Consider the following 144,179-nt stretch of genomic DNA (forward strand, 5'->3'; position numbering starts at 1 on the left):
TAGTGCCAGAGAACTGGAGAGTTTGCGAATGTTGTTCCTCTGTTCAAGAAAGGAAATAGGAATGGCCCTGGTAATTATAGGCCGGTTAGTCTTACTTCGGTGGTCGGTAAGTTAATGGAAAAGGTCCTAAGGGATATGATTTATGGCCATTTGGAAAGATGCAGCTTAATCCGGGATAGTCAACACGGATTTGTGAAGGGTAAGTCTTGCCTCACAAATTTGATTGAATTCTTTGAGGAGGTAACTAAGTGTGTAGATGAAGGTAGAGCAGTTGATGTCGTATGCATGGATTTTAGTAAGGCGTTTGATAAGGTTCCCCATGGTCGGCTCATGAAGAAAGTAAGGAGGTGTAGGATAGAGGGAAATTTGGCCAATTGGATAAGTAACTGGCTATCTCATAGAACACAGTAAGAGTTTTAACAACACCAGGTTAAAGTCCAAAAGGTTTATTTGGTAGCAAATGCCATTCGCTTTCGGAATGCTGCTCCTTCGTCAGATGGAGTGGAAATCTGCTCTCAAACAGGGCATAGAGACACAAAATCAAGTTACAGAATACTGATTAGAACAGAGGACCTTCAACCGATGCTATACACTAGATACATCGATGACATTTTCTTCCTTTGGAGTCATGGTGAACAATCACTGAAACAACTATATGGTGACATCAACAAGTTCCATCCCACCATCAGACTCACCATGGACTACTCTCCGGAATTGGTTGCATTCTTGGACACACGCATCTCCATTAAGGACAGTCACCTCAGCACTTCACTGTACCGCAAGCCCACGGATAACCTCACGATGCTCCACTTCTCCAGCTTCCACCCTAAACACGTTAAAGAAGCCATCCCCTATGGACAAGCCCTCCATATACACAGGATCTGCTCGGATGAGGAGGATCACAACAGACACCTCCAGACGCTGAAAGATGCCCTCATAAGAACAGGATATGGCGCTCAACTCATCGATCAACAGTTCCAACGCGCCACAGTGAAAAATCGCACAGACCTCCTCAGAAGGCAAACACGAGACACGGTGGACAGAGTACCCTTCATCGTCCAGTCCTTCCCCGGAGCAGAGAAGCTACGACATCTCCTCCGGAGCCTTCAACATGTCATTGATGAAGACGAACATCTCGCCAAGGCCATCCCATAACCCCCACTTCTTGCCTTCAAACAACCGCACAACCTCAAACAGACCATTGTCCGCAGCAAACTACCCAGCCTACAGGAGAACAGTGACCACGACACCACACAACCCTGCCACAGCAACCTCTGCAAGACGTGCCGGATCATCAACACGGATGCCATCATCTCACGTGAGAACACCATCTACCAGGTACACGGTACCTACTCTTGCAACTCGGCCAACGTTGTCTATCTGATACGCTGCAGGAAAGGATGTCCCGAGGCATGGTACATTGGGGAGACCATGCAGACGCTACGACAACGGATAAATGAACACCGCTCAACAATCACCAGGCAAGACTGTTCTCTTCCTGTGGGGGAGCACTTCAGCGGTCACGGGCATTCAGCCTCTGATCTTCGGGTAATCGTTCTCCAAGGCGGCCTTCACGACACACGACAGCGCAGAGTCGCTGAGCAGAAACTGATAGCCAAGTCCCGCACACATGAGGACGGCCTAAACCGGGATGTTGGGTTTATGTCACACTATCAGTAACCCCCACAGCTTGCCTCCTGGACTTGCAGAATCTCACTGGCTGTCCTGTCTGGAGACAATACACATCTCTTTAACCTGTGCTTAATGCTCCCTCCACTCACATTGTCTGTATCTTTAAGACGTGGTTGGTTGTAGAGATTCGCATTCTAATCAGTATTCTGTAACTTGATTTAGTGACTCTGTGCCCTGTTTGAGAGCAGATTTCCACTCCATCTGATGAATGAGCAGCGCTCCGAAAGCTAATGGCATTTGCTACCAAATAAACCTGTTGGACTTTAACCTGGTGTTGTTAAAACTCTTACTGTGTTTACCCCAGTCCAACGCCGGCATCTCCACATCATATCTCATGGAAGACAGAGGGTGGTGGTGGATGGAAAATTTTCAGACTGCAGACCAGTTACCAGCGGTGTACCACAAGGGTCAGTGCTGGGTCCTCTGCTATTTGTGATTTTTATCAATTACTTGGAGGAGGGGGTTGAAGGGTGGGTCAGTAAATTTGCTGATGACACCAAGATTGGTGGAGTAGTGGATGATGTGGAGGGCTGTTGTAGGCTGCAAAGAGACATTGATAGGATGCAGAGCTGGGCCGAAAAATGGCAGATGGAGTTTAACCCTGATAAGTGCGAGGTGATTCATTTTGGTAGGACAAATTTGAATGCGGATTACAGGGTCAACGGCAGGGTTCTGAGAAATGTGGAGGAACAGAGAGCTCTTGGGGTTCATATCCACAGATCTCTGAAGGTTGTCACTCAAGTGGATAGAGCCGTGAAGAAGGCCTATAGTGTGTTTGCGTTTATTAACAGGGGGTTGGAGTTTAAGAGCAGCTAAAAACGGAGGGAGCTCTGGAGGAGTACAAAGAAAGTAGGAAAGTACTCAAACGGGGAATTAGAAGAGCAAAAAGGGGTCACGAAATGTTCTTGGCAGACAGGATTAAGGAGAATCCCAAGGCATTTTATTCATACGTTAGGAACAAAAGGGTTGTTAGGGAAAAAATCAGACCTCTCAGGGACAAAAGTGGGGACTTATGCTTGGAGCCCAAAGAAGTAGGGGAGATCCTAAATGAATACTTTGCGTCGGTATTCACAAAGGAGAGGGATGTGTTGACTGGGAGTGTCTCTGAGGGGAGTGTTGAACCGTTGGAGAAAATCTCCATTACAAAGGAGGAAGTGTTAGGTTTGTTAGAGAATATAAAGACTGACAAATCCCCAGGGCCTGATGGAATCTATCCAAGGCTGCTCAGGGAGACGAGAGGTGAAATCGTTGGGCCTCTGACGCAAATCTTTGTCTCGTCACTGGACGCAGGTGAGGTCCCAGAGGATTGGAGGATAGCCAATGTGGTCCCGTTATTTAAGAAGGGTAGGAAGGATAACCCGGGTAATTATAGGCCGGTGAGCTTGACGTCCGTGGTGGGGAAGTTGTTGGAGAAGATTCTTAGAGATAGGATGTATGCGCATTTAGAAAGGAATAAACTCATTAACGATAGTCAGCATGGTTTTGTGAGAGGGAGGTCATGCCTCACTAACCTGGTGGTGTTTTTTGAAGAAGTGACCAAAATGGTTGACGAAGGAAGGGCCGTGGATGTTGTCTATATGGACTTTAGTAAAGCGTTTGACAAAGTCCCTCATGGTAGGCTAGTGAAAAAGGTTGGATCTCATGGGATAAAGGGGGAGGTGGCTAGATGGGTGGAGAACTGGCTTGGTCATAGAAGACAGAGGGTGGTAGTGGAAGGGTCTTTTTCCGGCTGGAGGCCTGTGACTAGTGGTGTACCGCAGGGCTCTGTATTGGGACCTCTGCTGTTTGTGATTTATATAAATGATCTGGAAGAAAGAGTAACTGGGGTGATCAGTAAGTTTGCGGACGACACAAAAATGGCAGGACTTGCAGATAGTGAGGAACATTGTCAGAGGCTACAGAAGGATATAGATAGGCTGGAAATTTGGGCAAGGAAATGGCAGATGGAGTTCAATCCTGATAAATGCGAAGTGATGCATTTTGGTGGGAATAATGTAGGGAGGAGCTACACGATAAATGGAAGAACCATAAAGGGTGTAGAGACGCAGAGGGACCTGGGTGTGCAAGTCCATAGATCTTTGAAGGTGACGTCACAGGTGGAGAAGGTGGTGAAGAAGGCATATGGCATGCTTGCCTTTATAGGATGGGGCATAGAGTATAAAAGTTGGGGTCTGATGTTGCAGATGTATAGAACGTTGGTTCGGCCGCATTTGGAATACTGCGTCCAGTTCTGGTCGCCACACTACCAGAAGGACGTGGAGGCTTTGGAGCGAGTACAGAGGAGGTTTACCAGGATGTTGCCTGGTATGGAGGGGCTTGGTTATGAGGAGAGATTGGGGAAACTGGGGTTGTTCTCCTTGGAAAGACGGAGGATGAGGGGAGACTTAATAGAGGTGTATAAAATTATGAAAGGCATAGATAGGGTGAACGGTGGGAAGCTTTTCCCCGGGTCGGTGGTGACGTTCACGAGGGGTCATAGGTTCAAGGTGAAGGGGGGGAGGTTTAACACAGATATCAGAAGGACATATTTTACACAGAGAGTCGTGGGGGCCTGGAATGTGTTGCCGGGCAAGGTGGTGGAGGCGGACACACTGGGAACGTTTAAGACTTATCTAGACAGCTATATGAACGGAGTGGGAATGGAGGGATACAAAAGAGTGGTCTAGTTTGGACCAGGGAGCGGCGCGGGCTAATTGTTCTTTGTTTCTCGTTTCAAGGCTTCATTCTAGGATCATCTTGCTGGTGCCAGTACAGAGCGAGACTGCGGATAGTTGGGAACCTGTCTCGGGGGCAGGGAATTCATATGGTGTTCGTGGAAGTGGAAATGAATAGGGTTGGGAAGCATTTTCCGATCAGGGCCAGTGTGATCTCCTGGACTCGTTTCGATCGCCTCAGGGGGTCGGAGAGGAATTTCCCAGATTTTTTTTCCCCATATTGGCCCTGGGGTTTTCACTCTGGGTTTTCGCCTCTCCCTAGAGATCACATGGTCTGGAATGGGAGGGTGGGGGTGAGTTAATAGGTTGTGATGAACAAAGCATCGTAGCTGTGAGGGACAGCTCGGTGGATAGGATATTAGTATGTAGATAGGCTGGAAAATTGGGCGGGGATCCTGGATTCAGGATTCAATCCTGGACCGGGGAGCGGCGCGGGCTTGGAGGGCCGAAGGGCCTGTTCCTGTGCTGTATTGTTCTTTGTTCTTTAAGAGTCGTGGGGCCATGCTGCAACTGTACAGGACCTTGGTGAGACCACATTTGGAATATTGTGTGCAGTTCTGGTCACCTCACTATAAGAAGGATGTGGAAGCATTGGAGAGAGTGCAGAGGAGATTTACCAGGATGCTACCTGGTTTGGAGGGTAGGTCTTCTGAGGAAAGGTTGAGGGAGCTAGGGCTTTTCTCTTTAGAGCAGAGGAGGATGAGAGGCGACTTAATAGAGGTTTATAAGATGATGAGGGGGATAGATAGAGTGGACGTTCAGAGACTATTTCCTCGGGTGGATGTAGCTGTTACTAGGGGGCATAACTATAAGGTTCATGGTGGGAGATATAGGAGGGATGTCCGAGGTAGGTTCTTTACTCAGAGAGTGGTTGGGGTGTGGAATGGACTGCCTGCTGTGATAGTGGAGTCGGACACTTTAGGAACTTTCAAACGGTTATTGGATAGGCACATGGAGCACACCAGAATGATAGGGAGTGGGATAGCTTGGTCTTGGTTTCGGACAAAGCTCGGCACAACATCAACGGCCGAAGGGTCTGTACTGTGCTGTACTGTTCTATGTTCTATGTTCTAACCAGCACGTCGTTTGGTCTGTAGGGGGAAACTGGAGCACCCGGAGGAGACCCACGCAAACCTGGGGAGAATGTGCTGACTCCGCACAGACAGTGACCCAAGCCGGGAATCGAACCCAGGTCCTTGGCGCTTTGAGGCAACAAGGCGAACCACTATGTGAGTCTGCGGCCGGGGTGATAGGGTAGTCCTGGCTAAGATGCTCTATCAGAGAGTCGGTGCTGACTCAATGGGCCGAATAGCCCCACTCTTCACTGTCGGCTTTCTATGATTCTATGACGGAAATAAAGTTGGCACTTGGACAGCACTCCCTCAATCCTGCACCAAGGCATCACCCAGGATTATGTGCCCATATCTCTGCTGTCCAATTTGGACCCAAACCTACTGACTTAGAGACAAGAGTGCTGATTCACTGCTGGTGCAATATAAAAGCACAAGGTCATCCAAGGAATGCAAGTTTATTGTTTTATGGTCTGACTCCCTCTGTGATAACTTTAGAAAAGAGGTGAACTCATTCCCTTAGCTGTTCATATCAGTCCTAATAGGGCTATTGCAATCTTACCCAGATGCGACAAAACACTTTGGCAAACTAAAATTCAGGTGTATAGTACTTCATTAATCAGGGAGGGTGGAGGTTCAGACTGCACCTTGAAAGGGAATAAAGATGAAGGCCTGGTCTGGTGTCTGTTAATAAATATTTCCGACATGGACAACTTGAATTCATTGAATGCAAAACTAAAATTACAGGCCTTGCATAGTTGGTTTGGCTGTGCCCATACCAACTATACTGAAGTTGCCTACACTCAGTCCACACTGAACCTGTATAAACAGCAGGTCACGGTCGTGTTTGTCTGATCTGAATTCATACAGCAGTCCCACAGAACATGACTAAATATTTGGTCAATTTTGTGAATGTTTCAGTCTGCCCAGAACACAAGTGAGTCCCCAGTAAATGCTCACCACCTGAATACAATTAAGCACCCAATGCATTCAATTAACACGTCACTCTAGACGGAGCTTTTGGATTTTTTTTCCAGGTTTTGTCTCTGGCGGGAGGCCAACTGCCTTCTCGGTGTTTTCGGCCACATTTTTAAACTTTTGGAGAAAATCGAAATGGAAGGGGGGGGGGTCCCACAATGTCACACTGGGGGGTGGGTGAACTCTGAATGGGACCACCCTGCCAGCAACCTCGGTTACTTTTTAAAGGGCTTTCCAATCAAAAAAATAAATAAAGGCAATCTCTCCCCCTCTACGGGTCATGGAACCACCCCCCCCACACCCCACCCATTCCCTCCAGGGAACCACACACAACATAACGAACACAGGACCACCCGCACCGCCCTCCCATCCAATGGGAGCTCCACTTCATGGACACAGGATCCCGGAGAACCACAAACCCCAACCTGAGACTCCCCAACAGAAACTCCCAACCCCAGCAGTGCCACCTGGCACTAGCCTGTGGCATTGCCCCATGGCAGTGCCAGGCCACTGGCAGTACCGGGGCAGTGCCAGGGGCTCTTCCCCCTCCAGTCTGCCTGCCCGCTGAAAATGGGTGTGGAAAATCCAACTCCCATTGCCCACAGGTGCTGCCATATGCCAGTGTTTCCCAAACATTTCCAGTCATGGAGCCCCTAGTGACCTCCCAGGAATGTCGGGAACCCCAAATATTCTCATTATGTCAGCGTCCTTTTTTTGCCATGAAGTATGTGTGAACATAGAAATCAAATGACTTTTCTAGTTATATTTATGTATCGCACACATTCATATCTCTCTCAAAAACACACACACTCACCCCTCTCCCTCACACACGCTCACCTCTCTCCCTCACACACACACTCACGTCTCTCTCTCTCTCACACATGCACACAGACTCATCTCTCTCCTTCACATACACGCTCACTTCTCTTTCTCTCTCACACACACATACATTCACATCTCTCACTTGCACATACTCACTTTTCTCTCTCTCTCACATACACACACACTCACCTCTCTCCCGCACACACATTCACATCTCTCACACACATGCCCACCCCTCTCCATCCCACGCAACATTGAAGAAGGAGTTGCATTTCTTTGGCACATTTCACAACCTCAATAAAGATTGTGAGGTACATTTCTGGTAAAGGAGTTCAGAATTTGGTATGTCCGCTACGACTCTCACCAATTTTTACAGATTCACCATAGAAAGCATCCTTTCCAGATATATCACAGCTTGGTATGGCTCCTGCTCTGATTAAGACCGCAAAAAACTACAAAGGGTTGTGAACGAAGCCCACACCATATAACGAACACAGGACCACCTGCACCGCCCCCCCCCACCGCCCCCCATGGGGGCTCCACTTCATGGACGCAGGATCCCAGAGAACCACAACCCCCAACCTGAGACTCTCCAACAGAAACTTCCAACCCAATATCCCAACCCCATGTCACTCAAACCAGCCTCCCATCCATTGACTCTGTCTACACTTCCCGCTGCCTCAGAAAAGCAGCCAGCATAATCAAGGACTCCATGAACCCCAGACATACCTTTCTTCCACCTTCTTTTATCAGGAAAAAGATACAAAAGTCTGAGCTCATGTACCAACCGACTCAAGAACAGCTTCTTCCCTGCTGCCATCAGACTTTTGAATGGACCTACCTTGTTTAAGCTGATCTTTCTCCACACCCTAGCTGTGACTGTAACACTAAAAGCTGCACTCTCTCATTTCCTTCTCCCCTATGTACTTAATGAATGGTATGTTTTGTCTGTATAGCACAAGAAACATTACTTTTCACTGTATCCAATATATGTGACAATAAATCAAATCAAGATATTAAGGTGCTAATTGTTGTCTCCATCCAGTTTCAAGTTATACGGTGTTAGTTCTTAAATTAAGATATGCAGGTTAGAATAAATTGGTCATGATAAAGTGTCCAAAGATGTGTGGGTTAGGTAGGTTAGCCATGGTAAATGTGCGGGGTTGCACGGATAGGGTGTAGGGGGGGGACCTGGGTGTGATGTCTTTCGGAGATTCAGTGCAGACTCGATGGGCCAAATAACCTCCTCCTGCACTGTTGGGATTCTATGGTTCTACAGTTCTATGATTCAAGTGTAGTAAATTTAAACTGATCTCGATGAACTATTTTTAACTAAAGATTTGCATGAGGTATATAAAGAGGGCACAAATACACAATGCTTTCTGATTCAAAACTGCAACGTAAATTATTTATTGGCTCTTAAACTTCCAATATCCAAGGATCTTTTGAACCATAACTTAGCAAAATATAGACCTCCATACAACAACGTTTGTTTAATTATAGATTCCAATTGGGCACACATCAAAGAACATTAATGTACGCACTACATGCATTGGCTGGGCCATTCATAGAATCATAGAATCCCTACAGTGCAGAAGCAGGCCATCCAGCCCAATAATCCCATCCAGGCCTTATCCCAGAATCCCACCATATTTACCCCGCTGGTCCCACTGACACTAAGAGGCAATTCAGCAAGGGTAATCCACTTAATCTGTACATCTTCGGAGTGAGGGAAGAAACCAAAGCACCCAGAGAAAAGCCACGCTGACAAAGGGAGAACGTAACAAACTCCACGCAAACGGTGGGGGCCAGAATTGAACCCGGGTCCCTGGCTCTGTGAGGCAGCAGTGCTAACCACAGTACCACCGTGTTTTCATTGAAAATAAGACAGTCAGATGTACTTTGTATAAACAATTCCTGAACATATGGACACTGAGTGCTGATACTTAATAACAAGGAATATAAACATGGTTATGACTTTGACCTATCTTGATTGATAGTCTATAGCCAGAGCCACTCAGGCTTGCATAAATGCAGCAAAGTCCACCATCTTCCTTCACTTAGAGATGAGCAGCAAGGAATAACTTCAAGAAACCGATTGCATGTGTCATACTTCGTTAGATCCAGTTAAAGAATTCTAAAAATTAAAGGACTCTCAACATTCTGAAATGCCATGTTCTTTTGATTTCAAAAAATGATTCAAAGCATTTAATAAAACAGAATTTTAAAAATTCTTTTAATTTTTTTTCTTCCATATAATGTTACGTTTTACAATAAACGCCTGTTTTTGTTTAACCTGAAATAAATGATGTATCAGCATGATACTTTTTACTGATTGGAGAAAGGGCGGCACGGTAGCACAGTGGTTAGCACTGCTGCTTCACAGCTCCAGGGTCCCGGGTTTGATTCCCGGCTCGGGTCACTGTCTGTGTGGAGTTTGCACATTCTCCTCGTGTCTGCGTGGGCTTCCTCCGGGTGCTTCGGTTTCCTCCCACAGTCCAAAGATGTGCGGGTTAGGTTGATTGGCCAGGTTAAAAATTGTCCCTGAGATGTGTAGTTAGAGGGATTAGTGGGTAGATATGTGGGGGTAGGGCCTGGGTGGGATTGTGGTCGGTGCAGACTCGATGGGCCGAATGGCCTCCTTCTGCACTGTATGGTTTCTATGTTTCTTTCTATGTTTCTATTCACCAATCCTGTGCTCCAGGAAGGACATATGCCTGAGAGCTAGGGTATGATCTTACAGACCTAAATCAATGGATGTTTCCTTTAAGAAATACTTCCTCTAAGATTGGCATATTAATCCTTACATTTTTATAAGATGCGATTTAAGATGAGAAAAATTACTTAAAAGAGCAACACACCCCACCTTCAGTAATTGTCTTGTTACTGTGAGCACAAAGGAACAGTATTGAGACGAAGCTTGAACCGAACAAGTATCCTGGATGGGATTATTGGGCTGAATGGCCTGCTTCCGCACTGTAGGGATTCTATGATTCTATGAATGGCCCAGCCAATGCATGTTGTGCGTACATTAATGTTCTTTGATGTGTGCCCAATTGGAATCTATAATTAAACAAATATTGAGCACAAGCCATTGTTTATGTGGCAGGAAAATTTGGAATAATCCTTTCTCCATTTTTATTTTTACCCAATGAGTCTGACTGGTGCATGCACTCTTAGACAACTGGACTTCAAATGTTGATCTTAATGTCAAATAGCTGGCTCATTACTGGCTAATAAATGTGAAAGAAATTGCTGATATAAGACAGGGTTGTTTTACTGTGAAGGATTACTGCTTTTATCTGTCCGCATCCTGTAGTGCTTACTGGCTGCTTTTTAGCCTTTATGTGTATAGTTCATATTTCTTTACAAGCTAATTTACTGGAAAGTGCTAGTGTGTCTCCAGTTTAACTTTGTCGAGTTTTCTTGTATTTGCAGACTTTGTACTTCTTTTTTATCTGAAATATATCTACACAGAAAAGCACAGAACTCACAACAGAAAACAGGGCCTTCAGCCTGGCCAGTCTAAGTCGGTGCTCATTTATTCTGAGAGCAAACGGTTCCAACCCATTTACCTCTCCTGTCCTATGTCCCTTTTACTCCTTTCCTTCATCCTTCTGTCCAGTCTAACTTTCAATATTGATTTTCTGCCTAAACCATTAACTCTGGAAGTGATGAAGGGTCATCCTGGCTCGAAACATTGGCTCTATTCTCTCTCCACAGATAGTCAGACTTGCTGAGATTTTCCAGCATTTTCTGTTTTTGTCGAAGTGAATTCCACAGGCTCACAACTCACTCTTTGAAGTTATCCTGCCTCTGTTCCACATCTCACACTTAATCTTGTTGTTCATCCCTCAACGACAACAACCTTTATTTATATAGCATGTTTATATATTATGTTATATAGCACAGAGTAAAACATGCCAAGGCACCTCACAGGAGCATCAACAAATTTTACTGCCTCGCCTGCCCCAGAATCGGGGTGGGCGAGACCCCCGGAACGGCATTCTCAGTTGGCCTCGGGCGGGATCTTACGAGCCTCAGGCGGGCGAGGTGCTAAAATTCCGGCCACAAGGTCTGGTAACCAAAAGCTTGGTAAAAGAGGTAGGTTTTAAGGAGTTTCTTAAAGAAGAAGAGAGAAGTAGAGAGGCAGAAGGGTTTAGGGAGGAAATTCCAGAGTTTAGGGTCTTTGCAGGCGAAGCCACGATTAACAATGGTGGTGCAATTAGAGTTAAGAATGCTCAAGCAATCAGAATTGGAAGTGTTCCAATATCTTGGAGGGTTACAGAGCCGTGAGAAGTTAGAGGTAAGGTGGGATGAGGATGTGGAGGAATTCAAAAACAAGAGGGCTGGAATTTTCCAGCCCCTCCCCGCCCACCCCTCCACAGCTGTGGGTTCCCCACCACGGAAATCTCCACTCATGTCATCAGGACTGGAAAATCCGCATGAGGGACTGGAATATTCCAGCCAAGGACTTTAAAATTGAACTGTTTCTTAATCAGATGCCAATTGCAGGTCAGCGAGCATAGAGTTTTGGGTGACTGCGACTTCACTGCTGGAAGCAGCATGCTTTTGTCTGCCCTGTCCCATCCTTTCATCATTTTTCATTAAATGTTGAGTCTTCGAGCTAATTTTTCTTTTCCGTTTTGTGCAGCTTAGCCAGCTTCAGTAATTGGTAGGGAAAATATCTTTCTCCTCCGCTGTGTTTATTTCTGTGGCTTGACTTGCTGCATCCTTGTCAGCATTTCAGTGTGTTTTGTGCAATATTTGTGTGCATATATATTTAACAACATAGAAAGTGAAAGAAGGAACATGCATTTATATAGCACCTTTCTGAATCGCAGGGCATCCCAGAGCACTTTAAGCACAATGAGGTACTTTTGAACAGTAGTTACTATTGCACTGTAAGCAAGAGTACAGTAACCCATTTCAGCACAGCAAGTTTCTACCAGGAAATGATCAGATAATCTGTTTTAATGATGTTGATTGGGATATAAAAGGTGCCCAATACCCGTGATTTTCTTTGTGGAATCTCTGTGAGGGCAGAGAGGGGCTTGGTTTAACATCTCACATGACAGTGCTGCACTCCCCCAGCACTGCACTGAAGCGATAAACCTTCTGTTTTTGCATTTTACTGACAAGCATCCTGTTGCACTCAAGGGATGTTACAGGTGTGTCCAGGTTCCTTCTCCCTGTGGGCCTGACTTGTTCAGCTCCCAAACTTGATGTACAGTAGACTTCAGGGTGACGGCCAAGAAGAGCTGGAGGCACAGGCTCCTCCTGCCTCACTCTTTAGGCAGGGAATCCACAGTAACTCATTGCAACCATGCTCAGCTTTATCCTCGTTCTGCCAAAGAAAGATTTGGTTATCTTTGTGTCCAGCTTAATTTTTATTATCAGTCTTTGGTCTGAAATATATTTTCTCGGGTCTAAACTATATTTTCTTGTCAAAGTAGACATCCTCTGGATCGATCTCTCCTTCAGCACATCACACAAACATACTGAGTGGAACCAATCCCCAAGGGAACTGTTGTCTGGCTGTGCTGATGTTAGACTGACATAACCATTTCCTGGCAGTAATTATTTTCAGCAATGTCGATCAATACTTTGAAAGAAATGAATATATTTTCTTAAAATTTACAATGAAGACACTGTGCAGTGCAGCACTGTCAAAATAAGATGTTAAACCACATAGATAGATGTGAAAGATCCTGCAAAGAAAATCAGGGGTTCTGGCCAACTTTTATTTCTCAGTCAACATCAATAAAACAGATTATCTGGACATTGTCACAGTGGGAACTTGCTGCGCTGCAATGAGTTACTGCACTTGCTTACAGTACAATAGTAACAGTTCCTAGAAAATAAATGTTTTGAAGTTTGAAGATTGAGGTTTAAAGGACCCCAACTCTTCCCGTTATTCAATTCAAAGAGTAGCTGAGGTCTCTCATTAAATGGATCATAACCCCAAGGAGTAAGCTGGGTGAGGCCTCATTGGGCAGAACACCCACAACTTTATCATAGGACCTTCTGTGGCATGAAGCTTCACCACATTGAACCCATCGATGTCCATCCATTGTCGATGGTGGGCACAGGTCAGGTCTTGGTGAATTACCAACCAGCAGTCCAATCAGAGTGCTGGAGTGTGAGCCTTAAATGCTTTACGTTAGCATCTAAACCTGTTACCACCATTTTGTAATTATTTCTCTTTCTTTTAACCGACAGGTTTACTTCCATTTAAAAATAAGAGCAGGAGCATTCACATGAAGTAATTTTTTGTGGTGTTTCCTATATTAAAATAGTGACTATACTTCAAAAGTGCTTAATTGACTATAAAGTGCTTTGGGGCATCCAAAGGTTGCGAAAGATGTTACATAAATGCAAGTTCTTCTTCTTGTTAGTTTATCTGCCAATTAAGGTATATAATCAGATATTTGATTGAGTTAAGTATGGACCCCAGTGGGTGATAACTGTTGCATTTGACAGCGTAGACATCTTGAACTAGGGGGCAGAGGGATCCAGAAGGAGACTCCCTTCCTTTCTTCTGTGTGTCAAATCAGCTCATATATAAGGCTTATGTCATATCCTATTAACCGTCTCATTCCATTACTATAATTAAAGCATGGTTCAGGAAGATATTTTTAGAAAATCCGTCATAAATTTCTGGGAAGTACGTAGCGGATTTGAACAAATAGCATATACCATGGAGACACAGATATAATGTGTTAACAACATATGCAAATCATATCCTGTGTCTTTACAACATGTAACATTATCAATTACGAATGCTGTACTATATAGTGTAAGGACAAGAACCAGGCTCTAAATTCATTCTTCACTTCCCTTTTCTACATAGAATCATTGAATCTACCATGCAGAAGGAGGCCATTTGGCCCTTCGAGCCTGCACTGACAACAATCCTACCCAGGTCTCGTCTTGTTCCCATAACCCCTCATAATTATCCTTCTAATCCCCCTGACATCAATGGGCAATTTAACATGGCTAATCAACCTAACTCACACATATTTGGACGGTGGGAGGGAATTGGAGCACCCAGAGGAAAGCCATGCAGACACAGGGAGAATGTGCAAACTTCACACAGTCACCCGAGGTCGGAATTGAACCAGGGTCCCTGGCGCTGTGAGGCAGCAGTGCTAACCACTGTGCCACCGTGCAGCCCCACTTCTCTCCTCATACATAATTGGCAAATTCTGCACTATCAACATCTGGGTGGGGGGGGGGGGGGGTGGCACGAGGGCCACCCATCGCCAGAAACTAAACTGGATCAGCCACATCAATGACATGGGTACTATTGCAGGTCAGAGGTGGGGTATTATGTGGTGAGTGACTCACCTCTTGACTCTGCAGAGTTTACCCACCAATTAAAAGGCAGAAGTCAGGGCTATGATGGAATGCTTTCCATTTGTCTGGATAGATGCATCTCCAGCAACACTCAGGAGGATTGGCACTATGCAGGACAAGGCAGTCCTCTTGATCAGCATCTCATCTATCACCTTAAACATCTGCTCCCTTTGCCACTGGCACATGGTTCCCAAGGTTTGTGCTATCATCAGTAACTCACCAAGACTTATTTGGCAGTGCCTCCAAAACCCTAGAAAGGCAGGGGCATCAGGTGCTTGGAAACATCATCACCTCAAGGTTTGCATCCAAGGTTTACACCATTTCTACTTGGATATTAAAGGTAGTTCCCTTCATTGTTGTTGGGTCAAAATCCTGGAACTTCTTTCCTAATCATCCCTATACTCAAGGGCCTCAGCAGTTCAAGAATCACTCCCTTCTCAAGGACAATTCGGGATTGGCAATAAATGCTGGTATCAGTGTGTCATGTTATGAATTTACAGATACTGTTAAAGCTGCTAAAATGGCTATTACAAATCATGTGTCTTTTAGCATTTGGGTTACAGGCAGTATCCACTCCAGCAAATCCCTAAGTAAATAAAGGCATAGGTTAGGATACCTCACAGCCATCCATGGAATTCATACATATCTTTGTTTAAGGATGGGTTCAGACTCTCCCAGTGTTTCATGATGCACAAAATGAAAGATTGAAAGTCAATCTGCGGTAGATGGAAGTGAATGTGCAGTATCAACACCCTCCCCCCCTCCCACCTCCCCATTGAATCACAGTATCTTTCTTACCCTAGACTGGGTCGGCCTCAGATGTGCCAACTCATTCTTTGTGTGGGTATGCATGACACCAAGCGTGTCATATTGCATTGGTCTCAGTGTCTTACAGAAGCCCAGGCCAATGTCCTGGAGACATGGGTTCACATCCCACCATGGCAGCTGGTGGAATTTAAATTCACTTAATTAATAATTCTGGAATTTAAAGCTCGAATGGTGACTATGAAACTATCATTGGTTGCCATTAGGGTTTCTATGATTTCTATGATAAAAACACATCTGGTTCACTAATGCCTTTGGGGGGAGGAAATCTGCCATCCTTACCTTGTCTGGCCTACCTGTGACTCCAGACTCACAGCAATGTGATTGACTGTTAATGCCCTCTGAACTGGACTCAAGAGCCACTCAGTTATACCAACTGCAACAGAAACGTAAAAAAGGAATGAAACCATAGTTAAACATCTGTAAGGGAGTATTGCCTGGAAGGTGTTTACTCATGGGTCAGACCAAATAGGGTTCTTTGGGGGATGTTTTGTAAGACCTTTTTAACTGCGTAACTGTAATCTTGTGTGCTTGTGTTTTCTTTTCTTCTTTTAAACAAAAATTCTAATTTTTTAAATCCCAAAAGTGGCCCTGGAATTTAATGCTGCTGAGATCAGGAGGTTTCTCCTCATTTTCAGAATACAGAAATAAGGCAAATGGTCTGTAAGTTAAGTTTCCCACTGGGACTTGGTTTGTTCAGAGATTGACATCTGCTATGGTCATAACACTATCCCACCAACAGACGTGGCAGTGCAGTGGTATATAGTCAGGAGCAAGTTTCCTTGGCAGTTGTCACCATTGACTCTGAACCTCATGGAGTCTCATGATATCAAACATGGGCAAGAAAATTTCCTGTTGATTAATACCCATTGACCCCCTGTCTCCCTGGTCCTCACTTTAGCTGATGAATCAGTACTACACATCTAGCCATGAATGGTGGTGGACAATTAAACACCTCAAACACCTACCAGAGAAGAAGGCTCCATAAATATCTTCATCATATCTCCACACAGCAGAGCAAAAGACAGAGTCAAAGTATTTGCAACCATTTGCATTGAATAAACTGGGATTGTTCTCTCTGGAAAGATGGAGGCTGAGGGTCCTGATAGAAGTTTATAAAATTATGAGGGGCATAGATAAAGTGAACAATTGGAAGCTGTTTCCCAGGACAGAAATAACAATTACAAGGGGACACAAGTTCAAGGTAAGAGGGGGGAAAGATACAGTGAGTGGACTCACCTGATGAAGGAGCAGTGCTCTGAAAGCTCGTGCTACCAAATAAACCTGTTGGACTTTAACCTGGTGTTGTGAGACTTCTTATTGTTCTTTGTTCCCTTTGTTCTATCTTCAGACAGAAGTGCCAAGTGGATGATCCATCTCATCTTCCTCCTGAGGTCCCCAGCATCCTATCAGATATCTTCAGCCAAACGTGAAAGCAAGAAACATTTGAAGGCACTGGATACTGTTGCAAGGTGATGGATGTAGTTAAGTAGCTCTTATTAAGGTATTACATTGTTAATACAACTCCATCTCATGCCTTCAAATCTCTGAGTGCAAACATTGAGGCTGTCTTGGAAGCCTTAGAACGATTCTGTATCTTGTTCTCAGTGCTGTCAGAGAAGGCTTTGACTCTGTGGGTAAAAATTGTTGAGCTTTATTATTGGGATTAGCATATTCACAGCATTCCTTAAAACCTGAGATAGCTAGGATGCTGGAAAGCTACATTTGTGAGCTAGCCTGTTTTCTGGAACAGATGTATTCCTTAGATTTCTGTTTTCCCAGGATTCTTTGATAACTAAATTACCAAACATCAATATCTTAGGAATAGTGGAAATCCATGGAAAAAAATCTCTGGAGAGCTATAATCCTAGGATAACTGTAATTCTCTTTTCGCTGTAATCTCAGAATAGCTGGATCCCCTGGGATAGCAGTATTTGCAGGATAGCTGGATTCTAAGGGTAGCTGTATTTGAGGGCAGTGGGATTCCAGGATCATAAGATTCCTGTGATAGATGTAATTCTGGAATAATGAGATTCCCATGATAGCTAATCCCGTGATAGCCATAATCCGAGGACAGCGAGATTCTCAGGTTAGTTGCAATCTCAAGAAAACTGTAGTCCAGGGAAAGATTTAATCCCAGGATAACTGTAATTCTGGGATAGTTGTTATCCCCAAATCACTGTAATCCTGGAAGAGCTTTTATCCCAAGAAAACTGCAATCCCAAAATAGCTGTAACCCTGTGATAGCTTTAATCCCAGAAAACTGTAATCCTAAAATAACTGCAATCCCAGGATAACTGCAATGTTAGGATTGCTGTAATCTTGGAATAACTGTAATCCTGATTAACTGCAATTCAAAAATTACTGTAATCCCAGGATAACTGTAATCACGGATTAACTGTTATACTGGGATAATTAATTCTGGTTTAGATGTAATCTCAGGATTAATATAATCCTGAGATAACTGTATTCCCAGAATAATTGTAATCTTGGCAAAACTGTAATCCCAGTACAGTCGTAATCCTGAGATAGTTGTAATCCTGAGTTAATCATAATCCTCAAATACCTATAATCTCAGGATAACTGTAATGCCAGGATAGCTGTATTCCTGGGATATCTGTAATCATGGGACAACTGTAATACTGGGCTAGTGGTAATCTTGGGTTAACTGTACCCTTGGGATAACTGTAACCTTAGAATAACTTTAATCTCAGGACGACTGTAATCCCAGTATAGCTGTGATTCCATGATAACTGTCCCGGGATGAGTATAATTTCAGGATAGCAGTAACCCAGGAATCCAGGGTAGCTCTAAATCCAGAATAACTGTCCCTGGAGAAGTGTAATCTAAGGATAGCTGTAATCACAGGGTAACTGCCCCGGAATGAGTATAATCCTGGGAAAGCTTTAATCAAGGGATAATTGTCCCAGGATTGCTGTACCCCTGAGATAGCTGTAATCCCACAATAACTGTCATGAGATGAGTGTAATCCTGGGATAGCTGTAATCCAGGGATAACTGTCCTGGGATAAGTGTAATTCCAGGATAGATGTAACCAAGAATCCCTGAATAGCTTTAACACAGGATAACCGTCCCAAGATAGCTGTAATTATTGGATGGCTGTAATATGAGGATTATTGCCCTGGGATACTATCTCAGAATGGCTGAAATCCTGGGATACTGTAATCCCAGGATAATTGCCCTTGGATAGCTCTAATCCTGGGATAGCTGTACCCCCAGAATAACTGTAATACCAGGATAACTGTCCTGGAATAGTTGTAATCCCGGGATAACTCTAATCCTGGGATAACTGTCCTTGGATGGCTGTAATCCTGGGCTATCTGTAATCCCAGGATAACTGTCCCAGTATAGCTGTAATCCCAGGATAAATTTCCTGGATAAATTTCCTGGGATTGCTGTAATTCTGGGAAAATTGTCTCAGGATGACTGTAATCCCAGGCTAGCTGTACTCCCAGGGTAACTGCCCAGGGATGGTTGTAATACAAGGATTATTGTCCCAGGATACTGTCCCAGAATGGCTAAAATTCCAGTACACTGCAATCTCAGGATAATTGTCCTGGGATGAGTGTTATCCCAGGATATCTGTAATTCCAAGATAACTGTCCCAGATTAGTGTAATTCCAGGAAAGCTGTAATTACAGGACAGGTGTAACCCAGGATAATTGTCCCAGGATAGCTGTGCTCCTGAGATAACAGCCCCAGGAAGACTGTAATTCTGGGATATTTGTAATCCTGGGATAACTGCCCTGGGCTAGCTTTAATCCTGGGATAATTGACTCACTATAGCTATAATCCCATGATAAGTATTCCGGGATGGTTGTCATTCTGGACTAGCAGTGATCCTTGATAATTGTCTTGGGTGTAATCCCGGGATAGGGAGGAAGGTTGCACAGTGATTAGCACTGCTGCCTCACAGCTCCAGGGACCTGGGTTCGATTCCCGGCTTGGGTCTGTGTGGAGTTTGCACATTCTCCCTACACCTGCATGGGTTTCCTCCGGATGCTCCGGTTTCCTTCCACAGTCTGAAAGACATGCTAGTTAGGTGAATTGGCCATGGTGAATTCTCCCTCAGTGTACCCGAACAGGCGCCAGAGTGTGGTGACTAGGGGATTTCCACAGTAGCCTCATTGCAGTGTTAATGTAAGCCTACTTGTGACACTAATAAATAAACTTTAAACAGTACTCCAGAGCTAGTTCTAGTCGAGGGAAAGCTGAACTCTGGGGATGGCTGTACTCCCGGGATAGCTGTAATCCCGGGATAGATGTCACTCTGGGATGGCTGTACTGGATGGCAGGTTTCTCGCTTGCTGCGCTCTGTATCGATTCGGTTGCCCCGGTAACGCTGCAATTGTTTGCTTTCAATCTCCGGGAGACAGGCGGCTCCGGGTTCTCCGCCCCGCCGCAGCAGCAGCAGCAGCAGCAACATGCCTTCCCCGGAGCCCTCCAGCCCCCAGAATCAGAGCCCCAAGACTTCAGACCAAATCCGGGGGCCGCTGGACTCGCCGGAACGCATCAGGGTGACAGCCGAGCCCAGCAGCTTGGAGCTCACAGCCCCGCCTGAAATGGGAGTTCAGGAGTGGCCGAATGGCTGGAAGTACGAGGGGGAGTTTGAAGGGAACCTCAAGCACGGGCAGGGGATCTTCCAGTGGGTCAATGGAGAGGTACGTGACCACAACCGGCAGCAAGATGGGACTGCACTTGGATTGACAAATAGCTCCATTTACCAGACCTATTTCCAACTATCGACCTCTCAAATCAAAATTTCAACATTGATGTTTCTGTCTTAACTACTTACTCCTGGGAGTGAATGCCACAACTTTAAACACTCGCTTGGCTCTCTGTTCTCAATCTATACCGTTAAATCTTTATGGTCAACAGTTTCCTTAACTACTGTAAACATACAAGTCTGGCCCATCCCTTTATAAATCTGTGCCGTTCAATTGAGAGGGGACATCAGGTATAGCCAGATCTACAAATCAAATAGTTACTATTGAGTAGAAGCATAGAATCTCTATATTGCTGAAGAAGGCCATTCAGCCCATTGAGTCTGTGCCACGGTGCCACCCCTCTCTAACATTCACAGTATTTTGCTTTGACTTGGCACAGTGGCACACTATTTAGTACTGTGCCTCACAGCGCCAAAGACCCAGGTTTAATTCCAGCCTCGGGTGACTGTGTGGAGTTTGCACGTACTCCGTGTCTGCGTGTGTTTCCTCCGGGTGCTCCGGTTTCCTCCCACTCTCCAAAGATGTGCGGGTTAGGTGGATTGGCCATGTTAAATTGACCCTTAGTGCGCCAAGATGTGTACATTAGGTGGGTTATGTGTGGGGGTTACGGGGATAGAGGCGGGGGGAATGGGCCTGGGTGGGATGCTTTTTCAGCGAGTCGGTGCAGACTTGATGGGCTTACTAGCTCCAAAAGCTAGAATTGTGAAACAAGATCAAGACATGCTGGAGAGTGGAAGGTATGGTTAATGTTTCAGATCAATGACTTGCTGAAAAAGCACCCCCCCCCCCCACCCCGCCACTGCTCTATCCCCATAACCCAATGTTGAAGTTTTGATTTGAGAGGTCAATAGATGGAAATAGGACTGGTAAATGGAGCTATTTGTCAGTCTGTGAGTCTAATGACCATTCCAGAGATCTGAAATTCTAACGCTCTGTAGATGCTGACAGACCAACTGAGTGTTTCAAGTATTTCTTGTTTTGATTTTGAAAAAGTTTATCGATGTGTAGTGCCAACAAACCCCAGCAGGGAACAAGGCGATGTTTTTGAGTCAGGAATGAGCCTGAATATTTTCAACATTCATTCTTTTGCTTTTCCAAGTTACATTCTCATAAAACTCCAACAGGTTGTTCAACATCATTTCCCTTTCATAAATCTATGTTGACTTTGCCCAATAACACCATTACTTTCTAAGTGTCCTGTTAGCATATCCTTTATTATAGATTCTAGTATTTTCCCTGCAACTGATGTCAGGCTAACAGCTCTGCAGTTCCCCGTCTTCTCTCTTCCTCCTTTCTTAAATAGTGGAGTTACATTTGCCACTTTCCAAATTGCATGAACCATTTCAGGATCTTTAGAATTTTGAAAGATGCATCCACTATCTCTACAGTCATCTCTTTCAGCATTCTGTGATGTACACCTTCAGATCCAGCAATTTTATCTACTTTAAATCCCATTAATTTCTCGAGTGCTTTTTTTTCACTAATATTAATATCTTGCAGTTCCTCATTTATACTCCATTATTTTTAGATTTTTAGCATTTTCTTCTGTGATGACAGATGCAGTGGGTGGGGCTATCTGCACACCCCCATGGCGTCTTTCGACGCAGCCCGCCGTTGGCTGGTGGCGTGATCTTCTCACCATCAATGGGGTTTCCCATTCTATGCACACTCCCCACCCCCACCCTCACCACCTCTGGGAAACCCGCAGCTTCACTGTAGACAGGAACAGACTGAAAATTCTGGCCAAAGTATTTGTTTAGCTTCTCTGCCATTTCCTTATTTGATGTTCAGGGTTAGTCAGGAAAAGTAATTTCCCAGTTTTGGAGCCACAAACCTGTCCACTGGGAACACTCGGTGCAAATTGTTTTCCAGTCCAATTTGTATGAGTGGGAATTTTGCTGAGTGGCAGGTTCTGCATTTGCAGTGTGGAAATTGGAATGAAGATTGAATACATGAAGATCAGGAAAACATACTTAATAAATGCAACTTTGTGTTGTTGCATCTCTTCTCCTTTTGAGCTCCTTCATCATCTAAGCAGTTCAAGAATTGACTTATTTTTGTATCCTTTCTTGTGTCGCACTGCCCCATCGTGACCATATGCATCTTATTATTGCAGTATTATATAGGGCACTTCTACAAAGATCATCGCCATGGAAACGGGACCTATGTCTGGCCAGATGGGAGCAAGTACACAGGAATGTTTTACTTGGATCGAAAAGATGGATATGGGACCTTAGAAATGAAGGATGGCTCGGTATTCCAGGTATTCAATAAGCTTAACCTATGCAGGGGAAAGAAGTGTTAAATATCTTTCTTGAAGGTGAGGTTTTCTTTTTACTCATTATCTAAATGTGACCATTTGCAGGCAAGGCCAGCAAATCACCCATTGCCCTTGAAAACAAGATGGTAGGTTTCCATCATGAACAGCTGCGACCCACGTAGTGTAGGCTATGTTGGAACTTCCGAGATTTTGATCTTGTGACAGTGAAGGGACAGCGATATAGTTCCAAGTCAGGATGATGAGAGACTTGGAGGGAAACTTGCAGGTGGTGGCATTCCCATGCATCTGATACTTTTTCCTTTCTAGGTGGCAGAGGTCAGGGGTTTGGGAGGTGCTGCGTATGAAGCCTTGGCATGTTGCTGAAATACAACCTGTGGATAACACACAGGCAGTCATGTTACACTTGTGATGAATGGAGTGAATGTTCCAGTGGTCAAAGTAAATTGTGTAGGCAGGAAAGAGTTCCCAAATTGGCATGGTTGGCAGAGAACCTCGCCCACCTATATGCATTGGGGATTGGTAGGCACACTGACTACTATTTCCAATCTGGGGCAAAATCAGATTAGCTAATAGCATGAATTTGAAGAACAGAGTGTCAATACACCATTTCTCCAGCAGTCCCACAATATATTGGGCCCGATTTTACCATCACATTGCGCCTGTTTTCGGGCACGAAAACTTGGTAAAGTCGAGTGTGAGGCGAGTAGCACGATCTGCACCCGTCTCCACGCCAGTTCACCCTTTACCAAGGCCCGAAAATGGACATGATCAGTACCGCGCCTGAAACAGGCATGATGGCCATTTAAATCCATTTGAATGCATTTAAATTGAATTAATGGGCTGCACGCCCAACTTTACCAGCACTTCCCCTTTACCACTGTGTTTGCCAATCCGGAATCAGCACAAAACAGAGATGCTCCATAAAAGCCCAATTTGGGCGCTCCGTCAGTGAGGGTTAGTGAGAAGGTAAGTGCGTAGCATCTGACGGCTCCCTGCTGCTTACGGGTGCCCTTTTGTTGCGGCCATTTTCTTTCTCGGGTTGGTGGCAGCTCTGTGAGTGTATGGGGGGTGGGGGGGTGGTGGGGGGCTGTTGCTCAGCAGGGTCTCCGATGTCTGATTTGCAGCACGGACTCGGGTCTCAGCACTGACCTCAGGTCTTGCGGTGCTGCTGGGTCCTAGCGCACTCAGCTCATTTCCAGCTGAAGCTTGTGCACAAAGACATGACAAATTGCACTGCTACAGACTCTCCACTTTTCAAGGAGCTGTGATTGTGGGGAGCATGTGGCTGGGGGAACTGGGGGGGGCTGTGATTGTGGGGAGCATGTGGCTGGGGGAATTGGGGGGGGCTGTGATTGTGGGGAGCATGTGGCTGGGGGAATTGGAGGGTATGGACAGTGACCGCCCCCCCCCCCCCCCCCCCCCCACCCCCCTCAAAGTATGAGATGGCTTTTGCGATGCAACCAATCGATCTTGCTGTTCTTTTGGTTGCTGCTGGAACTGAGGAGGAGGAGCTGGAGGAAGAATTGTGGGCACAGGAGGCCCGGGCCTTACCACTTGCAGGAGTAGTGGGAGACGACCACCAGAGGCAGGAGGTGGCCGCCATTCACCGGGGGGTGAGGGCGTAGGAAGAGGAGGGAGCAGAGACCTCCACGGCAGTTCGTGCACGAGTGTCATTTGAACAGATGTCGGACACCGTGTGCCGCCGACGTCTCCACCTCCAAAAGGAGACATTGCAACAGGGCGGCACGGTAGCACAGTGGTTAGCACTACTGCTTCACAGCTCCAGGGACCTGGGTTCGATTCCTGGCTTGGGTCACTGTCTGTGTGGAGTTTGCACATTCTCCTCGTGTCTGCGTGGGTTTCTTCCGGGTGCTCCGGTTTCCTCCCACAGTCCAAAGATGTGTGGGTTCGGTTGATTGGCCATGCTAAAATTGCCCCTTAGTGTCCTGAGATGCATAGGTGAGAGGAGTTAGCGGGTAAATATGTAGGGATATGGGGGTAGGGCCTGGGTGGGATTGTGGTCAGTGCAGACTCAATGGGCCAAATGGCCTCTTTCTGCACTGTAGGGTTTGTATGATTCTATGACACCTGTTGCAGGACCTGGCACCTAGAGGCAGAGGGAGGCACCCACTCTTGGTGCTGTCAAATTGATGGCTGCTCTGAACTTTTATGCGACTGGCTCCTTCCAGAGCCCAAGCGGAGATGTCTGTGACATCTCCCAGTCAGCCGTGCACACCTGTGTCAAGCAGGTCACAGAAGCCCTTTATGCCCAGGCTGGGCAATACATCAAATTTAACCTGGACCAGGCCCATCAGGAAGCCCAGGCTGCAGGGTTCGCAGCCATTGCAGGGATGCCTAACGTACAGGGGGCCATCAACTGCACCCATGTCGCCCTCGAGGCCCCCCTACAGAATCCACGAAGATTCACCAACAGAAAGGGGTTTCACTCCCTGAATGTTCAACTGGTGTGTGACCACAATATGAACATTATGCATGTCTGCGCAAGACGCCCAGGGAGTGTGCATGACAGCTTCATTGTCAGGAGCTCGGACATCCCGGAGGCATTTGAGGAGGAGCCCAGACTGCGGCGGTGGCTCGTGGGTGATATGGGTTACCTGCTTCGGACATGACTGATGACGCCTGTGTGGAGGCCTGTGTCTGAGGTGGAGACCCGCTATAATGAGGCCCGTGTAGCCACCCGCGCGATAGTAGAGAGGTGCATTGGGCTCCTTAAAATGCGATTCCGGTGCTTGGACTGATCTGGCGGGGCCTCCAATACAGCCCAGTGATCTGTTCCCGCATAGTGGTCGTGTGCTGTGCCTTGCACCATCTGGCTCTACAGAAAGGTGACATATTGGAGGAGGAGGGCGTGGAGGCTGACCAGTTGAGCGTCGCTGGGAAGGATGACCAGCAGGAGGAGGAGGAAGAAGAGGAAGAGCACTCCGAGGAACAGCACCCAGGCGCTGGAGGGCTGGCAGTTCAAATGAAGCATGCGAGGGTGGCTACGGAGGCCCTGATACCCAGGCAATTCAATTGCTAAGGGCTTGTGTCTGTGGGTTCCATCCACACCCCCCAAAATTCCTTCTATCCCCTACAACACTATCGCACCAGAGTGGTGGGCCTGGATACTCTGTGTTAGCGAGTTTTCTGGCAGGCAGGAGGGTGATGACAACTTGCTAAGCGCCATTATGATGATGCAAACTAGTCTGACTCCTACCTGAGCTCCACATGTACGCTGGCACCTGGGCCCACGTAGTGGGTAAGGGATCTGAAACCCCCATACAGGGCGCTGGGGCGGGTGGCGTTGGGGACGGGAGGGAATCGCTCATGGGTTCTGGGGAACCAGTGGCTTCCTTTACTCAGTGAGACAGCATTGAGGGACCTCCCCAACTGACATCAACATGAAGCATCCCTCCAGGGATCATCAATGGAAGAGGATTCCTATTCGAGACAAATCTCAGACAAATTAGTCACAGGTGGGTGGGGGTGAAAAAACATTTAATTGCAATAAAGGTGTTTAAATAAGATGTTCTAACATAAAAACTTGTGAACAGAAAACGTTAAGGTGCTTAAATATCTTTTTAACTAGTGCAGCCCTTCACCTGTGGCCTACCACTACGTCTCAGTGATTCCCCAGAATGTACATTGGAGGTGAAGGGGGCCAGCTGCCTATCTCGCCCCGTGGCCTGTGATGCGCGTGGCAGGCATCCTCTGGAGGTCCTCGATCTTGAGGGCCCTGGCCTGCTTGCAGGTGTCTGGGATGTTTCCATGACACCCTCTTCATCCCACTGCCCCGGTGTCAGGGAGGGGGAGTCAGAAGGTGTATCCACAGCCACAGTCTACTGGCTGGAAGGCCCCATCGTGGGCGCAAGCTTTCCTCCTCCCTTGGGGTTCCTGTGGCCCCTGGGTCACTTCATGGAATGGCAGTGCTTCTGCAGTGAGCTCCAGAAGCTCCGGCATCACCTGGCACTGCCAGTCCTGGAGGGTCACCTGCGTCTTACCCATGGTGGTCGAGCCCTCTGCAATGGCCACTTAAGTCGGGGGCCACCTCTCACTGGCCACAGCAAGTGTCCTCTGAGACTGGACCACGATCTGCAACCCCTCAGCTGTGGCCCTCTGAGACTCTATTCTCATTCCATTCACATAGCTGTAAAGACGCCCCTTAAAGGTCACTATCGTATCTGCGTCTGCGACCTCCCCCGGCAGCGAGTTCCAGGCACCCACTACTCTCTCTGCACAAATAAACATGCCTCGTACATCACCTTTAAACCTCGCCCCTTGCACCTGAAACTGGTGGCCCTGAGAAGTTGCCTCAAAGTGAGTGGAGGAATGACAGGTGCTCACCTCTTGACGGCAGCCCGACCATGCTGTCACTGACAGCCCGCATCACCCCTTCTCTTGAGAGCTCCAACGTCCACTCCTCAAAGGGGGTAAGGACCGAGGTCTGACTTACCACCTCTCACGGGTGTTATGGTCGATCTTCTCCTGTGGAGATAGAAGGAACCATGAAAGAAATGGTGGCGTGACTCCTGCAGCGTATCAGGTGGTGGCCCTTAGAGGACAAGCACAGTGAGGCTCTTGGGGGGGATGGGGGGGGGGTGCGGGGGCGGATAGAAAGGAGCTGCTTGGGGGTTTTGGAGGTCAGGAGCTGGAAGCATGCAGGGTGCTGGGGATGGGAGGATCTGGAAGATGCAAGATGGGAAGATGCAAGATGGGGTTCAGCACTCAGCCTTGCTGCATGGATGAAGTCATTGACATTTTTCCTGCACTGCTTCCCAGGGGGGCCAGTGCCCTGGCACTGACCAAGGCAGCAACTGCCTCCCAGGCTGCATTTCCATTAGAACCTCTGGGTCTGCCTTCTCCTGCGGGGAGGAGGGTGTCCCACCTCACCTCTGCTGCATCCAGTAGCCTCCCCAGGTTGCCCTCAGAAAATCGGGGGCTGGTGATCGCACATTTTGTGCAGGAATGCTTGCCTGCCTGTCCATTCTTGGGTTTTTAATGGAGCTGCCCCTCGTTAGGGCAGATCAGTTGCAGGCAGTTTGGCAGAGCATTCCAGCAAGTTCCATGCAGTTTGCTTGTTAGCATTGAGGGGAAGGCAAGTGATCACTTGCAGGTGTGCTGATGGGGAGGGCAGGGGGGTGGATCAGTGCCTCAATAATTGGGGACTCTGCCTGAGATCAGTGGGGAAGCAGAGGAGGACCACTGCCACTCTTCCTGAGATCAGTAGGAGGAAGGGGGGGTCCGCTGCCACTCTACCTGAGATTGGTGGGGAGAAGGGGGGAGGGACCTGCAATCAGTCTGGGTGGGGGGGATAAGGGGGTCAGTAATGTTGTGGGCAGTGGGGTAATGTCTGTGGGAGGCATTATCTGGGCCGGGAGGGGTGTGGCAGGAGAGCATTATTCTATCATTGTTTTCTGCGCATGTGCAGTTGGAGACGCCGATTGGAGCTGCAGGGTTTCGGGTGTGTTAAGCTCCGCTCACAGGCTTGTGCAGCGCGCTTCAGAATTGCTATTTTTCAGGCACAGTGCGTATGGGGGCGCCTCAGAACGGGTCTAAAAGTCAGACCTGAAACACTCCCAGTTTCAAGTCCGCCCAGCGCTTAGAATCAAAATGGTAAAATAGGGCCCAATGTGTCTGTTTCTGTCTGGGGTTTACCATGTTTCTGTTGAGGGCTGTTCAGCTTTAAGAGCAATAAAGGGAGATAAAGGATAAAGAAATCAACATGGAGAGGATAGATTGAGATAATGCAAACTAAGAGAAGCTAGGGAAGAGATAGAGGCATGAAGATAAATAGATCTATACTATGTAAATTAATTGCAAAAGAGAATAGTGCAAGAGATCTGGTAGCTAATATGATTCATATATATAAAAAGAGCAATGGAACAAGTCAAGAGAACTATAGATCAGTTAACTTAATGCAGAAAAGATAATGGAATCCTTGCTCACTGATTTCATAGGAGAACGTGTCAAAGGCAAAAATGTAATAAAGAGTAATCAGCCACTTCTCAAAAGTGCCAATCATGCTAGCCCAACTTTATTGAGTTTTTTGAAGAAATAACAGGAACATCATAAAATTTATTAGGAATTAAGAGCAGGAGTAGGCTCTTCAGCTCTTCAGGCCTGTCCCACCAGCCAATAAGATCATGACTGATCCGATTGTGACCTTAGCCTGATTTTCTTTCCTGCTTACTCTCCCAACCCTTGACTCTCTTGTGGATCATAGGTCTGTCTAACCCGAACTTGAATATATTCCATGACCCAGAGCACACTCCTAGTAAGGGAAGAGAATTCCAAAGACTAAAAATCCTCCTCATCTTAAGTGGGAGACTAACTATTTTAAACTGTATCCCCCTAGTTCCAGATTCCCCCTTAAGTGAACCATCCTCTCAGTATCTACCCTGTCAAGTTCCCTCAGAAACTTGTATGTTTTAATAAGATCACCTCTCATTTTCCTAAATGCCAATGAGTATAGGCCCTAAACTCATTGAGCCCTGCTCAACCTTTCTTCATGAAGACAACACCTTCATCCTAGGAATCAGCTAATGAATCTTCTATGAACTGCTTTCAATTCAAATATATCCCTCCTTATCAAGGAGAACAGAACCATATGCAGTACGTGAGGTGTGTTCTCACCAATAGATGTAGCAAGATATCCCTACCTTTATGCTCCATCCATCTTGCAAAAGAGGCAAGAGTAGACATGGGTAAGGTAGTGGATATAATATACTTAGGCTTTCAAAAGACCTTTGATAGCACCACATAGTGGATTGATGACTAAGGTCGGAGCATGGGGAGTCAGGGAAAGAAAACCAGCTACAGAAGAAAAACTTGGGCCAGAATTTTACTGCCCTGCCCACAACGGGAAGCGGAACCAGCGAGGGGCTGAACATGGAAAGGTCCGTTGACCTCGGGTGGGATTTTACGGTTTTGGGACAAGCGAGGCTGTAAAATCCTGCCCTTGGATTAAATGCTATTAATCAGATCTGGTGGAAGATAGGACGTGGCATTCCACAGTGCTGGGGCCCCTGTTGTTCAGCATTTACATTTACAATGATTTGGATTCTATAATCATAGTATGAAATCAAAATTTGTGATGGCACCAAAATTGGTGCTTTACAGTTAACAACATAGAGCTCCAGGAACAAAATACATAAAATACATCAACAAACTTGTAGAATGGGTGTGCAAATGCCAAATTAATTTCAATGTACATAAGTGCAAGACACTGCAGTTTGGTAGGAGGACGATGGGGATCACAGTTGTTTGGACAACTGGGATAGAGGAATAGAAAGATCTGGGGATACAGGTTATCAAATCATTAAAAGTAGCAATGCCATTCAAAGAAAAGCTATAAACATACAAGCAAAACAGGAGGGTTTATTTGAAGAAGAATAGAATACAAAAGTCAAACATAGGAGAATGATGATTGTGTGACCTGATAGAAATCCTTAAAAAGTTGATGGAACTCAATGGAGTAGATGTAGAGAAGGCGTTTCCATTTGGGCAGAAATGAAAAACTAGGGACCATAAATATAAGCTAGGTAATATTAAATCCAATGAGGAAATTTGGAAAGAATAAAATTATGGTGAGAGATTGCAGAGCTCTGAGATGTAGAGGGATCTGGGTGTCCTAGTGCATTACAAAAGGCAAGTCATTCAACAACCCAGTAGAATGTTCTTGTTTATTGTGAGGAGAATTGAATACAAAAGTATTCTGGAGTACTATGTACAGCAGAGTGCCCAAAACATTGATCGCAGTTGACTGGTCAATCAGGAACTAGTTTCCAGTTCACCGCATGCATTCTGTGCACTGAAAACTCAGCACATGCATGGTGCAGCTTTCAGCTCAGTGGGAAAGGTAAAAGTAAACTTTACATGAAGATACCATAGAAACAACTGTTGTGCATTTTTGGTGAAGGCAACTGCAAAATTTATCCATAAGATGCTTCCCATGTGTTGAAAGCAGAATGCAGTTCGTGTATATTTAAAATACTTTCACTTGTTAACTAGGTTGGCAATGGGTTAGATAGTAGCCTTGATGCTTTGAAGTCAGATTTTGCTCAGGTTGATGAAAAGTAACTCTCACCTAGCCTTGTTGAGGTATCCTTGACTGCATATTTGTAAGATTTTAACCCTTAGGGTTCAATCGAGTTCCTAGTGGGTAAGGATTGACAGCACAAAACTGTCCTCACTTATTCACATCCATGTTAAAAATAAAAGACATCCTAGACCCATAGAATAAGTGCCAACTGAATATTAAACAACATTAAACCTTTGCTACTTCGGGTACCAAAGCGTATGTTATGTCACAGGATTTGTAATCCAGATGCCTGGATTAATGATCTGGAGGACAAAGTTCACAACCCATCATGCAATTGTAAAATTTAAATTCAATTAATTAAACCAGGTTAAAATTCCGATGACCACAAAAGTACCAGAATGGTGTAAAAATCCATTTGCTTTATCGATGCCCTTTAGGGAAGGAAATCTTTACATAATAGTGGAAGAATGTTCTTGGTTCATTTTCCTTCTTTTAATCCGTAGCAGGCAGTATACGGCTTATATTGTGCAACATGTTTGAATGTCCCTGTGTGGGATGGTGGGAAGACAGCACTGGTGGATCGTCTTAGGGTGACTATCAAAAAAAATAGATCTCAAGTCACTAAAGTCTGGGCACCCCTGGTGTGGAGTACTGGTCTCCTTATTTAAGGAAGGAACATTGGAACCAGTTCATAGAAGGTTTACTAGATTAATACCTGGAATGGGTGAATTGTCTTATGAGGAAACATTGGACAGCTAGACCGATATTTGCTAGAGTTTAGAATGGTAAGAGGTGACTTGATTGAAACATATCCTAAGGGGTCTTAACAGGGTAGATGTGGAGATGATGTTTCCTCTTGTGAGAGAATCTAGAACTAGGTGTCACTGTTTTAAAATAAATTTAAGGCAGAGATGAGAGTATTTTTCTCTCTGCGGGCGGTGAGTCTTTGAAGTTCTCTTCCTCAAAAGACAGTGGAAGCAGAGACTTTGATTATTTTTAAGGCAGTACTAGATAGATTCTTGATAAGCAAGGGGGTGAAAGGTTGTTGGGAGTAGGTGGGAGGTTACAATCAGATCAGCCATGAACTTATTGAATGGCAGAGAAGGGTCAAGGGACCAAGTGGCCAAGGCCTGCTCTTAATTCATATGTTTGGAGGGTTGTAAGGAATTTAGGATAAATTTCCATACTCAGCATGGTGAGAATGTGAAACTCATTGGCTGGAATTTTACCGCACGCCCACTCTGGAATCAGGGCGGGTGAGGCTCGCAGAATGGCATTCTCAGTTGGCCTCAGATGGGATCTTATGGGCCTCGGGCAGGCATGCTGGTAAAATTCAGGCAATTGTCATGTGGAGTAAGCTGAGGTGAATAGTATAGATGTGTTCAATGGGAAGCTAGGTAAGCACATGGGGGAAGAAGGAATTGAAGTAGTCCCCACAAGCCATCCCTCTTCCTATCGTGGTCCCTCAGTGGCCTCTTCCTCCCTCAGCTATACATTCCCTGGACCATTTTGGAACTGGTGCATTGTTGTATACTGTTCAGTTCAGTTGGCTGGATAGCTGGTTTGTGATGCAGAGCAATGGCAACAGCGTGGGTTCAATTCCCGTACAGGCTGAGGTTATTCATGAAGGCCCCATCTTCTCAATCTTGCCCCTCACCTGAGGTGTGGTGACCCTCAGGTTAAAATCATCACCAGTCAGCTCTCTTCCTCAAAGGAAGAGGCAGCCTATGGTCATTTGGGACTCTGGTGACTTTCCCTTTTACTGTTCCACCACTAATCTTCCTGTGCAGTAGTGTAGTGATCAAGGGTCTAATGTAGGATGAGCTGTAGGTCACATGTACCCCACATAACCTGGTGATCCAGCAGTGTTTTTCTGATACCCTGTTCGTTACTTGTTTCTTCAATTTGATTATTATGGGGGATGACAGGGCTGTCACTCACAGTCTGGTACATTCTAAATTGGAACTCTGAGATTAGTAATTTGAGATACATTCAAACTAATGGAAACGTGGCTTAAAATTTACACTGATGGGGTCTGGCAGTGATTATATTACTGCCTCACAACCCATAGGTAATGAATGCCATTAGACAAGTTGTGAAATTGAAGTCAATAGATCTGGTCACCACCGCCCCAACTACTGGCTAAGTAAATACATAGTGGCATATGAATTGTTCATTGTGGTTATTAGCCCATTCGACTGAGTTGCATGATCCAACAGGATAATCCGGGTGCTACATTTGGCAAAGGTGTCCCAGGATTAGGGAAGTGGACAATTACTATCCAGAGGACCCTCTTCCCACCGAGCTCCCAGAAAAGTCAGGAATGTGGAACAGCAGCAGCTGCATGGACATTCCCAGCCAAAATTATGAAGCACTTTGCGACCTAACGAGATACTATATGAATGCAAGATCATGCTGTAGAAACATAGAAAAACTAAGCACAAAACAGGCCCTTCGGCCCCACAAGTTGTGCCGAACATATCCCTACCTTTTATAACCCTCCATCCTATTAAGTCCCATGTACTCATCCAGGAGTCTCTTAAAAGACCCTATTGATTTTGCCTCCACCACCACTGATGGCAGCCGATTCCACTTGCCCACCACCCTCTGAGTGAAAAACTTCCCCCGAACATCTCCCCTGTACCTACCCCCCAGCGCCTTAAACCTGTGTCCTCTCGTAGCAGCCATTTCCACCCTGGGAAAAAGCCTCTGAGAGTCCACCCGATCTATGCCTCTCAACATCTTATATACCTCTATTAGGTCTCCTCTCATCCTACGTCTCTCCAGGGAGAAAAGACCGAGCTCCCACAGCCTATCCTCATAAGGCATGCCACTCAATCCAGGCAACATCCTTGTAAATCTCCTCTGCACCCTTTCAATCTTTTCCACATCCTTCCTGTAATGAGGCGACCAGAACTGAGCACAGTACTCCAAGTGGGGTCTGACGAGGGTCTTATATAGCTGAATCATTATCCCCGGACTCCTAAACTCAATCCCTCGATTGATAAAGGCCAGCACACCATACGCCTTCTTAACCACCTCCTCCACCTGCGGGGCCGATTTTAGAGTCGTATGGACCCGGAGCCCAAGGTCCTTCTGATCCTCTACAGTACTAAGAGTCTTTCCCTTTATATTGTACTCCTGCAGCCTCTGATCTCCTGGTTTGATGAAACTTCTTTCATAATAAATGAAAATGCATTATCCCTGGACCATTCCGCCTCACATTGTATTCTCTGTAACCTGGAATTTTTCTTTTTCTTCTTCGTTTAGGGGCTTTATAAAGCCGATGAGCGTTTTGGCCCTGGAGTATTGACCTATCCCAGTGGCCGCCAAGATGTGGGCCTGTGGTACCGGAATCACCTCATCAGGCTCTGTTCCAAAATTCCAGGAGCCTTCACGGTGAAGGATCACCCACTTTATAATTCTGACATCAAAGAGCTTGACATCCCACTCAAAACCTACAAGGAGAAGTACTTCTGGAGAAATGACCCTGAAGAGGACCCCTTCTTCTACCCTTACAAAAAGTTACTCTTTGATGACAACTACACTCTGCCTGCCGAGATTGGGACTTACTCCACAGATGCAGACCACTTGCCTCTTACTCGGTCTTACACGAGAGACGGTGACAGACATTTCTTTCAAGAAGAAGAAGAACTGGGAGATGAGGACAGAACAGATAAAGTCACCATCACAAACCAAACTCCTTTGATGGTTAAAATGCAGCTGCACATCCATAGGCATAGGTATACCACTCTAGATTATTCTGGGATGTTAGCCAAGTATTAGTGGTATATGATGTACATACTTTGTTCATGTGTTCCTTGATCGTGCAAGTTTTATCTCCTTTCCTCCAGGCAGCGGGAGGATGGGCAAAGTCCTCCTCCCAGGCCTCTTCACTGTAGCATGAATGGAGAAGAGACTAGGAACTGAATTGCTTTAGCAACTATCCCCTCCCCGATACAGCCTCAATCTCTACATATGAACTAACACTTCAGTGCAGTACTGAGGGAGTGCAGCACTGTCTGAGGTGCCATGGCACGTTAAACCATGGCCCTGTCTGCCCTCTCAGGTGGACATAAAAGATCCAGTGACATTATCTCGGCAAAGGGACAAACAGTTCTTCCCTGGTGTACTGATCAATATTCATCCCTTAACCAGCATACCTGAAGCAAAAACAATGGGGTAAATTTTCCAGTCACATTTCTTCACAAGTTCTGAAGCACTGTAAGACATCCAGAGGCACTACATCAATGCAAATACTTTATTTTTTGAACACTTCTAGTCTGTTTTTGTTTTGGGTTAGATTGTACTGAAGTACAATGTATGGAAGCAGGCCATTCTGCTCAACAAGACCATATCAATGTTTATGTTTCACATGAGCCTCCCTCTACCTTTCCTAGTCTAACCCCTTCAACAAATCCATTGACTTATTTCTCCCTCATGGTTATCAAACTTCCCCTTCATTGCATCTATATTAATCACCTCAGCTACTCCCTGTGGTAATAAGTTCGATATTCTAAGCACCTGTGGGTAGCATTTCTTCTGAACTCCCTGTTGAGTTTTTCAGTGACTATCTTATATTTTTGACCTGATTCTAATCTCACCTGGAAGTGAAAACATCTGGGGTGATTCTCCCAGCCCGCAGCCTCTCACCCCCCACCAGGAGTGGTTCACTCCAGCAGGATGCAGTATAGCTCCCCATTTGCAGGAAGCTATACTAAACGCCCCACTGACCCTGCTGGAGTGAAGGGGGGGGGGGGCAATTGAGGCCCCCCAGAGGGTCGGGTGCTGGGGGTGGGTTTCCCCTGGGCATTGCCACCTTGGCAGTGTCAGCCTGGGCCCCCTAGCACTGCCCAAGGGGCAAAGTGCCAATGCCCAGGGGCATCTTGGCACTGGCCACTAGGCATAGGGCAATGTCAAGAGGGGAGCGCCTAATGGTCGGGGCCTCTGAGGAGTGATCGGTGGCGAATCCCACTGCCACTCTGCACTCAGCGGTGACAGAGGTGGGGGGGGGGGGGAGGGCAACGATCAGGGCTGGCCATCAGGGTGGGGCAACCTGCATGGGGGGCGGGTTGGGGCTGCAGTGAGGGGGGGGGTATGTGCTGCCGGTGGGTGAGGGAGGGGGGAAAAAAAAATCAGGAGATGGGGGCAGTTGGGGGAATTGAGGCTGGCCCGGGCATGTTCGGAGGGCTAGCGATCGGTACGTAGGGGGGGCGGCAGGGTGGGGCTCGTATGGCCAGCAATGCGGGGGTCGCGGGACTGGCCAGCAATCAAGCTGGCCAGCAATCGGGAGACTGGCAGACAGGGCCTACTGCATATGCGCTGACCTCAGTGATAACAGATCTGCACTTGTGCAGTGGCCCGTTCAGTGCTATGCTGCCAGCCTCTCCGGCGGCAATAGGCCCCGACCCTCCTTTTCAATGGGATTTACAGAGTGTGGGAGATTCATTTTGAAACTCCTGCTGAAAAAACAGCGGGATTTACTCCAGTTTTTACATGAATTCGGCACTTAGAATTTTTGGGGGTGAATTGCCCCCATCTTCTCTACGCTTACCCTTTCATAATCTAAGAGACCTCTGTTAGGTCACCTGTCAGTCTTTCTCTCCAGAGAAAAGAGACCCAGCCTGTTCAATCTTTCCTGATTTGCAGAACCTCCCAGTTTTGGCACCATCCCAGTAGCACTCTCTCCCCTATCTCCATATCACTTCTATAACATTGAGAAATTTGCACAGAACTCCAAGTGTTGTAGCACCAGATAAGTTTACCATGAGGGGATGAATTTTCACTTTGGGGTTGGAAAACAGGAGTCCTTACTCTGCCTGTGAGGGGAAACAGTCACTCATTGGAATTTTTGTCAGGGCACCAGGAAGGCAAAGAACAGCTGGGACCAGTATTCTTAACTCTCCGTTTCACTAGTGTTCCATTTTAAAGTGTACAAGACCAATTCAGACCAGTATTCTTATTTCCCCATTTTATTGCTTTTTCCTTCTGGGAACCTTTTTGATTGGCATAGAGACAGGTTCCCTGCCCAGGCTGGCAGACAGGTTCCCAAAGCTGGAGGGCCAATCAGAGGCCAGCTTGCATTGAATGGTAAGTAACTGAGCGGGTAGTTCAGCATGAAGGTGGCCTCTCAACATCTTTTTAAAATTAAATTCAAAATGGAGAAAGCAGCCAGTCCACAGCAGTTTGGTGGGGGCAAGTGGGGGGAGAGGGTAACCCCTCTACAGGGATTGCTACACCTGCACATCCTGCCACTCAGGCCTACCTGCCTCCCAATGGCCCTCCTTAACTTACTTTCAACAAGGCTCTTAATGAGCCCGATTGGCTAGCTGCCTTGTCCTGTCAGCCTGGAATTAACCTCAGACAAAATGGGTCAGGAAACTAGCATGTCAACCTGTTTTGATACTTCCAAGCCCTGTCCACCTACCCCTCTTCTGAATCTTAGCAGGTCCACAATATCTCTGCTTTCAAATTCTATCCCCCGAGCAATTTGTCCTCCTTTGCTTTTTGTGGCCTTGTTAACTTGCATTGTTGCAATGGGTTGATTTGTCAGGCAGTGCCCGGTGCACGCAGAGATACATGGCACACGGAGGATTGGAGCACATGGAGTACATGTGGCTGCTAATAGTTGGCAGTGGGATGGGAATGGGGGGGGAGAGGGGGTTGGGGGGGGGGGGGGGGATTGGTGCAGAAAATGAACAGTAGTTAAGAGGAGCCCAACAGCAAAATGCCCCTTCTTGCAGAGAGTGGAAAGGGGGAGGATGGCACAGAGGGGGCAATGTTTGGGGGAATGGAATAAGAAAGGCATGACATTGGAGGATGGACTGGAACACGTAGATAACATCAGAGCAATTTGTGAGATGAGGATGTTATGAGGAATGAATGGAATGTGATGGATATAGAATGAGAGGGTTGGCCTGGGAAGGATAGCATAGGAATTTAAAGCAGTAACGGTTGCAATAAAGATACCAATATCACTGCAAATATTTTGCAGGTCTCTTGTAGTAATAAACTGGAAATAAAATATTCTGGATGTAGGAAAGGAAAACAGAAAATGATAGAAATAGCAGAAAAAAAGCAAAGATAACAGGATAAATTTTCCAGTTATGTCCAGCTTGGGAATTGTAGTGGGCAGGACAGACAGTTCGATGGATCATTGAAAGGTCCACTGATCCCCGACAGGAATTTCTGGTCTTGGGTGGGCAGGACAGGAAATTCCCACCAATGCTTCAGGGTGATTATTGATGATTGATCTGCAGTGTTAACTCTGTTTCTCTCTCCACCAATGCTGCTTGAACTGCTGACTATTTCCAGAAATTTCTGTATCAATTGTGTTATTGTAATAATATTGAAGATGGAAGGGGTGGGGGGGGGGGGGATGAATTTGGCGTAGGCAGTGACGGGGCTTTGGATTGCCTTTGGAGCAGAGGTGAAGTTACACTTTCAGGGGCCCCCATGCTCTGCCTGTGTACCGGGGACCCCGGTGACATAATACCCTGTCCCACTCCCCAGTGACACCATGCCCCACCCACGCCCCTCAGTGACGTGGTTTCTTTAGCCTCCTGAGCCTTAGTCTGGAGGTTGAGAGTTGTCCCGCTGCTCCCCTTGACAGCCGTTGACCAACTCCTCCTCCTCGGTCCTCGCTGAAGGCCTCACAGGTCCACACCCTGATGCAAGATCGGTGACCTCACTGTTGCCTCAGGCTGCCTGCCTGAATGTCAAAAGCTGCTGCTTTACTAACAGAGAAAAGTTCAGAAGTGCTCTCAAATCACCACCACCTCTCAACTGGGACTCACAGTTTCTTCCTGTTCTAAGTGGACTCCACCAGTCAGATCCCAATGTTGTTCTCCATTGTCTGCTGATGGGCTCAAGAAATTCAAATGAACCGATCAGCAAATTCAGAGCTACCAGACTCTGATTGGTGATTCCACAGCCACCTCTCAGTTTGGGACCCTCCCATTGACCGGGCCCTATGCTGCAGCACTGTCTGTTTCATTGTAAGTCCACCTCTGCTTTGGAGCATTTGAAGGTGGGTGATCACATGATGTAACGTCCAATTAGAAACACGTCCAATCAGAGTTGACAACCCCAAATTTGATGCACACTCCATTAACACAGTGCCAAATTCACTTTCTTGTAGGCACTTTCAGGCAAAGCAAACATGGAATGTGGCAGCTTTAATAGAAGGAAATCGAGAGGACTTCGGTCCAAAAGGACCGATTGAATGCAGTTCCGAACAACTGATCACTGCAGCCGGAGAAGGGGACCATGAGAGAGTGCGCAAGATTCTCAAAACTAACTTAGTGAGTGCCGATGTTGCTGATATCAATGGCCATATACCACTGATTGGTGCCTCAGTAAGTATCACTCCTGTGTATGTATAAGGAACTTTCATAACAAGTGGCATTGTTAGCAAACTGTCAGAAATGATCCAGCACACTGAAAAACCTTCCCACCCTGCCGGGGGCTCCTGATCTCAATTAGAGTCAGCATTCCTTGTTTTCCCTTGTTGGTGAATTGATACTGACTCAGCACTGGGAGTATTCTGCTGTGGGTTATATAGCATCCTGTCATAACACTCAGAGGTGTGCACACCTCCATAACAGTAAGAAGTCTCATAACGCCAGGTTAAAGTCCAACAGGTTTATTTGGTAGCATGAGCTTTCGGAGCACTGCTCCTTCATCAGGTGAGTGGGACAGTGGGTCAGACACTGTCCTTTCACACACTGGGTCTGGGTGGGACAGTGGATCAGACACCGCCCTCCACAGACACTGCTGTGGAGCTCCACGACAATGGAGAGTGGTGCGGGGCTGGGGGTATCAGATGACCCATGCAGGGAGGGAGGGTGCAGTTGGTCCAAGTGGGTTGTTTGGGCAGGGGGGGGAAGGATCAGCTGCAGAGGGCAACAATAGCATGGTGGGTGATTAGTCATGGAGGCCAGCGGTAGCTGGGGGAGGCAATGACAGACAGATCTCTGAGTTCAATCTGCCGGCTTTCAGTGAGCTTAGGCTTCGTCCCCCTCCCCCTGCTGATGGGAAACACTCTTGCATTTTTTTTCAGAGTGAGGTAAGATTTGATTTTTTACTTGCCCAAAACAAAGCACGATTCTCTCCCATTTTCATGCTCGTTAGCCATTTAGCATTTTTTTGGTAAGAATGCTCCCAAAGGATTTCAAAGTTGTGGTGAAGAAGAACATAAGAAATAGGAGCAGGAGTAGGCCACCTAGCCCCTCAAGCCTGCTCCACCATTCAATAAGATCATGGCTGATCTGATAGTGGGTTCAGTTCCACTTACCCGCCCGCTCCCCATAACCCTTAATTCCCTTAATGGTTAAAAATCTATCTATCTGTGACTTAAACACATTTAACGAGGTAGCCTCTACTGCTTCATTGGGCAGAGAATTCCAAAGATTCACAACCCTCTGGGAGAAGAAGTTCCTCCTCAACTCTGTTCTAAATTGACTCCCCCGTATTTTGAGGCTATGCCCCCTAGTTCTTGTTTCCATTGTAAGTGGAAATAACCTCGCTGCTTCTACCCTGTCTAGCCCCTTCATTATCTTATAGGTCTCTATAAGATCTCCCCTCAACCTTCTAAACTCCAACGAGGACAGGCCCAGTCTACTCAATCTCTCCTTATAAGCTAACCCCCTCATCTCCGGAATCAACCTGGTGAACCTTCTCTGTACCCCTTCCAAAGCTAATATATCCTTTCTTAAATAAGGGGACCAAAATTGTACACAGTACTCTAGGTGCGGCCTCACCAGTACCCTGTACAGTTGCAGCATGACCTCCCTGCTTTTATACTCCATCCCTCTCACGATAAAGGCCAACATTTCATTTGCCTTCTTGATTACCTGCTGCACCTGCAAACTGAGATTTTGTGATTCATGCACAAGGACCCCCAGGTCCCTCTGCACAGTAGCATGTTGTAATTTTTCACCATTTAAATAATAGTCCATTTTACTAATATTCCTTCCAAAGTGGATAACCTCACACTTACCGACATTATACTCCATCTGCCAGATCCTTGCCCACTCACTTAGCCTATCCAAATCTCTCTGCAGACTCTCTGTGTCCTCCACGCAATTTGCTTTCCCACTCATCTTTGTGTCATCCGCAAATTTTGTTACCCTACACTCAGTCCCCTCCTCCAGATCGTCTATGTATATGGTAAATAGTTGAGGCCCCAGCACCGATCCCTGCGGCACGCCACGAGTCACTGATTGCCAACCGGAAAAGCACCCATTTATTCCGACTCTCTGCTTTCTGTTAGATAGCCAATCCTCAATCCATGCTAACACTTTACCCCCAACTCCACGTACCTTTATCTTATGCAGCAACCTTTTGTGAGGCACCTTATCGAATGCCTTCTGGAAATCTAAATACACCACATCCACCGGTTCCCCTCTGTCAACCGCACCCGTTATATCCTCAAAGAATTCCAGTAAATTAGTCAAACATGACTTTCCCTTCATGAATCCATGCTGCGTCTGCTTGATTGAACCATTCTTTTCCAGGTCTCCTGCTATTTCTTCCTTAATGATAGATTCCAGCATGATAGAACACATGATAGAACACATGAAGCTTGCCTGTTGGAAGAAAAAGCAAACTATGATTAAAAATAATAAGAACAAACCAAAACAGCATGTAAACAGAATAAAAGAAATGGGTCGAGAAACATGTAGTGACTCAGTCTGAGAAGGAATTATCACTGGATGTGCTAGCCAGTGCTGTTGCTTTGCAGAGGTACTGGGCCACTCCACTGCTGATGGGTCGCCAGTAAGGATGGAAGTTGGCACTGGGGCATCAGTCTCACTAGTGCCAGGAAAACTTCAGACACATTCCCTTGAAGCTTTCATGGATAATACTGAAGACATACACAGGGTGAAATGATTCCACTGAAGGGCCACTTTGAAGTAGCTGTGCAACTCAACAGGCAAACAGCAGATTTGCCTCTACACGTAGTAAAGGGCAACTATCCAGCATTGATGGGTCATACATAGCTGGAGAAGATTCAACTGAACTGGGCTGAAGTCAACCTGATGACCAATGGAGAATCAGGCCTCACACATATTCTAAAGAAGCACACTGTTGTGTTTGATGGAGAATTGGGGAGGATGAAAGACATCACAGTTAAATTGAAGATAAAAAAAGGAAGGCAAGCAAAATATTTGAAGGCAAGGTGAGTACTCTATGCTATCAGGCTGACTTGGAATGACTTATGAAGCACCAGGGAACAAAGTTTGTTGATCAAACATCTTAACAAATTCCTGCAAGTATATAGGAATACCGCACGTACCACAACCAAGACCTCTCCTGCATTATTGATGATGAAGAGACGGCTATGATCGGCATTCGATCTTTTGAAACCTCCAAAAACTAAAGAGATCATTCAACAGGAACAACAAGGACAGATGGAATGGCAGGGAAGCAAATCAAAGTATTCCACCTGGGACAAGGAGTTTTGGCTAGGAATTTCTCACAGGAGAGAAGTGGGTTCCTGCCATGATCCTTGCAAAGACTGGACCCATCTCTTATATTGTCCAAACCAGAGATGACGTTATCTGGAGGAGACATGCAGACCAGATGTGGCTGGAAGAAATGATCCTGGAAGGAATTGGAACTTCCTGAGAATACAGATTCAACCGTACAAAGTCCTGCCACCCTGACACCGACAAACACTGTTGAGGAAAACAACACCTCACCTTCAGATCAAATACAAAGTCAACCTCTAGTGGCTACGTCGACACCAGTCAAACCAATTATTGATAATGTTCGTGCAAAGACAAAAACACCAGAGATTACAACCAATGCGAAGATGTCAGAAATTTGCTGTAAGCTATTCCGAGAGTAACCCCCAGACCATCTGACTTATTGATTATTGTCCTTGTTGCACTTGTTTTGAATTTGTTGGGGACATTCAGTTTAAGGGGAAGGAAATGTTCTGTATTTGTATTGATTCTTATTGACTACACAGAGGACTGCTGTATTAATATATTCATGTATTCACCAAAGGTGACATTACAGGTCGCTTGCGCGGGGAAACTGTGAAGAAGAGGCAATCATGTAAGTGAACACAATCCTGTAAATAAAGCTCCGTTATTTATAACCCTCCATGCTTCCTAGTGTCAATTCTTCAAGACACAACAATAGACAGACTGGTAAAATGGGCAAACACTTGTCAGGTGACATTTTTGGAAGGAAGAATGAGGAAAGACCAAATGAATAAATGGTCCCATTTTAAATGTTGTTGACTGACCGTGAGAGCTGGGAGCGCAGGGACACAAACCCTTGAAGATGGCAGGTCAAGTTGAGAAAGCTCTTAAAAAAGCACATAGAATTTTTGGCTTTATTAATGGAGCCTCGAATACAAAAATAAGAATGTTATGTTACTTCTTCCTAAACCACAGGTTAGGACTCAGCTGGAGTATTGTGTTTGATGCTGAGTAACGGTCACCCATTTAAGGCAGGGATGAGGAAGAATTTCTTCTTTCAAAGAGGAGTGAATCTGTGGAATTCTTTACCGCAGAGAGCTGTTTAGTCTGAGCTGGCAAAGACTCCAGCACACCAGATGATGGAGCAATCCAGAGTCTGGAATTACAGAATTGCACAAACAGATATAATTTCAGATTCAATTATAAGTAATTAACATATACCAATCAGAGTTGTACATTTGTATAGAAGTTATCTATGCCCAGTCACAACCATTGATTAGGATTTCATCATGCATAGGATACAATTGTTAAGAACCAATCACAATATGAGCACATCTACTTAATTATAATAACCAATCAGTGTAAAGGTTTGAATATGCTAGCTGATCTAATCTATCACCAGCTACAAGTTGTCCTTAACATCCCAACTTGTGTCTATGCTTGTAGATATCAGTTATCTCCATCATGTTCAAGTCTCTGAGTTAATGAATTCTCTCAGACTATGAGGCTTCAACAAATAAATGACCCTATACTCTGATGTTGCCTCCCTGTCATCTGTAGATCATTTAGTTGCCAGAACAGGTCCTCATTGTTTTATAGTCTGTCAGGCTTGGCATCTAGTGTGTATTTCTCTACTAGACTGCATTGTTTAACCCTTTCACTGAGTATGATTATTCGTATAGTTACTAACCCCCTTCATGGAGAGACCAGAGAAGCTAAAGTTGTTGTCCTCAGAACAGTGATGTTTAAGGAGAGATTTCACAGAGGTGTTCAAAATCATGAAGGGTTTTGATCAAGTAAATAAGGAAAAACTGTTTCTCATCACAGAGTGGTCAGTAACCAGAGGACGCCGATTTAATGTGAATGGCAAAAGAACCAGTGGCGCCATGAGGAAATATTTTTTCACATGGCAGGTGAGTTGAGATCTGGAGTGCACTGTCTGAAAGGGCAGTGGATTCAACAGCAATTTTTAGAAGAGGATTGGAAAAAAATTTGAAGGGAACAAAATAAAGACAGGACCACAGGGAACAAGCAAGGCAGTGAGATTAATTGTCTCGCCAAAGAGCCAGTAGACACCTAATTGGCCAAATGCCTCTCTCTATTCTGTACATTCTTTGATGGTGTGATTGTATGTTGGTCTGACTTTTGTCATCTCACACAGCTTCATCTGAGCAATTTCTTACAGGTTGTTTGCAGCGGATTTATCACCAACATGCTGCTAGATAGTGGAGCAAATGTGAACAAGCTGAACAATGAGGGTGTTTCTGCACTCAACTGCACCGCGACACTTTACTATCCCACTGGCTCCTTTCTACACAGCAACATCTACAGACTCACAAACAAGAAAGAGGTTTGTTTCACTTGAAGCTAACACCAAGCTTGAGAATTTTCCCTACATCCATTTTCTTTATTTCACAGGACAACCAGATTCTGCTTCACTTCATTGATGGAGTTATTCAGAATGGGCATGACCCAAAATGCAGTGAGAATGTGGAAAGGCAATGGTTGAGTGAGTAGTTCAGATGTGTTTAAGGGGCAAGGAGACAAGCATTTTGTTATTTGTTCATGGGATGTGGGTGTCATTAGCTGGGCCAGCATTTATTGTCCATCCCTAATTGCCCTTGAGGGGGCACATTGCATTGGATCTAGAGTCGCATCTATGCTAGATCAGGTAAGGACAACAGATTTCCTTCCCGAAAGCAACATTAATGAACCAGATGATATTTTACAACAATGATTTCATGGTCATCATTAGACTTTTAATTCCTGATTTTTATTGAATTCAAATTTCGCCATCTGCCTTGGTGGGATTTGATCCCAGGTCCCCGGAATATTACCCTGGGTCTTTGGATTACTAGTCCAGTGACAATTCCACTACGCCATCTCATTCCCTTAAATGAGGGAATAGATAGTTACAATGGTAGAATTAGATGAGAAAGGATAGAAAGCAAGGGGAGGGGGGCATCCTTACTCCTATTTTTTATTTATTCTTTCCTGGGATTTGGGCATCAGTGGCAAGGCCAGCATTCGTTGCCCTTGAACTGAACAGCTTGCTAGACTATTTCAGAGGGCAGTTAAGAGTCAAACACATGGCTGTGGATCTGGAGGCCAGACTAGGTAAAGACGACAGATTTCCTTAGTGAACCAAATGGATTTATAATGGCAACTGTTTCATGGTCACCATTTTGGAAACTAGCTTTTAATTCCAGATTTATTCATTAAATTTAAAAATCCACCAACTGCTATTCTGGGATTTGAACCCATGCTCCCAGACCATTATAGCCTGGGCCTCAGGATTACTAGCCCAGTGACATTAACACCACACCACCATCTCCCACTTGTAAAATAGAAGAGATTGTGAAGGGGAAAGGCAGGAGGGGTTCGAAGTGGACTGTGAGAAGAAGGATTAATGTGAGGACACGGTCATCTCCAATGGTTCCAGCACTGCTACAGACTGCAGCTTCAGTCATAGCCACACGAAGATAAACACCATCTTCACCAGCAGGGTAAGGACATAGAGCCATACCTCCCACTGCCAAATCAGTGCTGTTGCCACTGGTTGTCCTTCACCTTGTCCTGGGCAAAAGACAGAAGTGTGTTAGTGAGTCTGGTATGATTTGTTTAAGTGGTGCACCTGTCTTGGTTAAAGAGCTGACAGTTTGTGCGAGCTGTGATTTTGTTCCCCTCATTCATGGGATGTGGGCATCGCTGGCATTTATTGCCCATCCCTAATTGCCCTTGACAAGGGTGTGCTGAGCTGCCTCCTTGAACCGCTGCAGTCCATGTGGTGTAGGTACACCCACAGTGCTGTTAGGGAGGGAGTTCCAGGATGTTGACCCAGTGAAAGTGAAAGAACGGCAATATATTTCCAAGTCAGGATGGTGAGAGACTCGGAGGGGAACCCCCAGGTCATGATGTTCCCAGGTGCCTGCTGCCCTTATCCTTCTGGTTGGTAATGGACGTGGGTATGGAAGGTGCTGCCTAGGAACCCTGGTGAGTTCTTGTAGATGGTACACACAGCTGCCACTGTTTATCGGTGGTGGAGGGAGTGAATGTATGTGGATGGAATGTTGAACAAGCGGGCTGCTTTGTCTTGGACGGTGTCAAGCTTTGTGAGTATTTTTGCAGCTGCTCTCATCCAGGAAAGTGAAGAGCATTCTATTATGCTCCTGTAGATGGTAGACTGGCTTTGACGAGTCAGGAGGTGAGTTACTCACCACATGTGGGTGTGAGGCTTGCAACAGTGCTAAGTGTGTGAGAGTGAGGTGAAGAATATGAATGCTGTATATGGGCTCTGATAGTGATGGGTGTATTGAGCAATGTATGGAGCTGGTGGCATAGGTGAAGAGAGATCTGAAGGCATTTGAAGGTGCATTCACTGACCTTCAGTGACCTCTTGTGAGGTCACTGAACTTCTTGCAGACCCAATCTGGCATTTATTGGGCCATCAATCTGGTGCAGTGTGTCTGGAGACTGCCCTGGCCCATGTGGATGGGTGACACTCCTCCTCTGCATCTTCTCCACTAAGGCATCTAATGCAATGTAGGAGTAGCTTGGAGCCCACGACGTGATGTGCCATCATTCAGTATTCTTTTTGCTCATAGGCTGCTCTGTAATCAGTTCCAGCACTTGGTACAGCCACAATGCACTGCTCCATTAAAAGATACAAGCCAGCATTTAAATTGTTCTAGCCTCCCATGGTTATGTACCTCCTACTCAGGCATGCAGCCACTCAACAGTATTGTCAGGACTGGCCGTACATAGTAATCATTTAAATGAGGTGGCAGCGCATTGCCTTGGAAGGCAGCAGGTATGGGTTCAGTGTGCTCAGCGATCCCCGCACCCATCTTTGGGCCTCACTGGAGTTTGCAGCCTTTGCCCTTAGTTAGGCCAGCTTTTTTTTGACAGTAATACATTGCATTCAGTACAAATAGAAACCATTGGGACAGAGCTTGAATCATAAGCTTTGACACCCAGATTTTGGAGTGTGTTGCAACATGCTCATGTTCTCTTTGGTTAGCTTACGTTGCCATGTCAGTCAAACTAACCTAATAAGATGTAGGAGCAGAGTAGGCCATTTGGCCCATCAAGGCTGCTCCGCCAATGAGATATTGACTGATCTGAAATGATAATCCTCAACTCCACTTCTCCTCCTTATCCCCATAACTCTTGATTCCTTTACTGAGTAAATGTTCCTCAGCAGGAATACAGGGAATTCTAATGCTGGGCTAATTCTACTGCACCTTGACACCCACCCCCCCCCCCCCCCGCTCTATTCTAATAGGCTTGAATCAGTCCGAGCAATGAATTGAATAAGCTGGTTTCTGTGCCATGTATCACCAACCTTGGGACTGAAAATGGCAAATCACCAAATGTAACCTCATGTTTTACTTCCAATTTGACTCCACTCTTTCTCCAAGGCCCAAAACAAAAGTGTCTCCATTTAACCTGGTTGGATACCTTGCGCTCAGGTATTTCCACTGCAGAGGTTCTGATTGTACCGCATGCCCTGTGGTGAGCTCATGTTGAATTCCTTTCCCTCCAGGCACCAATGAAGAAGGGGACGCAGTTGGGATCAGATGAGGAGCTGACCACCCAGGTGAAGATGGCCAAACGAATCGCAATTTACGACCGCAAGATCCGATTGGGCAGCATAAGCTTCCGGAAGATTGTGACTGTTCCATCGTTGCCGGGAAGCTCAAGCGAGCTAAAGCAGGTGGAGGAGCAGGTGGAGGAGGAGGAGATTCTGAATTTCGAGGACTTTCTGGAGGAGGAAGGCACAGAGTTGGAAAGCGATGATACGGAGAGCATACTGTCTCCATCAGCAGGGCCTCCCTCAACGGCTCACTTTGAATCGTCACGAAGCTTGCGTCACTATCAATTCGATGTCACTGAGCGACAGTTGCAGCGTGCAGCTCAAGTCTTAAGTAGGAACCAGCACTTTAGGAGGTCGACTGAGAAAGACTTGATTTCACCTGATTTCAAGCACAATGAGAGACTATGGAGAATAGCAGCGATGAAATCTCAGTAGGTGCAACAAGACCATTTCTCTCACTTGTATTGCTGGGGGCCTCGTAATAAAGGCAAACAGTTGAACACAACCCACACACATTACCCACCAACCCGCTCGACCCAGCTCACTGTAAACTGATGACCGTGCAAGCTACTTTCCCTCATTCTGTTCTCCACTCCCCTCCCCCTCACCCCCACCCACCACCCACCCAATCTCCATCTTCTCATCATCTAGTGGGAGCACTAACTTGAGCTAATTTCAGTCTAAATTCATGGCAGGCTATTCCTGAGCACTTCGCTTGTGTGCCTCGTAATGAGTGGCAACCATGGAGAATGACATCAACCACACACCGAATGCCCTCACCTGACCACCATCTGCAGTGCAAACCCAAGACTGCTGATGTTTTTGGTTCAATAACTCCAGGGTCCTGAGGCCCACTGGAGCACCATCATGGTTAACAAGTTAACTCAACATAGGAATCGAATTTGCAGCTTCCCTGCATAGGCCTTGCAGTCAGATTCCTACTCTTCCTTCCTCCAATACTAAATACAATGTGCAGGATCCTCTGGCCTCCCCTCAGCATTCTTCTCGGCGGTGGGAGGCAGCGTGCCGTTCACTGGCAGTGGGATTTTCGGGTCCTGCTGTTGTCAGTAGGAATTCCCATTGAAGCCACCTCACGCTGTTCAGAAACCCATGGCAGAGGGTGCGCTGCCAGTAGGACCAGAAAATACCGCCGGTGCGAATGGCCAGAGAATACCGGCCAGCTTCAAGGCTCAATTATCCTCATGTTCTCCCCTGTCTCTTTATTAATTGCATTCACCTCTCTGCAGTCAAATTAACTCTCCTTTGCCTCATGACTACACTACCTGTCCAGTGTAGCTCCATTTAGTTTGGCCCTTTGTTCTAATGCTCCTGCTTGATTCAAAATTGTTAATAAAAACAGGAAATGTTGGAAAAGCTCAAAATCTATGGAGAGAGAAACAGAGTTAATGGACTGTACTTTCTGAGCTCCTAAGGACTGGATTTGTGGGGGTTGGAGGGGGAGGGGGTGCCCCTCTCAAAACTTCACAGGTATTGGTTTGAACAACAATTCAGAGCCGTGGTGGCACTGATTGCCACTCCAAGGAAAACACAGCCTAATGCTTTGAGTCTGTCTGACTCTTCTCAGAGTGGACTCGAAACAACTCTGCTTCTCACTCCACACAATGCTGCTGGGCTGGCATTTCCTGTTCTATTTCAGATTTCCTCTGAACAATTCCTAATCCTTGATTCGTCGTGGGCTAAATGAAGGCGCAATTCTTTGATTTCCATGTGTGTTGCTATTCCCAGGCACCGGAGGAGAAGAGAGATCATTAACTTGCTTCTCCGCAGGGGGGCAGATCCCAACAATTCCACAAATCCAATCCCGCCGCTCTTTTTCGCCATATTGACAGGGGACCTCAACGCAGTCGCGTTCCTACTGGAGAACAAAGCCGACCCAAACATTCAACTTAAATCACAGGTAATGCACAAACTGTACCAGCAACACAAAAAGGCAAAAAATAACACCATTGACATGACTGGATGCCGTGACGTATTAACCACACGCAGGTGACAGTATGACTAGGGCTCAGGGTCTGTGTTGAGATGCAGTCTTGAAACTCAACAAAAACTTACATTTAGACCAGTGCTTCCCCACCTTTTTCCTACTGTGGCCCCACACTGAATAGTTCCCCTGATGTGAGACTTCAATTACGAGGATAGACTGTCCTCCTTGGAGAGAAGGCTAAGAGGACAATTGGTCTGCATTTGGCCTCCCCAATGCAGGGCAGACCACCTACAGCTGTCAACACCTAAAATCTACAGCGAATGCAGGACGCTAAACCTAAAGAAGGATAATTAAATCACTATTTCATCTGGAAGGAGTGTTTGGGCCCCTGGATGGTCGGAAGGGTGGAGGTAAAAGGGCAGCTTTAGCGTCCCAGACATGTGCATTGCAAGGTGCTGGGAGAAGGAAGGCGTTCTGCAGGCTATTGAAAAGTGGAGCAGGATGTCACGGAAGGGATGATACTTTTGAAATATAGTCATTATTGTGTTTCAGAACATCTTCCACACAGGAAGGCTCCAAAACAGCAGCGAGATAAGAGCCAGGAGTATTTTTTAAACTTACATTAGTTGAAGAATAAATATTAGCCAGGGCACTGGAGAAATCATTCTGCTCATCTTTGAATAATACTGTAGGAATTTTTAGATCCAGTGAGCGTATAGCCTTGATTGAAGGTCTCTTCTGACAGTGGAACGGGCTGAGATTGTGTTTTTTAGGCTCTGACATGGGAACTTAAACGAATGACCTTCTAATTCAGAGGAAAGCGTGAGCAACAGAGGACAGAGAAATGGCAAGGGTAGGGGCTTATGGTCTCTGGGTTGACCCCAGCAGACAAGTGAGCAACTTTGGTTGAGGAGAGTGCGACCCAATCGCACCTAATGCGACAATGGATGGCTCATCCACATGTGTTTCCTCAGAGGGTTGTGAAGTACATGTGACAGTAATAAATCAAACCAAAAATCTTTGGAATTCTCTCGCCCAAAGGGTCACTCAGCAGCTGGGTATATTCCAGGCTGAGATCAATAGATCGCGGATTCCCTTCGCTCCAAAGGAAATGGGGATCTAATGGGAAAGTGAAGTTGGGGTTAAAGGTCAGTTATGATCCGAATGAATGGTGGAGCTAGCCCGAGGGACCAGAAGATCATAAGAAATAGAGGCAGGAGTTTGCCATTCAGCCCATCGAGCTCACTCCGTCACCAGGAGGAATGACAGGGATGGGAGACAACAAATATTTGCTGGGGCCAATGGCAGAAATGAGGGAATAGCTGAGCAAATCCATGGAGCAATGGAAAGCCAATAACGAGGTCATGGGGAATGACAAGGACTGTCGGAAGTGGCTTGAAGGGGAATTTTTTTCAAAAATGAAACTGAGCAAGTGGGATTGGATGGGATAGGATGCAGGATGGATACAGCAACTTAAACAGAGATAGCTTCATTCGTCATCACAGGAAATGATACACCCAAGGTTCAACCAGTAGTGCTTGTTTGGAGGGACAGATTTTGGAGGTATGCGAGAGGATGGAGGGCTTAAGGGGAGTTTGGATGAGGATTGAGTTTGCTGTGGCTGAGGGAACACGAGGGAGCAAAGTGGGCTTAGCTGGTTTGAGATGGTTGTGGTGAGCTGGTCAATGGTAACCCCTGGGATGTTGATAGTGGGCTGTGCTGTGCTGTGCTGTACTGTTCTATGTTCTATCTCCGAGCAGGGATGAACACTTAGCTTTCTTTCTAAGAGCACAGAGCTTCTACTGGGTGGTTTCTGTCACCTGGTTGGCTCCCCAAGGAGGCAATGGCAGCACCTTCGCAAAGTGCCAATGGCCTTCCCAAGGGCTCCTTGCACCCCTGCATGCCCTATCGTACCCCCCGCTCCCCTCAGCCCTGCATGCCACTGTGCCCCCCCACTCCCCCCAATCCCGCATGCTACCGTGCTCCCCCCCGCCACCCACCAACCCCCAAACCACACCACCAACCTACAGAATCCATAAGACTATGAGGCATAGGAGCAGAAGTAGCTCATTGGGCCAATCGAGACTGCTCTGCTATTCAACAAAATCATGACTGCTGTGGTGTGATAATCCTGAATTACACTTACCCACTTTATCCAAATAACCCGATTCCCGAACTGATTAGAAATCTGTCAATCTCAGCCTTGAATACTTAACAACCCGGCCTCTGCAGCCCCTGCGGTAAAGAATTCCATGGATTCACTGCCCCCTGAGAGAAGAAATTCCTCCTCACCTCTGTCTTAAATGAGCAACCCCTTACTTTGAGATGATGCCCTCTGGTCCTAGACTCTCCCACACACAACCTCTCAGCATCTGCCCCGGCCAGCCCCCTGAGGATCCTATGGGTGGGATTTTTCACCCCCCCCCCCGCCCCCCATGGGGTGCTTTGCGGCAAGGGAGGCAACTCCCCCATTGGCTAGCGGTATCTTCTAATCCGGCACAGTCAACTCGGCTTCCCATTGTTCGTACCCTCCACCACTGGTGAACCTGCAGCATGCTGGAGGTTGCTGTCGGCAGGACTAGAATACCCTGCTGGCAGGAAAGGCTGGAAAGTTTCAATGTTTATGTCTCAACAAGGTCACCCCTCATTCTTCTAAACTCCAATGATCCAGATCCAACCCACTCAACCTGTCCTCAGAAGAAAATCCCTCCATACCAGGGATCAACTGAGTGAATCTTCTCTGGGATGCCTCTAATGCCAATATATCATGCCTTGCAATATTCCAGATGTGGTCTAACTAGTGCCTTGTATAAGTTTAGCAAGACGTCCCTATTTTTATACTCATTCCCTTTGAAATAAAGGCCACCCTTCCATTTGCCTTCCCTATTACCTGCTGAACTTGCATGCTAGCTTTTTGTGAATTATGCACAAGGACCCCCAAACCCCTCTGTGCAGCAGTTTTCTGCAGTTTTTCTCCATTTAAATAATATTCAGCTCTTTTATTATTCCTACCAAAGTGTTTAACTTCACATATTTCAACATTATTTTCCATCTGCCAACTTTTTGCCCAATCACCTAATCCATCTATATTCCTTTGTAGACTCTTTGAGGGCAATTTTACCATTGCGTTGCACCCATTTTCAGGTGTAATGTGGTGATAAAGTCAGGCATAAAGCACTTGGCACGATTGAGGCCGGTTTTCGTAACTGGCAGCATTTTACAAGTGTTGGATTTTGGGTGCGGTCAACCTCTCACTGGAAATGGGCGGGAGGCAGGTTAATATGTGGAAATTTATTATAATACTATTTTACATCTGCTTAGTGAGCCTGGTGCTCAATCGTCCGGGCCCACCACCCCCGCCCCCCCCCACCTTTATGACCTCGCCGGGAAAGGTTCACGCCAGTAAGGAATAGACATGATCCCCATGAACGAGGAGCTGTCGAATTGGCTTTGACAGTGGAACCAGAGGCTCTTGAGGCCCCTGGGGAGGCTTAATGCAAGGGGGGGTGGTGCCCCTTAGGCAGTGCCAGACTGGCAGTGCCACCCCTGGGCAATGCCAGTCTGGCACCTGGGCAATGCCCACTGGGCAGTGCTAATGGGGAAGAGGGGTTAATGGGGGGAGGGGGCCTGCTGCCACTGTGCAGCGATTAGTGGAGGAAGGGAGGGAGAGGGGCCCACTGCCATCTGCAAGGATCGGTGGGGGAGGGGGGGGGGAGGAGGGAGAGGGGGCCCACTGCCACTCTGCAAGGATCGGTGGGGAGGGGTGAGGGAGGTGGGGGGGCTCGCTGCCACTCTGCATCAATCGGTGGGGAGAGGGGGGAGGACGGCAGGTCCACAATCAGTGGAGGAGGGAGGTCCGTGATTGGTCTGGGCAATGGGGGGGGGGGGGGGGTGGTCGGCAGGGGCTATATCTCGGGCCATGGGCCCCTGCAATTGCAGGGGGTGGGGAGCTGCTTCAGGCTGTCTGCAATAGCAGGGGCCTGACAGCTCTCTCTTTTCTGTCAAAACCCTGCTACTACTAGTGAGCATGTGCAGCATCAGAGGCCTGCACATGCGCACTACCTCCCTCTGCAGGGTTTCGGGTGCATAAGCCCCGCCCACAGGCTTCTGCAGCAAGCAACAGGGTTGCTGATATTTTTGCAGGCAGAGTATGTATGGGGGGGGGGCTTGAAAACATGACCAAAAAACAAATCTGAAACTCTCCCAGTTTCAAGTCCACCCAGCATTTAGCAAAGAAAATGCTAAAATAGCCCCCTTTGTGTCATCCTCACCTATCTATTAGCCTTCCTATCTATTTTTGTATCATTCACAAATGTGACAATAGTACATTAACTTCCCTCATCCAAGTCATTAATTTATATTGTAAATAATTGTGGCCCCATCACTGATCACTATGATGATTCATTAGTTACAAGTTGCCATCCTGAAAATGCCCCTCATCCCAACTCTGTCTTCTATCAGTTAGCCAATCCTCAATCCATGCTAATATACTATCCCCAACAACAGGGGCTCTTATTAAGTCCGATATCTTATCAAATGCTTTTTGAAAATCCAAGTGAATTCCATCAACTGGTTCCCCTTTATCTATCCTGTTCATTACCACTTCAAAGAATTCCAATAAATTTGGCAGGCATGATTTCCCCTTCATGAAGCCATGCTGACTCGATTTGATTGCATTATGTATTTCTAAACGTTCTGCTATTATATCCTTTAGAATGGACTCCAACTTCTTCCCAATGACAAATGTTAAACTAACTGGACTGTTTTTGTCTCCCTCCTTTTTGAATAAAGGTTAAATTGGCAGTTTTCCAATCCTCCGGTACTTTTCCAGGATTTAAGGATTCTTGGAAGATTATGACCAGTGCATCCATTATCTCTGTAGTTACTCCCTTTAATATCCTAAGATACAACCATCAGGTCCAGGGGATTTAACAGCCTTTTGCTTCCCCGGTACTTTTTCTCTATTGATAGCTATTTTATTTCCTTCCCCCCCCCCCCCCCCAACCCCTGCACCACCCTCTCCTGCTTTTGATTAGTATGTTTGGAAAGCTATTAATGTCTTCCACCGTGCCATTTCCTGTTTACCATTATTTCCCCAGTCCCTTTCTCCAAGTGACTTATGTTCACTTTGACCTCTCTCTTCCTTGTTATATATTTAAAGAAGCTCTTACAGTCCTGTTTTTATGTGACTTGCTATTTTACGCTCTTGGGTAATTTTTTGATGATCTTTTGTTGTTTTTTAAAACTTTTCCAATCCTCTGGCTTACTACTAATCTTCGCCACATGGTATGTTTTTTCTTTCAGTTTAATACATCTTTTTAATACCCCTCCCTGGATTTATTCCCTTCCAAGAATCCTTCTTCCTCATTGGGATAGATCTTTGTTGTCAGTGATGAACTATTTTCATAAGCGTCTGCCATTGCTGATCAACTGTCTTTTTTGCTAAACTCCTTTCCCAGTCCATTCCAGCCAACTCAGACCTCATTCCTTTATAATTACCCTTATTTAATGCAGCACAGTTGTTTCTGACTCAAGTTTCTCACTCTCAAACTGAATGCTAAATTCTGCCATGTTATGGTCACTGTTTCCTAGAGGATCTTTTACTCTGCGATTGTTTATAAACCTGCCTCATTACACATTGTAAGGAGTCTAACAACACCAGGTTAAAGTCCAACAGGTTTATTTGGTAGCAAACGCCACTAGCTTTCGGAGCGCTGCTCCTTCGTCAGATGGAGTGGAAATCTGCTGTGTTTACCCCAGTCCAATGCCGGCATTTCCACATCATTACACATTACCAGATCCAAAATAACTTGATTCTTGTTTGGATCCACAACATGATCCAGAATGATGGAACTGTCCCAAATACAATCTGTGAATTCTTCCTCATGACCACCTCTACCAACTTGATTTTCCCAATCTGCATGAAGATTAAAGTCACCCATGATTAAAGTACTGCCTTTTTCACATGCCCTCATTATCTCCAGATTTATTCTCCATCCCACAGTATAGCTATTGTTAAAGTGCCTCTGGACTACCCCCACCAGTGACTTCTTCCTCTTGTTATTTCTTACCTCCACCCATATGGATTCTACATTTTCCAATCCAAGAGCATTTTTATCTCGTACTAACAAAGCGACCCCACCTCCATTTCCTTCCTGCCTGTCCTTACAAAAAGTCAAATTTCTTGAAAATTTAGTTCTCAGCTTTGATCTTTTGACCGTCTCCAAAACAGAAACAAAAGACCTGATGGGATACGCAAGATGAAAACCAAATGGCGATGAACATGAGCACTGTGCTTTGCTGTTTGCTTGCAGATAAAGGAACTGGATGGACTGGCGTCACTCCACGTCGCAGTGACTATCCCTGGCAAGAAAGGAGTGGCCATTACGCAGCTGCTGCTTAATGCTGCAGCCAACCCTGACGAAGGGGCAAATGATGCTGATGTGATCTATGAGCCTGACCTGGTACGGTGCTAAATGGGTGATCCCACACACTTGTTCTGGGGAACTCCTTAAACTTATTGGGGTAAGGTGGACAGTAACTTTACTATCTGTCATTCTAGGACAGCACAGTAAGAAGTCTCACAACACCAGGTTAAAGTCCAACAGATTTATTTGGCAGCACAAGCTTTCGGAGCACTGCCCCTTCATCAGGTGAGTGAGGAGTTGTGTTCACAAACAGGGCATATACAGATACAAACTCAATTTACAAGATAATGGTTAGAATGCGAGTCTTTACAGGTAACCAAGTCTTAAAGGTACAGACAATGTGAGTGGAGAGAGGGTTAAGCACAGGTTAAAGAGATGTGTATTGTCTCCAGCCAGGACAGTTAGTGAGATTTTGCAAGTCCAGGCAAGTCGTGGGGGTTACAGATAGTGTGACATGAACCCAAGATCCCGGTTGATGCCGTCCTCATGTGTGCGAAACTGTTCATGTCACACTATCTGTAACCCCCACGACTTGCCTGGGCTTGCAAAATCTCACACTGTCCTGGCTGGAGACAATACACATCTCTTTAACCTGTGCTTGGCCCTCTCTCCACTCACATTCCAGTCATTATCTTGTAAATTGAGTTTGTGTCTGTTTGTGAACAGAACTCCCACTCACCTGATGAAGGGGCAGTGCTCCGAAGGCTTGTGCTGCCAAATAAACCTGTTGGACTTTAACCTGGTGTTGTGAGACTTCTTACTGTGCTTACCCCAGTCCAACACCGGCATCTCCACATCATTCTAAGACAGGGCAGACCAAGCAAATGAGCACGAGGTCTAGCTATTTAGTTTTGCATTTTGAGAATTGCCAATGTGTTGTGGTGCATGAAGAACCCCAGCTGGCTGATTTTAAAAAAAACTTGGGAACTTGAGACAGTCCAAAGCAAGTCACTATTTGTGGGATAAAAGTTCCTGGCCACAAAACCTGGCTGCGTAGCACCCGTATTTCTGCTGCTACAGGTAACATTTTGGCTCTGAAATGGAGTTCACAGCATCTTGGGTTGGAATAGGAGTAAGTGTCCATCTGGCAGTGTCAGAGTAGTCATGATGTGGAGATGCCGGCATCGGACTAGGGTAAACACAGTAAGAAGTTTAACAACCTGGTGTTGTTAAACTTCTTACTGTGTCAGAGTAGACCAAGGCACTGCAACCATTACCCACCGCTTACAGATTCCTGTATGGCCTGCTCCAGCTGTAGGGCTCAGGCCTACCGCCTAGACTCAAATGTGGGAGTGATTCCTTAGGTGGGTGGCACAGTGGCACATAATGAAACAATATAATGCAATGGCACAGATGGCACAGTAGTTAGCACTGCTGCCTCACAGTGCCAGGGACCCGGGTTCATTCCTGGCTTGGGTTACTGTGTGGAGTTTGCGCTGTTTGCCACTGTTTAAAAAAGGAGGTAGACAAAAGGCAGGTAACTATAGGCCGGTTAGCTTAACTTCTGTAGGAGGGAAAATGCTTGAATCTATCATCAAGGAAGAAATAGCGAGACATCTGGATATAAATTGTCCCGTTGGTAAGATGCAGCATGGGTTCATGAAGGGAAGGTCATGTTTGACTAATTTGGTGGAATTCTTTGAAAACATTACATGTGCAGTGGACAATGGGGAACCTGTGGATGTGGTGTATCTGGATTTCCAGAAAGCATTTGACAAGATGCCACACCAAAGACTGCGACATAAGATAAAGGTGCATGGTGTTACGGGTAATGTATTAGCATGGATAGAGGATTGGTTAACTAACAGAAAGCAAAGAGTGGGGATAAATGGGTGTTTTTCTGGTTGGCAATCAGTGACTAGTGGTGTGCCTCAGGGATCAGTGTTGGGAACACAATTGTTTACGATTTACGTACATTTGGAGTTGGGGACCAAATGTAGTGTGTCAAAATTCGCAGATGACACTAAGATGGGTGGCAGAACAAAGTGTGCAGAGGACGCTGAAAGTCTGCAAAGGAATATAGATAATCTAAGTGAGTGGGCGAGGGTCTGGCAGATGGAGTACAATGTTGGTAAATGTGAGGTCATCCATTTTGGTAGAAATAACAGCAAAATGGACTATTATTTAAATGGTAAAAAATTGCAGCATGCTGCTGTGCAGAGGGACCTGGGTGTCATTGTACAGGAATCTCAGGAGTTGGTTTGCAGGTGCAGCAGGTAATTAAGAAGGCAAATGGAATTTTGTCCTTCATTGCTAGAGGGATGGAGTTTAAAAACAGCGAGGTTATATTGCAGTTGTATAAGGTGCTGGTGAGGCCACACCTGGAGTACTGTGTACAGTTTTGGTCTCCTTACCTGAGAAAGGATATACTGGAACTGGAGGGGGTGCAGAGGAGATTCACTAGGTTGATTCCGGAGTTCAGAGGGTTGACTTATGAGGAGAGACTGAGTAGCCTGGGGCTATACTCATTGGAATTCAGAAGAATGAGGAGAGATCTTGTAGAAACATATAAGATTATGGAGGAAATAGATAAGATAGAAGCAGGGAAGTTGTTTCCACTGGCGGGTGAAACTAGAACTAGGGGGCATAGCTTCAAAATAAGGGGAAGCAGATTTAGGACTGAGTTGAGGAGGAACTTCTTCACACAAAGGGTTGTGAATCTGTGGAATTCCCTGCCCAGTGAAATAGTTGAGGCTACCTCATTGAATGTTTTTAAGGCAAGGATAGATAAATTTTTGGACAATAAAGGAATTAAGGGTTATGGTGAGTGGGCGGGTAAGTGGAGCTGAGTCCACGAAAAGATCAGCCATGATTTTATTGAATGGCGGAGCAGGCTTGAGGGGCCAGATGGCCTACTTCTGCTCCAGGTTCTTATGTTCTTATGCACGTTCTCCCTGTGTCTGCATGGGTTTCGTCAGGATGCTCCAGTTTCCTCCCACAGTCCAAAGATGTGCGGTTTAGGTGGATTGGCCATGCTAAATTGCCCCTTAGTGTCTGGGGGACTAGCTAGGGTAAATGCATGGGATTGTGGGGATAGGGCCTGGGTGGGACTGTGGGTGGTGCAGACTCGATGGGCCAAATGGCCTCCTTCTGCACTGTCGGGATTCTGTGATTCAATGATGAGGCGCTCCTCAAAGTTACAGCCCACTGAGTTTTGATGCTACTGGCTGGAAAATTATTAGCCAGCGTGCAGTCTGAGTCACCCCACTGAATAATGAACAGACTCGAGGGGCTGAATGGCTTCCTCCTGCTCCTAGAAATAAAGGGCATATGGCATTTTGAGATACCCTGACAGTGTGACAAGAGCAGTGCACCAACGTAACTTCTCTCCTTAACAGCCCACCGAGCCAGAGATGCCGACAGGGTTCATCATGAAGAGTCCCAATTTGTTGGGAGTCCCACCACATTATCATGCTCCCTCGGATATAACTCTTGTGGAAGATGGACGAACTCCACTGCATATAGCTTGCCAACGTGAGGACAGCTACAAGGTAAGAACATACAATATGGACGCAGAATATTTCTGATGCCCAGCCAATTTCAAGAAGTGATGGCTGGAAGAATCTCTCAATAAAATGGGCAGCATGATGGCACAGTGGTTAGCACTGCTGCCTCACAGAGCCAGGGACCCAGGTTCAATTCCGGCCTTGGGTTAGTGTGTGTGTGGAATTTGCACGTTCTCCCTGTGTCTGCATGGGTTTCCTCCGGGTGCTCCAGTTTCCTCCCACAGTCCAAAGATGTGTTGGATAGGTGGTTTGGCCATGCCAAATTTACTCTAGTGGCAGGGGAATTAGCAGGGTAAACATGCGCGGTTATGGGAATAGGGCCTGGGTGGGATTGGGATCAGTACAGACTCGATGGACTGAATGGCCTCCTTCTGTACTGTAGGGATTCTATGAGGATAATTCCTTTTTTCCTTTTCTTGAGTGGCCTCCCATTGGTAAGATTATAGATCACTGGGTGCACAGCTGCACTGGGTGAGCTTTGTGCCATCTGCACAGTGGAAACACATCATTCTGACACTGGAGTTTGATTGGCAGTGGATGATGAGGTGCCCCCTGTTTGCAACAATGTGGTGGTGCAGCAAAGCAGAGAGGCCATGCAAGGGCATGGGGCCCCCATGTTAGAAACACTGATCTTATCTACAATGCTAATATTGAGCTGAATTTTCTCAGCCCCGTGGAGATTGGGTTGGGGGCAATGGGAGCGGGAAACCCCATCAGAGCCCCAACATCAGGTAACGTTTCCCTCAGGGTGGGCTGCCACTAGAATTGGCAGTCCACTCACAGTGGAGGTGGGGTGCAGGCAAGGAAACCAATTAAGGCCCTGATCAAGAGCCATTTTACCCAGCGCTGCTACTTTCCTGATGTCCCCCTGTGTCGGGAGCCTGGCAGTGGTGCAGGTCAACATCTGGCTGGAGGGTCAGCAGCCCACGAATAGCAGAATAAATTGGCAACCTCAGGAGACCACAATGATCACAGAGGCCCCGGAGTAGCCACGAGCATCTCTTCTCATGAGATAAAGTAAAGTAATTGGATGGCAAATGCGGAATCGGCCAATTAGTAAGCCACTTTACATAAAGTTAACCCGGCAGTCACATTGTGGCTCTGTGTAGGCTCAGGAGCTGGAGATAGTGCCAACCTTGGGGATCCAATGCCCACAGAAGATAGGTCAGATCACTGGGAGTCATGCATTCCATTAGAGGGTGGCACGATGGCACAGTGGTTAGCACTGCTGCCTCACAGCGCCAGGTACCTGGATTCGATTTCTGTTTAGAGTCACTGTCTGTATGGAGTCTGCACATTCTCCCCACGTCTGTGTGGGTTTCCTCCGGGTGCTCCAGTTTCCTCTCTGTCTGAAAGACGTTCTGGTTCAGTGCATTGGTCATGCAAAATTCTCCCTCAGTGTACCCGAACAGGTGCCGGAGTGTGGCGACTACGGGATTTTCACAGTAACTTCATTGCAATGTTAACGTAAGCTTACTTGTGACTAATAAACTTTTGAGAGTTGCATCTTTGACAGGTTTGGTGTAGTAATTCAGCCAAACGCCAGTTTCCTGTCACCAACACCTTTTATTGTGCACCAAAAGAAAGGGCCGTCCATGCCTGTGGCTTATAGTCAGGTTGTCTTCACCTCGGGACCTACAACTCTGGTCCGGGGAGAGTAATGGGTTAACATCCCCCGGCGAACCTCCACTCACTCCATAAAGCAAATCGTACTCCATAAAGCCCACGGGAAGATCTATTGATGATTCCCTGTGGCCTTTGTGGCCATCATAACAGTTAGGCTACATTCAAGGAGATGTTGAGGGAACATAGCGTCTATGCTGGAAATCCCAAAAGTTTGTATTTTCCCATTTGCGGTGAAGTTTTGACATTAGGGAGTGTGTAGTTTTACGTTAACATATTCCCTTCCTGGAGGGCAGACTATTTATGAAGACCCACCTTCCAGTGGGATTGGAAGCACTAAAGATTAGTTTAATAGTTTTATACAAATGGGTTGGAAGCACTCTAGAGGAGGCAATTGCCCTGGGTAGGGAGCTTGCAGCTGCCAGTGGGAGCATGGAGGGACAGCCTGATCCCTGACTTGGAGGGAGAGGAGGTGACTGACCTTGGGAAGGGTGGAGGAGGAGGTTTATTGATTAAATCAAAGACTGTCTTTAAAATATTACAAACACCAATCACCTACTGTCAGCAAACTGGCGGTTCAACACTTGTTGGGTCTCCATTGAAGTCAGGAGCAGTAAATGTTTGACATTTCCAATCAACAAACTTCACCTGTTTTAAAAAGTTACGATTCAGTGGTGTGATTATCATCAGAGGAATCTGCAATGTGAAGATATCTACACTATCAAAGGATTGCACGTGAAGTGTTTGTGCTTGCATGTGAATAGTTTGCATGTAGATGTTTTGGTGTGGATAGTTTGTGTGATGATGGTTTGCACATAGATGGCCTATATGCAGATGGTTTGCGTGTAGGTAGTTTGCAAGTTGATGATTTATGTGTGGACAATTTGTATGTGAATGGTTTGCATGTCGTTGGTTTCCACATAGATGATTTGCATGAGTTAATGGGCCAAATGGCCTCCTTCAACGCTGTAGGGATTCTATGGTTCTATTCTATGTGGATGGTTTCCGTGCGGATGGTTTGCATGTTAATGGCCTTGTGCGGATGGTGGATTGTTAGATGGTTTGTGTATGGATGGTTTGCATGTGGGTGTGTTGGCTGTGGGTGGTTTGTGTGTGGAGAAGGCTTGCATGACTCGGTCACTGAATGACCTCCTCCTGCTCTGCAGGGATTCTACAATTCTATGTGGATATTTTGCATGTTGATGGTTTGTGTGGATAATTTGTATGTGAATGGTATGCGTGTAGTTGGTTTGCGCAAGGATGTTTTTTGTGATTCAATGGACCAAATGGCCTTCTCTGGCACTGTAGGGATTCTATGCTTCTACTCTGTGGATGGTCCGCGCGTGAGGGGTGCGTGTGCGTGAGAGGTATGCGTGTGAGTGTGAGTAATTTGCGTGCGAGGAGTTGCTGCGAGTCAGTTTGCATTGAATGTACACTGATGAACGTGATATCTAATTACAGTACGCACACGAGAATGTCCGTCTGCTCCTGAGGCACAAAGCAAATCCCAACCTGTTGTGGAGTGGTCACTCACCCCTTTCAATGTCCATCGCCAGTGGTAACGACCTGGTAAGTGCTAAATGATTTGAAACTGTTCGTTACTATTCAACTGCCTTCCCCTTATAATAGTATAGAGAGTGAACTTTTCTCCACTATTTACCAGGATTAACTTCCTGCAGACCCTGCTGTACATTGTGCGCTTGTCAAATGAAGATTAAATTGCGTTTGGTGTAATGCCATCCAAGTTAAATAACCTGCCAACTTCTGCAAGACTGTGGTACATGAATACGACCAGATGGACACCTGCAGCGTTTGTTGGGGGTTTGAATGGCACTACCATTTCTTAATGAATTTTTCAACTACTATCTAATTCCTGCAGTACTGAGTATCGGCCACACGATGGTGCCAGTGCATCATACACAAGTACTGGGACTGCTATTCCCCTCTAGTGGCAGCACCCAGTGCTGCAACTGAGAGAAATAAAATCAAAGTGCCGGAAAAACTCAGCAGGTCTGGCAACATCTCTGGAGAGAGAAACAGAGTTAACGTCTCGAGTCCAATTTGATTCTCCTTTTAGAACCAGCAGGGCCTTTAGACAATTCGAATGGATTACCGTACAGACAGTTTGATAAATAGTAGAGACGTTGTAAAGTGTAACTTTGGGAACTGGTCCAGCTTTAAAAAAGGACTAGAGGAGAGAGTGTGTGGAGTAGAGTTACCAAAATGATAACGTTTCATTTCTGCTGAGGAAGACCAAGAGAAGCTGGGGTTGTCCTTTCCAGACTCGATGGGCCAAAGGTTCTCTTCTGCACTGCAGTATTCTGTGATTTGAAAAGTCTTAGAGATTTTCAGGGCTTGATCAATAGCCTCATCTGTGTTGTAAGGTTCTAAGATTATACGAAGAGCAGCATTTCAATACATTTCAGTATCCATCCTGTTTGGCAAATGTGAATAAATTAACACAATCTGTATTGGAGGGACAATACCATTATCCTCTCCCCAGATCCATCAATGGCACCTTCCCCCCGTCACGGACCTTCCTCTGGTCCAACAATTCACCTTCCCCCTGTCACGGACCTTCCTCTGGTCCGACAATTCACCTTCCCCCTGTCACGGACCTTCCTCTGGTCCAACAATTCACCTTCCCCCGTCACGGACCTTCCTCTGGTCCGACAATTCAGCTTCCCCCGTCACGGACCTTCCTCTGGTCCAACAATTCACCTTCCCCCTGTCACGGTCCTTCCTCTGGTCCGACAATTCACCTTCCCCCGTCACTGACCTTCCTCTGGTCCAACAGTGTCGATAGAGTTTCCTATTGAACGTGCCCCTCACCGTGGAAAAACCCATGGTGGGATGCCCCCCTCACCGTGGAGAAACCCATGGTGGGACGCCCCCCTCACTGTGGGGAAACCCATGGTGGGACACGCCATCAGCAGGACCGGACAATTCTACCAGTGTGAATTTCACAATTGGAAATCCCATCTGTACACATCACATTCTGCAGGATTTCCCAATTCTGATCTTGCATCCCAAAAATCATCATCATAGAAATCCTACAGTGCAGAAGGAGGCCATTCGGCCCATCGAGTCTGCACCGACCACAATCCCACCCAGGCCCTACCCCCACATATTTACCCGCTAATCCCTCTAACCTACACATCCCAGGACTCTAAGGGGCAATTTTTAACCTGGCCAATCAACCTAACCCGCACATCTTTGGACTGTGGGAGGAAACCGGAGCACCCGGAGGAAACCCACGCAGACACGAGGAGAATGTGCAAACTCCACACAGACAGTGACCCGAGCCGGGAATCGAACCCGGGAACCTGGAGCTGTGAAGCAGCAGTGCTAACCACTGTGCTACCGTGCCGCCCAAAATGGGAGCAGAAAATCCCCACCCGGAGTTCAGCTCTTTTGTCCATGTTTGAACCAAGGTTATAATGAGGTCATGAGCTGAGTGACCCTGGCGAAACCCAAACTGAGCAGGTTATTGTTGAGCAGGTGCTGCTTGAGAGCCCTTCAGTCATTTTACTGATGATCGAGTGTAGACTGATTGGGCGGTAATTGGCCAGGTTGGATTTATCCTGTTTCTTGTGTACAGGACATACCTGGGCAATTTTCCACATTGCCAGCTAGATGCCAGTGTTGTGGCTGTACTGGAACAGCTTGGGGAGGGGCAAGTTCTGGAGCACAAGTCTTCAGTACAAAGCTGGAATATTGTCAGGGCCCAAACCCTTTTGCAGTATCCAGGGCCTTCAGCCATTTCTTGATATCAAGTGGAGTGAATCAAATTGGCTGAAGACTGGCATCTGCGATGCTAGGAAGAATGTGGAGAGACAGTAAAAAAATAAAGAGAGCAACTCTCAAGGAGGTGCAGGAATAGAGTTCGATTCCCGGCTTGGGTCACTGTCTGTGGAGTCTGCACGTTCTCCCCCTGTCTGCATGGATTTCCTCCAAGTGTTCTGGTTTCCTCCCACAGTCCAAAAGACGTGCTGGTTAAGTGGATTGGCCACGCTAAATTCTCCCTCAGTGTATCCTAGCCAAACAAGCGCTGGAGTGTGGCAACCAGGGGATTTTCACAGTAACTTCATTGCAGTGTTAATGTAAGCCTACTTGTGACACTAATAAATAAACTAAACCTGAGATGGACGGGGATCTGGCTGTCTTAGCGCAGGAATCGCAAAAGGCTCGTATGCAGGTACAGCATGTATTTAGGAAAGTGAGGCATAGAGTATAAGATCAGGGGGGTTATGATGGAACTGTATAACATATTCATTAGGCCACAGCTAGAGTATTGTGTGCAGTTCTGATCACCATGCTTTCGGAAGGAAGAGATTGCACTAGAGAGGGTGTAGAGGAGATTTACCAGGATGTTGACTGGACTGGAGTGTTTCAGCTATGAAGAGAGGCTGGATAGGCTGGGGTTGTTTTCCTTGGAGTAGAGAAGGCTGAGGGGGGAATCTGATTAAGGCGTACACAGTTATGAGGGACATAGCCTAGATAGGAAGAAACTTTTTCCCCCTAGTAGAGGGGCCAATAACCTGGGGACATAGAGTTAAGATCAGGGGCAGAAAATTTAGTGGGGATTTGAGGAAAGGCTTTTTCACCCAGAGGGTAGTGGGAATCTGGAACTTACTGCCTGAAAGGGTGGTAGAGGCCGGAACCCTCATAACATTTAAGAAACTTTTAGATCAGCATTTGAACCAACATGGCATACAAGGCTACGGACCAAGTGCTGGAATTTGGGATTAGAATTGGGCTTGATAGTTGGTGCAGACATGATAGCCAAAGTGTCTCTTTCTGTGCTGTGAAGCTCTGTGATCCAAGACTGTGACTCTCTTATTCACTGTCCTTTAACTGTACACAGGCAGTGAATGAGCTGCTGGCCAATGGGGCTGACCCAAACCTGCCACTTACTCACGGAGTGGGGAGTGCATTGTGTGCAGCTCTGAACACCAAGTATGAGCACAAGAGAAGCCTGGCCAAGAGACTGGCACTGGTAAGTATCAAAGAAATGGGGGCACGTCATGGCGTCGGTGAGATTGCCTGTTGTCACACTGTAAAACAGAGAGGTCCCCTGTGTAGATAAATAGGAGAAGTGCTGCCCAGACTAAGCCTGTGCACCTGGCTAATTTCCAGCAGGTTTAATGGTGCACACTTTATAGCTGGGTGTCAGGGAATGATTCCCTGAAGATTGCTGGGTCAAGGCTCTTTGGCTCCCAAATATTGTGTCCCTGTGCTGATATTCATGGCAGTCAGCAAGTGGAAGCAAGATAATTCCCCCACCGGACTAGGGGGCACAATTGTTTCCATTCCAGTGGCTGCCATTCGGCCCCTGTATAACATCGGCAAAAAACAGTCAGTCAGAACAACCTGGATATACTGAAGAGAGACATGTTGTCGAAACTTGTCCTCTTTCACTCATCAGGACAAATGCGAGTGTTCCAAATTTCCAACAGTCATGACAATTTATAGTGCAGGTGAAAAGAATGCTGATTGGTTGGCAAGTCGCATCTGATTGGCTGAGGTGTTACCATGGCGAAGGAAAATGGCAATTAGTGCAAGGCAACAAACTTTGGGAACATGACTCTCCTGTCAGCAATGCTGAAGTCAGCATGACCACCTGTCAAGGTCCTATTCCCGATCTCTTTGGAAACCTGTTCACAGGATGCGTCTGCTAGCTTCAACATGCCTTCAAAAAGCAGCTTCTCTCCTCTTCTGCTGGGGAGCAAAGGGACGGAGAGTGGATAGCCCCAAATATTGACCTTTGCTGGGTCAGAATGGGTCCCTCAGGCACTGCCCAGTAAGGCTGTAGCCCCCTGGTGGACACAAATTGTCAGGAGTCAACCTGAGGTTAGAGACAGGAAAGTTCCTCCCCCACCACCCACATGCCCCTGGGGACAGAGGGTGAAGGGGCAACAGAAAATGGCTGCCTGAATTTTCCATTTGCAACACTGTCCTGTTTCTCCTAGGTCGTCAAGTTACTCGATGCCGATGCCAATATTTTGATGCCCGTCGAACTTATGTCTCCAGATGGTCAAGCTATAGGAACAGCTCTGGATTACGGATATTACAAATACTACCAGGTAATCGTTATCAGCTTCATACTCCCTCCTCATTTGTTAAAGCTTCTCCATTTCTTTGGAGTTTTCATTAAACATCACCCTAACCACCAGACCTTTCCCTAATTCCCACCATCCTGGTCCAGCTTCCAACAGCCTGGGATGTCTCAGCGATTCAATCTCACATCTGACTTGGAAGGTCATGAGTTCAAATCCCCTCCAGAGATTTGGGCGTACAACCTAGCCAATGATCCAGTGCAGCACTGAGGGTGAACTGCTCTGTCAGAGGTGCCATCTTTCAGATAAGATGTTAAATGGAGATCCTGTCTGCCCTCTCTGGCAGATTAAAAAATCTGCTGGTTCTCTCTGGTTTCCTCACCAATATTTGTAATGGTGATCTGCCCAAGGATAGGATCAAGACCACTTTGGTCTTATTGACATCTCCCAGCAAGGTATTTTTAAAGGTCATGTGATCATATCAGAATCTTTGTTACCTGCTATTCTTCAAAAACTTCATCACACCTGGACACAGACTGGAAAAGAAGGTTCAAAAGAAAGACAGTATGTTGGCCAGTTATGAACAATGACATCGAGGTCATTGTCAAGAAGAGGCATATCAAGAGCATTTGTCAAGTCAGCACAACGCACTATTGATTCCGTATGAGATTTCTACCCATCCTTGGTCCACAACCACATCCAACATCTTTCTTATCCAAGGCATTAACTTCATTGTCAACTACTTTACCAAGTACCTCGTTACTCAACAATTGCAAAATGTGTCATTTTAAGACTTTTGGTTTTTCACTGTGCCTGTGGAGATTATTATGGATAATGCTCCTCAATTTATTGGTCAACCATTTCAGAATATGTGAGAGAAGTGGATTATCTATCATATACTTCTTTTCCTCATTGCCCTAAACATAATAGCCTAGCTGAACACAATGAAATCCCTAATTCTCAAATGTAGATAGACCAAGCAAGGTCTACACATTGCAAAGTTACATCTGAGAGTGAGACTAGTCCATTTCTGACAGAGCTCATGTTTGGCAAACCATTGTCAAATCCATTCTACTCTCTCAGAAACTATGGAGCAACATTGAAAACTGCAAGAGAAGATGACCAGTGTGTGCCATGTTTACAGTTGGGACAAATTCTCATTAAACATCCAGGATGCTACAGAAGGTACATGGCAACCAGCCCAGATGATGAGGATTTGTTTACGACCAAGTTCCTATGAAATCATTACACACAGGGCACAATGTTGAAGTGTGATTGAGGACAAATCAGATCGATTCCATCTCCTCAATCACCGTATAGTCTTATTGCTTCTAGAACAAGATCCTGAATGAAAGCAGGAACAACATCCAAGAGTTACAGTGGATTTGGTTTATTTGGACTTTCAGAAGGCTATCGACAAAGTCCCATAGAAGAGATTAGTGTGTAAAATTAAAGCACACGGGATTGGAGTTAGTGTATTGAGATGGATAGAAAACTGGTTGGCAGACAGGAAACAAAGCGTAGGAATTAACAGGTCATTTTCCGATTGGCAGGCAGTGACTGGTGGAGTAGGGTTCAGTGCGGGGACTCCCAGCTATTTAATAATTTAGCTGAGGAAACTAAATGTAATATTTCCAAATTTGGAGATGACACAAAGCTGAGTGGGAGGGTGAGCTTTGAGGAGGATGCAGAGATGTTTCAGAATGATTTAGACAAGCTGAGTGAGTGGACCAATGCATGGCAGATACAGTACAACATGGATAAATGTGAGGTTATCCACTTCGGTAGCAAAAACAGGAAGGAAGATTATTATCTGAATGGCTATAGATTGAGGGGAATCTGCAATGAGACCTGGGTGTCCTTGTACACCAGTCACTGGAGGTAAGCATGCAGGTGCAGCAGGCAGTAAAGAAGGCAAATGGTACATTCACCTTCATGGTGAAAGGATTCAAGTACAGGAGCAGGGGGATGTCAATTATACACGGCCATGGTGAGGCTATGCCTCGAATACTATGTGCAGTTTTGTTTAGGGTTATATTTGCTGGCGTTCAGAAGAATGAGGGGGATCTCATAGAAACCTATAAAATTCTAATAGGACTAGACAGGGTAGATGCAGGAAGGATGTTCCCAATGGTAGGGGTGTCCAGAACCAGAGGTCATAGTGTAAGGATAAGGGGTAAAACTTTTATGTCTGAGATGAGGAGAAATTTCTTCACCAAGAGAGAGTGGTAAGCCTGTGGAGTTCTCTACCACAGAAAGCATTTAAGGTCGAAAAAAATTTATGTTTTCAAGAAGGAGTTGCCCTTGGAGCAAAGGGGATCAAAGAATATGGGGGGGGAGGTGGGATCAGGTTATTGACAAAGAACAAAGAACAGTACAGCACAGGAACAAGGCCTTCGGCCTACCAAGTCTGTGCTGACACAGATGTCTCTCTAATCTAATATTTTCTTGCCTCTACGTGGTCCATATCCATTGCAGGTGCAATGGATCACAAAACGTTGCAGGTGCAGCAGGTAATTAAGAAGGCAAATGGAATTTTGTCCTTCACTGCGAGAGGGATGGAGTTTAAAAACAGCAAGTTTATGTTGCAGCTGCATAAGGTGCTGGTGAGGCCACACCTGGAGTACTGTGTACAGTTTTGGTCTCCTCACTTGAGAAGGAATATACTGGCACTGAAAGGGGTACTGAGGAGATTCACGAGGTTGATTCCGGAGTTGAGAGGGTTGGCTTATGAGGAGACACTGAGTAGACTGGGGCTATACTCATTGGAATTCAGAAAAATGAGAGGAGATCTTATAGAAACAGAAGATTATGAAGGGAATAGATAAGATAGAAGCAGGGAAGCTGTTTCCACTGGCAGGTGAAACTAGAACAAGGGGGCATGGCCTCAAAATAAGGGGAAGCAGATTTAGGACTGAGTTGAGGAGGAACCTCTTCACACAAAGGGTTGTGAATCTGTGGAATTCCCTGTCCAGTGAAGCAGTTGAGACTATCTCATTGATTGTTTTTAAGGCAAGGATAGATAAATTTTCGAACACTAAAGGAATTAAGGATCATGGTGAGCGGTGGGTAAAAGGAGCTGAGTCCAAGAAAAGATTAGCCATGATCTTATTGAATAACGGAGCAGGCTCGAAGGGCCTGATGGCCTACTCCTGCTTCCAGTTCTTACATTCTTATTCCTTGCCCATTCATGTATCGATCCAGATGCCTCTTGAATGTTGTTATAGAATCTGCTTCCACCACCTCCTCCGGCAGCACGTTCCAGGCATTCACCATCCTGTGAGAGAAAAACATGCCCCTCAAATCTCTTTTCAACTTTCCCCCTCTCACTTGCAACCTATGCTCTCGAGTAATTGACCCTTCGACCCTGAGAAAAAGACTGACTATCCACTCTGTCCAAGCCTGTCATAATCTTGTAAACCTCTATCAGGTCCCCCCTCATCCTGTGACATTTCAATGAAAACAATCCAAGTTGTTCAACCTTTCTTCATAGTCCATTTCCTCCAAACCAGGCAACATCCTGGTATCCTCTTTTGCATCCCTTCCAATACATCAACATCCTTCTGGTAGTGTAGCAACCAGAATTGTACACAATACTGCAAATGCGTTCTAAACAAAGTCTTATACAGCTAGGTCATGATTTTCCAATATTGAGTTGGATGATTAGCCATGATCATAACGAATGGTGGAGCAGGCTTGAAGGGCCAAATGGCCTCCTCCTGCTCCTATTTTCTCTGTTTCTATGACCCCACAGTTCACTGTGAGCAATTATAGACACCTCCAGACAAGGTTACCATTATAAGATCTAGGCGTACCAGCAGATTACCCCTATGCTTTAGGTACTCATAGATTCATCAGTTGTAACTAAACATAAACAAGTAACCACATATTTATTTGGAAAGGGCGAGGAAGAGTATTTTTAAAAAGGGGGATGTTGAAATATGCCTTTAAGAGATAAGACGAGAGGAAAGGTGTGCCAGGCAATCTGCCCCAGGACAGATTGGGTGTGGCACATCTGGCTGCGTGACATTAAACATCTCGATCTTGTTTTATGCACAGGATTCAAAAATAGCACAGACACCTTACCACGCCCTGACACCTGAAGAACGGGAAATCTATAACTCCCGGCATGAACTTCTCAGCTATCTGAGCCAACCATTTCGCAAGTCTTCCATCACCAAGGAACGGAAGAGGTTTGATGACATCATACAAAACAAACTAAGTAAGGAGGGGCATGGTAACAGCTTTCTTTTTGACGTGGTAACTGAGCTTCGGCTCTGACTTTCTCACCCAGACTTGCCTCCCAGGGAATGGCCTTTTCTGTTTCTATTCTGCATGTTCATATATTCCTGATCCTGTAAAAAGCCATAATCTCCTTTATGCATCCCTTACAAGGGGCCGTACCTTGCCTACTCTATTCTTGATTGTGTCTTGGACCACCCGCTGCATCTACTATGCCAATTCCTGAATGTGAGTTCCTGAAGAGCTATCATTAGTAAGCAGTTGGAAACGTTAGGGGAGGATGCTCCTGTCTGAGAGTTGGAGTCAGAGCTTCAACCTGGGACACTGAGAAATAGACTGTTCCCATCCCCAAATGGAGGATGGGTGATCAGTTGCTGATGTCCTTTAGGAAGTTTATATTTTTCAGGCAGTGCATCTCGGATGCCCAGTGGACAGTGCCAGCTGGCACTGCCCAAGAGGCATCCCTCTGTCCTGACCTCCCGGCGGGCCTCAAGTCCCACCAGTGAGGCTATCATGCCTGGTCCTCATTGTTGGGGGCGGCACGGTAGCACAGGGGTTAGCACTGCTGCTTCACAGCTCCAGAGACCTGGGTTCGATTCCCAGCTTGGGTCACTGTCTGTGTGGAGTTTGCACGTTCTCCTCGTGTCTGCGTGAGTTTCCTCCGGGTGCTCCAGTTTCCTCCCACAGTCCAAAGATGTGAGGGTTAGGTTGATTGGCCAGGCTAAAAATTGCCCTTAGTGCCCTGAGGTGCGTAGGTTAGAGGGATTAGTGGGTAAATATGCAGGGATATGGGGGTAGGGCCTGGGTGGGATTGTTGTCACTGCAGACTCGATGGGCCAAATGGCCTCTTTCTGTACTGTAGGGTTTCTATGATTCTATACGTGATTCCCACTGATGTGGACCTCCACCGGTGGGGTCAGAAATATTAGCGCGCCCAGATGATTGCGCTAATAGATGTAAATTATGATTTCCATATTATAATCAGCCTCAATTTGTTCCCCAGCGCGAGGCTGATTACGTGGAAAAAAAATGGCCCAGGAAGTTCACAACCAGTGTACATTTTTGCCTATCTGCTGACATTTCCCAGCCCGTTTGCCATCTTTTGGTTCTGCAAGGTCCACTTTTCACATAAGCAAAAAATGTAAGATTTGATATGAACAATTTATGATCTCGTTCTTGTCTCAGAGACACGACGTACCTATTAAATCGCCTCTTAACCTTGTCTGCTCCGAGAATGACTCGGGTGGGATTTTCCGGCCGCGCTCGCCCCGAAACCAGAAAATCTCGCCTGAGGTCAATGGACCTTTCCATGCTCAGCCCCTCACCTGCTCCAATTCCCGGGATGGGCAGAATGGAAAAATTCTAGTCTCTCCAGATAACTAAAGTCCCTCTTCCCTGCTGCTATTCTTGTAAAACTCTTCAATGCCCATGTCAAATCCTTTACATCCTTCTGAAAACATAGTACCTAGCAGTGGGCATAATACTCTGCTGTAGAGCCGAACTATGATTAATAATGCTTGAGCATGATTAGTAATTGATTGTTCTTTGAGGATGCTGGTTACAACTGGTCCTCAGTTCTTTGGGATGGTGCTGAGGAGGAAAGAAAGGCTGCTTTCCCCCATGGCAGGTTTGGTGGCGGGGTGAGAAGGGGGCATTTAATGATGGCCAGGGGACCCTCCTGCCTCCACCCCGATTATGTCCATGGCGGAAACGATGGCTCCTCCACCCTGCTACTAATCGAGGCCCTAAAGCTAGCAATTAGTGTCCACTTAAGGGTCTTATCTTGCTGCCACTAGTGTTAACCCAGCGGTGGGCAGACAACTCGCCATGTGGGAGCATGACAAGCAAACCCTGGCAGTTTACATGAAAGCTTGTCAAGCGTCTTCCTCATTCAAACACACTCGGTACCTGATCAAGGGAACCAGCATTTGGAAGGAGGAGGTCCCATTGAGAGCCACCACTCTACCCTTGCTGCTTGTGACTCCCCAGTCCCACCATCACTCACCTGTGGCCCGCCTGGATGCTAGGCCTCTGGTGGGTGTAGTACCAGCAGCAGCCATCACCTCCCTGGTGGTGCCGCTGAGTACAGAAGAACTGCAGGCCCCTGATTGGCTGACAGCTCTTGGCGGATGGGATCTCCGTCCCCGGGGTCCTTGATTCTGAGGAAGGCCCGTCACCTGCCCAAGTGGTGCAAGATGTGGCACTTCCTCCCAAAAAGAGATGGTATATAGGTCTCACTGGCTCCACATCACCTCCACAAGTGCATGTGTGGTCAGATTGTGTGGCTGCTTGATTGAACCCCCTACATACACAAAGACAGAGCTTCCTCCAGTGCAGGCGTGAGCTTCAGACCATAAGAACATCGGAACCAGAGTGGATCATTCAGCTCCTCAAGTCTGTTTTGTCATTCAGTGCAGAGCTGTATCTGAACTCCACCCACCCGGGTTGCTTCCATATCCTTACACCAACCTCAGATTTTTAAGATTATTAATTGAGCTATCATCTAATGTATTTTCTGGAGAAGTTGGCAGGTTGGGGAGGAGGGTAGAGCCTGGGGGTGGTAAGGGTTCCAATAATGAGCATCCTTTGTAGATGAGGTGGATTACTTCAGGAAGGGTGATAGATGCAGATAGTGAAGGTGTGACCTGTCATCCAGTTTCCTCACACAGTCACATTGTGATGAGGGAGAGGGGCTTTAGACACGCTAATTTTCCAGTTCATGTCTGACGAATGGATATTCTGGCTGTGTCTCAGCATTTGTTCCTTAGCTTCTCCTTGATGTCTGTATCTCTCGCTCACTCTACCTCTATCTTCACCTCTAATCTCTCACAATATATGAATTATGTATAAGTGAATTGGTTAGGGATGCAGAGCAATGTCCATTGCATGGGTTCAATTCCCTTGATGTGGAGATGCCGGCGTTGGACTGGGGTAAACACAGTAAGAGTACTTCAATTCCCATACCAGCTGAGGGTATTCATGAAGGCTCCACCTTCTCAACCTTGTCCCTCGCCTGAGGTGTTGTGATCCTCAGGTTAAAATCACCACCTGTCAACTCCCTCTTAAAAGGAGAGAGCAGCCGATGGTCATCTGGGAATATGGTGACATTACATAGAAACCCTACAGTACAGAAAGAGGCCATTCGGCCCATCGAGTCTGTACCGACCACAATCCCACCCAGGCCCTACCCCCATATCCCTACATATTTTACCCGCTAATCCCTCTAATCTACGCATCCCAGGACACTAAGGGGCAATTTTAGCATGGCCAATCATCCTAACCCGCACATCTTTGGACTGTGGGAGGAAACCGGAGCACCCGGAGGAAACCCACGCAGACACGAGGTGAATGTGCAAACTCCACACAGACAGTGACCCAAGCCGGTAATCGAACCCAGGTCCCTGGAGCTGTGAAGCAGCAGTGCTAACCACTGTGCTACCGTGCCCCCTTTATTAATTATATTTATCTATTTATTTCTTCCTGTCTACTTCAGTTAACCACAGAAGTCAACTGAGTGTAAACTGCCAGTGAATTAATGGGCTGCCCCGCCACCTCTTGACCTCCGCCCCACCCCCTCAGGGCCTCCCCTACCCTCCTCTCCCTGGGTCCCTGGTACTTATCAGCACTGCAGTTCCTGAGTCTCATGCACAGCGCTGCAGGACCTCTTCCGCCCACTTCAGCGCAATGCCTGAATGGGCTGGAGAGTGGTCGGCCAACCTAATTGACCGACAGCCCTCCAAGGTGGAACTGCCCTCCAATCACAGATGGAAATTCCGCCTACTTCTAATCAACACTCACTAGAGTGTGAAATAACAAAGAGCCTGTCAACATCGGCTTGCTGCCAACTCTCCAGATGACTGGCATCAGGCACCAGTGAACTGATGGACTGCATGTCCGTGCGGGTTCAGGTAAACCTGACCCTCGTACTTTTGTGCCCTCCATAATGCACAACCGATCCATGTGTAACATGCCCTGGATTTTTCTCTTTTCACACAGGGATTGGGCCCACGATGCATTTTGCAAGCACAGTAGAGTGTGTGAGGAGTTTGGCTGGGGAGGCAGATCAGTTAGCAGGCCCACCTGGGTTCTCCAACATAGCAGCCCAGAGCCCAACAACGTTTAAAGGTCCCCTAAACCTTAGCACTCACCCACACCCCCATACCAACATGTCCCATCAGATCATCAATGCCACCCCATGTCCCCACAGACTTCTCCATGATACCTCCACTCCTCCTATGTATGCTCCACAGCCACTCACACAGCATGCATGCACTATGAACAATCCTCACAAACCATGTAATAGCTGCATTAAAAATGCATCCATGTTACAAGACAGCATTCACTAGATATTTGAAGATGTGAACACCTTTCACACTTACCTGTTTTAGCTATCTGGCTTTCCCCGCAATGGTCACAACTCTTCAAGGAGACATTTATTTTTGGACTTTCCAAACCCCGCACCACCACAGGAAAATTGTGGGTGGGAGAAACAACAATTTTCCAGTGGCCCTCACAATGGAGACCCTGCCCTGGGAGGAATGTGTGCACATTCTGCAAACCAGCCCTTCCCGACCCATCAAAAAAGCCACATTAAAATGGTGCAGGGCCAGAAGGGGAGAGAAGAATTGTTTTTTCTCTAAAAGGAATCTAAAGTGCATCTTTTTTGCACCACAATTCCTGCCCTCCCCTTGGAGACAAAAAACAGTTGGACAAGTCCAAATTTAAGGCGGCACAAATCTAATTAGCAATTTCCTTTCTTCCACCGATCAATTGGATATATTTAAAAAGGAAATATTTTCAGGGCTACTGGGGCAGGGGAATGGGACTAATTAGGCATCTCATCCAGATGAACTGATTCAGGCACCATAAACCAAATGGCCTCCTTCTGTGCGATAGGACCCAATAGTCTCTAGATTCTCTTGTTTAAGTCCCTAAGTTTAAAAGTGAGACTTTATGCAAGGCTCAATCCCTCAGAACAGGCCTTAGTGCAGAACACCACACAACTCCATAAGGTTGGAGAGGCAGAGAGCTTGGGCTTTGAAAGCCTCGCAGACTATAGGAGTGAAGGAAGATATTGAGAGACCTGCCTTTGCTAGAGGCAGCCATTTTATCCCTGGTTTTTCCTCAAAATATCCGCTGATGTCTCTCTGTGCTCCATACAGCCACTGCTTCATTAAAGGGCAAGCACAAGGGATTTGGTGCATTTCTGACTACAAGACGGCTATTTTTGCAATGCGAGGTTTTTATTGTTAGTCCATTAGGCAGGAGATTGTTTTTCTATTAGGGTCTTCTCATTCATCAGTGTCTTAATCATGGAAAGGCTATAGTTTCTGATTGCCTGCTCACAATTACAAGTAGATAGACTCAGCTCCTGACAGCTCATATTATTCTCTTACTCAGCTGGGATGCTTCTCTCTTATAATTGATCCGGAGCATTTTAAATCCCCAGTTTAGCTTTGGACCAGATCTGTCTGTATGTCTGTGTTTTTTCCCTTTTACCACAATCCATAAACTTCAGTGTGGAAATGTTAGAATTCCCCGTCACAGTGTGGCAGGAAGGTGCAAATTCTGGGAGACGTTACTTCGTATTCACTTGAAATAATGGGTCTCTCTTCATGGGTACAATCGAAGGGGTGGTGGGGTGGAAAATTATCCCATTCTTCCTGGAAACATCTATATATAAAAACATCATGGAAAATTTACTCAGTGAATGCTCCCGCTATACTGTCGCTATACTGCAATCTTCCACCATCCTGACTTGGAAATATAGCGGCCGTCCCTTCACTGTTGCTGGGTCAAAATCCTGGGACTCCCTCCCTAACAGCACTAAGGGTGCACTTACACTACATGGACCGCAGCGGTTCAAGAAGGCAATTCACTGCCACCTTCTCAAGGGGTAGTTAGTGATGGGTAATAAATGCTGGCCTGGCCAGCGATCACATTCCCATGAAAGTATAAAACCGAACCTTGTTACACGTATGTTCTCAATCATTGAAACCATCAAACCACAGGAGATTGAAGGAGAGCAAGAGGCTATTCTACCCATCATAGTAGAGCAATCCAAACCAAGACCCATAGCATACTCCTCTTTACTCACAATCCATTTTCTTTTGTGCTTCCAATAATTTATCCAATTTTTCCTTAAATGATCCAATAGTTTCCATCCCTAGCACAAACATTCCACAGATTAATAGGCTAAGAAAAATCTTGTAATTCACATCTTACACGTTCAGTGACAATTGTAAATTGATGACCAGCGATATTTACTAGTTTACGCCATCAAGACTTCTTCATTTTTTAAAACATCTAGTAAATCCTTCCCTCCTCCTCAAAACTATCTCTAGTATCTCAAGCTTCATCTCATGACTATTTCTCACCCCATGATATTCTCCTGGTAAAATCTACACTGTGTTGTTTCCAAAGGTAATGTCCTTTCTAATAACAGAGCACCCAAAACTCAAGGTGGTCTAACTATGACAATTGTTTTGTAATAAGTCACTTGCCGGGATTCTCTGATCTCGTTCATCCCACCCCCACTGCCAGTGAGAACAGAGATTTTGGTGCTCAGCCAAACCTCCATTCACAGCAACAGGACCAGAGAATCCCAGCCGTGGGGTAGGTCGGAGAATTCCGGCCATTATTACTATTATTCACTATTTATAAAACCCAAAACGTCATTGGCTATTTTGCATTGTTTCATCCATCTGAACCTTCAGAGAATTATATATCTGAACTGCTGAGCTCAGCAGTGCTGTTTTCTACTGCACGCACACTCCCGATCTTTGATTTTCCTTCCTCACGTTTCCCCACATTAAAATGGATGTTCCACCCATTCCATCCACCCTCCAATTTTTTCCAGTCCTCCTCACTGGGTGATGAATCTCCAAGGGAGGAGACCTGTGCTGAGGTCAGAAGGAAGTGTTTCAAGCTGGGCTCTGGGAGCTGGGCTGCACTCACAGAGTGGCAGATAGTAACAAATTTGTGTAAGAATCAGAAGCCTCTGTGCATCACTCTTATAAGCTGGTGTCCAGCACAAGCATTTGAAAGATGTGCAGTTGCAACATCTAAAATTACTTACCCTTTAAGGTTGCCTTTAGTTGAGTACAATGATTCACCTCCCCATTTGTAACGAGAATCTCCTTCAGTTCCCTGCGTGAAGCCAGGTTGAACAGCGCCACGGCCTCCACCGCGGGTACGACAAGGAGAAACATCCCAAATCCATGGGGATCTAACCCCATGCTGCTGACACCAATCAAATCCACAATGGTCGTCCAGCCAATTGATCCCACCCACTTCCTGCCTTCTCTACTCTCCCCCCTCGCTCCCCACCCACTGCAAAGTGTCCAAGTTGGTGTGGCAACATGCACTTTTGCATTCACGTTATAGTCCCAGAGCTATGGATAGTAATGGTAGCAGCTCGAATTTCCTTTCCATCACATGGCTGGCCAGGAATCTCCCCTGATCTTACCATCTGCCATTGATGTGTGTTGGAAAGATTTACTGGTCGATATTCAATCTGCTTGGCCATCTTATGAACGCAACTTCCTTGCCATCAAGTCCTAGAGCGGGACTTGAACCTAGGGCTTGGAGCTCAGAAGCAGGGCCGCAACCCACTGCTCTTCAAGGTAAGGAAAATAACTCAATTTTGTGCATGCTTTCCTCGCCTGTATCCAGAAGCCTTGAAAAAATCTAAATGTTAAAAGGTCACACAGTCAGAATAGGCCCACTCTTCCTTCCTGCCAGATGTGTGTCGGTCTGCCTCATTCACGCAGGTACCTGATACATATTTTGGGGCATGTCAGGGCCAGGCTCCATGCTCCTGAGGTAGTTAACAATTGTTAATTGGCACTCAGGGTTACAACTCCCAAGAAGAGCCAGGCAGAGAAGGGTAGAACTGAAGCTTTTGTTTATCCACTTAGAATCCCTACAGTGCAGAAGGAGGCCATTCAGTCCATCGAGTCTGCACTGACTCACCAAAAGAGCATCTTATCCAAGTCCTTTACTCCACCCTATCCCTGTAACCCCACACATTTAGCATGGCTAATCCACCTAACCTGCACATCTTTGGACGGTGGGAGGAAACTGGTGCACCCAGAGAAAACCCACACAGACACGGGGGAGGAAGGTGCAACTCCACACAGACAGTCACCCAACTTGATTTCTCATTGTCACATGTATTAGTATACAGTGAAAAGTATTGTTTCTTGCGCACTATACAGACAAAGCATACAGTCCATAGAGAAGGAAAGGAGAGCGTGCAGAATGTAATGGTACAGTCATAGCTAGAGTGTAGAGAAAGATCAACTTAATGCGAGGTAGGTTCATTCAAAAGTCTGGTGGCAGGGGGGAAGAAGCTGTTCTCGAGTTGGTTGGTACATGACCTCAGACTTTCATATCTTTTTCCTGATGTAAGAAGGTGGAAGAGAGTACAAGGTCACTTCCCCACCTTAACTCCATAACCCTTGATTCCCTTACAGATTAAAAATCTGTCTACCTCAGCCTTGAACGTACTTAATGACCCAGCCTCCACAGCTCCCTGTAAAGAATTCCACAGATTTGAGAAGAAATTCCTCCTCACTTCTGTCGTAAATGGACGTCCCCTTACTCTGAGATTGTGCCCTCTGGTCCTAGTCCCTCCCACCAGGGGAAACAAGCTCTCAACATCTGCCCTGTCATTACCCCCGAGAGCCTCCCATTATGAAAGGCATGGATAGGGTGAACGGTGGGAAGCTTTTTCCCAGATCGGTGGTGACGTTCACGAGGGGTCATAGGTTCAAGGTGAGGGGGGGGGGGGAGGTTTAACACGGATATCAGAAGGACGTATTTTACGCAGAGGGTGGTGGGGGCCTGGAATGCGCTGCCGGGCAAGGTGGTGGAGGCGGACACACTGGGAACGTTTAAGACTTATCTAGATAGCCACATAAACGGAGTGGGAATGGAGGGATACAAAAGAATGGTCTAGTTTGGACCAGGGAGCAGCACGGGCTTGGAGGGCCGAAGGGCCTGTTCCTGTGCTGTATTGTTCTTTGTTATTATTATCCACCATCTGGTTACAATTCAAGCCCATTTGATAGACAATTAACACTATGAAGTTTCTTGGCGATAGCGATCAAAAGGGTATGGCATTTCTTAACCATTCTTCCTAAATGTTTGTCTCGCTTCTTTTACCTCCATGATGACAGAAGGATTCTTCTGTTGTAAATTATTTTTCTACCTGCTGACACCAGTGGATTTCCCATTGGAAATCCTCGTGTCTGACATGTTTGTAGGTACGGCACATGGCAGGATGCCAGCTGGATGAGAGATGATATGTCCTTTAGTTCTTACCTGTGACCACCCACGGTCTTGGCTCTCTTGGCAGCACTCTTGCCTTTGAGTTATAATCATTTTCGGTTTCAGGTTCACTCTAGAGATTTGAGTACAAGATCTAGGCTGGCACAATGTTGCAGTACTGAGGGCGTGCCTCACTCTTACAAAGTGCTGCCTTTTAAATCAGATTTTAAACCACCACCCTGCCTTTCCCCTCGGGCAAGAGTAAAAGATCCCTCAGCACCATTTTCTAGCAAGGGCAATGTTCATCAATATTCATCCTTCAGCGGCCAACCTCACAAGTAAACAGCTTATCTTTTCATTTATCTTGTTGCTGTTTTTGGAGCCTCGTTGTCTGCTGTGCTTCCTACATCACAGTAAGAGTTTTAACAACACCAGGTTAAAGTCCAACAGGTTTATTTGGTAGCAAATGCAGCTAATGGCATTTGCTACCAAATAAACCTGTTGGACTTTAACCTGGTGTTGTTAAAACTCTTACTGTGTTTACCCCAGTCCAACGCCGGCATCTCCACATCATTCCTACATCACAGCAGTGACCAAACTTCAAAAGTACTTCACTGGCCGTAAATCGATTTGGGATGTGCAGAGATTGTGAAAGGTGCTGTATAAATGCAAGGTCTATTGTTTCTAAAGGAAGTGTATCAAGAGGCCTCCCCCTCCCCATCACCTCCCCCTCCCCATCACCCCCGTGGTGCCACTCAATTAAGTGAGAGCCTGTTGGAATGTAATACTGGGGTGTCTTCCTCAGACTCCTGCCAATCACCAAACGTCTTTACTTCCATGGCACCGCACTGAGAGGTGGCACAGCAGGGTGGCTTACAGGCAGCGCTGCCAGATTGGCTGCACCAATATCTGCAGCTTTGACATGATCACTTGACCATGCCAGAGGGCACCTCTTGCACTGGGGTCAAGTTAGACAAGGAAGCTGATGTAAAGTTGTGCTGTTTGCTGCATGGATTACACAGCCACCACATGCAGTGGCAGCAATGATCTGGACTGACTGGACTAGAATCATAAAAACATACACAGCAAAGAAGGAGGCCATTCAACCCATTATACCTGTGCTGGCTGTTGTAAAGAGCTATCCAATTAATCTCACTTTCCTGCACTTTATCTCTGCCCCACATATTTATCCAATTCCCTTCAGAAATCTCTTCTTAAATTGCCTTCACCAGCCATTCAGGCAGTGCTTTCCAGATCTTTATAAGCAGCAGTCCGGACCTGAGGGGATGGTACACAGGGGAACACTCCCCATGAGCAATTGCTTTTAAAATCTTGGCTCTCTACCAACCTCCCAAATGCTATGCTCATTCGTCATCTGAAACAGTGCATCTACATTGCTTTTCTCCCTCAGCCTCAGCTCTCTCCATTTCAACTCCTCAGGTTCCCTCTCCTATGAGTTCACTGCTCTGTTATCCGTATAAACTCATCAACCCGCAGTCACCTTTTTGATCTTGACATCCCATGTGGCCTCCCAGTGTGTCAATCACAGATAAGGCTGTCTCTTCCCTGTATCAATCGCCCCCTACATCTAGCATCACCCTCCTTCCAACCACTACCTACTGCCTCCTCTGTCAGTGCCAGAAAGAAACTCTCACCCAGTTCACTTACGATTGTTCTTGCAAAATGCCAACTATTTGGCAATCGGCTCACCGTTCACCACAACATTTCTACAACTATTGATCTGCTGATCCACACCCTGACCTCCCCTTCAAGACCTTCATCCTCATTAGTCTCTCCCTCTCACCCTATTTCCCCTCCCATTAAGGCCAAGGAATACAGACTGAAATGTGAGTCCCTTTAATAGGTGAGGTTTCAGAGGGTCATGTGACCCATTCAGCCAATCAGGCTGAAGCACCTGAATCCTGGCACTGCGTTTGGGCTCTCCCAGGCAGTCTGGAGACCAGAGTGGAGAAATCGGTAGCATCTTACTCACTCCGTATATAATTATTCCTGTTAATAAATAGTTCTTTAGTTATCCCCCTTGGTGGCCACCACTCTTTCCAAGATATTACAAATATGGTGAACAACAGTGTGAACCATCCACAGCCAGATCGGGATGAACTGCGTTAAACATTATCCGGTCTTGCTCTTGTCTGTCCAAGCTCTTCATTATTCCAGGAAATGCAAAGATAATCCCAGTTTCTTTTCTCTGCCGCTAACCATCTTAAACACCTCTCCCATGTCTCCGCTACCCTCACCTCCATAAGTGTGAAGAGCACATGGGTTCCTTCATCACTAAAATTGAGACCATCCAATCAGCTGTCTCTGCCACTTACCTCTCATCCTCTAGCCCATTGTGCCAAACAACCCTCCCCGCGCAAACCTTTGCCTTAGCCCTGAATATGTATCTTGCTCCAGTTTCTCTCCTATCTCCCCTTATGCCCTCCCTGAGCCCAACTTGTCAATGAAATCCACGTCCTGTTCCCTCGATCCTATTCTCACTAAGCTGCTTCTTACCCAGCTTCCCCTCCTGCCTCCATGTTCGCTGATATTGCTAACAGATCCCGTTGTCCCTCTCTGGATCTACCATTACCATCCCTTTCCTCAAACAAAACTGCTTAACCCCACTGTTCCTTGCAAATTACCATCCTTTCTCCAACCTCCCTTTCCTCTATGTCCTTGAACTCAGAGATCTGACGAAGAGTCATCCAGACTTGAAACGTTAGGTCTGTTCTCCCTGCACAGATACGGTCAGACCTGCTGAGATTTTCCTACATTTTCTGTTTTTGTTTCAGATTTCGAGCATCCGCAGTAATTTGCGTCTGTCATTGAACAAGTTGTCACCTCCCAAATCCGTGCCTACCTGTCCCAGAATTCCATTTTTGATTCCTCCTATCAGGTTCCCATTCCTGCCGCCGCACTGAAACAGCTCTTATCAACGTGCTGAATGATATTCTGCTTAATTGTGACAATGGGAAACTTTCTCTCTTCATCCTTCTCAATTTGCCTGCAGTCTTTGACCCGGTTGACCACATCATCATCATCCTCTGACACAATTTCACCATTGTGCAGCTCTGCTCTCAACTGCTTGCATGCTGATCAATCTAATCATACCCAGAGAATCACTTACAATACCTTTCCTTCCCACTCCTGCACCTTTATCTCTGGTGTCCACCAAGGATTTATCTTTGGCCCCATCCTATTTCTCATCTACATACTGCTCCTCAGCAACATTATTCAAAGGCACAGCCTTTGTTTTCACATGTATGCTGATAACACCACCTCTCTTGACACGTCCATTGTCTCTAATTTGTCAGAATACTTCTCCAACATCCAACAATGATTAAGCAGAAATTTCCCCCCAATATACTTTGAGAAGACCAAAGTCTCCAGTTCTTGTCAAAAACTACACTCCCTAACCATCAGCTCCATCCCGCAGCCTGGCAACCATCTGAGACTCAACCAGACTGTTCACAACCATGGCATCGTATTTGACTCTGTTACAATCAGCTGAGGAGGGGGTGAACGGCTCCCCTCTTTTTCTTCTCCTTCTTTGACACATTTCCATTAAGAAAAGGATATGCTTGCTTATTTATTGAGTACTTAGTTGTTTAAGTGCTGTTTAAGGCAGGTTTTGTGGAGTTTAGCAAAGGCAGAGGTTACTACTAGGAGAGGCAGGCAGATAGTGCAGGAATCTCCTGTGGCTATTCTCCTTTCAAACAGGTATTCCATTTTGGGGAAATAAATAATGATGTCTTGAGGTGTATACATATTACAGAGGAGGTGGTGCTGGCAGTCTTAAAGCGCATCAAGATAGATAAATCCACAGGACCTGAAGAAGTGTATCCCAGGATGTTGTGGGAGGCTAGGGAGGAAATTGCGGGTCCTCTAGCAGAGATATTTGAATCATCGACAGCCACAGGTGGGGTGCCTGAAGATTGGAGGGTGGCAAATGTTGTGTCTTTGTTTAAGACGGGCTACAGGGAAAAGCCTGGGAACCACAGCCTGGTGAGCCTAACATCCCTCGTGGGCAAGTTGTTAGAAGGTACTCTGAGAGACAGGATCTACAGGCATTTAGAGAGACAAGGACTGATTAGGCACAGTCAGCATGGCTTTGTGAGTGGAAAATCATGTCTCACAAATTTGATTGAGTTCTTTGAAGGGGGTGACCAAGAAGGCAGATGAGGGCAGTGTAGTCGATGTTGTTTATATGGACTTTAGCAAGGCCCTTGACAAGGTACCGCATGGTAGGTTGTTGCGCAAGGTTAAATCTCATGGGATCCAGGGTGAGAATTGGCTTAATGACAGAAGACAGTAGAGGGTTATTTTACAAACTGGAGGCCTATGACTAGTGGTGTGCCTCAGAGATCGGTGCTGGGTCCACTGTTATTTGTCATTTATATTATATTGATTTGGATGGGAATTTAGGAGGCATGGTTAGTAAGTTTGCAGATGACACCAAGGTTCATGGCATAGTGGACAGTGAAGAAGGTTATCTAGGATTGCAACAGGATCTTGATCAATTGGACCAGTGGGTTGATGAATGGCAAATGGAATTTAATTTAGATAAATGTGAGGTGATGCATTTTAGTAGATCGAATCAGGGCAGGACCTACTCAGTTAATGGTAGTGCATTGGGGAGAGTTACAGAACAAAGAGATCTAGGGTTCAGGTTCAGAGCTGCTTGAAAATGGAGTCACAGGTGGACAGAGTGGTGAAGGCGGCATTTGGCATACTTGGTTTCATTGGTCAGAACATTGAACACAGGAGTTGGGATGTCTTGAAGTTGTACAAGACATTAGTAAGGCCACACCTGGAATACTGTGTACAGTTCTGGCCACTCGATTATAGAAGGGATATTATTAAACTAGAAAGAGTGCAGAAAAGATTTACTAGGATTCTACCGGGACTTGATAGTTTGAGTTATAAGGAGGGGCTGGGTAGACTGGGACTTTTTTCCCTGGAGTGTAGGAGGCTTAGGGGTCACATAGGATCTTATAGAGGTCTATAAAATAATGAGGAGCATAGATAAGGTAGATAGTCAATATCTCTTTTCCCAAAGATAGGGAAGTCTAAAACTAGAGGGCATAGGTTTAAGGTGAGAGGGGAAAGATACAAAACGGTTCAGAGGGGCAATTGTTTTTCCCCCACACAGAGGAATGCCAGGAACAAGCTGCCAGAGGCAAAAGTAGAGGTAGGGCACTGCCCAAGGCACATCTTGGCACTGCACACCTGGCATCAGGCAGTGTGAAGGAGGTGGGGGATGTCGCTGCCACTCTGCACTTTGGGATCAGTGACAGAAGGAGAGAGGCCAGCAATCGGGGCTGGACATCGGGTTGGGGCGGTGGCAGGAAAATCGGGAGATCGGGACTGACAAGCGGGGGGGGAGGTGCGTTCGAGGTGGGCTGGGCCCAGACACATCCAGAAGGCCAGTGATGTGGGGGGGGGGGGGGGGGGGGGGGCAGGGGGGCTCTGCAAATCAGTGTTGCAGGGTCACGGAGCTGGCCAGCGATCGGGAGGCCAACAGTGCAGGGCCACTGTACATGTACCAATGTCCGTTCTGACAGCTCGGTGCGTGAACAATGGCTCACTCAGCACTATGCTGCCGATCTCTCCAGTGGATAACCACCCCCCCCCCCGCCCCCCAATTTCTATTGAGATTCACGCTAGGGCTCTCTGCACATAGTATGAGAGATTCATTTTGAAAGTCCCGCTGAAAAACATCAGCAGGATTTATTCTAGTTTTTACAAAAATTCAGCACTTTGAATTTTTTTGGGAGAATTCCAACCCTGTTTGAACAATTCAGTTTTGGATTTAAAATCATTATTTAGCATGAAGCATGTCTTCATGACAAACTCAGGCTGAGCTTTCAACCATTTCCCGGTGTCATCACTAAGACCACCTCTGTAATATTGCCTGATTCCTGGTAACTTTAATTAATGTGTTGCTGAAACTCTCACCCACCCCTTTTGTCACCTCTGGACATTGGAGTTTCTAACCTGAACCATAACAAAGTGTTTAATGCAGGCCACCTGAATCATAAGTTTTGCATTTTGAATTTGGCTAGGATAAGCATGAGATGTTTCACTTCGGGTATGATTCAAGTGACCCACTAGGGAGCTTTTATCAAACAAAGTTTATTTAAGAATATAGTTAACATGTATCGTAAGAAAATTAGCAAGAACTTACCAATTACATACAAGAAACAATGATAACGTACAACCCTTAACAAAGATCTCTACAATGTTCCAATCAAACCAATCCCATGAACAAAAGACCTTTTTCATAGGTTTAACACAGCACAGACTAATGCTCACATAACACTGGGATTGAGGCCATTAGTTGAATTCTGCAGTCAAATGCTCTTGAGATTCAGAACAGTTTGAAGACAAGACAGCTTCCTCAAACACCAGAGACTCTGGTCCAGCCCCCAACAACAGCAGGTTTTCACCCTTCAAGAAAACAAGTTCTTGTTTTCAGCTAACCAACAGAATTTTCAAAACAGAGAGAGAGGGAAAGCACTTCTTTTTAAACTTGCTGTCCCTTCTAAAACTAAAAACTCAAACCTGCAGCTCCAAACTGAAACTGAAAATGAAATCCCTGTCACCTGAGCTACACATAGTTTTTTCTCCTCCCATCAATGACATCACCCAAGGCTGAGAGTATGAATTTTAAAAGACTCTTAAAAAGGTACACTAACATCACATGATTATTCTTATAATCCTGCCAAGCTCCCATTGTTCTTCATGTTGAGGTCATCATACAAATCACCAGACCCCTTTGCTTGATGACCTGCACTGGCTCCCAGTTATGCAATGCCTTTATTTTTAAATTCTCATCCTTGATTTTAAATCCCTCCATGGCCTCACGCACACCCTACCTATATAATCTCCTCCAGCCCCACCACCCTCCAGGATGTCTGTGCGCCTCTAATTCTGTCCTCCTAACTAGACCCTGATTTTAATAGTTCCAGCATTGGTGCCAGTGCCTTCAGTTGTCTTGACCCCAAACTCTGGACTTCCCTTCCTAAGCTACTCCAGCTCTCTATCCCACATTCCCCCTTTAAGATGCTCCTTAAAACCCACCTCTTTGATCAAATATTTGATTATTTGCGCTTACAGCTCCTCAGATAACATCTCCTTATAGTTCTATTTTGTTTTATAATTATTATGCTATGGCTGTTATGGCATCATCAATAGATTTCGGACTTTGTTAGGAACATTGTTGAATACAGAAACTTAGGAGGTTTATGCAGCGTGAAGGCTGCCCTGGGACACAGCCCCAGTTCTATATCCTTACAATATGGCTCCAGAAGCAAAGTACCCAAGAGAAGACTTAACCCTCTGGTGTGATCACTCACTCTCAGTTCCCATTGGTCCCTCAAAGCAGGTGATTCACTTCTGCTGTGATGCCTTAAAGAGACAGATGCCACATCCACAACAATAATGCTCCTGTGAAGCATCTTGGAACTTTGTATAAAGATAAGGATGCTATATAAATGCAGGTTGTTGCTGTTCCCTACCTCGGGGAGTTGGTCTGCTCCATCACTTGTCCACAGACTCAAGGCTGCACCTTTCCCTTTGCTTCCATCTGTCATTTATTGTTAATCTCTCCCTCCAGCCTCAGGAATGGTTGAGTGGATTGAAATTCCCAATGGAGCCCAAGGGCTTCTTGTATCTTTACCTTCCTGCATCGTGACACTCACCTTTAACCCTTCCTGTCTCTTGGGCATGTTTTCCTCTCCCACCACCAGTCTGCTGTGTAGATCCTTCCACGCACTTGAACTGCTTCCAATGAACCAATGTAGGAACATAAGAATTAGAAGCAGAAGGAGGCCATTTGGCCCCTCAAACCTGCTCTGCCATTTAATATCATGGTTGATCTTTTCGTGGACTCAGTTCCACTCACCATAACCGTTAATTCCTTTAATGTTCAAAAATTTATTTATCCTTGCCTTAAAAATATTCAACAAGATGGCCTCAACTGCTTCATTGGGCACGGAATTCCATAGATCACAACCCTTTGGGTGGTGAAGTTCCTCCTCAGTCCTAAATCTGCTTCCCCTTATTTTGAGGTTCTGCTCCTTAATTCTGGTTTCACCCACCGTTGGAAACAACCTCTCTGCTTCTATCTTATCTATTCCCTTCATGATTTTATATGTTTGTATAAGATCCCCCCTCATTCTTCTAAATTCCAATGAATATAGTCCCAGTCTACTAGTCAGTCCTCATAAGAACAGTGGGTTAAAGAGCATCCTTCCATCGTAGCCTGACTACATGGATGGCTATAGCCCTTCAGGACCAAAATGACACAAACAGGCAAATTACCCTCAGACTTTAAACTTAATTATGCCCTTGTTACAAAACTAAGATAAAGGCCCAGAGGTCATCACTTAAATCAATAAGAATACAGGTGAGATAATGGGGATGCAGGGCAGGCGGTGGTATAATGGCATTGTCTCTGGACTAGTAATCCAGAGATCCAGGGTAATGGTCTGGGGACTTGGGTTCAAATCCTGCCACCACAAATGGCGAAACCTGGATCCAATAAAAATCTGGAATTAAAAGCCAGATGACCATGAAACTATTGTTGATTATCATAAAACCCCATCTGGTTCACTACTATACTTTAAGGGAGGGAAATCTTCCATCCTTACCAGGTCTGACCTACATGTGACTCCAGACCCACAACAATGTGGTTGATTCTTAACTGCCCCTCAAGGGCAGTTAGGGATGGGCAACAAATGCTGGCCCAGCCAGTGACACCTACATCCTATGTATAAATTTTTAAAAGTTGTTGATTGTACATGAAATGTATGCTTGCATTTTTCTGGGTTTCAACTGTGTACATATAAAGAGTCACTTACTGAAATTAGTGGGCGGTTGAGTTACGGAGGTGTAAGCTGGTAATATGTTGCACTCTGTTAATGAATGTGAGGCAGAGTAAAGATTAGCTCCAGGATCATCCTTCATGGATTTCCAGACTAGGGCAGGAATGGATAGACTACCTGGGCCTGAGTTTTTCAAGAAGCTAGGGCAAAACAGGAGGGCATGAAGAGGGCCTCAGCTCTGGACAAGAGAAAGAGATTGTGCAATGGATTCCTGAAAGAGGAAGTGCACAACTTAAATGGGAAAAGAGCAGGAACACTCAACAATAAAACTCCTGATCAAAACGGAAGGCTGGGAGAGAGAAATGTTGGAGACTGGCGCATGATGAAGGACAACCCATCAAATGGCAAGATGTGTGTCAAATCCAGCTCAGAAAGGCTCGGATTTAGTTGAAAATTGTGAAAGGAAAATGCCAGAGCCTGCCTCTGATAGTTCAATCTTTAGAAAACTGGAATACTGCAGGTTTAGATTGTCCTTATTTTCGAATGCCTTACAGAAAAATATTTGTGCTTTTATAGGTCAGGAATCCAGTGAAACACATTCAGAACTTAGTGCATCTGAGGCACTTTCTTTTGCTGATATCAGTCAGACGGCAAAGGCCATCTTTGAGCGACATGCCGATGGGACTTTGCCATCACCTCCGGCCTCTGAAAAGAGGAGCAAAATCCAAGATACTGCTCCCAGGTAAGAGATGTGGGGCAGAAACTGTGAAATGTTGGCCTGCCCAGCTCTCCAAATGGCTAAGGTTTCCAATAGCTTCAGGTGTGGCCAAACCTCGAGATCCAGTACTCATAAAAAACAGTAGGCCAGACTCCCAGTATAAAGATGCACTATTGAGCACCTTACTGGATAAGCCGAGGGGGGACACAGCGTGTGAGCCACGTGGCACAGCCACACACAGAATGGAGGGAGACAAATTATACCAAAAGTCAAATATATTTCTGTGGAACACAAATTTGAAGGTTCCCCGGGTTTTCAGCAAGTTCTATAGTTAACTCCAACTTAAAAAATACATGTGGGTTCAGTGTTTGAGCATGCTCAGAATTTCTACCATCGGTACCTATTTGTTTTTTTACAAACATGTGTGTTTGGAAATAAGTTTTGTCCTGCCTTGACACAGCAAATCCTGTGGACCAGAGCTCAACGCACACAAGGATAGCTTCACAGATTGCGCCTGTTTATTTAGTTTTTGGCAGGAAGTCGACTAACTGGTCAGAAAAACATGAAGGGGTTTGCTAGATCAGATTGCTGAACTCTCTTGTTTCTGGTTAAACGCTGGCATTGTGAGTGTGGACCAGTTTGCAGCTCTCACTGCTCGGCTGCAAACACCATCTAGTCATTTTTACTTTGTACATTTCACTTAAAATTGCTGCTGTTTGAACCGCTTCTACTCATGAGAATGCTGAACGGGCAGCAGCTGGAAGCCACTGCAGACCCTGGGGAGAAACGGCACAGGTTAGGTGCCATAATGGGCAGGAACCCACTGCTGTCTCTGAGGCTGGCATGGAAGAAGCAGTTAAGTTCTCTCCCTTTGAAATATAAAGTCCTAATCTTCAATCACTTGTGTCTCTACTGACAATAAGTAAAAAAAAAATCAATATCCTTTTTTCCTTCCCCACTTGCACCAAGCGATTATCATCCTTTACACCGACCTCTGATTCCATTAGGCAGACATTTTGACAAAATGCTCTCCAAATGAGATGGTCTGTTTCTCCCATACTGATTTTCAATGACAGTAACAAATTCGTATTGCAAAGTACATCGGACTCCTCATGTCTCTCCTTCGCCTCACTTAGTCCCTTGCATCTCCTACATAGGAGCTGGAGTAAGGCATTGAATATATTCAAGGTTAAATGAGACAATGAGCCAGTCCCCACTGCTCTCTAAGGAACAGTATTCCAAAGATTAACAACTGTCTGAGAGAAATAATTCCTCATCTCCATCTTAAATGGGAGACCCCTTATTCTAAAACTATATCCCGTAATTCTAGATTCCCCCAGATGAGGAAACAATCTCTCAGCTCCACCTTGTTGAGTCCCCTCAGAATCTGATATGTTTCAATAAGATCACCTCTCATTCTTCTAAACTCCAGTGAGTATAAGACTAGCCTGTTCAATCTTTCCTCAGAAGACAACCCCTTCATAACATGAATCAATCTAGTGAACCGTCTCAGTAACTCACAGAATCTTTCAATGTTTTGTTAAGTGATCTGGTTTGCTCTCTCACTCTGGCTTCATTGATTCTTGTCAGCCATGGTTCTGCTTCAGCTTTTGCTGAGAAGGCCCGCACTAATGTGGAGTCCTGCGTGATTTTGCAGATCCCATCATCACATTAAGTGGTGAGTTCAGGAACCTGTTGCAATGTTACTGAGCAAATCACTTAGGTAGACTTACCTTCCCAAACTGGAGTGCACACCCTGTACTTGCAAAGGCCAACTTCGCTTCTGAAATTCAAGAGTGTTTAGGTGCAGATTGTTGGAACCAAGGTTTGGGGATATCCAAGGGTGAGCACCAGTAAATTTCCTGATGCATTTCCTGTCAAGACTACCTTGACCATTCGGCTGTTGTTTGGCATGGTTTTCTGGGACCCCACTAGAGCTGGATCTCCTGATTCCATCAATGATCCAGTATACCTTACAGAGGCTGTCTGGGATGATTTGACCCTGAAACAGAGCGTTCCTTGGTTTTGAACATTCCATTGTAAACATTGGAGGCAGCCTTGAAGACTGCCCACACAAACCAAAATTTTCAACTTAATTAAGGCTGACAAAGGAATGAGATGTAAGCCGACCACTCAACTGGGTGGGGCTGTTGAAAGGTAAAGGTAAAAAAAACAGTGGTGATGTACTCAAAGTATTTTGTTGAATACTGATCAAGGCAGAAGGTTCAATGGGAGACTCAATCAACCATACAAAGAACAGATTCTGCTTATGGCACTTGGTATCCTAATTGATCTGAACATTTCCCAGAAACAGTCTTATTGCCATTGCTGCCAAATCCCACCTTCTGGTAAATAGCACCAACTACAGGCTTTCTAACCTCTCCAGCGCTTTCTGGTTTCTTACCAAAGCTTGGAACATCTTCCATTCCATGGCTATTCCCTCCACCATGCTGCTGCATCTGAGCAGAAAATGACTCTTGTTTCTCCCTCAACTCTCAGTTTATTCATCGTGATGAGAGAAGCTTCTCTCCATAAGTCCTTTCTGTTTGACTTTGGCACCCAACGTTAGGCTTTACCCACAGCGGAGCTCTCACATCATCCAGGGCCTGGACTCCCTCACATCTGCAAAACATGTCCCCTGAATTAATCAATGTTCCTTGCTATCCCTCAGACTTAGAAATGTGTTCATGTTCACCCTGCCACTGAGATAGTTGCCCCCTCTAATCCTTACAACAATTCTACAGTCTGAGATAGAGGCTAGACCATTTAGGACAGAGTGAGGAGAAATTTTTTCACCTAGAGAGTGGACAGCCTGTGGAATTCACTACCACAGAAAGTAGTTGAGGCAAAAATTGAATGTTTTCAAGAAGCAGTTAGCTATAGCACTTGAGGCAAAGGGGATCAGAGGATTTGGGGGAAGGCAGGATCAGCCTATTGAGTTGAATGATCAGCCATGATCATAATGAATGGCAGAGCAAGCTCGAAGGGCCGAAAGGCCTCCTCCTGCTCATATATTCAATGGTTCTATAACCACCTCCACCTCCTTCCATAGAAATTACCCATTTAGGAATAATAAGGTTTTGGAAGTTGTTACTAGCTCTTGGAAGCTTTATTGGCCAGATAGTTTCCGGTCGGACTGGTATTCGTATTAGGAGATCATTCAGCCCATCAAGTCTGCTCCCACACTCCAAAAGAGCATCTTACCCCAACCTATGTCCCTCTCTATCCTGGGCATTTACCATTATTAATCCACATAACCTACACATAAGAACATAAGAAATAGGAGCAGGAGTAGGCCATCTAGCACCTCGGGCCTGCCCCTCCATTCAATAAGATCATGGCTGATCTGAGGCGAATCAGTTCCACTTACCCGCCTGCTCCCCATATCCCTTAATTCCCTTATCGATCAGAAATCTATCTACCCGTGATTTAAACATATTCAACAAGGTAGCCTCCACCACTTCAATGGGCAGAGAATTCCAGAGATTCACTACCCTCTGAGAGAAGAAGTTCCCCCTCAACTCTGTTCTGAACCGGCCCCCACTTATTTTGAGGCTGTGCCCTCTAGTTCTGGTTTCCCTTCTAAGTGGAAAGAATCTCTCTACCTCTACCCTATCCAGCACCTTCATTATCTTATATGTCTCCATAAGATCACCCCTCAGCCTTCTAAACTCCAACGAGTACAGACCCAATCTGTTCAATCTCTCCTCATAAGCTACACCCCTCAGCTCCGGTATCAACCTGGTGAACCTTCTCTGCACTCCCTCCAAGGTCAATATATCCTTTCGCAAATAAGGGGACCAAAACTGCACACAGTACTCCAGTTGCGGCCTCACCAGTGCCTTGTATAGTTGCAGCAAGACCTCCCTGCTTTTATACTCTATCCCCGTTGCGATAAAGGCCAACATTCCATTCGTCTTCTTGATCACCTGCTGCACCTGCAGACTGAGTTTTTGCGATTCGTGCACAAGGACCCCCAGGTCCCTCTGCACAGTAGCATGATGTAATTTTTCTCCATTTAAATAATATTCCAGTTTACTATTATTCCTTCCAAAGTGGATAACCTCACATTTGCTAACGTTATATTCCATCTGCCAGATCCTTGCCCACTCGCTCAGCCTATCCAAATCTCCCTGCAGACTTTCCGCATCTTACACGCAATTCATTTTCCCACTCATCTTCGTGTCATCAGCAAACTTTGATACCCTACACTCAGTCCCCTCCTCCAGATCATCTTTGGACTATGGGAGGAAACCAGAGCACCCGGATGAAACCTACAGACACAGGGAGAATGTGCAAACTCCACACAGACAGTCACTCAAGACCAGAATTGAACCCGGGTCCTTGGCACTGTGAGATAGCAGTGCTAACCACTGCATCACTGTGCCACCTGGATTGCACCATTCAAACTCCACAATCAAATGCTTCGACAAATTATCTACAATTACTTTTAATAACGTCAAACTGCCTTACTTGAACATCTGACCACCACCCAAATCCTTATTGATGGGTATTTTTCTTTCCAATTCCTAGTTTCGATGTTGTGACTTATGGCTCCATCTCAGACTCTTATGCTGATAATTTCACTCTATGTTGGGTTAATTGGGGGAGAGATGCCACTGTCAGTGGGATCCTGCTCACATGGGATGGATTCCGCCACCCTAACCTCCACTGAGGTCAGTTTCCAGAGCCCAGAATTGAACTTGAGGCGGCCTCCCAGTGGCAGGGCAGGGCTCCATCGATACTCTCTCCATCAGCCCAGCACAAACCCCCTAGGGTATGGAGGGGCTTCCCTTCAACACCAATGGCCTGACAGCAGAGACCATGAAAACCTTTTTTAAACTTTACAATGCTGCTGACAGTGCTTCCATTCTGAAACGTCATCACAATGGGCCCTCTGAATTGGTCTCCTATACTTATGGTCTATCTGCCATCCTTAATTGGACAGGGTTCCCAAAGGTGGCTATTATGTATGCCACTGTAGACTAAGGGGGCATAAAGAATCACGAGATTGGCTAGAATACTTCAATACTGGGAGCTCCTTATTAAAGTGTGCACTCATTCACAGTCAGGCCTGAGACTGTCCAACAAGGCCCCACACAGGGTGGAGCTAATTTCCCAGGGGTCACCTGACCCATACTCTTAAAGGGGCAGTCCACACCGCAAACTGAACACATATACATACATCACAGTGGCGTCTTAATTATGAGCGGCATCCCACCTCAGCCACTTTCAGGTTCCTGACCCAGGATTGAACCTGATGTTGGGGTCCCAATGATCGCAAGTTGATTGCAGGGGATCCCAAAAGATGCAATAGAGTTAGGCCATTATTGAGCTCAGTCCCACTTGTTGGGTGTCCAAAGCTGCTCATCCTATCTCTCAATATGAGGAAAGGGTGGGAGTAGGATTAGGCCTGTGTGAAATTGGGCCATAGATATTTAGAAGATGTTGAGTTTAATCTCTGGAACCTGTTGAATTAGAGATTTCAGAGTGACAGGAGAGATGCTGCAAATAACCTTAAGCTAGGATGGGGGAATTGATTGAATCACCTCTTTCCTCCCCAGTCATGGAGTCATAGGCCGGAATTTTACCGGACTGCCCACCACGGGAATCAGAGTGGACGAGGGAAGGAGTATGGGAAGGTGGAGTATGGGAAGGTGGAGTATGGGAAGGTGGAGTATGGGAAGGTGGAGTATGGGAAGGTCCCTTGACCTCAGGTGGGATTTTTATGGTTTCGGGATGAACAAGGTCGTAAAATCCCACCTATAGAGTCATACAGCGCAGCAAAGGCCCTTCAGCCCATCGAGTCTACACCGTCAATAACTACCACTAAAAGTGCACTAATCCCATTTTCCTGCACTCCCTGGGAAAGGCAAATGGTTGTAAGTGCAGGTAAACATAGAATCAGATTTGACTTTGGAGGCTCACATTGCTGAATAGCTTGTAGACACTTATACACAGGTAAACGTTTCACAGGAAGAGTGGCAACATGGGCAAGGTAACAAAGGAACTCATACGTTGATAACACTGGCAAGAGTAATCTTCAGGAGGGAACATCCTCACAGGTCCAGTATCTGGATGTATCCTTGAGCCATTTAAGGTTGGGTCTTTCCCCTGTTTGAGCATATGACTTTTACCAGTGCTGCCACAATTGAACCATTGGAGAGAGGTGGGGGCAGAGAAAGTGCCCGATTTTCTGGCTTCACAACTGAAGTGTCCCAGGACAAGACGTGCAGTTTTTTACAAGACAGCTTGCGAAAAGCCCTTCTGGAGGGAGAAGGCTTTCCAGTGAGCATTGTTCTCCTTCCCTGCTGCCCCATCCTCCCCCCCATCCCTGGTCTGGAATGTCCCATGTCTTCTGGCTACCTCTTTGAATTTTGAATGCTACCTGTTGCTCTCCCCGGTGTCACAGTATGCATCTGGCTGAGCCAGACACCCTCTCATTGGCAGAGATATCTGTTTACAAATGCTGGTTCAGGAAAATGGATACAGGTCCTGCCCTGACACACCTCACTGGGTGGAGAATCTGGCCCTATTGGCAGCTCCTGATTGCACACCCTCGACCTTGACTAATCAGATATCTGTCCTTCCACCTGATTTAACAGGAGACAACTGTTCAAGTTCAAGTTCTGTTACCACTGTGGCCGCTCAGTGAGTGTTCGGCTGATCCCTTGCAGCCGGTGTAAGGAGGTGTACTACTGTAGCAAGGCCTGTAAGGTGACAGCTTGGAATGAGTTCCACAAGGATGAGTGCTATTTGTCAAAAGGTAAGTGCATGTGCTTGCTGCATAGTGGTTTTGACAACCCTCCCAGATCCGCAGTGTGAACCCAGTAACTTGCCAATACTTTGACAACAAAACCTTATCACCAAGACAAAACATGTCCTTTATAATTAGAGAACTTTAGAAAACCTACTGGTCAAACTATAAAAATCTGAAAGAGACGAGGGAGAGTGTGGCTGACATTATGGAGGAATGACTTATCATTGCTATATCAAAGCCTATAGGACTGAGAGCATGTATGTTATTAAATAAAGAATGGAAAATTCCTCCCCAATCCCTTTGCATTGACTATGAGTTGAATTAAGTGGTCCCTATCTCTTGTATGATGCAATCAGTACCCCAGCAACAGATTGTTCTCAGTGCACTGGCGATAAACTATAATAAAAGATTAGAATATTCAAAATTTACAGTCTAGAAAAAGAATAGTTAATGGGCTGAAGTCCACATTGTCCAAATGTATGGATGACTTTACCTTATTTCAACACTCATAATGTTCCCTCTGACCCCATTAACTTAGTCCAATGCTCACTTATTTAAAGCATACACACCCTGGCATATACAGGTGGTTACATCACTATTCAATAACTGCACACAGACTAAACATTCCCCATCTTCTCATGCAAAGCTGTCATCGGCACTGCAGGCATTCCAGACTTGGAGAATTCTAATGCAGCAGGTCAGTTGCAATCATCTGCTGTATTAGATTATTGCAAGCCCTCAGGACAATTGCTACACTGCCGGCCTGTAATCAAACGTTCAATTCAAAACTGCCCAGATTCCTGCCTCTTTAAACTCCCAACGAGCTAAATTGTTCTTCAAATCCTATTCATTGAAAGTGTGAGGTGCGGTCCTCTTTCCCTCTCTCCTCATCTGGCAGAGGGATAAACCTGTTCAAAAAAGATAGTAATTCCACTTTTGACAGACAATGCTGCCTTTCATCTTTTCTAACAGAGTGTTTCAATGAGGTTGCAGAGTGAAGCTGTCTTCTCAATAGTGAATTGAGGGCTCTCTTGAATAACATGAACAATTTACCTTGCAGACATTCCTGAAAGCCAGTGCAAGAGTACCTTATCTGGCGACTTTTATAAGAAACATTGACTTCATTTAAAATGGGACTGTTTTGTATGACTGTTGGTACAAAATAAAAGAGTACCTGGTTTCATACCATTAGCACCACAGACATGCACACCTACTGGAGTATTTTCCACCACACTGATGTCAATGGCAGATTGGATAATGGCCCAGAACCACAGTTTGAGAGCAATCAGGGATGGGCAACAAATGTTGCCTTGCCAGGCCATGCCCACATTCTCAGAACAAGTGTCAAAACTACACAGTGCACAGCCAACTATTAGCTGGCACTAAGATGTGCTTTTAACGGCACACAATGCCAGAAAATTAATTTGTACATTACTGAAATAAATGAAAAGTAATTGAAACAGGTATTGGAAAGTATGAGGAGGTTTTGTGGCACAGTGGGTAGTGTCCATACCTCTGTGCCAGAAGTCCCACTCCAGAGCTTGATGGCTAAGGAAGGTGAGTTCATAACATGGCTGAACAGATGGATTCTCAGCCCATCGATCCTTCAAATACACTTGATGGCGGGCGGTAAGAATGGGAGAGTTTTCTGGTCAGCCATATTGTAGAAGGCCATGGCAAACCACTGCAGTACTTTGCCAAGCATGATCACGGACCAATCCAATGGAAGTCATTGGTCACCAATGCCCTCTTAAGGCATGGTACCTGAAGGAGGAAGATTCCTCCTTCAGTAGTTCCACTTTTGACAGACAAAAAGTGCAGAATAGTCTAAAGGTGTGAGTAGAAAAAAGAATGCAGGGGACACTCAAAATGTGGATGGTTTGGTTTATGAGGGTAATAGGTTTTTATGGGAAAGTTGGCATATTAGAAGAATGAGTTTTGATAGGAGAGCTCGGCTACCAGAGAAATGGGCTTTAATTCGAGAATTGAGTACAAGGGAAATTGGCTTTGATGAGAACTGATTTGTCAGAGATTTGCTGGGAGAATGAGGGTGACAGAGGGACCAGGAGAATTATTGACATTGGGAATAAAAAGCAAAATACTATAGATTTTGAGTCAACTTTGACTTCTGAAAAAGAATCATATTGGATTTGAACTCTGTTTCTCTCCACTGGTACGGCCAGACCTGCTGAGTTTTCCAGTATTTTCTGGTTTTATCTTATTATAGAGTCATAGAGTCATAAAGTCATAAGAGGTTTACAGCATGGAAACAGGCCCTTCGGCCCAACTTGTCCATGCCGCCCTTTTTTTAAAAAACCCCTAAACTAATCCCGATTGCCCGCATTTGGCCCATATTCCTCTATAGCCATCGTACCCATGTAACTATCTAAATGCTTTTTAAAAGATAAAATTGTACCCGCCTCTACTATTACCTCTGGCAGCTTGTTCAACACTCACCACCCTCTGTGTGAAAAAATTATTGATATGAGGTTTAACAGATGATTTAGAATTGAAAAGGATTGCTTTTGATGAGAGAGTTGGAGTGCTATAAGAGAGGTGGGAATATTAGGGTACCAGAGAGATGATCGAGTTCAATAGGAAAGTTATGGCCTTGGATGGAGGGGCTTCAATGGGAGAGTTGGAGTGCTGCAGGGATGGACTCTGATGGAAGAGTTGGGATACTAGCAGAATGGACTCTGATGGATAGTTGGGATTCTGGAGGGTTAATCTTTAATGAACCAAAATGGCTATTTCTTATCCTAATCTTGTGATATTTACTGACAAAATCTCTCGGTTTCTAGGTCGTACCCCAACCAAAAAGGGTAAAGATGATGGAGGGTTATTTGGGGACGATGGACTGAATTGGAGCCGATCAACATCACCATCGGTAGAATTGGACAACTACAGCTATAATTAAAGGGATTTGTATCTACTCTTTTCTCCCTGTTTGTTCTCATACATTTTTTGTGGGGATAATTGAGTGTTGAAACATTTTTATGGTGATGGATGTCAATATGGAATTAAATACTTTTTTGGACAAGTGCCAATATTAAGCAGTACAAGGGCAGAATTTACACCGACGAAAACTCCCTTTACATTGTCACACAAAGTACTTCCAGGAATTTCTGGGACTAGATGGGTGCAAAATAAAGTTCACTCTATATGGTCTCATCAAGAACTCTCATAGAATGGTGTTATGTTTCAGGCTGTTCCACTATAGGAAGACTTTCGTGTAACATGTTAAAGTTCCTACTATTGAGGTAAACCATGCTTAAGGTCCTAAGTTACATGACAGTAGGTAGGGCTTGCTGGTGTAAATCAGCTGCTTCCAGACACAAAATATGAACTTGTGTGCTAGAGAAAAGACAGCGTAATTTGACATTTCAATGATCATTCACACTCATTGCTGCTGTTCATTTGAATTCAACAGAGGTTGTTGCCAATTTTGTCTTGTAACTCTCACTCTGAGGAGAATAGTATAAGTTTGATTCAAAGCTGACACTGCAGTCAACTTTTTAGCAAGCAAGGCGAGGTGCTAAAGCATGGGGGTGACTACAAAACTCTGCCAGGAGGTGAAGAAAGAAAGGTGCAAGATAAACTCAAAGTCAATCACAATGACTCATTGAGTGGGGTGGTGTACTGTGTTTGTTATTTTTGTATCATTCTAAGATAAGATGGAAATAAATGAATTTGATTATAATTGTTGCTCTGTATTTTCATGTCACTGTGAAATAAAGCAATGCTTTGTAATGAGTCTTGCCTCATCGAATGATAACTTAGCTACTCTTAGAAAGATTAAAGGAATACACTTATGAAAGACACATTCAATGCAAGGAAGTTATACTCTTATATTGCTGAACTATGCTATGCTACAAGTACAGTGGTCTGAGTCAACTTAGATAAATCATTCAGCCATGTAGATACCCAGTTCAATACAACAATGTGTATAATCTCCAATCAACTCAACAGCCCTGGTTCCCATTCCTCACCTACGTCCTGTCCCCTCACATAAGGCAGGAGATTGCAACAAGAAAGCTCCAAGAGAAGGTTTACATCAATCTGAACCTGCTGCTACAAATGACCTGGCCAATGAACCTGCTGCCTGCCTTCCATCATGCCAGCCTGTATGGCTACGACCACCGTGCCAAGGAAGAGCAGCAGAGGCCCTGTGGCATCAGGAATGGAACCAACGTGCCGCCATTAAAAATTAGTTCCTCAACACAGATCTCACAACCCGCCCATGCACTCAGCTTCAACCTGCCGTGCCAACATTGGGCACTCCTCACCCAGTTCCCTACTAGCTAAAGCCTTTGTGCAGCAAATTGGCACAAGTGGGGCTTTGCAGTTAGCCCAGATTGCAGTTGTGATGCCCTCCAATCAATGACTCATGTCACTGAAGACTGCCCCCTGACAAAATATAGTGGAGGACTCAGAGAACTCAATTTAGCCACTGCAGAAGCTATTGCCTGGTTTGGTTATTACTACACACGCTAAAAAAATATCAGGCTGCTAAAAGGAACAAATGATCCCAGTGAACCTTAGAAAGTATCCATGATAGACTTCAATTAATAGCAAATAAACTAAAATCCCTGTATGTTCCTCCATCAATCATTTGCTGGTCAGCTATTACAGGATATGGGAAAGAGAGAGGAAAAGACTAAAGTTCGCTCCACACTGTGCAATTAAGCACTAGATCAGCTTTCAACATCAGTTGGACATAGATTGCATCATTCAAAATGCAGTTATGCCGAGAATTCCCAGATCAGATACAGTGCTGGTTAGATGCAGTACAAAGCTCTCTCAAAACTTTCCCATAGACCACTCTAAGGCAGGTTAGATATACGGTACAACTTCCTCTTCATTACCCTGTCAAAGGTTAGGTCCAATACAAGTTAGATCCAGAAGCATGTTTCCTCTACACTGCTCCATGAAACACACCCAAGTCAAGTAAGATATAGGGCCCGATTCGGGCGCAAAATCGTAGTAAAGTTGGGCGTCGCGCCTAAAACGCGGTCCAGACCCGACCCAAGGCCAATCGCGCCTTTACCAACGGCTGATCCGGGCACCGATCCGGCGCACGCCCGAATCGGCCAGCAGGCCGATTTAAATGCATTTGCATGCATTTAAATCGGCATAATAAAGCCTGCGTCCAACTTACCCAAGGATTCCCACCTTACGAGGCTCTGATCCGATCAGTGCCCGCGCATTTACCGTGTTGCTGAATTCAAGTCCGATAGGGCTTCAACTCAGCAACTGAACCGCTGAATCGCCCCCGACCACCCTTCGCGGTCCACCCCCCGTGAACCACCCCGGCAGCCCACCCCCTCCCCGATCGGACCACCCTGGGACGCAGGCCCCGCCAGCAGACCCCCATCCCCCCCGGAAGCGGACCCCCCGGGCCCCCGACCTACCTTGATCGCTGGTGTCCGTCGAAAGCATCTTGCGATCCTGGATCCTGACCTTGCTCTGGGGGTCCTGATGGGTAGGATGACGTCTCTTCACTGAGGGGGGAGGGGGGGGGATGTGACATCTCTTCCCTGAAGGGAGGGGGGGCGGGTATGTGACGTCTCTTGCATGAGGGGGGGGTAGGGGGGGATGTGACGCCTCTTCCCTGAGGGGGGGGTCGGGGGGGGGGATGTGACATCTTTTCCCTGAAGTGGGGGTAGGGGGGGAATGTGACGTCTCTGCCCCTGGGGGGGGGGGGGAGGGGCGGAGACATCACATCCCCCCCACCCCCCCACCCTCAGGGAAAAGACGTCACATCCCCCCCCCCCCCCCCGCCGCCCCCCCTCCCCCCAGGGCAGAGACGTCACATCCCCCCCCCCCACATCCCCCCCCCCCTCAGGGAAGAGACGTCAGATCCCCCCCCTATCCCCTCCCCAGGGAAGAGACGTCACATCCCACCCCCCCTAACCCCCCCCCCCAAACCACCCCCCCCCCCCCCCCCCCCCCGAACGTGAAAGTCAAAGGCAGCACAGACAGCAGTGCAGCAGTGCTGTCAGCGCTGCCTTTGACTTTCGCACTCGGGTGCACTGAGTGCTGTCGGCCCCGAACTGCACATGCGCAGTTCGGCGCTCTGACAGATGCAAATACACTTGGCCCCTCCCACTGGACCCGCACCGAAAAAAGGCGTATGGGGGCGCTGGAGCGCGGCTGCCGGGCGCAAGTCTGATTTACGTCCGCACCTGGCACTAAGAGCCGATTTGGTAAAATCAGCCCCATAAAGTAAAACCCGTTTTGCACTGTTCATTAAACACTCACAGGGCGGATACAGCACAGGTTACATACCGAGTACAACTTCCTCTCCCTTGCCCTACCAAACAATCCCAGGACAAGTACAGCATGGGTTAAATGCAGAGTAAAGGTGTTTCAATGCTATGCCATCATATTTTCCACAACAAATCAACAGTCAGATACACAATAAAGCTTCATTAAAGGTGAGGTGCAAAGGGAATTCGAGATCCTTCTATAATAAGCTGCATACCCTGTCAATAGCTTATTGTTTAGGTTCTGATGTGGGATGCTGGCCTGTTGCTTCTTTATTATTGCTATTGAATTGGTATTTGGATGGTAATGAGCTGTAATTTTCCTGATGACAGTATAACTCCATGCCACATCCATCTGAGTGAATAGCTCTGACAAACCACACAGGTTGAACCATCAATGTTAAAACTTCAGCATTTCTACAACTGCCCACTGAACCCAGTTTATATTAGTGAAGACACAACATAAACACAACAGTGTACATACAGCTCAAAGGGAAGGAGATGCCACCATGTGAGGTCCTACTGGAGATAAAATACAAGGGACAAGAAAATTAAATGGCTATCATTGGCTGGCACTACACCTGCTGGGAGCCCTTTTATGTTTGGATGAACTCACTGTCCAATTGTGCAAAGCTAGCAAAGGACTCCCAACCATCCGAGCAAAGAGAGGCCATCTTGGTCCCTCAAACCCGCCTAGCCCAAACATTATGCTGCCTCGTGCATCACTGGTCCACAAGCCTTCCTCCACAATGGGGGGTGGGAATCAAATTGAAGTGACTGGGAGAGAAGAGGTTAGCTCACAATTAGAGAAAACTTGTCGACAGTGTGAGAGGGAGGATAGGCAGGTGATAGAGAAGGCGAGCGCTCAGACCGAAGGCTTGAGATGTGTCTGTTTTAACACAAGGAGTGTTGTGAACAAAGTGGATGAGCTGAGAGCGTGGATCACTACTTGGAAATATGATGTGGTGGCCATTACAGAGACTTGGATGACTCAGGGACAGGACTGGTTACTTCAAGTGTCGGGTTTCAGATGTTTCAGAAGGGACAGGGAGGGAGGCAAAAGAGGTGGGGGAATGGCACTGTTGATCAGAGACAGTGTCATGGCTGCAGAAAAGATGGACACCATGGAGGGATTGTCTATGGAGTCTCTGTGGGTGGAGGTTAGGAACAGGAAGGGATCTGTGCTGTACTGTTCTATGTTCTATGTTTAATAACTTTACTGGGTGTTTTCTATAGGCCACCCAATAGTAACAGGGATGTTGAGGAGCAGATAGGGAAACAGATCCTGGAAAGGTGTAATAATAACAGAGTTGTCGTGATGGGAGATTTTAATTTCCCAAATATTGATTGGAATCTCCCTAGAGTAAGGGGTGTAGATGGGGAGGAGTTTGTTAAGTGTGTTCAGGAGGGTTTCTTGACACAGTATGTAGATAAGCCTACAAGAGGAGAGGCTGTACTTGATTTGGTATTGGGAAATGAACCTGGGCAGGTGTCAGATCTCTCAGTGGGAGAGCATTTTGGAGATAGTGATCATAATTCTATCTCCTTTACAATAGCATTGAAGAGAGATAGGATCAGACAAGTTAGAAAAGTGTTTAGTTGGAGTAAGGGGAATTATGAGGCTATCAAGCAGGAAATTGGAGGCTTAAATTGGAAAGAGGTTTTCTCAGGGAAATGTACGGAAGAAATGTGGCAAATTTTCAGGGAATATTTGTCTGGAGTTCTGCAAAGCAACGTTCCAATGAGACAGGGAAGTTATGGTAGATTACAGGAACAGTGGTGTACAAAGGCTGTAATGAATCTAGTCAAGAAGAAAAGAAAATCTTACAAAAGGTTCAGGGAGCTAGGTAATGTTAGAGACCTTGAAGAGTATACGACTAATAGGAAGGATCTTAAGAAGGAAATTAGGAGAGCCAGAAGGGGTCATGAGAAGGCCTTGGCAGGCAGGATTAAGGAAAACCCCAAGGCATTCTACAAGTATGTGAAGAGCAAGAGGATAAGACATGAAAGAATAGGACCTATCAAGTGTGACGGTGGGAAAGTTTGTATGGAACCGGAAGAAATAGTAGAGGTGCTTAATGAATACTTTACTTCAGTATTCACTATGGAAAAGGATCTTGGTGGTTGTACAGACTTGCAGTGGACTGAAAAGCTTGAGCATGTAGATATTAAGAAAGAGGATGTGTTGGAGCTTTTGAAAAGCATCAAGTTAGGTAAGTCGCCGGGACCGGATGAGATGTACCCCAGGCTACTGTGGGAGGCGAGGGAGGAAATTGCTGAGCCTCTGGCGATGATCTTTGCATCATCAATGGAGACGGGAGAGGTTCCGGAGGATTGGAGGATTGTGGATGTTGTTCCTTTATTCAAGAAAGGGAGTAGAGATAGCCCTGGAAATTATAGACCAGTGAGTCTAACCTCAGTGGTTGGTAAGTTGATGGAGAAGATCCTGAGAGGCAGGATTTATGAACATTGGGAGAGGTATATTATGATTAAGAATAGTCAGCATGGCTTTGTCAAAGGCAGATCATGCCTTACGAGCCTGACTGAATTTTTTGAGGATGTGACTAAACACATTGATGAAGGAAGAGCAGTAGATGTAGTATATATGGACTTCAGCAAGGCATTTGATAAGGTGCCCTCTGCAAGGCTTATTGAGAAAGTGAGGGGGCATGGGATCCAAGGGGACATTGCTTTGTGGATCCAGAACTGGCTTGCCCACAGAAGGCAAAGAGTGGTTATAGATGGGTCATATTCTGCATGGAGGTCGGTCACCAGTGGAGTGCCCCAGGGATCTGTTCTGGGACCCTTACTCTTTGTGATTTTTATAAATGACCTGGATGAGGAAGTGGGGAGATGGGTTGGTAAGTTTGCTGATGACACAAAGGTTGGAGGTGTTGTGGATAGTGTGGAGGGATGTCAGAAGTTGCAGCGAAACATTGATAGGATGCAAAACTGGGCAGAGAAGTGGCAGATGGAGTTCAACCCAGATAAGTGTGAGGTGGTTCATTTTGACAGGTCAAATAGGATGGCGGAATATAATATTAATGACAGGACTCTTGGCAGAGTGGAAGATCAGAAGGATCTTGGGGTCCGAGTTCATAGGACGCTCAAAGCAGCTGTGCAGGTTGAGGCTGTGGTTAAGAAGGCGTATGGTGTACTGGCCTTCATCAATCGAGGAATTGAGTTTAGGAGTCGTGAGATAATGTTGCAGCTATATAAGACCCTGGTCAGACCACACTTGGAGTACTGTGCTCAGTTCTGGTTACCTCATTACAGGAAGGATGTGGAAGCCACAGAAAGGGTGCAGAGGAGATTTACAAGGATGTTGCCTGGGTTGGGGAGCATGCCTTATGAGGATAGGTTGAGTGAGCTTGGCCTTTTCTCCTTGGAGAGACGAAGGATGAGGGGTGACCTGATAGAGGTGTATAATATGTTGAGAGGTATTGATCGAGTGGATAGTCAGAGGTTTTTTCCTAGGGCTGAAAAGGTTGCCACAAGAGGACACAGGTTTAAGGTGCTGGGGAGTAGGTACAGAGGAGATGTCAGGGGTAAGTTTTTCACTCAGAGGGTGGTGGGTGCGTGGAATGGGCTGCCAGCAACGGTGGTGGAGGCGGATTCGATAGGGTCTTTTAAGAGACTTTTAGATAAGTACATGGAACTTAGTAAGATAGAGGGTTATAGGTAAGCCTAGTAATCGCTAAGGTAGGGACATGTTCGGCACAACTTTGTGGGCTGAAGGGCCTGTATTGTGCTGTAGTTTTTCTATGTTTCTATGTTTCTAATTCATGCATTCTCCAGAGAGAGGCCAAGATAGCTCAGAGGTAAACCTTGGGCCAATTTCAGAAAGAGTTATGGGAACTTCTCTCATTCCCTAAGGCAACTAGCTCCGAAAAGATATGTTAATTTATCAGGCTCACTATTCTTCCGACTGTCTATTATTCCCAGCTACTCCACAGGTTCTCTTTGATCACTTGATTTATCCTCCTGTCTCAGGAACTCATCTACTTCCCTTTCAAAGAACTCATTTCTTTTAATTCAATCACGCAATATGGGCATCGCTCGCTGGCCAGCATTTATTGCCCATCTTGAGAAGATGGTGTTGAGGTGCCTTGTTGAAATGCTGCAGTCCACGTGCTATGGGTTGAGCCGCAATGCTGTTAGGGAGGGAATTCCAGGATATTGACCCAACGAATGCAAAGGAACGGCAATATATTTCCAAGTCAGGATGGTGAGTGGCTTGGAGGGAAACCTGCAGGTGGTGGTATTCCCATGTATCTGCTTCCTCTGTGCACACAACAATTACGTTCTTTGAAAAAGACTGCTTCCTAATGTCCAACATATTCATCCATTGTCAATATTTCACCTTTACTCCACCCTCTATTCCAATCTAAAAACTGTTCAAGGTTTCCCTATGCTTGATTCTCAATTTAAATCAAATTAATTTAACTTCCATACAAATTATTTCAACCTAGTAGCATTCAGAAATTGTAGAACGACAGGGAGCTTTTCAGGATTGAACAAGCCCTTAAATGCATCTGTTCCATTCAGCTCAACTAATCCATGTTGTAGCAAGTTCCACATTTTCACCACTCTCTGGGTCGAGAAGTTATAAAGATTAACTGGCCTGCATGTCAGACATGGGGTTCAAACATATGTCTCAAAGGCAAGACTGCAAACTGAAGGCAGCATCAAAGCTTAGACAACTGGGCCACTCTGATTTCCACATGTGAACATTGAAATCTCCTGAAATCCAGAACTAACCTGTGGCTTGAATCTTGAATAATTGCTTGCATCCAAATACAACTTCACCGCTCACCATTGTTGAACCTATCCAAACCCAGCTCATTGAATTCTACAACCAATACTGAGGAAGATCTGTAGTCAGAATAATTGATGCTACAAAAGCAATTTTGGAATCACCATGCACAAACAAACACCGCACACGGAAGTCTCTTCCTGTGTTGAGGTGTCCCTGAATCCTCACTCCGTGCAAACAGAATGAAGCCAGATCTCAGGCAACCAGACCAGGAAGGTATAAAGGAAGTACTTGTAGTTATAACACAATAGCCCAGTGGCATAGTGGTTCGCACTGCTGCCTCACAGTGCCAGGGGCCCGGGTTCAATTCCCAGCTTGGGTCACTGCCTGTGCGGAGTCTGCACATTCTCCCCGTGGCTGCATGGGTTTCCTCCGGGTTTTCCAGTTTCCTCCCACAGTCCGAAAGACGTGCTGGTTAGGTGCATTAGCCATGCTAAATTCTTCATCAGTGTACCCAAACAGGCGCCGAAGTGTGGCGACTAGGGGATTTTCACAGTAACTTCATTGCAGTGTTAATGTAAGCTTACTTGTGACACTAATACTTAAACTTAGGAGACCTCAATACATCTCAAAGTGCTTCAAGAGCCACTGAAATACTTTTTGAAATCTAGTCACTGTTGTAATGTATGAAGCACAACAACTAATTTTCATACTGTTAGATAAACCTCAATGAGATAAATTATTTTTCTTCATTCGTCTTGGAATGTGAGCTCCATGGGCAAGACCAGTACGTATTGCCCATCCCAAATCACTCTTGAGAAAGTGGTGATGAGCTCCCTTCTTGAACCGCTGCGGTACATAGTGTAGGAGAATGTACAGTATTATATTAGGAAGGAAGTTCCAGTTTTGGACCCAATGACAGTAAGGGAACAGCAATATAGTTGGAAGTCAGGATGGTATGTGATTTGGAGAAGAACTTGTTGATGTTGTGGGAGTGTAGGAACTAATACCTGGAAGAGTCTAGCTGTACTAACAATTCTTGTATAAGGTTAAAAACGTATGTTATATCATATGCGACATGGGTTGGAAGTTATTTGGGAGGTAGGAGATTGAGGATCACAAAGTGAATGTGCTCAGATTAGTAGGATGTTGCAAGTGATGTTCTCCAGAGATCTTTACTGGGGCCTCGATATGTGTTTAATGGACAGTGTAAAACGGGTTTTACTCTATATCTTACTTGACTTGGGTGTGTTTCATGGAGCAGTGTAGAGGAAGCATGCTTCTGGATCTAACTTGTATTGGACCTGACCTTTGACAGGATATTGAAGAGGAAGTTGTACCCTATATCTCAATATATTAATGACTAAGGAGTAGAGAGTTGTATATCCAAGTTTGCAGATAACACTAAGTAAGGAAGCACAGTGAATGTATGGGTAGGAGGAGGATGTTATGAAGAGACGTCAGAAAATTAAGTCAGTGGCTAAAGCTATGACAGTTCAGTGTGGAAAGTTTGAGGTCAAATTTGGATCTGAGAGGAAGTCAAATCAGAATTTTATCTAAATGCTGAGAGATTAGGGGCTGCCAAGGAGCAAATTATTAAAAGCTGGTGGGCATGGGGCTGCAATCTTTCTGCTGTTTAGAGTCTAGATCGGAAACCACCTTGGGTGCTGTGCTTAATTTAGGGCAGAAAAGGGGTTACAGGGGTAAGGTGGGGTGGGGGGGCCTAGGTCAGAAGCTCATCCGGAGAGTCGTTGCAGACTCGATGGGCAGAATAGCCTCCTTCTGCACTGTAGGGGTTCTATGGGATTCTACGTACCGACCTTCCCCAAGCACCATGACCCGAACATGTCAGTAAATGGGAACAAAGGAGAAATGAGTCAAAGTGGAATAGCATTGGGAGCCACTTTAACCCAATAGAAAACCAAGCAGGCGGGCTGTTAAACCTAAACAGGGCACTTACCTGCTCAGATCCTTCGTGCCAGTTCGGACCTTGACCTGCAAGGTTTCACAAAAAGATGAAATGCCTCCATAAACTCATACATTTATGCATTTAAGAGGCTGCGCTACATCATGAAGATCTGGTAACAATTTAACAGGGGCCTGAACAGAGAAGCCACCTAGGTTTTACCACCAAGCTGAACCAGGTCTGCAGACAGAGGTGGCTTGTCCAAGGTCGTCCAAACTTTCTTTCATCAGATTCTTACGGGTGGACATAAAAGATTCTGCAGCATTAATCAGAGAAGAATGGGGAAATTCTCTCCCAGTGTCCTGACTAATAATTATCCCTCAACTGACCTCACTACAAGGGATGATCTGCTCGTTACCATATTGCTGTCTGTGACATCTTGCTGTGCAGAAATTGGCAGCTGTGGTTTTTGCAATACAACTTTAAAAGTATTTAATTGGCTGCAAAGCCGTGAAGGATGTGCTCTGGTTGTGAAAGACGCTATATAAATTCTTATCCTTTTATTTTTTATTAGGTTGTGACCGGTATTTAATATGGAGACGTGTTATTGCCTAAAGCGATATTTCGTGTAGTGCTTTTTAAAAATGTTTTATTGAGGTGTGCACTGATTTGTGCCCCGGGGGATTGTAAATTTCCTTGTAATTAACAATGATAATGCTGTAATGGACAATGCTGTTCACAGGAGTTATTAATGACCTCGGTTGAGGTATTGTAATTAATCATTTAAGTTTGAGGATGACATGCATAGAGGAGAGCAGGGCATTTCAATGAGATGGATATTACTGAAGGAGACCTGCAGTCACTTAGCAACTGGACAGAGATGAATAGCAAACACATTTAATAGAAAATTTGGACTGTGAACAGCAAATTGGAGGGTATGAATATCAAATTAAAAACTTTGAGCAAGACTAGAGATTATTTCACCACAGTTCAGTGGGTTAGACACCTGCCTAAAAGAAATTAGCACAAGAAAAAGCAAAAGGAAGAAAGAACATAGAGTATATGTAATTATATAATATCTTCTACAACCTGATGATGTCCCAAAGGGCTTTACAGTCAATGAAGCACTTTTGAAGTGTAGAAACTGCTAAAGTTCAAGGAGAAATGGCAGCCAATTTACACACAGCATGATCTTACAAACAACAATGGCCAGATCATCTACTTCAGTGATTATCTCCAGCATCTCCAGTGTTTTGCTTTTGTCTTGCTCTATTTTACTTGAGACTAAATGTTGACCAGAATACTGGGGAGTATTAGCGCAGTACCTGTGGGATCTTTAATGATTATTTGAGAGGACAAACAGGACTCCGGTTTAACACCCTCAGATTAGACATTAAACCGAGGCTTTTTGTGAAGAGTCAACTATAATGTCTCAAATGCAGACCTGAGTATGCACTGGAGATTGAACTTGGGTGTTTCTGGTCGAAGATTGCCAACCCTGATAGGGTGTATTCCTGGAGGATTCAAATCATGACCTCTCACCTCTAATTCCCTAACACAGTAAGAGAGTTTTTATAAAAATCACCAACAATTTTATAACTGTAGTAGTTTGTCCCGTTAAGGGGCATACATCAGAAAAGTCATGAGTGCAGGGATCTCAGGACAGAACATGGGCCATATTGGATACTGGAGCTGGAAGTGTTAATATCGTGAAAGTACTCTATGTATATATGTGTTTGTAAATGAACCATTATAGTTCCTTACACTAACTGGGTGGTCACCAATCCTTGCAATTACTACAATAACCAAAGGGTTCAAATAAAAATACAAAAATGCAATTTTTAATGACCCTGGGCTATTTGCAACAGTGTCCTGGAGATTAGCATATCATGATGCTGAACACCAAGGCAATCATGGACAGTTAACAACCTGTGATCGGCAGTTCAATGGGAACAGTAACATTGTATTTATGTACCTTGTCTAATAATCCAAGGATGTGAGTTCAATATCTTCCATGACAACATGGAATTTAAATTCAATTAATTAAATAAATCTGGAATAAAATCTAGTATCAGTCGTTTTCAGCTGCTTCATCAATGACTTTCCCTCCATCATAAGGTCAGAAGTGGGGATGTTTGCTGCTGATGATTGCATCATGTTCAGCACCTTTCGTAACTCCCCAGATGAAGCAATCCATGTCTGTATGCTGCAAGACTTGGGCAATATTCAGGCTTAGGCTGACAAATGGCAATTAACATTCAGGTCACACAAGTCCAGGCTATGACCCAGGGCAGCACGGTGGCGCAGTGGTTAGCACTGCTGTCTCACAGCGCCAGGGATCCGGGTTCAATTCCAGCCTTGGATGACTGTCTGTATGGAGTTTGTACATTCTCCCCGTGCCTGTGTGGGTTTTCTTTGGGTGCTCCAGTTTCCTCCCACAGTGCAAAGATATGTGGGTTAGGTGGATTGGCCATGCGAAATTGTCTTAGTGTGTAGATTAGGTGGATTAGCTATGGTGGATGAGCTGGGTTGTGGGGATGGGGATGGGCCTGGGTGAGATGCTCTCCAAGGGTTGGAGCAAACTTAATGGGCCAAATGGCCTCCTTCTGCACTGTAGGGATTTTATGACCATCTCCAAAATGAGAGAATCTAATGATTGCCCCATGACATTCAATGATATTAATATCGCTGAATCTCCCACTATCAACATCCTGGGGGCTTACTGTTGATCAAAAGCTGAATTGGACCAGCCATATAAATACTGTGGCTATAAGAGCCCGCCCACCACAAATCAGGAGTGCAATGGGATAGTCTCTGCTTGCCTGAATGAATGAAGAACATATAACACTCAAAGAGCTCAACACCAAAACAGACTGTTTGATTGGTACCCCATCCACCATTCACTTCCTCCACTACCAGCTCACAGTGACAGCAGTGTGTACCATCTACAAGACATACTGCATCAACTCATCAAGCCTCTCCTGACAGGACCTTCCAAACCTCAGACTTCTATCACATAGAAGGATAAGGGCAGAACGCCACCACCCGTAAATTCCCCTCCAAGCCACATATCATCCTCACTGTCACTGGGCCAAAATCCTGGAACGCCTTTCCTAACAGCACTGTGGGTGTACCTACATCACCTGCACCGGTTCAAGTAGGCAGCTCACCACCACCTTCTCATCTTCAGTTAAAAGTGTTAAGCGAATACAGTGCTCGGGAGAGAAATCAATGGGCCCGGTGCTTCTCCTGTTTCCGTGCCCTTTTTTCATCCCCCTATTCTTACCCTCCCTCTGAATCATGCATGATATTTTTTTCCCCTTTCAAGATTCACCAATCAATTCACCAAACATTCACAGAAATGTCCTAGTATAATGATGATATTCAATATAATTATTTTATTTTTAAAATTTATTTATTAGTGTCACTAATAAGGCACTAAATAGGCTTACATTAATACTGCAATGACGTTACTGTGAAAATCCACTGGTCACCACACTCCAGCGCCTGTTCGGATACACTGAGGGAGAACTTAGCATAGCCAATGCATCTAACCAGCACATCTTTCGGACTGTGGGAAGAAACCGGAGCATCCGGAGAAAGCCCACGCAGACACGGGGAGAATGTGCAAACTCCACACAGACAGTGACCCAAGCCGGGAATTGAACTGGGGTCCCCAGCGCAGTGCTAACCATTGTGCCACCGTGCCTGTAAAAGGAGTGTAATTGCATTCTATTTTGTCAGTAATCTCACAGGGTAGAAAGACCAAGTGACTCCTGAGAAACAGTGAAATGATTGAACAACATTTGTCTTCACTGTCAGTGAGAAGCATTAGAGGCCTCAGGTGTCTTTCTGTGACATGTCTTTCAAGTGGCCAGAGAACAAATCCTTCACAATTGTATCCATTTTGTTTTAATCAACAAGTCTGAAGAATCTGCTGATTGCTGCTTGTCACTATAATATATTTTCAATAGCTATTACGCAACATAGCATTACCACAATATTTCAATATCTCAATCAACTCATAAAAAGCATCAAGATAGAGTGGGATAACATGTAAATAGACAAAAGGACACGATTGAAGTCAATGGAAAGGACTCTTGGGAATCGTGTGCAGCTTAAAACAGGTTATTGATTCACTGTGGCACATTATGCACTCCTGTCCTGCACAATTTTGCCTCCAAATCCTGCTCATAGTAAACTTTCATTCACAACAAAATAAACAGAACTCCAGCCATAGTTCCACCCTCTTGTCACAAGATAATTCTGGCTGGCAAAGGCCAGCTAACACAGCTCTTCTCATCCATCCCAGAATGAATTACAAATACTTGAATTGGAGCAGAATAAGCCATTTGGCCCCTTGAGCCTGTTCTGCCATTTGATACCATTGCCTAAAATATACCAGTGACTACAACTCAAAAGTAGGCAGAGTGACTGTAGCAATGGTGAAATTGGAGACCCAATGCTGTTTTTCTATGGATAATTAATCACAGAGCAATCAATTAATATTAGGAAAGGCCCTACATTTACTAAACAATTCAACTTTATCTAACTTCCCACAAACCCCCCCAACAACCCCCAATTACCCCTGCAATGCTCCCTCCAACCCTATCCAATCCCCCCACCAAATTCCCCCAATCAATTAATCTTCCACCCAATAACCCCTACAAACCCATCCCAATCTCCCCCCAACCCCTATTCAACCTCCCCCAAAACCCTCAATCTCCCCTAATTTCCCTCCAACCCACTTCTAATCTCCCCGCACTCCCCAACCTAGCCTTCTGACCTCTCCAGCTCTTCTTCAGCCTCCCCCCAAATCAACCTCCAATGCCCCACATCACACTCCCCACACGTCCCCAACTTCTCCCTCCTCCATGCCCGCCTCCCCAAACACAGCATCAATTTCAAGCAAGAACACTTTGAGTCGCTGCACTGCTGCTGCTGACAGCACGATGGGCAGCACAATGGCACAGTGGTTGGTACTGCTTCCTCGCAACTCCAGGGACCTTGGTTCAATTCAGCCTTAGGTGACTGTCTGTGGAGTTTGCACATTCTCTCCATTTCTGCGTAGGTTTCCTCCGGGTGCTCCGGTTTCCTCCCATAGTTCAAAAGATATGCGGGTTAGGTGGATTGGCAATACTAAATTGTCCCTTAGAGTCCCCAGATGTATAAATTAGATGAATTAGATATATAAATGTGTGGGGTTACAGGGATAGGGTGGAGGAGAGGGCCTAGGTAAGATACAAAGTCAGAGGGGCAAATTTTACCATCCCCTCACTATGGAAATCTAGGCGAGAGGCGAACTATGGAAAGGTCTGTTGACCTCGGGCAGGGTTTTCCAATTTCGGGGTGAGTGAGGCCAAAAAATGCCACCCAGAGAGTCAGTGCAGACTCAATGGGCCAAATGAACTCTTCTGCACTGTAGGGATTCTATGACCTCTGGGTCAAATCCAATTCAGCCTACGCTTACTCATTGGCAAAATGCTGGAAGGTGTTGCTAACTGTGCTTTAACACTTACACAGCAATAACCTGCCCACCAATGCTCAGTTTGGCTCCCATCAAGGCCACTCATCTCTCAACCTCATCACAGCTTTGGTCCAAACATGGACAAAAGAGCTGAGTTCAGAAGTGAGGTGAGAGTGATAGATATCAAAGCAACATTTGGTCTGTCATCAAGGAGCCCTAGCAGAACTGAAGTCAATGAGAATCAATTGGAAATCTTTGTACTGTCTGGAGGCATACGTAGCAGAAAAGAAGATGATAGTAGTTGTTGAATGCTGATCATCTGAGCTCCAGGTCATCACTGCAGATGTCCCTCAGGGTAGTATCTCAGAACCAACCATCTTCAGATGCTTCATTAATGGTCTTCCCTCTATCATGAAGTCAGAAGTAGGGATGTCTGCTGCTGATTGCACAAGGTTTATTACCATATACAGCTTAACAGATACTGAAGCAATCGAAGCCTGCATGCAATGAGGTGTGAACAACATTCAGGCTCAGGATAAGCAGTAAGTAACGTTCATGTCAAATGCCATGCAATTATAATCTCCAACAAGAGAAATTCCAGCCAATTCCTTCTTGATATCCTTAGCATTACTATCATTGAATCCCCCATCATCAATATCCTGGAGGTCATCATTGACCAGAAACTTTACTGGATCAGTCACATAAATATTGGGGTTACAAGAGCAGTCAGAGTTTTGAAATTTTGCAGTGAGTAACTCACCTCCTGACTCCCAAAGCCTGTCCACAATCTGTAAGGTACAAGTCAGGAGTTTGATGGAATTCTCCCCACTTGCCTGGATGAGTACAGCTAAAGCAACACTCAAGAACCTGGACACCATCCAAGACAAAGTAACCTACTTGATTGGCACCCCATCTACCATCTCAAACATTCCCTCACATTCATTGGTGCACAATGGCTGTCCCATCGATAAGATGCAGCCCAGCAATTTGCAAAAGGATTCTTCAACAGCAACTTCCAAATCCGTGACTTGTATCACCGAGAAAAGCAAAGGCATCAGGTACATGGAAACAGCACAAGTTTCCCAAAGGTGGTGATCTCCTGGAGGGTTGGAAACCCGAGAACAGCGTATTGGAGAATTTTGGAGTGAGGGATCTGAGCTTTTTTTGGAAAGAAGATGAGAGCATGGTCAGATACAGGGAAAGCAGAGAAGAAAATAATGAACAAACAAATGAAGCTGCGTGGAATGATCATGTGTAAGGCAGATTCCATCAAACGGAGCTCCAGCTTCCCGCAGACACACATCTTATTGTCCGATCATTAAGCAGATTACTTTGTAGAAGCCAATCTGTGCTATGGTGCATTAGTAAAATATTTCCAATAATGCCGTTAAGCAATAATTGCCACAGAAATATTAGCTAATATTGTTTTTGGAAATAAAAATACTCTTTATACGGTTTCCCATCAAAATGTTTCACTTGGGAACCAAAAACAATTAAAGTGAAATGATTTTCTGGATTTTACTTAATTAGATCTTCGGGAGGGTGTAGTTGCCAAGCAACCGTCTTCTAAGAGATTGAAAAGGCTGGGTAGAGTCCAGTATCGAGTAGATTACTGTCTTCTCATTGATTTTGAAGAAGGTGTTGCTAATAGTGTCATGTTATCTCCATGTCCTTTAGGTGTGTGTGCATGGTGGTTAGTGAGGTTATGTGTGTCTCAGACACTGGTGAGGAGAATGCGGGGTTGAATCCAGCCTGCAATTAAATAGTTGGAAACAAGGTCACGGTGAAGAGCTTGCTTTCATTACTGGCATCTGTCTGATCTTTCTTTGACATAGAAAGACATCCCAAGGCAGTCCTCTCAAGGGCAATCATTTTCTCATCACCAGCATGGTCAGGAGCAAGCATCCTTGGCAGCTCTTTCTCTCTCACTATTCTAAAATACACACTTTATCAGAGCTATGTTGACCGTATTCTGTTAACAATTTCAATCTGCACTACACAGAAATAAAAATGACCACCTCAATCAAGATGGAAATGATTGGTCAGTGTATCGCCTGGTGGAGAGGCTCATGGGTATCATTATCCATGCTGCCCAGTACGATTATAATGAGCTCAGAGACCCAGGAAGATTTCAATGAAGGTGTTAGATCACCATCCCTTAAGCTTCTTCAAAGTAAATCGAGTCTTGTTTTATTTAAACTTGGCTTGAGCTACTCTGAAGTCAAAGGTTATTGCGATCCCATACAATATACTCAGATTAGCACTCTTGTGTTAACTCTGCAGTCTCTTTACAGCTATAGAAATGGGCAATAAAAGGGAAGACATGGTGAATTACCTCAACTTAGTTTGTGATTTTAAAAAAAAATATCTCATATTCTATGTAGAATGACAGAAAATTTGAATCACAGGAACAGGCCACTCACTGAGCCTGCTCCATGAAAACTTCCAAACATCCTATCAATATAGACTTCTATCCCTTTCTCCCTCATGTAGCTTCCCTTAAATGTATCCATATTTATCACGTCAATTACTTCAGTTCCAATTGCAGCAAGCTCCACATTCTCGCCACTCTCTGTCTTATTAGCAAAGAATTTGTGAATTCTTCAATTTTTGTATCAAAAGTTGTATTCTGTGGTACAACACTTGCTGACTGTAACTGCAGTCCTGGTCATGGTCAAGTGTTTTGTGAGTGAAAATGAGCAGAGCTTGTATACTCCACAGTATTAAACACAGCAATCATGGAGCTAGTTTAATGAACACAGCCGGTTTCACAGCGAGTGATCATTCCTTTCTGAAACCTCAGATCCTGCCATCATCAGCAGCTCTCTCCACTGGGAGAAGATGGTGTCATCTGTCAAAGAACCTAAAGGGACTCAGCGAGTGATACTACTATTCCTTGTCAATCAAACTTGAGTAAAAAACAGGGATCTGAACACAAGTAATTTAAAACAAGGCTGCAAAACATAAAGGACTGCTAACATCTCTGAGGTTGAAGCTCAACTGATCATAAGTCAGGGACAACATTTGCAACCACATTTCATGAAATTTGCAGGCAAATGCCCCATAAGAAAAAGACGAGGCCATTCAGCACATCGAACATGCTGCAGTATTTTATTAATCATGGAATCTTCACGGCAGCACCAACTCGACAAAAGAGTATCTTACCCAGGTCCACATCCTTCCACACCACCACCCCCCCTCCCCCCATCCCTGCAACCCTGTGCATTTACCATAGCTAATCCATCTAACTTACACACCTTTAGACATTAAGGGGCAATTTAACATTACCAATCACCTAACCTTCACATCTTTGAACTTCGGGAGGAAACCGGAGCACCTGGAGGAAACCACTGCAGACAGAGGGAGAATGTGCAAACTCCACGCAGTCACCCAAGGCCAGAATCGATCCCGGATCCCTGGCGCTGAGAGGCAGCTGTGCTAACCACTGTGCCACTGTGCTATCCAAATAATTGAACAATTGAACACTACACGGATATCGGAAGAAAATTAGTATGTCTAAGACAGGTGGCCGGAGGGACCACCCTCCAAATTGTACAGGCAGCAGCCAATTAAGTGTTACTGTCTTACCATCATAGAGCAACAACAACAAAACCAAGTTAGCCGTTATCAACACACATCAAAACCAAGAAGCTTTGATCAAGGAGAGAGTTTTAGCGAGAAACTGCTCTTCAAGTGAGAAGTGGGTACCTGCCACAATACTTGCAAAGGCAATTTCTGGCATGGCCAAACCAATGATGAGAGAGTTTGGAGGAGGCACACAGATCAAATCCTCGTTTCAAAAAAATGATTTGCAGAGTCAGTATCTGAAAGGCCAACATTTAACACTCAAGGTTTAGAAATCCCTGAACCTATGACCGCAGCTGAGTTGAATTCAGATTCTACACCAGTTCAAGCAACAACATCTGTAGAAGCTGAATAACCAACTTTAGCAGATGATGTACCCATGCCAAGCAGTGAACAGATTACTGAGAGCATGAAAGCAAAGACCCCTGAATGACGGATTCTGCCTAAGCGGAACCACGGACAGCACAGTGACACAATGGTTAGCACTGTTACCTCACAGTGCCAAGGACCTAAGTTTGATCCCAGCCTTGGGTCACTGTGTAAAGTTTGCCCATTCTCCCCATGTGTGCGTGGGTTTTCTCCGGGTGCTCCAGTTCCTTCCCACCCTCCAAAGATGTGTAGGTTAGATAGATTAGCCATTGTAAATGCACAGGTTGATGAGGATAAGGCAAAAGGGAGGACCTGGGTGCGATGTTCTTTTGGACAGTTGGTGCAGATTCAAAGGGCTGAATGGCCTCTTTCTGCATTGTAGGGGTTTGATGGTTCTATGGAACCGACATCCATCTAAAAGACTCTTGTACTGATTGCATATGTATAAAACTGTATATAATGATACTGTATATAATTGCTGTTTATAGTGAGTAGGAGTTAAAGTTAATGTTAATTGTCACACTACTGGAATAAAGGGGGAGGAATGTTGTGTCTTGTAAACTATCTGCGTAGTGTGTCACATAATTACATGGTGATGTCATCAGAGGCATTTGGGAGATTTTCCCTCTCTTCCACCCTGGACTGTAAGCAAGCAACATCCATCTAATAAAGATCCAGTCCAAAGATATGCGGGTTAGGTTGATTGGCCATGCTAAATTGACCCTAGTGTGAGGGAGATTAGCAGAGTAAATACGTGGAGTTATGGGAATAGGGCCTGGGTGGGATTGTGGTCGGTGCAGGCTCGATGGGCCAAATGGCCTCCTTCTGCACTGTAGGGATTCTATGAATTGGCTAAGCAACACACTGTGTGGCAATCTTTACATTGTTTCAAACACAGAAAATGTTGGAAAATCTCAGCATGTCTGACAGCATATGTGGAGAGAGAATAGAACCAACGTTTCGAGTCAGGATAATACTTTGTCAGAGCTGAGAATAAAAGGTCATCCTGACTCAAATCTGTCGAAGGGTCATCATGACTTGAAAAGTTGGTTCTATTCTCGTCCCACAGGTGCTGTCAGCCTGCTGAGATTTTCCAGCATTTTCCATTTTTGCTTCAGATTCCAGCATCTGCAGTAATTTTGCTTTGTTGTATAAGTGTGCTGGTCACAATATACAATATACAACACATTCCAATCATCTTGCCCTTGTTAATAACATGACAACTCCCTTATCCAAATCCATTCCTCCAAGTGCTCAGTCACTCTATCCCTTATAACAGGTTCGGTTATATTTCCAACAGTTGATGTTAGACAGACAAGATTATAATTTATTGGTTTCTCTCTCTTACCTTGCTTAAATATTGGAGTAAGATTGGCAATTTCCCAATGCAATGAGACAACTCACAAGTCAAGAGGATTTTGGAAGATAAATATTTCCTCTTTTTATCAATGGGATGAAAGCCATCAGGTTCTGGCAATTTGTCAATCTGATTCGGAGAGGAACCATTTCATAGGAGACCAATCATTAGAGTTCTCCTGGTTTCTAAAAATCAACCACTCTTATAAATCAATTTGCAAACTCGGTCAAACCCAATATCTTGCCAACAATGAGGTCAAGTGCAGTGGAGCCTTCCCCTTGCAATAATGCATTGCTCCTACTTCCCCCTCCCAGACTAATGGGCTGCTCTATCTATCTCCCCTCTCCCAAACTCCAGTCACCCCTTTGTTAGTCTATAGGCTTTTTCAATCTCTGAAATTCTGGTTCCACACAGAACAGGATTGGGCTCAGCCACAACTGCCTTGTATTGAAAGTGCTGAAATGTTCACTGACACACACTACCCAGGCTTGACACATGTTGAATCACCACTTGGGGGTATAATACTTTTTATATTGAGGGTAGACTTCTGCCAAATCAAAAACCTTGCTCAACCTGACCCACCAGCAACTGAACATCAGCATTCATCTCTTGCCAAAAGGTTATCAACTGCTGCAGGCCTTTGAATGTGTCAAAGTGACCTGATGCCTGGAGGTTAAAGGAATATTTGGGTTCCATTTTCTTGCAGGTGAATTAATAACTGGAATCGGGCACTACATACAGTCTTACGAAAACAAAGGGCTAAATTTTCATTGTCGAGACGGATATCGGGAGTGGGGAAATTTCCTGACTTTGCCATCCCGCCCTTTTTTCCTAGGAGCCCACCTTCCATATTTTTCTCCCAGGGAGGCAGCATTGGGCTGGAGGTGGGCCAGCTGCCTTCAGAGACTGCGTGGAGCCAGAAACGGGCTCAGAAGCAGAGGCAGGCCCAGGCTCAATATAAAGCCTCCCTCCGTGCTATACTTGTAGTGCAAGAGATAGAACCTTAGAACCATAATAAAGTTACGGTGAGGAAAAGAGGCCATTCAGCCCATCATTCTGTGCTGGCCAAAAGAAAGAAAATATAAATTAGCTGCTCATTTTAAACTCATCTTCCAGCATCTGCTCCGAAGCCTTGCAGGTTTCAGCACTTCAGCTCAGTCTCAACTACCAACTTAATGAACCCCAAAGGCCCACCACCCTCTGGGTGAAAAAGTTTTCCTCATGTCTCCTGTAATCCTTCAAACCATCACTTTAAATATCTGTCCCCTGGTAATTGACCTTTCAGCTGGGGGAAAAGACAAAGACTTGTCTTTCCTATCTAGCCCTCCTCATAATTTTGTACACACAATTAGAGAGGCAGAAGAACTTCAGTTGAGAGCCAGGAATCAACAGCACAGTGGTTAGCACTGCTGCCTCACAGCTCCAAGGACCGGGGTTCGATTCCCGGCTTGGGCCACTGTCTGTGTGGAGTTTGCACATTCTCCCCGTGTCTGCGTGGGTTTCCTCCGGGTGCTCCGGTTTCCTCCCCCAGTCCAAAAATGTGTGGGTTAGGTTGATTGGCCATGCAAAATTACCCCTTAGTGTCCTGGGATTATGTAGGTTAGTGGGGTAGTGGGGGTAAGGCCTAGGTGGGATTGCTCTTGGTGCAGACTCAATAGGCTGAATGGCCTCCTTCTGCACTGTAGGGTTTCTATGATTCTATGAGCTCCCAGATTCAATGCCCAGGATCTGGAGGTCCGTGTCTTGGCTATTGGCAGGATATCCTGCACCTGGGAAGTTGCTGCACACAGACATTTCCTACATTACATCAGTAACTACATTTCAGAAGTACTGAATTGACTCTGAGGCACTTTGGGAAGTCCTGAGGCCACGGAAGATAGTAAATAAGTATGAATGATTTTTACCTGGACAATATTTATCCCTCAACTAACATCGCTAAAAAAAAAATAATCTGCTCATTATCACCTTGCTCTTTGTGTGACCTCCCATGTGTGCAAGCTGACTGCTGCCTTTAAAAATGCAGCATTGAATACGGCCAAAATTCTCTGGCCTTCCTTCTCAACATCTTTCTCGACAGCAGGAGGCAGCGTGCCTCTTCACTGGGGGGATCCTCTGGTTCCGCCACTGTCAACGGGAATTCCCTTTGAAGCCACCCTACACCACCGGGAAATCCACGGTTGGGATTGGGGGGGCACTGCTGGCAGGGCAAGAAATTCAGCCAGCGAGAACGGCCGGAAAAGTCCAGTTACATTTCGAAATTGGCTGTTGTGAAATGTGAGCTTTGAAAGAGGAAAGAATGGCTGAGACATCATAGACTCAAAATGTTCTTTTTATTTTCTGAAAAGCTTTGAAACCAAAAGTGTAGTAAACGGGTGAATGTGTATTTTTGTTATTCTTTTAAAGCAACAAAATAACACAATAAAGAAAGACTTAACAACACTGATTTCCAAAGCATCTTAGTCTTGGAGGTTATTGACAGTAAACAGCCCAATTAAACGATCAACATTAAAAGTAAAGGGAGACTACCATATTGACATTTAATACATTCCTTTTGATTTTAAAAAGGCACAGAATGACTTGTGAGGTGTTTCAGCTTGATGGGACAAAGTTGTTACCTACAAGCCCATGAAGTGAGAAAAATAATCCACTGGGTTTACATGGCCACAAGTGCTGGGACTAAGCTACCTAGGCCCGAGGCTGCTGTTGTCATGGTGACAATACACTTTTGTCTTAGGAGCCATTTTTGAGGTCCTCTCATGGCACAACCGGTTCTCCAGTCTCCCCCGACGCCTGTCCAACATTTTGATGCCAAGGGCAAACAAACTGAAATGTTTGAGAAAATTGTTGGCAACCAGAGCAAGAATTGGGAGCAAGAGAAATGCATCCTATGGGATGCAAATTGGAGCCTCTGATTTGTAGACCTTCGGACCAGCTAGTATAACATAACCGCACGACAATTAAATGAGAAGAAAATTCCATCTGGAAATTTAAGGGAGGGGCGGCCATGAAGAACCCCTCCCTCCAGCAATCTCTCTCATGCTTGCTCGTGTTTGACTCCAGACCAACAAACTGTGAGGGCCCCATTAATGCAGTACACACACCAGATTTAATAAGGTTGGTTAGCCTGAAGGGAGATCAAACCAAACCCCAGCGACCTCACCACCACCCTTACCCCAGGAACGGCAAAAGAAAAACCCAACAGTTTTGCCATGAAACAAAACAGGACCAAGAAACTAGAGGCAGTTGAAAGGCCCCAATAAGTCAAACACTGCCTTTTTTGTAAAGACTAGTCATGATGTATGTGATACCGATGGTGTACAAGATGTTCTAATCCTAACTCCCTACCCCATCCCAAATGAATTCCCAAAAGATGATTGATCACAGGATAAAGGTAGGCCTTTCAAGGCCTGTCTCTCCATACTTAGTGTCAGAACTGCATGAACCCTGAGCTGATATTAGTACAAAAGACAGGAAAGAACAGTTAAAACAACTTGAAGGGTGAAGGGATGGGGAAAGGAATGGAGATGCCCTTTTAAGTTTCATTATTTTTAGATGTACATGGTTACTATGTTGTGTCTGTTGAACTATTTCCAGTATGCCTTCTCCACACTCACACAAGGTGACCTGTTAGCTGGGATGAGTGGAAGGGAAGCCTCCTGAAGCCAGACTCAACTAGCAATTCCACATTGGACAAGGGCTCACCACATACTAAGCTAGACCTCCCTTTTGCAATGTCATTCAATTGGTTTGGTGCCCAAAAGCAATATACATAGATTCCTCCATACAGTAACTGAACTACTGTTGGTACATGGATCCCAAGGTTTAAAAAAAGATTTTCTCCCCCGATCACATTGAGTCATTCTCCCAACCCATTACACTCCTTGCCATTGTCATCAAAAGGTCGCTTTTTTTAAAACTTAATAGATTCTACAAAAATTTACACCTGCAGTAATATAAAAATTCCTAAACCATTCACTCGAGAAGTTTTAATCACTTGTAAGCTGCATCTCTAGTCTTGTTGTAAAAGTTCACTCCCTACTGTGCAAGGGAACGATAATTGAGAGGGGAAAAGAAAATTGCAAGAAAACGATTCAGACAGACCATGAAGGCGGGGGGGGGGGGGGGGGGGGGTGGGGGGGTTGGTGGCGGGGAAGGGAACTGACAGAAAACATGGAAAGCACAGAGAAAGAAGTGAGGAGACTCACAACAGAGGGAGCAGCATGAGAAGAGACATTACCCATCAAATATAGAGGGAGGCTTTACTCAAAAGCACATAAAGAGTTATCCAGACAACTGCAAATAACAGAAGCTTTTTTATAGTAGACAGTGGGGGAGGTGGGGGCCAGGAATGAAGGTGGGGATCGAATAACACATGCAGTGAGAAAATAGTGCCTCCAGCATTGTGAGGTCCTTAAACTTAAAACCAGCTTGGTCCCAATTACATTTTATTTTAAAACCTAAAGTTAAGACAGTGCAAAAAAAAAATTAAAATATATATTTTTTGATAGAATCACAATCACCAGCTGGAGTATTAGCAATATGCATGTAAAATAGGACCAAGAAAAACACGGATTTAATCCTCTATTGTCTGGGTAGATTGAAGATTGAAGAGATTGAAGGCAGAGGAATAACAAAACAGCTGTTAATAAATGAAATATTCGGAGAAGACTTGGATGATTTGAACAAAGTTTGAAAGTGGCAATCTTTGCAAATCTGTCAGGTCCTGACAGATAGCTTCTATTTTAAGCCGGCAATATATTCGACTTTGTTATGGCCTTTTTTTATTTAGCATGTCATGAAGAATAACTGAGTAAAAACTCAGTAATTTCAAAATGTGAATAAAGAAAGCTACCGTGTGACATCTGCGACCTAGCAAAATAGAAAATGTACCTGTTTAAAAATAAAATCAGGTTTTGTTTGAGGGAGGCCCATAAGCAAATGGTATTAGGACACCATAAAGATTACTTTCTGTAAAATGAGCAAAATTGTCCATAGGGTGGGGGGGTAGCTGAGAGCATAATCTGTATCACCATTGGATATGAGGTTATCCAGGGTCACCACGGGGCGAGAGGTTATCCAGGGTCACCACGGGGCGAGAGGTTATCCAGGGTCACCACGGGGCGAGAGGTTATCCAGGGTCACCACGGGGCGAGAGGTTATCCAGGGTCACCACTGGGCGAGAGGTTATCCAGGGTCACCACGGGGCGAGAGGTTATCCAGGGTCACCACGGGGCGAGAGGTTATCCAGGGTCACCACTGGGCGAGGGGCTATCCAGAGTCACCACTGGGCGAGGGGTTATCCAGGGTCACCACTGAGTGAGGGGTTATCCAGGGTCACCACTGGGTGAGGGGTTATCCAGGGTCACCACTGGGTGAGGGGTTATCCAGGGTCACCACTGGGTGAGGGGTTATCCAGGGTCACCACTGGGTGAGGGGCTATCCAGGGTCACCACTGGGGGAGGGGCTATCCAGGGTCACCACTGGGGGAGGGGCTATCCAGGGTCACCACTGGGTGAGGGGTTATCCAGGGTCACCACTGGGTGAAGGGTTATCCAGGGTCACCACTGGGTAAGGTAGTGAAGAGCCACCCAGTGTCACCGCTGGCTGAAGGGTGATAGTTGCGAGGTTACTCAGGTCACCACTGGGTGAGAAACAAGAATATCCACTGTTACATCAAATCATTGTTGGAGGAAATGTTTAATTACTTACTTTACATAAGATTGGAATTACTTTTGGTTGGGAGAGATAGGTATGTATTAGGCTTGAACTGAAATGTTAAACAGGAAATTAGAAATGTTAAAAAAAGAGCTAATGGAAATAAATTGGAGGTTAGCAAGCTATTTTCAAGTGCAATTTTGATTTTTTAATTTTGTTTTGAAAGCAAATGCATATAGGCAATGTTGAGGACAAAATTAATTCCTCGAATGCATGGGTAGAACTAGGAAGCTGAACAGGTGTCCCACAGCCAGCTCACTATCACCACAACAAAACCAGCCCTGACCCACTGGTGAGATATCCTGTTTATGTCTTTTCAAGCAATGCATCTTACTTATTTTTTCCTTTTTTAATTATTGCAGTTCAAAGGCAGTGACCAACCTTTTCAGACCCAACATTTCCTAGCATTCCTATCTCTGAATGCCTCTATTGGCTGTTGTCTTTTGAGCTCAAAATGGTCGCCATATTTTAAAAACACAACAATGCTGCTACACCTCTACCACATCATGGACAACAATACATAAGGTATCTGATCTAAGGCCCATTCCCTTTTATCAGCCCCACCACCATCACTACACCCATTTATTGACCTTGTTCTTTCAGCATGTTCAAAATTCAAGAACCAGAAAGCAAAGGGGCCATTTTATCCATCGTCCTCCTGTGCACTTGCTGTTGAATTTTGATTGGCTGCCCCGGTGCAGCTTGAAGTTGGCTTTTTGTGTGCTTGTAATCATTTTTCTCTTTTAAAAGCTTCTCCTCTGCTTATTCTATCTTTCCATTAACCCTTCTGTTGAAACAAAAATGAATACAAGTAACCTGCTTGCTTAAGACAGCAGGAGACTCCTGTCTGTGCCAATGAGGAGACATGCATGTCACAGTTACTAGGAGGGCGTTCTCAATTATCCAATTTTTAAAAAAAGTTTTAACTCCAGGAGAAGGTAACTTCTCACTCTCATCCTATCTACACCCCCATTCCACCCCCAACTTAAAATCGCAATCTCTACCACTTGACAGTGCAGCATTAACAACAGTACAAGTAGCATCAGTCACTCTCTGAGCCTTTGAGAAATATCGACCGCCATTTTGCTTTCAAAGGCGTAACATGAGAAAGAGACCCTCGCGATAAGGACATTTCACAAACAATTATACCAACGCTTCATATACTACAGGCTAAGAAGAACCAAATAGCCTTGCTATTGGGGAAAATAAATCTCCAGGGAGACTGATCCTAGTATTCCACAATGATGCAACTGATCTGGACTCATAGGATAACATCCAACACGACATCCCTGTGGGTGCCTGTACTGTCGTTGTACAATGGTGTACCAGATAATACTTTGCTGGCATGTTTACCTTCAAGAAGAGTTCAATCTCAGCCTCAGGATATTTTTAATTATTAGCCTTTCTATACACAGAAATCTCCCAGTGGGAGCCTGTGTTTGTGTTGTGTTGAGAACGGGTTGACCAAATGTCCCAAAGGTGAAGAAGAAAAATTTGGCTTGAAAAGCACTGGGACCTCCTCTGACTGCACAGAGGAAACTCCCCTCCCCAAAGTGTTCAAAGATCCAAAGTATATTCACCTCCAGCACCGCCAGAATTTACAAATAGCCATAAGATTCTTTTATTTCTGTTGCAAAGTTAAACAAAACACTTGTCCTTTTTGGCAAAGGTTTGCCTCAGTCTCTCTCTCTTGTGCCCCATGAAGAATTCTACCGACAGAAAAATGGCAGGGTGAGGGCCAAAGCCAACAGGTGGAAGAAGGTGCCTGAGCATCGCAGGGCATTACACCCACTTCCCAGATCAGATTTCCCGCTCATTTCTGGGATGGCATAGACAATGGGTGACCTGGTTGCAGGGTTGATGAACCTCCTCCTGCCACAGCCATCCTCTGAGCAAGAATCTCCGCTTCCCGATCCACTGCTATCATCACCTGTGGGGAAATTCAAATGTGTTAATACAAAAGAGTACCTTATACTCCCAGTCCCGAGTCCAGCCATACTCCCAACTTTGTCAATCACAGAGCGAAAAAAAAAAAGGGACGTGCAGAAGGCCAGAATTGGAGGAGCTTTGGGGTTGGAGGAAGTAATGCTGATGTAGGTTACAGCGATGGGGGGAGGGGGTGGCTGAGGCCTTGGAGGGACTTGAAAATAAGGAGGCAATTTTAAATGTGAGGCATGATGGGCCAGGAGATGATGCAGGTCAGTAAGCACAGGGGTGAAGGAATTGTCAAAACAGACAGTAATTGGGAAAGCGGGGCATGAGGTTAGCTGGAGAATAGTACAGGTTAGGAGATGTAAAACGTAGGCACTGCAGCACTACCAGTGGCATGAAATGTTTACAGAGGCAACTTCCATTAGCCAAGTCAGCGCACAAATTTAGAATGGAAAACGTTGACATAAAAGTGTGATCAATATGAAATAACATTTTTTAGAGTTTGCATCAGATTCAGGAGGTGGTATATCTTGTGATTTGCAGCCCTTAGTATTCTTATGGCAGAGTTAACCTAACAGACCATGGTAATGGGAGATATTAGTGAAAGAGGGACTTTGTTGGTATTACCGTTCCTTAATTAATTATGCCAAAAGTTGTCAGATAGTCAGAACTGACAGTCTGAAATGTCAACAGAAATAGTTCAACAGTCCACAGCTTAGATTAATTCAATTAATCTAATCACTGAACCATTGAAGTGCAGGAATATGGCATTAATATTAGATCTTAACACCCAAGTGCAAAGTTCAAAGCTTTCAAATAATTCCCATGGCAGTACATCTCAATTTTAGCTCAAACAGGAGACCTGAACATTGTGGACTGGAAATTGTCACTATGTTCCTCATCCAAATTCACACTGCAGGTATATTATCAAATGGAAGAGATACATTCGAAAGAAAGTAACTTAACTTCATGTGATCTGATTTTTTTTAGTTGTTTGAAGGAGTTTTGCTTCCACTTCCTGCATATATCCCTTGTCAATGTCCTATTAATCACATTGTTAAGGTTTAATGGCAAATACATTGGTGATAGGTATTTGTACACCTATAAAAGGGGACAGCTGGGAGACTGGTGGAATTTTTAATTCTTTCATGGGATGTGGGCATTGCTGATGGGGCCAACATTTATTGCCCATCCCTGGTTGCCATTTAAGAGGGGGGGAGGGCGGGGGCTGAGGCCTTGGAGGGACTTGGAGATAAGGAGGCAATTTTAAAGGTGAGGCATGATGGGCCAGGAGAAAATGCAGGTTAGCAAGTACAGGGTGAAGGTAGTGTCAAAACAGACAGTAATTTGGAAAGCAGGGCAGTGAGGTTAGCTGGAGAACAGTACAGGTTAGGAGATGTTAGACATAGAGATGTTAGACATCTTTCACTAATATCTCCCATTACCATGGTCTGTTAGGTTAACTCTGCCATAAGAATACTAAGGGCTGCAAATCGCAAGATATACCACCTCCTGAATCTGATGCATTATGTCTAACATACAGGTTAGACATAGGCACCGCAGCGCTGCCAGTGGCAGGAGGGTATAACTATAGTGTGAAATATTTAGAGGCAACTTCCATTAGCCAAGTCAGCGCACAAATTTAGAATGGAAAACATTGACATAAAAATGTGATCAATATGAAATAGTATTTTTTAGAGTTTGCATCAGATTCAGGAGGTGATGTATCATGCGATTTGCAGCCCTTAGTATTCCTAGGGCAGAGTTAACCTAACAGACCATGGCAGTTGCTGTGGGTCTGGAGTAACATCTGGCCAGATCAGGTAAGGACAGAAGATTTCATTTTTTTTAAAAAGGACATTAAGTGAACCAGATGGGTTTTTAAGACGATCAACAATGGTTTCATGGTCACCATTAGACTTTTCTTAAATTCCAGATTTTTATTCAATTCAAATTTTACGTGCTGTTATGGTGGGTTTTGAACTTGGGTCCCCAGAGCATTCCCCTAGTTCTCTAGAATTTGAGTCCTGTGACAGTACCATTACCCCATTGCTTAAGTCAATAAACCCTTTCCAACAAAGAAATCTGCTGTGTCTTAATTTTAACTTCACCAACCAGCGTGGATCCAGTTAACAGCCCTCTCCATTATTTAGCTTGTAAATAAGTCTGACCATCAATTTTTGCCAGTGTTCACTGGTCTGGTGATGTGGCATTTTCAGCTTAATTGAAGGTTTAAGATAAATAAGATGGATATCCTCCCATGAACTCCCATAGTGGATGCCGCAAAAATCTGGGATCTATTTTTATTTATTTATTTGATTCTTTCGTCAGGGCATAAGGATGTGAGTTTCAGTTCATGTGAACTAAGTGTTATTTGCAATAAAGTGTCAAGAGAGAACCTGCAAATGTGAGAATGGTCTCAGTGCTAGACTGAAGCAGAAGGAGGGATAATCGGGATAGTGGGAAAAACAGCTGGAAATCGCGACCGAGGAAAAAAAAGATAGAAGGCAAGATGAGACTGAAGAGGCAAAGAGGACAAGGGGACAGAACACGAAAAAGAGGAAGGGAACAAAAAATGAGGAGGGGGAGTGTGGTCTGGGAAGGAATGGTATGGATGAGTAACAGAAGAGGAAGGAAAGTAGCATAAAAATATTATGAGGAAGGAGCAAGAAGATCATTAATAGGAAAATCTCAAGTGGATTAAACATCAACCCCGATCCATAGTATCCCAGAGACTGAGTGACTGGACTGAGCCTCTCCTTAACATGTAATATCTTTCACATCAGTAAGCACAAACGCATTCACACCGGGTAAAACCAGGTACTCACTCGTGTCCTGAAAATCCACGTCATTCCCATTGTAGGCATTCCGCAGTCGATTGGTCATTATCCGCAGTTGCATGATCTGCTGGCGAATGGTCATGTCCGGTTTGGTGATATCAACCTCAACCTCTGGATTATTAATCTGATTGGCTAATCCATTTGCCATAACCTCTGGGAGGTACCTGTCAGGTGTGATGAGAGTTGACAAGCATTAGTCCATAATGTGCGCAGAAGAGGGTGAGGCGGCAGTGGGAGAGGAAAAGGGAAGTGGGCGGTGGGGGGAGGGGGGGGGGAAGAAGGGAGCAGGGGGGGTGACAGGGGAGCGGGGAGGGGTGAAGGAGAGCGGGGGGGTGACATGGGAGCGGGGGGTGACAGGGGAGCGGGGGGGTGACAGGGGAGCGGGGAGGGGTGACAGGGGAGCGGTGACAGGGGAGCAGGGGGGTGACAGGGGAGAGAAAGGGTGACAGGGGAGGAGGGGCGGTGACAGGGGAGCGGAGGGAGTGATAGGGGAGCAGGGGGAGCGTGGAACAGAGGGCGGGGGGGAGCGAGCGGGCGGGGGAGCGGGGTGCCGGGGGGGGAGCAGGGTGGCGGGGGGAGCGGGTTGGCAGGGGGGAGCGAGCGGGTGGGGGAGTGGGGTGGCGGGGGGGAGCGGGGTGACGGGGGGAGGCTGGGGGGTCGGGGTGGTGCGGGGAGGGCGGAGTGGAGCGGGAGAGGCGTGCTGGAGCAGGGAGGCAGGGGAGGGCGGGGTGGAGCGGGAGAGGCGGGGTGGAGCGGGTTGGAGCAGGGAGGCAGGGGAGGGCGGGGTGGAGGGCTGGAGCGGGAGGGTGGGGTGGAGCGGGGGGGCGGGGTGGAGCAGAGGGGGGGTGGGGTGGAGCGGGAGGGTGGGGTGGAGCGGGGGGGCGGGGTGGAGCAGGGGGGGGGTGGGGTGGAGCGGGAGGGCATGGTAGAACAAGGGGGGTGGGGTAGAGCAGGGGGTGGGGTGGAGTGGGGGGGTGCGGTGGAAAGGGAGGAAGGGTGGAGCGGGGGGGCAGGGTGGAGCGGGGGGGCGAGGTGAAGTGGGGGGCGGGGTGGAGTGGAGTGGGAGGGCGTGGTAGAACAAAGGGGGCGGGGTGGAGCAGGGGGGGCGGGGTAGAGCGGGGGGGTGGGGTAGAGCGGGGGGGGCGGGGTGGAGCGGGGGGGGCGGGGTGGAGCGGGGGGGCGGGGTGGAGCGGGGGGGTGGGGTAGAGTGGGGGGGCGGGGTGGAGCGGGGGGGTGGGGTGGAGCGGGGGGGCGGGGTGGAGCGGGGGGGTGGGGTGGAGCGGGGGGGCGGGGTGGAGCGGGGGGGCGGGGTGGAGCGGGGGGGTGGGGTAGAGTGGGGGGGCGGGGTGGAGCGGGGGGGTGGGGTGGAGCGGGGGGGCGGGGTGGAGCGGGGGGTGGGGTGGAGCGGGGGGGCGGGGTGGAGCGGGGGGGCGGGGTGGAGTGGAGTGGGAGGGCTTGGTAGAACAAAGGGGGTGGGGTAGAGCGGGGGGGCGGGGTGGAGTGGGGGGGGGTGGGGTGGAGCGGGGGGGGCGGGGTGGAGCGGGGGGGTGGGGTGGAGCGGGGGGGTGGGGTGGAGCGGGGGGGCGGGGTGGAGTGGAGTGGGAGGGCTTGGTAGAACAAAGGGGGTGGGGTAGAGCGGGGGGGCGGGGTGGAGTGGGGGGGGGTGGGGTGGAGCGGGGGGGGCGGGGTGGAGCGGGGGGGTGGGGTGGCGGGGTGGAGTGGAATGGGAGGGCGTGGTAGAACAAGGGGGGCGGGGTAGAGCGGGGGGCGGGGTAGAGCGGGGGGGTGGGGTGGAGCGGGTGGGCGCAGGGGAGGCGAGGTGGAGCGAGGGGGCGGGGTGGAGTGGGAGTGGGGCAGGGGGCGGGGTGGAGTGGGGGTGGGGTGGAGCGAGGGGGTGGGGTGGAGTGGGGGTGGGGTGGAGCAGGGGGGCGGGGTGGAGCGGGGGTGGGGTGGAGCAGGGGGGCGGGGTGGAGCGGGGGAGGCGGGGTGGAGTGGGGGGTGGGGTGGAGCAGGGGGCGGGGTGGAGCAGGGGGGCGGTGGGGAGCGGGGGGGGCGGGGTGGAGCGGGGGAGGCGGGGTGGAGCGGGGGAGGCGGGTGGGCGGATTGGAGCGAGGGGGCGGGGTGGAGTGGGGGGTGGGGTGGAGCAGGGGGCGGGGTGGAGCGGGGGGGCGGTGTGGAGCGGGGGGGCGGGGGAGGCGGGTGGGCGGATTGGAGCGAGGGGGCGGGGTGGAGTGGGGGTGGGGTGGAGCAGGGGGCGGGGTGGAGCGGGGGGTGGGGTGGAGCAGGGGGGCGGGGTGGAGTGGGGGTGGGGTGGAGCAGGGGGGCGGGGTGGAGCAGGGGGCGGGGTGGAGCGGGGGGTGGGGTGGAGCAGGGGGGCGGGGTGGAGTGGGGGTGGGGTGGAGCAGGGGGGCGGGGTGGAGCAGGGGGGCGGGGTGGAGTGGGATGCGGGGGGGCAAGCGGGAGCTGGGGGAGAGGAGCGGGAGGCGGGGGGAGGGGAGTGGGGGGGAGGGGAGCAAGAGGCAGGGGGGAGGAGAGCGGGAGGCGGGGGGAGGGGGGAAAGGAGGGGAGCGGGAGGTGGGGGAAGGGGAGCGGAGGGAGGGGAGCGGGAGGCGGGGGAGGGGAGCGGGAGAGGGGAGCAGGAGGCGGCAGGGAGGGGAGCAGGGGGCGGGGGGGAGGGGAGCGGGCGGCAGGGGGAGGGGAGCGGGAGGCGGGGGGTAGGGGAGCGAGTGGCGGTGGGGGAGGGGAGCGGGAGGTGGGGGGGAGGGGAGCTGGAGGCGGGGGGTTGGGGAGCGGGAGGCGGGGGGGAGGGGAGCGGGTGGAGGGGAGCTTGAGGTGGCAGGAGGGGAGTGGGAGGCGAGGGGAGGGGAGCTGGAGGCGGGGGGAGGGGAGCGGGAGGCGGGGGAAAGGGAGCGGGAGGCGAGGGGAGGGGAGCTGGAGGCGGGGGGGAGGGGTGCAGAAGGCGGGGGGAGGGGAGCGGGAGGTGGGGGGGAGGGCAGCGGGTGGCGGGGGGAGGGGAGCGGGAGATGGGGGGGAGCGGGAGCCGGGGGGAGGGAGGCCGGGGGGAGAGGGAAGCGGGTGTGAGAGGGAGGTTGTGGGGGGAGAGCGAGGCGGTGGGTGAGAGGGAGGCAGGGGGGGAGAGGGAGGCCGGGGGAGGGGAGAGGGAGGCGGGATGGGGCGGGGAGAGGGAGGGGGAAAGGACAGGGGTGAGAACTGGACCTTTCTACTTCACATTAAGCTCACCCAAATATAGCAATTTGAACTAATTTGAAGTTTGATTGTGTAGTGTGTGCTCCTCAGCAACAACTCTCATGTATTTTAAAAAGTGATAAAGGGACCTTTGATAAAATCAACATTCGAATCGGCCACTTGCTAAATGTGTAGACTAGTGAGGCACTAAGTCATACTGGAGGGTCGTCTTGTGCTCAGTGCCTGAATAACCTGATATCAGCAAGGGAAGTGACACTGACACAACACTTGGCATCAACTCCCCTTGGCGAGACAGAATGGAAAGATATTAGTCAGGATCACTACCAACTGCAGGAAAGTGCATGTTTCGATAACAGGGAAGAGAATGCCTGCCCTCACCATGATGCAATACATTGACAAATAGCCAGCTGATACCCAGGGCAGCTTTTTAACCACGGGCTTCAGTCCGCCAAGGTGGTCAGCGATGGGGTGCCAACACCCACATTTGCTGGCAGTAGGACTCACTCAGCTATTTTTCTGGAGACAGCCTCCTAAATGGCCAGTTTCGGCCTCGCCATCTTGTTCAGGTTGGCGGGCATGGTGTTGATGCTGTCAGCCCAATCAGAGGGTCAACAGCTCTTACTGGCAGAGGGGCACGCTGCTGAGGCAGGTCTGAGAGGGCACCTCAACATGAACGGCACCCTGGAAGGATATCTTTAAAATTAAAGATCAAAGGAGTGAAGCAAGCAGGCTGCTCCCACAGCTCACCTCTTTGGGGCATGACACTTCCTGGTGGACTCATGGAAGCCTCATCAATGAAGCTGGTAGCCTCCCCATATGGCCAAAGGTGGGGTTCGACAAAAATATGATAGCCCCAAAGAATTGACCCGAATGAACTGTTCATTAATTAAATTGGTTGCCTAACTCCATTCAGTAGACAGTCCACCCCTCTCCATTCATAGAATCATAGAAACCCTAGAGTGCAGAAGGAGGCCATTCGGCCCATCAAGTCTACACTGACCCCAATCCCACCCAGGCCCTATTCCCGTAACTCCACATATTTACCCTGCTAATTCCCTGACACTAGGATCAATACAACATAGCCAATCAACCTAATCCACACATCTTTGGACTGTGGGAGAAAACCGGAGCACCCAGAGGAAACCCACGCAGACACGAGGAGAATGTGCAAACTCCAAACAGACAGTGACCCAAGGCCGGAATTGAACCCGGGTCCCAGGCACTGTGAGGCAGCAGTGCTAACCACTGTGCCGCTACAGATTCCCAAATACTTTGCATTCGCACTGCAACACCCCTCACAACCCTCACCCCTCCCAATCTCTTGAGCCGGCCAATCTTTCGGAACACACATGAAGAGTAGCCTCTGTTCAGGAAGGATCAAGAACTCTGTTTGATCATGTTATTCCCTCTCAGTTTCGAGTGTAGGGAGGCTTGATCATTGTGCCCCGCCAATGATGCACAGTCCAGGAATGGAAACTGCACCCTTCTTGGTTTTATATAGCTATGGTGCCCTGATATGTGGCATGTGAAAACACTGAATTGACACTGGCAAAGTTAAGTTTGCCCAGCGCCACTGCTGCTAAACCTCACATGATGGAGGAGCCCAAGATAAGGTTCTGACACACATGCTCACAAGTGCTGACATGAGCATGCCCGCACACGCACACAATAGCACCATAATTTTCCCTGAAACCCTTGGCCCAGCAGATGCCGAGGTTGGTATTTACATTGTTCCATTGCCTTGTCACACAACCCAATCCGGTGTACATTACATGTCTGTGAAGACAGCTGCTACGCAACAGCAACACACTGCGGTTCAGGGAGGGGAAACCAAATCTGCTCAGCCTGGATAAATACCACCACTGTTGAGATATAGATTGAGCAATCTAATACAGCACTTAATAGCTCTGAGCCCCAATCTCTGTACACAAGCTCAGGAATTCAGTCGATAACATTTTTAATTAGAAAACCACTCAAACGATAAATTTCCATTATTTTCTTTTAAAAAAAAACACATTCCCATTACTTAAAGCCACACAGTTCCCTTTGGGTGATTTTTCAGCACAATAATCAATAAGGAAAAAATTTCATCAGATGGCCTGTTGCAGGAGAAAGTCCATTTGTTGCTCCCTAACAAGATCAGCATCACACACTCTAGCAATCCTCAGGGGCACAGTGTATCCTTATGCTGCCTGGTTGGATTCTGCCATTAGACAGCACCTTGTTTATCATCATGAAACCCATAGAATTCTTAAAAGGCCCTTTTTATAAAATTACAAATCCAATTGAGAGGGACAAAGAAAAAAATCAGACGTGTGCACACACAGCATCATTTTTGATACAGGAGCTGCTGACTTAACATAAAGCCATGAGACTACTAGCATCCAATAATGCAGCTGGACACCATACAAAGCTCTCTGACTATCCAAGCGCCAACTTGAAAACAGTCAAGTACGCAGCAACTCCAATTTAGGCCCCACAGTTTGCGACGGGCCTTTTCACTAACTCAAGGGAGTCGATCTCAGGAATATTAGCCATCAGAAAGCTGGGATGTAGATCTGCACTGATAACCCAAACACAGCAAGGCCCCAATTTCAATCACCCCGCGTTTGGCAGTTTTGAAAGCAATCCATAGTTCTATGAATATAATTTCAGTTTGATAGGGTGCTTTCATTCATTGCCTGTGGAGGCTGGGATTGCCCTGCCTATAGTGACATCCCCTTACTCTTGCCAGACAACTGGAAACAGAGAAGGAACACATGAATCCCAGGCCAGTTATTAATTCACAGTTAGGCAGGCTGCAAATAGAGGCTTAGAGGCAAAAGGGATGAGAAATGACAAGGAAGAGCAGGCCCCAAATTTCTAATAGCCTGAATAATGAACCTTTCAAATTAGGCGACTTGCCTAATAGTTCACCAAGTGTAAAAAAAAGCGTCGACCAACAGAGAAGACACTTGGTCAAAAGAGGTGGCTCTTTCTGTAGACTATGTTCAAACTACCCAATCATGATCTCTACTTATTTCACCCATGTACCGAGGAAATGTTCTACATAAAGACACCTCATTCCAAATTAAATATTGGTATTATCCCAAGCTAATTTAAGGAAAAACTTGAGGAGGTTTATCTAACGCTCTCCACCATTCTCCAAAGGATCATACTTCACCCACATCCCAAGCAAACAGAAGAAATTCTTTGTGGGGTCACTCACACAGAAAATCCGCTGCAGAAATTTGGAGTTACGTATCCTGGTTACCACTTGCTAACTGCTGCATGACAACCCATGCAATCAATCCTGCCCTAGTGACCTCGATAAAACATCTGCTCTTCTTCAGTGCTAATTACCTCCCCGCTGACCCACAAACACACACTTACAACCCTCCCAAGACTTAAAGGTTTGACCAGTCGCTCGGGCTGATAAGCTAATTTAGCTCAGTCATGAAGTCAACTGCCAAAAGTAGGAACTATTTGAATTTTGATTGATCAGGGTATTGATTCTTGACACCATTAAAAGCCTATAACTGCTGGCTTAAGTCACTGCTCTCAACTGCAAAACACTCTTCCAAACCCAAGTCACCTGGTGTACTCAACTTGTGAACATCAAACACTTGTTAAGACTCCCAGCTCTGGAGGCTCAGTCAGGACAGGTTTCATCGCACTGACTTCCATGGAGCAAATGCAGCAAAATGGAGCTGAGGTACAGATCAGCCATGATTTAATTGCTTGTTGCAGCAGCTCCAAAGAGCTGAATGGCCTACCCTTATTCCAGACAGAAAACAGAAATGAAACAATTCATCTACAAAGAACTGAGATGTACGAGATGAAGAGAGAATTTGATGAGTGATAGCGGGACATTCTTATCTCCTGGGTATAAAAGTAGACAACACAGAAATGAAACCTTTCCTCTCGCATCTCATCAATTTGGTACTGCACTTAAAACACACCCAGAGGTAAAACAACACTCAGGGGGGAATTTTACCATTTTGAGTCTAAGTGCCGGATCTGGGCGTCAAATAGATCCGCGCCTGGAATCCTCTTTCCAGCGCGCCCATATGCGTTTTGCCGGCTCCGGTCCGATCCGCGCTGTGGGTGGGGCTTAGCGCTGGCGGACCGATCGGAGCTCTGAACTGCGCATGCGCAGTTCAAAAACAATCTCAGTGAACCCGCAGAAAGCGGAGAGAGCGGCTCTCTGACGTTTATCCTCTGGTCGGGGGGGGTGGGACCGATCATCCCCTGGGGGAAGGGGTGGCGAGGGGGTGTGACGTATCATCCCCTGGGGAGGGGGGTGGGGGGGGGGGGGGGGGAGGAGAGAGGGTGTGACGTATCATCCTCTGGTCGGGGGGGGTTCCGCTGCCAGTCTGCAGCCGATCCCTCCTGGCACCATCACTGGGACACTACCAGCCACAGATTACTCTCCCCTGCAGGTGCGAGAGAGCGGGAGAGATGGCTGTGGCTGGTAGTGAACCAGTGATGGTGCCAGGAGGGATCGGCCGCAGACAGGCAGCGGAACCCCCCCGACCAGAGGATGAGACGTCACACCCCCTGCCCCCCCCCAGGGGATGATACGTCACACCCCCTCTCCACCCCCCCAGGGGATGATCGGTCACACCGCCTCCCCCCCCCCCCCCCCCCCCGCCCCCCCGCCCAGGGGATGAAACGTCACACCCCCTCTCCTCCTCCCATTCCCCTCCTGCCCCGACCAGAGGATGACCTGGGTCAGGGAGCTGTTGCAGTCTCTGACCCCGCTTTTCGGAGGCTGCAGCGGCGACTTCAGACTTTTATTGCTTGCAGGTCGGTAACAGCGCGGACGCGGATCGGGCCAGAAGACGGTAAAGTGGGATTTGGTGGTAGAGTTGGGCATGTGGTTCATTAAGTTGATTTAAATGTATGCAAATGCATTTAAATCGTCGGGCCGCCCGATTCGGGCACGGGCTGGACCAGCGCCCGAATCGGGTGTCGGTAAAGCCGAGATCTGCTCGGAATCGGGTGCAGATCGCGGTATAGGCCCAACGCCCAACTTTACCGTGATTTCGCGCCCGTTTTGGTAAAATCAGGCCCTCAGAGTTAGTGCAAAAGTGTGTTCATTTGATATATTAATACAGCAACGCAATGCTAACCATTTTTATTGTTATTCATGAAGGGCTTGTTAACCCTTGGCTTATCAGTGCTCCCTGCCTCCCTTTTCAAAGTTCTGTAGTCCATATCTTTTCAGGTATATCAGTTTATCAGAACAGCATTCAAACTCCTTTTACCCCAGTGCATTAACCCTCCCTAAATGGTCCCCACCAGCTTGAGAACTTTATTTGCGGCAGCTGCTCTCCGACTCTGCTTGTTTGTCTACCATCAGACGCAAGCACTCACCACCCTCCCAACTCCACCCATCCCCACCTCTCCCAAAATCCTAGTGCCTCACCACATCCCTCAAAGGATTGGAGAAGATTCCTAAAGTCCTTTCCCACTGGCTGTACCTTCAACCCTCTTTTCAAATATTCTGTCTTTGCTTTTGCTTGTTAAAATTTCAGAGGTATTTTCTCTGATTCTGTATTATTCTTCCCCTACTAAAAAAACTCACTCCCCCATTCGTCCCTGCTCCCAACTTGGAAGCCACTTGAAACATGTCAGAAAATGGGGAAACGGAGACCATGTAAAGCAGTATGGAGACTGCAGAAAGCCCAAAACCCAGAAAACACAGTGATTGGGCATAATGGGGACATGCCAATGCAAGGCCTTCTGGATACAGCGGGTTACCCAAGCCAATTAGGGCATAGAGCACACCATTAGTTAGCAGGACCAAGTGTATGAGGATTAGTTACAAAAACTGGATTTGAATTCTTCGAGCTTGTAGAAAGGGTGCAAAATAAAGTTGTGCTTTTCTGCGAAATCATTGAAATGGAAGATACAATGTGCAATCATTAAATGCATTCCATGAATGTATCCAATTCATCTGCAAGTCTTCTTTTCACACTGTGTGTGCCATTTCTGCTGGCATAAACTGTTGGCATTCATTTACAGCCTGCTTTAGATCAGGCGCTGGATACCCAGTCATTACCTCCTGGCTTTCAGTAGGATCTTACCACCACATTGGGTGAGGGATAAATACCAGCTCACCCTGATGGCACAATGGGTTAATTTGCTCCTCAACTATGGAAGGAATCAGGAAATCCCAGCTTCAATCTGCAGTACATTCCAGGTCAGCTGATTCTAGCTATTGTGGTTGGGGCCCTTTAATTAGGCTCAGCTCCTGAAGGAGTAGGCAAACATGTTTTAGCTAGATGAGCCCAGGCATTTAAGGGTTGGTGTTCACTTTGAACACTGCTCACAATCGGGTACCAAACACTGTTGGTGTCCAGTGCAGAACTTAGAGAAATGAGGTGTATAATTCAGCAAAATAGTAAAAGGCAAGATTTTTGTGTTACAGGAAGGAACCACACATCGTCCACTTGTGAGCTAACAGATTCTGGACATTAGATTTCCCAACATGTGCCCATGATGGCCAAAGCAAAAAAAACACCTCAGAGATTCTCATTCCACCCTCATAGTTGTTTTGATTGGAGGATTGCAATTCAGTTGTCATTTCCCCAGCACTGCTGGTCATTTGCAACAGGGCGCCTCACAACAATAGGAAAATTATTGGAAAGTAAGCGGGGGGAGAATGGGGAAAAGGAGATGGGTACAGAGAGAGGGTACTTGAAGGTGAGGTGGGAGGTGGCATGGTAAGGACACTGAGGGTTTGGGAATTCCTGGGGGTGGGGGGGAGTGCAGTGGCTGATTGAGCGATTATAGATGGTGAAGTGGAGGGAGTGAGGGACCAAGGGGCAGCCCAATGTTTGGGGACATATCAGGCTGGGAGGAGGAGACCCAAGGCAGAGCAGGATGAGGTCACAAAGAGAACAGAAAGCAGAGTTTTTAAAAAAAATTCCTGGGATATGGGTGGCGCTGACTAGGTCAGCATTTACTACCCATCCCTAATTGCCCCTTAAAAAGGTGGTGGTGAGCTATCTCCTTGAATATTGCAGTCTAAGTGGTGTATGTACACCCACCTGCTGTTAGGGAGGGAGTTCCAGGATTTTGACCCAGCGACAGTGAAGGAATGGTGATATATTTACAAGTCAGGATGGGGAGTGACTTGAAAGAGAACCTCCAGGTGGTGGTGTTCTCATGTGTTTGCTGTCCTTGTCCTTCTAGGTGGCAGCGCTCATGAGTTTGGAAGGTGCTGCTGAAGGAGCCTTGCTTAGTTCTTGCAGTGCATCTTGAAGATGGCACACACTGCTGCACTGTGCAATGCTGGTGGAGGGAGTGAATGTTTGTAAATTGGGTGCCAATCAAGCGGGCTGCTTCGTCCTGGATGGTGTCGAGCTCCTCGACTGCTGTTGGAGCTGCACCCATCCACGCAAGTGGAGAGTATTCTATCATACACTCCTGATTTGTGTCTTGCAGATGGTGGACAGAATCTGAGGAGTCAGGAGGTGAGTTACTCTCTGCAGGATGTCTAGTTTCTGACCTGCTCCTGGAGCCACAGTGGTTATATGGATAGCCCAGTTCAGTTTCTGGTTGATGGTAACCCCCAGGACGTTGATAGGTTGTTAAGAGGGAGTTGTGGAACTCAGGGATCCAATGCGATCCCTGGGGCAAAGCACACAAGTGTTATATTGGGTGCCATGCCTCATGCAGTCGAATAGTTTAAAGTTGATTTATTAGTCACAAGTAGGCTTACATTAACACTGCAATGAAGTTACTGTGAAATTCCCCTAGTCGCCACACTCCAGTGCCTGTTCAGGTACACTGAGGGAAAATTTAGCATGCCGATGCACCTAACCAGCACATCTTTCCGACTGTGGGAGGAGAGGCAAGGTTTGATCAGGGATAGTCAGCGTGGTTTTGTCAGAGGGAGGTCATGCCTAACAAATTTGATTGACTTTTGTGAGCATGTAACGAAGTGTGTGGATGAGGGTAGTGCAGTTGATGTAGTTTACATGGATTTCAGTAAAGCCTTTGACAAAGTCCCACATGGGAGACTTATTAAGAAGGCTAATGCACATGTGTTACAGGGTGATCTGACAAGTTGGATTCATAATTGGCTTAGTGGTAGGAGACAGAGGGTGTTGACAGATGGCTGCTTTAGTGATTGGAGGCCAGTGACCAGTGGCGTACCACAGGGATCCGTGCTGGGCCCCCTATTGCTCGTCATTTATATAAATTACATAGATGACTATGGGGGGGTAGGATCAGTAAGTTTGCCAATGACACAAAGATTGGCCGGGTGGTTAACAGTGAGGTTGAGTGTCTTGGATTACAGGAAGATATAGACGAGTTTGGTCAAATGGGCGGATAAGTGGCAGATGGAATTTAACCCTGAAAAGTGTGAGGTGATCCACTTTGGAAGGTGTAATTTGACAAGGAAGTATACTATGAAAGGTCTGTCACTGGGAAGTTCTGAAGAACAAAGGGACCTTCATGTGTTTGTCCATAGATCTCTGAAGGTGGAAAGGCAGGTTAATAGGGTGGTGAAAAAGGCATATGGCATATTCGCCTTTATCAATCAGGGTATAGATTACAAAAGCAGAGAGGTCATGATGGAGTTGTATAGAACTTTGGTGAGGCCACAGTTGGAGTACTGTGTGCAGTTCTGGTCGCCACATTATAGGAAGGACGTGAACGCACTAGAGGGGGTGCAGAGAAGATTCACCAGGATGTTGCCTGGGATGGAACATTTAAGTTACGAAGAGAGGTTGGATAGGCTTGGGTTGTTTTCTCTGGAGCAGAGAAGACTGAAGGGTCACCTGATTGAGGTGTTCGCCATTATAAGGGGCACGGACAGGATGGATAGGGAGCAGCTGTTCCCCTTAGTTGAAGGGTCAGTTACGAGGGGACAAAAGTTAAAAGTGAGGGGTGGGAGGTTTAGAGGGGATTTGAGGAAAAACTTTTTTATTCAGAGGGTGGTGAGGGTCTGGAATGCAGTGCCTGGGAGGGTGGTGGAGGCGGAATGCCTCACATCCTTTAAAAAGTATCTGGATGAGTACTTGGCATGCCATAACATTCAGGGCTATGGGCCAAGTGCTGGCAAGTGGGATTAGGTGGGCAGGTCAGGGCATTTCATGCATCGGTGCAGACTCAATGGGCTGAAGGGCCTCTTCTGCACGGTAGTATTGAGTGATTCTGTGAGTTATTCTCCGCAGGATGTCTAGTTTCTGACCTGCTCTTGGAGCCACAGTGGTTAAATGGATAGCCCAGTTCAGTTTCTGGTTGATGGTAACCCCCAGGACGTTGATAGGTTGGTAAGGGGGAGTAGTGGAACTCAGGGATTCAATGCGATCCCTGGGGCAAAGCACACAAGTGTTTTATTGGGTGCCATGCCTCATGCAGTCAAATAGTTTAAAGTTTATTTATTAGTCACAAGTAGGTTACATTAACACTTCAATGAAGTTACTGTGAAATTCCTCTGGTCGCCACACTCCAGCGCCTGTTCGGGTACACTGAGAATTTAGCATGGCCAATGCACCTAACCAGCACGTCTTTCAGACTGTGGGAGAAAACGGAGCACCAGGAGGAAACCCACGCAGATACGGGGAAAAGGTGAAGATTCTGCAGACAGTGACACAAGCTGGGAATTAAACCCGAGTCCCTTGTGCTGTGAGGCACAGTGTTAACCACTGTACCACCCCTCTAGCTGTAGCTAGCTGTCACTCACTTTCTAGGCTCACTTATAAAGAAAGGCCAATTATCCCAGGAAATGGAAGGCTACCAGCACCTTCACAGTCGTCAATCCCCTCCAGAGATAAGGGACGGAAAAATGAAACAAAAAATATCCTATTAGACTCATTCGCTGTATTTAACCAA

The 144,179-nt window shown here is 46.3% G+C and overlaps 2 protein-coding genes across 2 annotated transcripts in view; one reads left to right on the top strand and one right to left on the bottom strand.

Moving 5' to 3' along the window:
* The first annotated feature begins 19,809 nt into the window (after nucleotides 1-19,809).
* On the top strand, nucleotides 19,810-100,699 carry ankmy1 (ankyrin repeat and MYND domain containing 1). Its single transcript, XM_078210132.1, has 16 exons — nucleotides 19,810-20,141; nucleotides 22,324-22,470; nucleotides 33,800-34,272; nucleotides 38,670-38,886; nucleotides 44,150-44,314; nucleotides 47,510-47,991; nucleotides 49,307-49,478; nucleotides 55,820-55,969; nucleotides 59,272-59,424; nucleotides 62,524-62,631; nucleotides 65,930-66,061; nucleotides 67,035-67,148; nucleotides 71,181-71,343; nucleotides 90,044-90,209; nucleotides 96,791-96,951; nucleotides 99,747-100,699. The coding sequence occupies exons 1-16, from the start codon at nucleotides 19,905-19,907 to the stop codon at nucleotides 99,860-99,862; spliced, it is 3,156 nt and encodes a 1,051-aa protein (XP_078066258.1). The 5' UTR covers nucleotides 19,810-19,904; the 3' UTR covers nucleotides 99,863-100,699.
* Nucleotides 100,700-126,527: 25,828 nt separating this feature from the next.
* The window catches only part of LOC144491434 (glypican-1-like), a 220,672-nt gene continuing 203,020 nt past the window's right edge, over nucleotides 126,528-144,179 (bottom strand). The window contains exons 8-9 of the mRNA XM_078209249.1: nucleotides 131,127-131,302; nucleotides 126,528-128,296 (exon numbers count right to left, since the gene is read on the bottom strand). Of these exons, the coding sequence (XP_078065375.1) occupies nucleotides 128,076-128,296; nucleotides 131,127-131,302 (397 nt within the window). The 3' untranslated portion in view covers nucleotides 126,528-128,075. The remainder of the gene's footprint in view (nucleotides 128,297-131,126; nucleotides 131,303-144,179) is intronic.

Source organism: Mustelus asterias, chromosome 3, assembly GCF_964213995.1.
Source record: "Mustelus asterias chromosome 3, sMusAst1.hap1.1, whole genome shotgun sequence".
Taxonomy (NCBI): Eukaryota; Metazoa; Chordata; class Chondrichthyes; order Carcharhiniformes; family Triakidae; genus Mustelus; species Mustelus asterias.

What these genes read in the sequence shown, in the direction of transcription:
- ankmy1 (XM_078210132.1), top strand. Translation starts at nt 19,905, where the DNA reads ATGCCTTCCCCGGAGCCCTCCAGCCCCCAGAATCAGAGCCCCAAGACT. An exon ending in AACGTGAGGACAGCTACAAG is followed by an intron (nt 59,425 to 62,523) that starts GTAAGAACATAC and finishes ATCTAATTACAG; the next exon opens with TACGCACACGAGAATGTCCG. An exon ending in ATCCAAGATACTGCTCCCAG is followed by an intron (nt 90,210 to 96,790) that starts GTAAGAGATGTG and finishes CTGATTTAACAG; the next exon opens with GAGACAACTGTTCAAGTTCA.